Source organism: Dermacentor variabilis, unplaced genomic scaffold (assembly GCF_050947875.1).
Source record: "Dermacentor variabilis isolate Ectoservices unplaced genomic scaffold, ASM5094787v1 scaffold_17, whole genome shotgun sequence".
NCBI classification, from domain to species: domain Eukaryota; kingdom Metazoa; phylum Arthropoda; class Arachnida; order Ixodida; family Ixodidae; genus Dermacentor; species Dermacentor variabilis.
This window is the reverse complement of record NW_027460335.1, coordinates 10,177,257-10,321,435: the sequence shown is the minus strand read 5'-3', so window position 1 is coordinate 10,321,435 and position 144,179 is coordinate 10,177,257.

The window sequence follows — 144,179 nt, the reverse complement described above, 5'->3', positions numbered from 1 at the left end:
CACACTACCTTTGGTGTTAATTAAGGTGAAGGGAATCAGGGCACAGTTAAGATGGAATTACTGATGGCACTCGAACCGTCGATCTTTCGTCCGTGTCTAACCAACTCGCGAATATGGGCTAACCGGTGATAACTCGAAGTTGGATTCCAATTGACATCGCGAAGGGTAAGAGTCGAACTTACGACCTTTGGTGGGAGTGGAACCCACGACCTTTAGTGTAAGTTAAGGCAAAGTTGAATAAGGCATAGGAACCCGCGACCCAATATGGAGATATGGGCAAACCAGCTATATCTCCAAGTTGGATTACAATTGACATCGTGAAGGACGAGAGTCAAACCCACTAGTTTTTGTGTTATTTAGGAGAAGGTTAATTACGATAGAAGTCATTAGGGCAATCGAACCCAGTACCTTTAGTTGGAGTCGAAGCCGCGACCTTTGGTGTCAATTAGGCCGAAGTTAATAAGCCACAGTTAATTGAGGCATTCTAACTCATATACTCTGGTGAGGGAAACTGATAGGAAGTGGCAAAGCGCAAGAATGAAAATGTCAAGTAATGTCAAGAACCTCTCGCCAGCGGGCAGCATTGCGACTTCATGCTCTTTAACGTATGCTAAAGTGACTGTCAACTTTTTGGGACCCATTCACTTTAACCAACATTAAAAAAACTTGAACGTGTACAGCATAAGATTGTACGATTTTTTAATCCATATGGTCGTAGGTCTGTCAGTCAGCTCATAGATGCGACGCAGTGGATTACCCCGGTGACTCTGCGCAAACGTGTCCGCTGTATAACGTTCCCCTTTCAACTTGTAAACGGTTGGTAAAACGGATGCACTTCCATGTTTTTATTTATTCGTTAGGTTCTGAAAGGAGACGAAGGCATGCGCTGACAATAACCTTCTTAAGCGCACGAAATAATTGTTTCAAATATTATTTCCCCTATGATATTAACAGACTGAAATAATCCTAATATTATTCCCAGCCATGGCCACCGCATTTCGACGAGGGTAAAATGCGAAAACACCCGTGTACTTAGATCTAAGTGCACATTAAAGAACCGCAGGTGGTCACCATTTCCAGAGTCCTCAACTACGGCGTGCCTCATAATAAGATCATAGCTTTGTCACGGAAAAGCCTATAACAAAATTATTTTAATAAACCACCCTAATTACGATACTGTTACCTAGAATTTCGCAGCAATTTTTGAAAAATGCTTGCAAATATAACTAATTCGTGTTTATGTGCTTGTGTGTTTTAATGTATCGTTTACAAGCTTGTATATATTGGTGTAGGCCCCCCCCTGCTGTAGTCTGATATCACATCGCTGTATCTATTATAAATTAATAATAGCCATAGGGGCTTTGAATGCTCGGAAGAACTGCGATAACGTTGAAAAGGGTTGATAAAGCTCGGGTCAAGACCAAAATTTTATTAAGCACCGATAAGGGTTGATACGGTTCGGATCAACTGCGATAAGGCTGATAACCACGGATGCGGGTTCATAAGAATCAGATCGACTCCGCTCAGATCAGTTCGAATCAGATCGATTCGCTAAGTTACCAATCTGTCTGTAATTGTTTCAGAATGTTGGAAAAAGGTCTGCAATTCTTGCGAATCTGTATGTTTACATTCTTGTATATTTCTATGTATGCACATCGATAAAGACCGATACGGGTTGGTTCATAAGAATCATATCAACTCCGCTGATATCAGCTCGAATCAGATCGATTCGCTAATTCACCAATGTGTATCTAGTTATTTTAGAGCGTTGGAAAAAGGGCTGCGATTCTTGTGAATGTGTATGGTTACATTCTTGTATATGTCTATGCATGCACACTCTGCTATAACCTGGTATCAAGTCGCAGTATCTATCAATCAATAAATAAATAACAGCAATAAGGGCTTATAATGGTGGGAAGAATTCTGCAACGCTGATAAGGGTTGATTAATGTTGGTCAAGTCCGATAATTTTGATAAGGAGCGATAACTGTTGATAAGTACCAGATTCTTTCGAATAAGGTTGATAAGAACAGGTAAAGGTTCTTAAGGATCAGATCAACAGTGATAAAGCAGATAAAGATTGATGAGGGCTCATAAGAATCAGATCGAGTCCACTAAGGTTGATAACAATCGATGAGGGCTGGTAAGAGTCGGACCGAGTCCGATAAGAGTGATGACGAGTGACAAGGGTTTATGAGCGTTTACACTGTTCACATCAAATACTATAAGATTGATCATAACACCGGGCTGAGTGGAGATCAGCAAGCGACATCATGCTCACGCATACCTAGAGATCTGCAGTGTAGTTTCTGCATAACTTTTGTACAACTTTTCGTAGTAACCTCCGATAACCAATCTGTGAGCGCTTATCTTTTATCGCCTACCTCTGACGGCGGCTAAGTGCCCCCGGATACGGGCGAAACAGCTAAAAATAAATATTCAATTGTTGCATTAGGCCAGGCTCGCAAATCTACCATAATTTGCGGCTTTGACTTCCGGAATCTTTTAAGGTATGTGACTACCTGAAGCGGCAAATTCTTGAACCAAGGCATTTCCGCTTAGGTCCATTACGTGCACACTTTACAGACCTGCGATATATATTTGGTGCAGAATTTGTCAACCTGGTTCCTCATTTTTTAGATTGACCATTTTCGCGAAATAAACAACATACTCCAAGCAATTCTTGCTCATTCTACTTTTTATAGTTGCTTGCAACATAACATCTTTGTTGAAACGCAACCAATTTGTTGAAATACAACCAACGCTGATATATTTGTGCTGCCTATTTCACTTGTTTTTATTTTCGAACAAGAACAATAACAGTTTCTTGAAGAGTCATTCCAGGCTTAAAAAGGAAATAGGCGATCCTCGAACTAGAGGCAACGGGATATATTTGGTGCCGCGATCAACATCAACAGCGCGGGATCAATTTTACCAATGTTTACAAACAACCTTTGGCGCGAACACTTCATTTTGAAACGTACTGAACATTTCCATCAATTTCTTGCCTCTACACTTTAATTTCATTATACCTGATTGCCATGTTTTCTTTTGCATGACATGTTTAACTACCATATGTGTTTTTTGTTTTGTATTATTATTATTTTGTCGTCTTTACCAAATGCTACTGTGCTGTACCTATGTGATATCAATCCTAAAAAAATTAAATATGGGGCTTTACCTGCCAAAACTACTTTCTGTTAATGAGGCATGCCGTTCGTTAACGTGCACCTAAATCTAAGCACACGGGTGTTTTCGAATTTCACTCTCATCGAAAGGTGGCCGCTGTGGTCGGGATTCGATGCCGCGACCAATCATTCCTATGTTTGCTACTTCTAGTTTCACCGACTCATGTTAAATCTATGCATCTGTCATGTTTCACGGCATTTTAGGTCATCCATTTTTCTATAGTAGATGGAAGATGCTTGTTCATTGTGTATGTTATGTTTATTTGCATGTTATCTATCTGTTGTAGGGCTCCCAGGAACCTTAAATCTGCATTTTTTTCCGCTTTTCGCTTGGGGTGTCCCTCAACTATCTGGATGGAAATAAAATCCTTTGATTGATTGATTGAAGCACACATAAGTGTTGATAAGGATTGGATCGATTGCAGTAAGGTTGATAACGGCCGATAAGGGTTAATAAGGGATTGATCTAGTCCGACAAAGACTGATACATATTTATAGTGGCCGGATCAAATTTTATAAGATTCATGATGACACCGCGCAGTGCAAAGGTGACGAAGTAGAACAATGCGCAGACATATTTAGACAACTCCAATGCTGGAGCTTCTGTGTGAATTGGTTTTTTTCATTCCTGAGGGCGATTTCAACTTTAGCAATACCAAAAGAACTCACTTAAACACCCTATAGTAAGCATGATCTTAACAAGTAAGGTAACCTGTATGCGATAAACAGTGACCACACTTGCAGTCTTACTGTGCACACGGCGAGTACACGCACATCATTGCAACCTGCCTGAACTAACGAAAATTTACTTAAACGTAAGATAACACCAGATATTCATTACACTATCTTCAAGGGCTGTTGCCCTCCCTACTTTGAACAGAAGACTTTCATTCAGCCTGTTTCAGCAGCATGATAAATATTTCACAATTGAACTGCTTCGGAATGGAATGTAGTTCATAAGAAATATGGAACGGTACTCACATAGCGACCTGTTTCGTATTGTATGGTGCGCTGGAGTTCCTTATTGTTATAGTCAATAAATACAGATTTGAAGCAGCTGACAGGAGCCCATCGGTACATGTCTCCCGAAACTCCCACCATGATGAGGTCTTCTTTGCTCGTCAGCAGCTGCGTAAAGAAATCGATGTTTAATATTATACACTCTGAGCACGATAGAGGTTTGTGGGTTTCTCTGTGGCGAGTTTCGCCGAGCAGATGTGCAGGGGAGCGTGGAGCTTGAGAAAGTCCGGCTTCGACTGTGTTTGGTTGCCGTAGAAATTAAGACAATATGACACTTTACTGCGAGACACACGTTTTAGGAAAAATATGATCTATATTTCATTTATTGTGTTCATAGGTTAAATGATCCCAACGTGACGTGTTATTCGCGAATAGCCTAGGAAAATAGCCTCCAGAATATTTAGCGCCATGCGATTCCCAGTACTTACTCTATCCATTGATTCCAAAACAATAATGTGAAACCGAATAGTCACAAGTAAGCCATGCAGGTCACCCAGTATACTGCTAAATGAGCGAACACGCAAAAGTTTATTGGTGTGCGTAACTATGTTAATTGTCTTTGAGACAGGCGCCAAGGGTCACGAAAGAAGGATTGAGATGACAAAAGCACATGCACTAATACACCCACAGCATATAGATGGAAGGAGCACACGAAGTTAGTAATTGTAGCTAAAATGGAGTAGGTTGAAATGACCAACGTCAAATGTCCTGCTAAGCAACGTCAATGATGTGGCCGTAGTGATCACTGGTTGTGTGCTGGTAGAATGGCGTATGTAGCACTTAGATGTCGAATAGAAACTTACTCCTCGTCCATCGCAAATAATGCATTTTCCAGAAATGATCGTAGTTGCATCTTTGTTCTTTACGTTTTTGATTGCAATATGCAAACTGAGGCAGCTAACTACGCACTGTATGGCGTTCCTCCGAAAAAGGCAATGACTACCTGAAGAAACGGCAGGAGTTGCTCACGGAAAACCTCTCATAAGTAAAGACAATATACGGTTGTGGCTTGACGCTGCATGTGAAGAGAAAAGACGAGGAGCTGGGGCTATCAGCAACCTTCAGTGCCGAAAATGTCCGAGGAAACCTAAGCACTTCCTTTGAATTGCTGAAGCGAAAGCACTAATGTCAAATTGAACGCCGCTGAGCGGCGTTCAATAGAGTTTTGGCTTGCCAGTAATGTTTTCGAGTTTCGTTTCGGGGTATGTTATAGGTTTTAGATTTATTTTCCATGGATTATTTTTGAACAGTTTCTAAGTTAGCCTGTTGGCTGCATTTTGGGCGATATTGCTCAGAAACCACGGACACCGCATGCATGGAAGCAGCGGTGGCCAACAAGGCTGGCATGCGAGCGCAGCTGATAAGCCCACCGCGCGCCGGCTTCCAAGAGCGACACGGCCTGCCCGCCCGCGTGCATCACGCGACCGCCTTGGCAAAGATAACCCCCTCTCGCACCGAGGCGTCCCATTGCCTTATCTGCTCCATCGAGTCGCCCTCGTGACGCGTCGTCATCGCGAAGCCCTCTCCCCTCACGCAACATCGGATGGGCTAACGCAGTAGCAGGATTTCCCTTTCGCCCGCTCTGCTTCGTAGAGCCGCATACGTGATGCGGCGTAGCAGTCAGTAGGAATTTAGGTGCCGTTTCACTGATACGGACGCCACCTTTATCGCTCAATGGGCCATTTGATGCTTTTGCATAAAAAAACATATAGATGAAAAGCCAGCAGAGATGATTCTCAAACTGAAGAATATATTTTTCGTGTGACCCTGCTGCCTGCCTCCATGCCATCCCATTGCCCACAGTAGATCTTCTACCCACACTTGCGCGTGCACTAAGCTCCAACGCAATGCATGTTTACTGCAAGATACGGGGTTGGCAGTGTATATGAGGCGCAATTTCGTGCACGCGCACAATGTGCTTGAAATGACGTCATTGTCCAACGTCAAATCGCGTGAGTTTTCGAAACACGAAACGGTGTAGGTAGGTTGTACGCCCTGTGTAGTTGTTTTTGCGATGAGGCCAGGGAATTTTTGAAAATAAACCAAGCGCACGCAATCTTCACGCTTTATGCAAATCAGTGCAAATGTCAAAGCTGACGTCATAACAGTTTTTAAAATGCTATCCTGCAAGCATTGTGTTCACGCCCTGTGCGCATCTTTGCGATGACGTCGTGTCAGGAGTTTACGTTTGGCCCGCGAATTTCTTTCATTCCTCCTCCCTTGTCTAAGCGATGTCCTTGGGAGCCCTCTCAAATCAAGCGTTCTGTTCTTTGCATGTCCGTGTCTGCGCCTCCACAACGAGTCCTTTCTCTCCTCCTACATTGATCATGTCACCATCTATACCTACACAGGAAAGAAAGGGTCAGCCATGAATAATGGGCAAAGTAGCCGAAGAATGCTTCGGCTCTAAAACAATGTTTGAGAGAATTCAACATTGACTTCAGGCATTCGGCGAGCAAACGGTGAAAGTGGCTTACGTAGCGTTGGATTAGTCACCATGCAACGTAATCTCGGACGATCACTTTCGGCCATACTAACGCATTCGCAATGATTTCATGCTCAACCAGCCAATCAGCTGATCCAATTTTGCTTGACCAGGATAAGCGCGCGCTGAAAGTGATATCGCGTAAAGCGACCGTCAGATAAGCCCTACATCTCGAGCAAACGGTGCCCTAGAATAGGGGGTGCGACCAGGCTGAAGACCTCTAGTCCTATTTTCTACAAGAAATGTTTTCTACTGCTACTCCCCATCACAGCTGTGGAGATTTTGTTCGCAGAAGGCTCCCACATAGACACAGACGCTTCATCATTCCTTTTTCATGGCCCCTTTTGGCGGGCGCCATTAATAAGTCGAACCAAGGCCAGGCTGGCATCTCAGACTACATCAGCGAAGCTCTGAACGGGAATCGTGAATAGAATCCCCGGCCCCTGCCGGTGCCTTTAAGCAGGTTGTGTTACCCTCAGTGTCGGCGAGTGTTTTCGTATCCAGACCGAACATTCTTCATACTTACTGGACGTCGCGCCTAATTTTCCAGTAAAATGTTCAAGTCGTAATGACGAAGCTCGCACAAACGTTACTGCGGCCGCATGGCTCCTGAAATGAGGAAGGTAACGACCAAAGGACCGGTGTCGCTGCTTTGGCTCGCGCTGTCATTTGGCTGCGACTGCTCGGCTGCTCTCTGCGTTTGACCCGCGAACCATCAATAGACCTCGTACCATTTGGTGCAGGTTCTGGGTACCTTAACGCATGTACCTGGAACACTGCAGCCGCACTCTGCCCACCGCTACCACCGAGCGAATACCAGACGATGCCGATGAGAGACCCACGTCAACTGGATCAGTCACCTGCGGTGCCGTTCGTCAACGAGACACAGCTGTATTCAATGGCATTGATGATAGTGACGTCGAGGACTGGCTTTCGTCGTATCAACAGGTGAGCAACCAAAAGAAATGAGACGACTTAACAAAGCTCACCAACATAATCTTTTATCTTGCGTATGTCGGAAACCTCTGGTTCCGTAACAATGAGGCCACCATTGCGACATGGAATGACTTTAAGACTGCTTTCGTGGAAGTATTTAGTCGTGCGGCCGTGCGAGAGCTTCACGCCGAACAACGCCTCCGCCAACGAGGACAACGAGAAGATTAAACAAATCCTCAAGGGGACTGAAGACAACGCTTTTCACATGCTCCTGGCTAAGAATCCTACTACCGTTGCAGCCGTATTCACCTACTGCCTCAGCTTCGACGAATTATGCCGCCAACGAGCGCTCGCTCGCCAAACTGTTTCTCACAAGGCCTCCTTTTCCTGTTTGGTGACTGCTCCGGACACGCTGATGACGGGTCTCTGCTACCTCAAACCAAAGTCTTCACTCGTGGTCCGTCAGCTCCCGTTGTTCCCTATTTCCCAGGAGCCTGTCCAACATTTGTCCTCGGCCTTGCAGTAGGCCATCCGCGAGCAGATTGCAGAGGCAATTCCGCCAGGCTACCAGCGCGCTGCGGTTACGGTACCACTCACGTACGCTAAGTCGTGTCGCGTCTTAGACCAACGACCCTTCCCTACCCGACACCACCACCATGCTCAGCACTTCTCCCTGTGCCTCAAATGCCCCCTCAGTACAAAGCCCCCTCAGCACTTCCGGCCGCAAGATCCATGGCGCACGCGGGACAATCGGCCTATATGCTTCTCCTGCGTTCCCACGGGAGATGTGGTGCACTTTTGTCGACGCCGCCTGCCACGTCCGCAAGTCGTCGTTGATCGAAACATGCCTGATGCCCACCCGGATTCTGACTCGACTGTCTCGTATCTTGTCTCCACGAGGTTTGGCGCCTCCTCCCCGATCTTGGGAAACATGGAGCTGTTGACGAATTCCCGAAACCGACGTCGCCGAAGAACATCTGGAGCTTCATTGGCATTTGTTTTTATTTTCGTCGATTTCTGCGCAATTTTCTGACCGTTACCGCTCCTTTGACGCGCCTTCTCACGTTTGGCACCGATATGTCTAACTGGTCTCCTGAATGTGAAAACGTATCCAGACACTACGCCAGCTGCTCACATCTCCTCCGATAATGCGGCACAGCGATCCACGGGCACCTATGGAGGTACACACACATGTAAGCGGCGTTAGCCTTGGCGCGGTATTTGCGCAACGCAAGCCTGGCTATAATGAGTATGTTGTCGCATACGCGCGCCGAACCCTCACAAAGCCCGAGACAACTATTCAAACGCTGAGGAAGAGTGCCTCGCTTAGTGTGGGCTCTTGAGAAGTTGCGACCCTTCCTTTATGAGCGACCCTTTTATGTCGTCATGGATCACCACCATCTTTGCTGGTTGTCTACTTTGAAAGACCCGTCGGACCGCCTAGGTGGCTAGGCCCTGCGGCTACAAGAGTATGATAGCCACGTGGTGTAAAGGCCAGGCCACAAGCACTCCGACGTGAATGCTCTTTCTTGCTCTCCTGTACCATATGATACAGCGTCTCTCTCGGCACAGTCAACCGCTCTCTCTTAGCGCTCAACATAGAGTCCATGAATTCGGAGCAACAAAAGGAATCGTTGATTGTTACCCTGCTCGACCTTTTGTGGGATTCTACCTCCATTACGCCTTCAAGTCTCTCATTTTACCTCTCGAGACAACGGGCTCTATCGCGAAGACTACATACTGGAGGGTCACAAGTGGCTTCTCCTATACCACGTCACATGCGCTCCGACATCTGCGCTGATTTTCATGCCGACCCACAGAGTACTCACGCAAGTGTGCTGAAACTTACGTAAGGTTACGCCAACGCTTACACTGGCGTGGTATGTACAGCCTTGTCTTGAATTATATCCGTGCTCGCGAAGCCTGCCAACAACTCAAGGAAGTTCCACAACGCTCGACCGGTACTCTTCAGTCCCTGCCTTGACCTGCGCGGCCTTTCAATCGCATTGGCATCGACCTTTACAGCCACTACCGAAAACTACGTCTGGAAACCGGTGGATAATCGTTGCTGTCGACCATCTCACCCGTTATGCTGAAAAAGCCGCCCTTGCTACCGCTACAGCACATGAGGTTGCTTTCTTCATCTTGCGCAATTTCGTGCTTCGACATGACGCTCCTCGTGAACTCCTTAGCGACAGAGGGCATGCCTTTCTTTCCCAAGTGGTAGAAGCTCTGCTTGCCGAGTTCATCGTCATTCACCGCACATCTACTGCTTAGCGTCATTAGACCAATCAATTACCTGAGCGCTTCAACCGCATTCTTGGCTACATGCTCACTAAACATGTGGCGTCGGACTACTCGAAATGGGACAAGTTTCTCCTCTTTGTAACCTACGCTTACCATCCCGCGGCTCAAGTGACCACAGGTTTTTCGCCGTTCTTTTGGTTCTATGGACGAGAACTCTTGTGCACGCTCGATACAGTATTGCCATACCAACCCGACGCCTCTGAATTTAGGCCTATATCAGAAGTAGCCAAGTACGCTGAAGAATGCCGCCAACTTGCCCGCTCCTTCATGACGGAGGCTCAAAGTCACCAACGGAATGGGCATGACAACGGCCTGAGCACTACCACTTTACGTGTCGGTTCACTCGTTTGGTTGTGGATTCCGCCTCACCTTCCCCTTCTTTCGTCTAAGCTGCTGGCTCAATACCACGGACCCATCGGATCGTCGTCTTTACATGTGCTCTGAACTATGTGGTCGAACCTCTTACTCTATCTGATGACATGTGGTGTCGCGGCCGTGAGACAGTGCACGTCAACCGGCTTAAGCCCTATTATGACCCCCTTGTCGTATTGTCACCGCGAGTCGCCAGAATGGCTGCTGGTCTATCGTGGGGTCATTGTAATGACGAAGATCGCACAAATGTTATCGCAGCCGCATGGTTCCTGAAGTGAGGAAGATAAAGACCAAAGGGTTTGTGTGGCTACTTTGGCCCGCGCTGTGGTTTGGCTGGGATTGCTCGGCGGCTCGGCTGCTCACTGCGCTGGATCCACTGTCCATCAATGAACCTCGTAGCAACGTATATAAACATTTGCTCGGTCGTTTGTGCGTGTTTTGCATATTCACATAATGGTGAGCTTGTAGTCCAGTCAATAATGATCTTCATTGCATGTTGGGCTAAAACATTGTCTAAATACGAGGTCTGTTGTCTGAATTTGAGCGCACTAAACATGGGTACCTTGTGACCTAAAGTCGTGGGAACCAGAAAGGGCACTGCTTTAAACAAGCGGCGCAGCCTCTATCGACCACCATCGCTAGCTACGCCCTACAGAGCAAGGGCAACGCATCACTGTCCCGACATCTGTAGTCAAGATAAACTGCCTCTTATTCAACATGCCAACGCTCGATAGTACCGATAATAATGTTATCGATGGATTAGGAGACGTTTACGGACAGGGAGGCTTCGAGACGCTTTAGTACATGGATGTTGCAAATTGAGTTAAGAATATGCCTGCCCCAGCTATCTGAAATTGTTGCTGCGGTCACTGCAATTTTACGACACCGACTCTAACAACTGAAGCTACTGACGGCGTTATTGGGATACCTCACTAATGCTGAAGAGTTATCATAGTACTTGGTCTTATGAGTCCTCATGGCAGATAGCAGCTGATGGAGTTGGCGTGTATTACATTTCATCCGTTCAAGGCTGCTTGAAAAAGCACATGCTAAAGTTGTGCGCATTTCTTTGCAAAAATTATATCCCAGATCATTTCCCCTAGGACGTTGCTCGAGGCATGTTTTCGTACTCACTGTGTAGCCATATTGTGATTGTTGATATCGCCCTCTCCACGTAGACTGAGGACCATTTGTGTGTATGACGTCCACCAATATTCAGAAAATTCCAATGCCCATAGAAAAGGCTGTTGGCAGTAAACTGTGCTACAGCAGGTCATGAGAACTTTAGTCGCGCGACAACTTGGCAGGTGCGCCTGTCTGTGATGCAACATCACTCATTCGGGCCAACTCTACGGAATGGAATTTCCAGTGCTTACACTAACTGTTTGTTAGCTTGGTACTTGCGCACGGTACTGCCTAGAAATCATACCATTCTCTCGAAACCTACCATAAATTAAGCTCTGGTCTAGTGATCATCATCCCTACCCAAGTTAGTTTCAGGTTTGGGCAACCCAAAGAGAAAACCATGGTGCGTGTGTCACGCACTCACGGTCATGTCTGTGATGTACTACACTGATTGTCCCTGCAAAAACAACGTAAAATGCATGCAATACCGGTGCACTCGTCGAAGAAGCCACCGGTAAGGTGAAAGAGAGAGACGTCAGTTGCGACGGGGCTCCCGCGTCGCACGAACTACTCCTTGGTGTCACCAAAGCTCATCAGAAGTGCAATAAATACTGCGTACGCATAAAATGCCGAGCGCAAAGAACAACATGCTGGCACGCATGGCGCAGCAAGAGAACAAAGCAGAAAAAATAAAAGCACACGGTGATTGCGAGGACGGGGCCATGAAGAAATTATAATTCTGGTTTCTCAGGACAGAGAAAGAGCGAGAGAGAGCATCTGTTTGAGAAGAGAAGCTCATCTCCTACGACGTAACCTTGTAATGAGGCTGAAAATTCAGTGTTGTCGGCGTAACCAAAAAATGGCAAATGAAGGCTACGAACCTTGGAGCAGTGGTGGAATTGGAACGCACGGCCTTTGGTCTTAATTAAGGCTGCGTAGCCTTGATCTGCTCTTTTAGCTAATGCGAAGGTAATTAGGACATAGTTAATTACGATATATTTATTTAGGAATTTGAACCCATTACCTTGCGCTTTCATAGTACGTTAATTAATGCGCAGGTAATTAAGATATCTGGGGGGGGGTCGAATCCACGACATTTGGCTTTAAGATGAGATTTATTAAATCATAGTTAATTAAGGCACACGAACCAACCACATTCGGTGTCAATTAAGGTGAAGTTAAAGTACAGTGAATTGAGGTAGAATTACTTATGGAATTGAACCCCTGACTTTTCTTGGGCGTCGGACCATCGACCTTTGGTGGGAGTCGAACCCATGACCTTGTGTTTCGACATAATATCTAAGCATGGCGCGGTGGTTGCAACGCTTTCGCAATAATCCACGTTGGTATAACTTAGCGCCCATAGAATCGTTTACTTCTATCCCGACTATTACAGAATCCATAAAAAGATATTGTAGTCGCACTATTCCCTAACGGGCCGTAGTAAACAAATTGACACTGGCAACCTGGATTGTTGCCCTTTAATGGGGCCAGAATATATAACCGAGAAAAATGCAACATGTTACATTTCTTGAATTTGAAATGGAAGAAGATGCATAAGAACTGGCCGTTTCGCCTGGAAGGTGAGGCAATGAATGGCTAGCGATGAGCTTGGTCTCTTTCATTTCGAACAATTACTCTGGCATTGAGCCACATAATTATTGGCTCCGCAGTGCAGCAATTTCTGATGAAACCTGATCGAATGTGCTGTTTAAGGTGCTTTTTGGCCTTTTTTGAGCTTTTCAATCAATTTTTTGTCCTTCCAAATATTACAGGGTGTTCATGTCAACATGGAATTTCACTTTTAAGTAGCTCTTAGTCTGTAGTAGCCGCGCTAGTTCTATGATTATACCTTGTAATATTCCTCCCATTTCTTGATCGAACCTCTACAATGGGTATTACGCATAGTTGGATTGGCAGCAATGGTAACAACTTCTTGAACGGTTTATAGATATACGCGTACAGGACACATTAGCCGCCTTCCCGTGAATGCGATAGAATTCTACAGTAGAGCATCACATTTCCTGGCACATTACGAGTGATGCAATGCGCCAGCGTGTACATGCGGTGCGTTACCTCTGGTGCGATGGTTGCGGCGTATGGTGTCTCACATCAAAGGCAAAGCAGCGTTTCTGGCGTTGCCATCGGGGTCGCCATTTTCCCAGCGATCTTGCTCTCCCGCCGATTCGCGAGCGCAGCAGATGTGCACCTAATTACCTTGCCATAATTTCTAATGCGATCTGATTGCGTTTACATCAACTCCCGAATTTTACTTACACATATCAATCTAACAATGTCTGGCGCATCAGTTTAGGCGCTTTGCTAACACATTATCCCGGTAAAAATGAATGCGATGCGCTCGAAAGTTAATGTGATGTGATGAGATGCGCCAGCTTCGCATTCATTTAAGCGCGGCTATTTAACGGCTCTTGCACGTGCGCATGTTTCTTGTCGGTGGTTAGCACATCGTGCTTATATAATATAGCTCATTTGTTGGAATCCTCTCGTCTTTGGACTTCGTATATGTTTATTTATTTAAAATGAGATATACTTATCTATATTTGGGAAAGATGATGACAACGGCGAAAATTCTCCTTTAGCGTTGATATATTTGGGGTCACAATAAAATTACGAATAATCTACCTGAACTGCTATCCAGAAAACCATTAATGTTCGGAGGTGGTTATATTTGACTGTATGGTGCACCAAACGTAATATGTGGTGCCTTCTTTCCCACCATGCCATTGCCGTACGCGGGATCCAATTGCTGATTTGAGAGCCAATTCCTCAAAGATTATTTTGGAACACCATGCAGCTTCTGGGACCGCTTCCAGTTACTAGCACTGCGACCCAGGGCGTGCAGCATATCAGGGACTGGGTCTCCCAATGCTTGCTCTCTCTAGGGAAGGACGAGACTGATTATGATCTTTATTGGCATTCCCTTTGAACCGTAGTGTAGACACATAACTTGCATGGTTGATGTTAACAGGTTTTTCTAACATATATTGTCATATAATTTTTTAAAACTGATATGTGTATTTAAAATCGCTATTTATATTGTATCGTTACATATCATATATTTCCCTCTTTTTTTCCTACCGCACGCTAAACGTATCCTACCTAAGGATAAGAAAAATAAATAGAATAATAATAATAATAATAATCCGCCTGGTTACGCCCACTGCAAGGGCAAAGGCCTCTCCCATACTTTTCCTACTACGACGTAGTGGGGGGGGGGGGGGGCTAAGCCTCGCGTCAGGCTTAGGCACACCCGACACCTGGGTGCGCGGCAAGTAGGTCGGAGCAACAAGGCATCGACCGAAATGGATCCCCGGTGCGCTACCAACCCTGCGACAAGCCATTTTAAAACCCGGCCAACCCAAAACCCGGCAGAATTCCAAGATATGGAGCAGGCGCCCGCCGCCATGCACTCGAGCATGGAGGAAGCGGGCACCGGAGCCGGTGTAGAGCACCTCATGCAGCAGGACGCCAAGGGCGAGGCGAGCCGGCAGCAAGACGAGGAATAAAACTGGCAAATCTACCATTACATGCGCCAGAAAAAGAATCTCAAGCCCGCTACGCAGAGTGACGCAACTTTGAAGACGAGAGGACCCCAAGCAACGGAGAACAATAGCAAGACGGGGCCGGCAGCCACAGCTGGCGGCGGCATGACGCAAGACGGCGCGATGGAAGCGCCGCCGCAACAACAATAAAAGGTGGGGTCGCCGCGGCTGCCGAGGAAGAGGCTGCCACCTAGCGCTACTGACGGACGACGCGAAGATCATCATCCGGCCCAGGGGGTGGGAGGGCTGAAAATCGAGGACATGAAACCATGTCAAGCAACGCAAGCCATCATAGAGGCCTGCGGGAGAAAATTCAATGAAAAAGACTTTCTGGTCAGGCTCCGACCAGGGTCCAACAACGTCATCGCAAGCGCTTCCAAGACAGAAATTGCGGACGTCATCAAGAAGATCAAGTACCTCACATAGAACGGAATGAATTACGAAGTAAACGCTTACGTGGCCATGTCTGGGGACATAAAGCGGGCGGTAATCCCCGGGCTACCGGTAGGACTACCATCTGAAATATAGGAATCCAAGCTGCGACTACGCACTCAAGGGGTTGAGATCTTGGCGGCAAGGATGCTGGGCAAGTCGGAGACGGCGCTAATCACCTTCCACGGCCCCATCGTTCCCAAGTGGGTCATCTTCAGCGCAGTAGCATATGAGACATACCCCTGCAGACCAACCATGACTGTTTTGCTACGTATGCGGCACGCAAGGACACCGCTCGGACGTCTTCCCAACGCCGGGAGCGAGAACCTGCAGGCAGTGCGGAGTGAACAAACCAGTTGAAGGACATCAGTGCCAAACAAAGTTCCTGGTATGTGCAGGCGAACACGCCACCGGTACCAGGGACTGCCGGATGCGCCTCAAGAACACCGACGAGCTGCGAGCACGAGCCCCGCAGAAAAGCCGAGGGCGGAGCCGCAGCCGTAGGCGCCGTCCCACGTGGCTGAGTTCGGAAGGAGAGCAGAGGCGCTCGCAGCGCCGGGGCCGCCGCCAAAAGCGGAACCGGGACTGGAGCCAGTCCAGGGCCAGCTCCTTCCCACCGCTGGGGCCACCAACTACTGCCAAAGGGCAGTGGAAACATCAGTCACAACCACAACAACAACAACAACAAAAGAAGGGCAGAGTTAAGGTAAGCTGGGGGGCAGGCCCTCCCAAATCACTGTTTCCGCACTCGGATACTAACAATAACAACAAGGAATTTAAACAACTAAGGGAAGAAAATAAGGCTCTAAAGCGAGAACTAGAGCAGTGTAAGAAGAAAGCAGAACAACTAGAGAGAATCAAAGAACTAATCAGGGAACTGCGAGAACAAAGGATGAGTAGCCTGCCGTGGCAGCAGACCCCACCTCCCGCTATGGAGCAACAGCCACAGCAGCCGGAAAAGGGAACCGTAGAAATGCAAATGCAAAGCTTTATGCAAAAAAATTCACGATCAAATGAATTTAATGAAACAAAACATCGCAATGCAAGATCAAACTTTTGGCAACTACTTAAAAAATGAAAATACGCAAAAGATAACAAATGAAGCTAGAGATAGACTCTATCACGAAAAAACATTCGGCACCGAAAACCAAAGTATAACAACAACCAACGATAAACCAACATGGCTAGACACAACACATTAGATATATGGTAGTGGAACTGCAGACGCTACCGCAGAAAGCAAGGCCTGCTGCAGCAATTCATCAATTCACAGTTAAGTCTTCCGGACATAATCGCGCTGCAGGATACAAACATCATGCCGACCCTCAAGCGATGCACGTGCCATGAAAAAGGTTGTACGACCACCTCAATTAATAAAAAACTGGTCACCATAGCACGCGATGAAATTCCGGACACGCGGATAGAATATACCGAGTCAGAGATAATTCCAAAGAAAAAGAGAAAAGAGAAAAGCACTTTTATCATAAACATATGCAGTCCACCGCGACAAAATGGGGGGATATTCAGAAACGTTTCATAGGAGCCAGCAAGCTAGCGAAATCCAACCCCCTGCTTAAAGTGGGCGACTTTAATGCCGGGGGGTAAAGCTGGGGATATCAAAAAGACCATAAGAAAGGAACGCAAGTTAGCGACGCAGCAAAAATCACAAACTGCACCCTCTTAACGTACGCAAACCAACGAACGCGCCTAGGCAACAGTGTTAGTCCCGACACATGCCCAGACTTCACATACGTCAGGGGAGGTAGGCAAGCCACGTGGGAGAACCTGCTAGAGAATTTGGGTATCGACCATTACATTATAAGATCGTAAGTGGCAGCAGAGAAGATCAAGCGCAAGAAAGGAGCAGCAAGGATAACAGACAGGAACGCTTTTCGCAAAGAATACAAGCACATGGAGGGGGGGGGATAACTTCCATAAAGGAATGGTGCAAACAACTTAAGGAAATACAACAACAATACACCCAGGAGGTGGAAAGGTCAGAGCAAACACCGGAGGTGGACTCGCGACTCCTCAGGCTATGGGAGGCAAGGCGTCGACTAACAAAAGATGGGGTTCTAGGCAACATCCCCTACAACGGAGCAAACATAATAATGGCACTCGATGTCAAAGGAGCGTTCGACAACGTCAGCCACGCGGCCATCCTCAAGGGACTGGACCATCTCAACAGCGGACGAAGAATCCACGGCTACGTGACAGAGTTCCTATCAAACAGAACAGCCACGGTGGGGTTAGGAGACCTGCGGACAGAGAAGTGCCACACGCCAAACAAAGGAACCCCGCAGGGAATCGTGATCTCAACGATCCTTTTCAACATTGCAATGATTGGAATAGCTCGGAAGCTGGAAGAGATCGGCGGCATACATCACGCCTGGACTAACCAAGGCTCGCTCAACCAAAAAGAAGAACGACTACAAGCCACAGTAACATTCGTGGAAGAATGGGGTAGGGAAAGGGGCCTCGCCTGCTCGACAGAGAAGTCCGCGCTACTGAGATTCAGAACAGGAAAACGCTCGGAAGAACAAATCAACGTCACCCTAGAAGGACAGAAGATACCAGAAAAAGTAGCCGTCAGGATTCTGGTAATGTGGGTGCAGAGCAATCAACGCTGCACCCACACCATAAACCTACTCAAGCAAGCGACGGCACAGGTGGCACGTATGATCGCCCACGTCTCGTAAAAAAGAAGCGACATGAAGGAGGAAGATACGGTCAAGTTGGTTAAGGGCCTCATATTCAGCCGGATCACGTACACCCTCCCATATTAAAACACAAACAAAGGCGAACGGGACCAGGCCGACGCCATCATAAGGAAACCATGCAAAACAGCGCTTCACTTGCACGCCAACACCTCGACAGAGAAGCTGCTGGCCCTCGGACTCCACAACACGTTCGAGGAGCTCAAAGAAGCACAATTAGGGTCACACCTACTCAGACTACAGCAGACTACCACGGGCAGAAAGCTCCTAAAAAAACTGGGGCACAAAGAAATTAAAAGGGAAGAACAAAGAACGGTAATCCTATCCGATGAGTATCGCAGCACCTTCAAGGTGCTGCGATTCAAGTCCCTGCCCAGAAACATGGACACGAATTTACACATAGCCAAGGGGAACGCTAGGGCAAAATATGTAGAAAAATACCTAGCAACACGGTATACAGGGACGCAGCGGTATATCCTCGAGAACGAAGGAAAACAGAACAAAGAGTCGTCGCGGCAGTAATAAACTCGGACTATAGGGAAATTGCTGGCGCGTCAGCAGGGGATTGTACGGCAACCGTGGTCGAGGAAATGGCTCTTGCTCTAGCAGCTGCGGAGGGCTACAGCACAAATAGATCCCTTATAATGCTAAGACTCCAAGGAAGCATGCCGAAACTACATTAACGGCAGAATCAGTCAAAACCCGCTCCAAATCTCCAAAGCCGTCAGAATAAACGCATTAGACCCACCAGCTTTTGGGTACCGTGGCACACTGAGATGCAGGGCAACCAAAGGGTTGATAGGATCGCTCGCGAGCATACAAACTAAACATAGACTAAACTAAACCAGTGATCCTGAGGATTTCATGACAGTGATCCTAACGTACTCTGACATACTAAATTACCATAGAGGGACGAGGATCAGATATTCCCCGCCCCTCAATACACTCACTCAACAACAGGCAGTTTACAGACAAAAGCTGCTGGCAGGAAGTTTCCGGAATTTACATATGCTAAGCAAGAGAGAGAGAGAGGAGAATTCAGGAAAGGCAGGGATGTTAACCAGTCAATAGACTGGTTGGCTACCCTACACTGGGGGATGGGAGAAGGGGAAGAGAAAGAAGGAAGAGAGAAGGTGTAGATACGCGTACGGACAGCACTTCAGTTAGAGTCGCTCGAGCAAACCAGAAGTTCTGAGAAAACACAAAAGTGCCTTCACTGCCTTCTGAGCCGATGATCGGTCGGGACGGTGCTCTAATATGGTCTGTTCACTCAGAGGACGATCGTCTAGTTTCCTCAATGTGTTGGACAAAGACTGTCTTTGTGCTTGAAATTGTGGACAATGGCACAATAAGTGGTCAATGTTCTCCTCGCATCCGCAAACATCACATGCAGGAGTATTAGCCATTCCAATTAGTACTGAGTAGGCATTCGTGAAGGCAACTCCAAGCCATAACCGACACAGAAGAGACGCTTCACGTCGGTGTAGACCCGCTGGAGGTTTGAGTTGAAGTGACGGGTTTAGTCTGTGCAGTCTTGTGCGCCTTGTATGTGCGGTGTTCCACTCTGCCAAGGAGATCGTGCGTGCTAGAATGCCAAGTTGCCTCGCGGCGTCGGTCCTTGAGAGAGGAATGGGGACGCAGCGGTCTTCTTGGTTTGACGTCCGAGCTGCCTTATCGGCGTCATCATTTCCAAGGATATCGCAATGACCTGGTATCCACTGAAAAGAGATATCATGTCCTTTTGCTATTAAGTGATGAACATGTTCCGCGATTTCGCACGTGAGCTGATCGTGAGTTCCATGTCGGAGAAACGACTGCACACATTGCAAGGCCGGCCTTGAATCGCAGAAGACTGCCCATTTTCTAGGACTTTCAGCGTTTATCACTTGAAGCGCGTCGCGGAGAGCCGTGAGCTCTGCAGCTGTGGACGTAGTGACATGGGAAGTCTTGAACCGCTTGGTTATTCTCATTGCTGGTATAACTAGAGCGCCGCCGGAACTGGTTGATGTAGTTGATCCATCAGTGTAGACGTGTGTGCAGTCGCTGTATTTCTCGTACAAGAGAAGTAAAGTTAGTTGCTTGAGCGCTGATGATGGCAAGTCCGACTTTTTCTGAAGGCCTGGGATTGTAAGGTTCACTTGAGTACGGCGCATACACCATGGAGGAATGGAAGGCCTTGCCGCAGGTGTGTAACCTGACCTGAAAGAGGCACAGTGCGCGAAGACAGTCGCACTGAATGTCGTGTGGGGCCTATCTACTGGGAGACTTGCTAGGTGGTGGGTAGGGGTCCGGGCAAAGTGTCGTATGTGCACACGCGTTGTTTCAATGATAATGTGCGTTTTAATAGTGAAATCTTGAGCGACTGCAATAACCTCAGTCGTTGACGCACTCCGCGGAAGACCGAGACATATCTTGAGGGCTTGGGCTTGGATGCTTTGAATTATATTCAGGTTAGTTCTGCAGGTGTTGGACATGACCGGTAGACTGTACCGTAGGAATCCAATAAAGAGGACCCTGTACAGTTGCAGCATAGAGTGTATTGGTACTCCCCAGGTCTTTCCTGCGAGGAACTTAAACATATGACAAATTCCTGTCAGGCGCTTTTTCACATAATTCACATGAGGGGTCCAGGAGAGATTTTTATCAAGGACCACCCCCAAAAATCTGTGACTCGTGTTGTACGAGATCATGTGTCTGTCGACGGATATCATGTATGGAGACATTGATTTCCTGGTAAATGCCACCGCTGCGCACTTTTCGTATGATATACGAAGTCCTTGTTCTCTAACGTAGGATGATGTTAAAGTGGCTGACTTTTGAAGCCGCGCGCGAAGCTGCAGGCGCGTCACAGCCGACGTCCAAATGCAAATGTCGTCGGCATAGATGGAGAGCCTAACGGTGCCTGGCAGGATGTCGGAGAGTCCAATGAGTGTTAGACTGAAGAGCGTTGGGCTGAGTACTCCGCCCTGAGGCACCCCACGGTTACTGTAATGCTGTGAGGTCGGGCCATCCTCGGTAAGCACGAAAAAGGATCTCTTATGTAGATAGCTACTTATTCAGAGATAGACTTTGCCGCCAAGTCCTACTGCCTCTAACGCGTTGAAAATCGCTTCGTGCGTTACGTTATCGTACGCTCCTTTAACATCCAGAAACAGGGCAGCAGATAATCTTTTGCAGGACTTCTGGTGCTCGACGTACGTCACTAAGCCGATAACGTTGTCTATGGAAGAACGGCCACGCCTGAAGCCGGCCACTGCATCTGGATATACCTGGTAATGTTCGAGGTACCATTCTAGCCGTGCTAGAACCATCCTCGCCATTAGTTTTCCGATGCAACTGGCAAGCGCAATTGGTCGGTATGACGCAATGTCTACAGGCGACTTGCCAGGCTTGAGTAGTGGAATTAGGCGACTGGTCTTCCATTCCTGCGGAACCGTACCTGTCTGCCAGGAGCTGTTGAACAAGAGCAGGAGCTCTTTTCGAGCCTCTTCGCCAAGATTACATAGGGCACGGTAGGTTATACCGTCGGGTCCTGGCGAAGATGAACGCTTGCACAAGGCCAGTGCAGCTTCGAGCTCGTCCATGGAGAAAGGACTATCCATGCGCGGGTCGCGTGAAACCGGTGAGTGGTGGAGCGTCGATGTTCCAGCGGAACTAGTTTCGCCAGCAATCCTCCTGCAGAAAGCTTCCGCTACGTCAATCTCGCTGGATTGTTGGTGAAGGGCCAAAGACTTAAAAGGGTGGCGCTGCTGAGGGGTTCCACAGAGACCACGAACAGTTCTCCATATGTGAGACAAAGGTTTTCGTGGAATGAAAGATTCGCAGAATGATTTCCATCTTTGCGATGCGAGTTTGTCCATGCGACGCTGAATCTTCTTTTGAGTTCTTCTGGCCAACCTCAAGTCACGTACAGACTTCGTGCGCCTGTATCTTCGCTCTGCACGACGACGAATTGCACGAAGCTTCTCTAGCTCGATGTCGTATTCGGTGCGTGTATACGTTCTCAGAAGCGAATGTTTCGCAACCTCTAGGGCACCTTTTATGATGTCCTCTAGGCTAGAGGTCAAGTCATCACGACAGCCGTCTTCGACAATTGACTTGAACATTGGCCAGTCGATACATTGTGTGACGCAGGCTAACCTGGAGTCCGTCAACCCTTCAACCCTAAGATAAGTGGGTAGGTGGTCACTTCCCCGCGTTTCAATATCCGGAAACCACCTGACCTTTCTAGTGAAAGAGCGTGAAACAAAGGTCAGGTCCAGGCAGCTACAGTAGGCAGTTCCACGCAGGAAGGTGGGGCTTCCATCATTTAACAAGCACAGTTCTTGTTCGGAGGCAAATGACACAAATTTTCTGCCTCTCGAGTTTATCTTAGAACTTCCCCAGAGATGGTGGTGGGCATTAAAATCTCCAGTAATCAAAATGTTCCCAAGTGAATACAGGGAGACATGCCCGTGATGTGGCGCAATACCCACACATTATCACATCACATGGGAGTGCAATACTAGTAAGGCATTCTACAAAATAAAAAATCCGAGTGTGGAGCAGTGGGAGAGCGTGCTCTCCAGCTGCAACCTTAGCCTCCAATGGAGGCTGGTGGATCATGCCCGATGAGCAGCCACGCTCAGTGGTGCCTTGGAATAGGGACGCCAATCATGCAGGCCGGATAAAGATAAGATAAAGACATCCGGCCTGACCGCTGAATTACTCTTTCTAGAGCAATAAAGTTTACTTCCTCCTGCTCCTCCTCCAACTACCCCGGTCATGTACTAATTGTGGCCATGTTGTCCCTGCAAACTTGTTAATCTCATCCGCCCACCTAACTTTCTTCCGCCCCCTGCTACGAGTTCCTTCCTTTGGAATCCAGTCCGTAACCCTTAATGACCATCGGTTATCTTACCTCCTCATTACATGTCCTGCCCATGAACATTTCTTTTTCTTGATGTCAACTAAGATTTCATTACCTCGCGTTTGTTCCCTCACCAAATCTGCTCTTTTCTTATCCCTTAACGTTACACCCTTCATTCTTCTTTCCATAGCTCGTTGCGTCCTCCTAAATTTAAGTAAAACCCTTTTCGTAAGCCTCCAGCTTTCTGCCCCGTACGTGAGTACTGGCAAGACACAGCTGTTATACACTTTTCTCTTGAGGGATAATGGCATCCTGCTGTTCATGATCTGAGAGTGCCTGCCAAAGGCACCCCAGCCCATTCTTATTCTTTTGATTATTTCAGTCTCATGATCCGGATTCGCGGTCACTACCTGTCCTAAGATGAGATCCTACTTATCGATTGCTAACCAGTTATTCCTCCTATCTTCTTTAAATTCCAAAACTTCTACAAGACGAACATTCCCTACGCGTCATGATGGGGGAATATCTTTGCATTCAATTTGGATGTGCGGAGTCCTTTCGGGGCTGCTCTTGCTGCACGCAGGTGCGTCATGCTATGGCACGTATTCGTTTTGATATATTTTTTCTCAGGCGTCCCGCTCTGGTCTCAAACAGCCAGACACAAGTCTTTGCGTCATTATACAAGTTCTTCCTACTGATTTTTGTTTTTCTGCTTTCCTGAATTCCCGTATTTTTATCGTTCCCACCTTTTGCATGCAATTTACCATTCTGTTTCTCACCTTCTTTTTCTGACTCCGGGTTGTCAATTTACGGCTTCAATTACGCTGTACTTTACAGGCCTCGATGCTCCTCTTACTTCCATGCAGCAGTGCGCAGTAGCAAGGGTAACACTTGTACAATGGCTGGGTCACAGTGTACCACCGTGTGCTCTTTACCACTCGGTTAATTTGCGCATTCTTGTGCACCAGCTTACGTAAAAGTATGACATAAAAAAACCGGCTATCTCACAAAGAAAGAAAACGCTTTGCAATCCCGAATATTATAAATGTCTACTCGGTTTTTGCACAACTTATAGACATACTCCACAAAGTATGTGTCATCGGCTTGCGAGGAATGGCGCGCGGCAGAGCCGGCGGGGTCCGTAGCCTTTTCGCTCCTGCGGTGGTCTGCACCTTAGTTTATTGGTTTTTCTTTGGTTGCATTTCCTTCTTCTATTTCTTTTTGTTTTGCTTGTTTTTTTTCTTTGATCCGAAACAAGAAATGACTGTGCCCGTGTCTGAATCGTTTACTTTGTGCAGCTGCATGGATCCATAACACTCATCTGGTTAACGATCGACACGTAGCCGCATACTAGTTTTGGTTATTTTACTAAAGTTACGGTGGAATTGAATTGAAAGTTGTCTATATGGAAGCACTGTATGCGTTTTGGTAGCTGTGCGGCCCGACAAAGATATGTTTCCGGTTATGGCGATAGAACTCCATGCAAATGTTAGGCAGCAAGGAGATCAATTTGCAGGGAAGTACACGTCATCGGCTACTTACGTGCATTGGTTCCATCGTCCTGTGTTCTTTAGGGTTATTCCATTCCATATAATCGTATCGTCAGACCATAGAAAACAAGAGAATAAAACAAAGATAAAGGCACAAGCTTTAGAACGAGGTAAATAAATAATGGTGGGAGATAGTGGTGTATGCTCATTTATGCATATTTTTTGTTGCTCTAGCATAGGAGAGCAAGAGATCGAGAGGCAGGCACATGTAAGCGCACGAGTGGCTTCAATTAGCTGTTCTCTATGTGCTACCGTTGTGCACCTAGGCAACTTCCATCAGTCCATTTGCTGTCTCGTTTGACCGTGAGAACTTACCTTCATAGGTGGTACAGGGCTGTCAAATTTTATAAGCAAAACCTTAAACAGTCCTCTAGTGCTCGCTGTGATATCAGTAGAAGATGTGTTCTACAATATTGGAAAGAATCCGCTCAACAGTATGCATTGCGCACATATCTAGTGCTTGAATGCGTTTTATTAAGTTTTTTGCAAAGTCAAGGCTGCTACGAACCTCCCGACGCTAATAAAGTTGAGTGCTTGCGCACTTAGGAGAAACACGGGGCTTGACAAGAAAAGTCGCACATGAGACTTGTGCCTCCGCATAACATCTCGTTTCAGTGTAAGTTGCGGCAGTAGTGCGGCACTGCGAAACAGTGTACTATCCACGCCGTAGCACATGCTTGGAGTTGAGGGAGCGGCTGTATCGCACGTGCCAGGGGGTGCACCAAGTCCATCGCTGGATTTTTTTTCCTCCTCAGATATGGAATAAATTTCATTCGGTGTTTCGTGGGTCGGGGGTTGCTGTATCGTCTTATGCCTATATTATTCCGGAAGGATGAAAAAGGCAAAGGAAGAAGAAGATCACGAGACGCTGGCTGCTGCGTGTACTTGCTGGTCAGCCATCTTAACCTGGTTGACCCTGCTTGTATGTATATTGTAAATACATTCTGTCTATACTCACAACATCCACATAACATATTGGTGGAAAGTGCCGCGTACCACGACTGGAAACGGAGCTCCGCAGTGCACGTCTCATCATCATCCCACCATGAATGACGGTGAGCACACGGGATCAGCGTCGTTCCCGCCTCCAACGTCACAGCCACCAGCTACGTCGCTGTTCCCTTCGGTTGTGGTTGTGCAACACAAAGATCCCGGAACATTCTGCGGTACCGATAGCACCGACGTTGAAGAGTGGGTGGCTATGTACGAATGCCTGAGTGGAATCAAAATATGGGACGCTAGGCTTATGCTAGCTAACCTGTTGTTCTACCTGCGAAACGCTGCAAACGTGTTGTACGAAAACCATGAATAGGAGCTCATCAGTTGGGATAAATGCAAATAGAAGTTTACATCGCTGTTTGGCCAACCAGACTGCCGTAAAATTGCCGCAAAGCAGGAACTGGCCTCCCGTTCCCTATCCCCCAAGGAATCCTCTGTCTCATACATTCAGGACGTGCTGGCGCTTTGTAGTAAAGCCAATCACGACATGACAGAAGCTGAGAAGGTCGAGCACGGGCTGAAAAGAATTGCTGACGACGCTTTTATTCTTCTCATGAGCGAAAGCTGCACTACAGTTGATGCTATCATGAAAGAGTGCAACAATTCGAGCAGGCCAAAAGCCGAGGCGTCCTGCAACCATTCACCAGATTTCCGAATACTGCTGCAACGTCGACGTGTGGAAATCAGACCGCACAGCAGCATGCGTCACCATCAAAGGACGTGGTGCGAATCATTCGACGTGAACTTGACGCGATCGCGCCCGCTGCTTTCTGTTAGCGTAGCCCTTATGCTACACCTTTTTCAGTTGCCCTCGCACAAGCCATCGTTCGCCAGGAACATGAAAACATTGGTATACATTCTGTTTGTGCGGTAATGAACCCCAGAGCTTACGAACGCTCTTCCGCTATTTGTGCTCCCCACCAACGCTTCTCTTCGCGTTATCGCAACCGAACTGAGTGGAGAACTTTGGACGGCCAGTCGATATGTTTCACCTGTCGCCGCATTGGTCATGTCGCCCGATACTGTCGCAACTCGTGGGCCTGAGCACCTAGCATGCCGACCAACCTAAGCCGTTTTGATGGAAATGCCCGCAACGTTTCGTCCACCGCCGAGTCTAAAAGCGCCGACAATTCTGCTAGGAACACGTGGTACGGTCGCTAAACATCGCCGCGCGGAAAACAGTCTCGTTCACCGCAAACGCGTCGCCCATCTTCCCGTTCGCCGCAGCCACGTCGCCTTTCGTCCCCTGTGGCTTTCGGCCGCACCCATTCGGAAACCTAACAAATGCAGCCCTCGGAGGTGGTGCTACATTGCCTACTACCGCAGCACATCCTCTGTATGAGCCCACCAAAGAGAAGTATAATTGACTTAAAATAGATGGCGTACCTGTCCAAGCACTCGTCGACACTGGAGCTCACGTATCTGTGATGAGTGCTAGCCTACGTAGACGTTTAAAGAAGGTCTTCAATCTGGCAGCTGCCCGAGTGCTTCGTGTGGCCGACCGCGGTGTGTTGGTTGTTCATGGAATGTGTACTGCGCGTTTCATTATAGCCGGCCGCCCAACTTCGGCTCTCTTTGCTGTGATCGACAACTGCCCTCACGATGTTACCCTTGGATTTGACTTTTTATCCATTCATTCTGCTCTGATCGACTCCGTAACCGACGTTCTTGAGTTGAAATTGCCTCAACTCGCCGATGCTCTGTGCACCACCCCACCGCACTTGTGCTGGCTTCAAGCTGTGCGTCTGCCGCCCGAGGCAGTCACTTACGTCGCTTTGGCCTGGCTGTGCGGCCTGACGATGAATATGTGCTTCGCCCCATCGTCGACGTGCTTTTGAAGCGGAACGTTACGGTTCCGCCTACGCTGGTAACGGTTACTAATAACGACGTCGTTCTTCCGCCCCTGAATTTCAGCGTGTGCTCTCAAGTGCTCCCAGCCCGCATGAGCTTGGCCAGCGTTTCTAATACTTTAGAATTTGAAATTTAGAGTCTGAATGCTGAGAGTGGTTCACTAGCGCTAATTGCAGCTCAGAGGTCTGTTTCTTTAACGGGTGACTTCGCGAAAACCTTTGCACCTGACCTCACCTCTGCACAGGCCATGGACATACATCTCCTTCTCAATCGTACAGTAAGATCTTTGATTTTGGCTACAGGCCTTTAGGCCCACTACTTGTTGTTCCCCATTGCACAAACACTAGAGATACGAATCCTATTCGTCAGCGTCCCTATCGTGTATTGCATGCTGAATGTAGAGTAATCGAATCAGAAGTGTACAAAATGCTACGCAAAGGGGCCATGGAACCATCATCCTGCCCTTCGGCTTCGCCTGTTGTCTTTGTGAAAATAAAAGATGGCACCCGGCGTTCTTGCGTCGATGATCGGCTTTCAACAAGATCGCCCGAAAAGTCGTCTACCCACTGCCAAGCATCAAAGACGCCGTGGACTACTTGCACGCAGCTAAGTACTTCTCGTTCATCGATCTTCGATCCAGCTACCGGCTCATTTCAGTTGCTGAAATGGACCGCGAGAAGAAAGCCGTGATGAGTCGTGATCCTTCGCCTATGCACTGCTCCGGCGACGTTTGAACGTATGATCGGCTCTCTTCTGCAAGGCTACAAATGCACCACTTTTCTTTGTTATCTTGAGCAGGCTTACGCGTTCGCCGCTCTCATCGGGTTTCTGACCACCCCTCCCACCATACTTGCCCACTTTGTTCCATCTGCACCGACCGAAGTCCACACGGACGCAAGCGGCTACAGCATCGGCGCTGTTCTCGCCCAACAGTAGAATGGTACCGAGTGCGTGATAGCCGACATCAGCCGCCTGCTTTCACCTACTGAGAGAAATTACTCCATCTCCGAGTAGGAGTGCTTGGGTTTAGTTTGGGTTATCGTGAAGTTCCGGTCATATTTGTAGAGACGCACGTTTTTGGTCGTTACAGACCACCACGCCCTCTCCTGGCTGTCTTCCCTCCGGGACCCGACAGGACTTTACTTACAGACTTACAGACTTATTTACTTACAGATTTACTTACAGACCACGTTCGCTCGTTCTTGTCTCTTGTTGTCGACGACCTCCGCTCTTGTGCCACTGAGCACAAGCTGTCCACCGCCTACCACCCACAAACGAATGGTCTTACGGAGCGTCTCAACCAAACACTCAGAGAAATTCTGTCGATGTGCGTCTCTAACGATCACCCCAACTGGGACGCCACGCTGGCCTACGTGACATTGGCGTATAACTCGTCTCTATCGTCTCTACACAATACAGCAGGACATTCCCCCTTTTGTCTTTTGTATTGCCGCGACCAGACATTGCCGTTTGACACCGTCCTGCCTTATGTGGCCCGTGTTGCAACTGAGTACGCTCGTGAAGTCATCGATCGCGCTCACATGGCGCGTCATGTCGCCCGATCTCGTTTATTAGCCTCGGAGCCTATACAAAAATGGCTTTACGACCGGTGCCATCACGATGTTAAGTTGCTCCAGGTACTTGGGCGCTCCTTTGATCACCACGTCGTCGAGTCGGCCCCACTCAGAAGCTTCGCTCTCGCTACACAGGGCCTTATGAAGTCCTAGGTCGAGTTAAGGACGTCAATTGCGAGATGTCGCCTTTACAGTTTGATCGATGCTCAAGTCCGATGCCTATCGACATCGCACACGTTTCACGGCTGAAGCCATAGTTCGCTCGCAGTTCTTCGCCTAACATGCACCGAGACGGCGCTTCGCCACCTTGGGATCCTGTTACGGAAGGATGAAAGAAGAGAGAAGGAAGAAGATCACGAGACGCTAGCTACTGCGTGTTCTTGCTGGTCAGCCATCTAACCACATCGACTCTGCTTCTACATGTATTGTAAATACAGTCTGCGTATACTCCCAACATCCACGTACCAATATTATCAATTAAAATAGTAGGCAACTACAAACGAAAGCAACAAACCAAATTAGTGGTAGTATTTATCTGTACTCTACTTGGAATTTATTTCGCCCGTGGCATCTGTTGTGTTGGCCGTGTTCTTCCAAGGTAATACATGCGTGAACGAATGGCGACCATTCTGACCGTGGTACCGCTGGACTTCTTCGCCTCAAGAACTCAGTAGGACAACGTCAAGCCACAAATGAAGAGATACCACCCGTAACGTTTACATTTCATAGTAATAACACCCGTACTTCTTATACACCGGCTCGAGAAAACTCTCTGTCTCACACACATATATGCGCACAAACACACATGCCAAAATAATTTCAAGCTCACCGCAGGTTTTACGAATGCTAGTGCCTGATGTGAAATGATGGCTCCCTTCATTCGTCATTTGTGTTATGGAAGCTCCTTTTCTCGTCTAACAGGAGTGTGATGTGGGCGTTACACCTTTCTCATTCGCTTAGCACGAATATTCCAGCCGCTGGCCACGAAAGCGGTTAAAAGAGCCAAATACGGTATTCGTTTCAAAGTAGATCTACTAGGGGAGATGCGCGGCACTGTATCTAGCAAGACGTCCTCTTTCGCGTGGCGCTTGAAGCAGGATTCCAGAACTGTATCAGAGAAGCAGTAAACACTTGTCCGCGCTTAAGAGGGCCCTGAAACGATTGTTTGACTAATCAAAGAACAGCTTCACAATTCATTGATGTTGTGCCGCCAATCTGATAGTGCAAACGTTTTTCAAATGCTTTAAGTATTGCTAGAATTAGCACACCTATAAGCGGCCTTTTCTCTCTGTTCGTCGCCGCTAGCGCACTAGAAGCCAGACAGTAGCATGGCCGGTCTAGAGCGCGAGACGCGCTTGCTCTTCCCGTCTCCCCTTTATCCTTGCCGTGACAGGGGAGAAGCCAAGAATCCAAAGTGCCGCCCAGAAGTTGGGTGCATCAGCTGCGAAAGAGCTGGTCGTGGTACCACGTCGCAGCCGCGGTAGACTTCGCGTGATTGTCGTCTCTACCTTTAACACAGTGTTCGAGAAGCTTGTGGTCAAGCGATAAACTAAGTTCTGAGCAAACTATAAAATGCCAACACCGCATCAGTACGGATTTCTCCCAAACAAGTAGGCCAGAACCATAGTTAGTTGTGTTACAAGCTATAATAACACTTCTCTGAATAACAGCGAAGTAGTTGGCGTAGTAGTTCTGCAGAAACCCGCAAGGTTTCTGCAGAACTTTACAACCAAGTAGTGATTGCCATATATTTATAAACTAAAAAAGCTTGCGACACCATCGATCAAATAGCACAGCGTACACTTGGACAGTGTCTCGTCTTACTTTCTGCCCAGCACACAGCCTTCCGTAGGGGTCTGTTTTAGGTCTGATATTATTTTCCTTGTACAACAACAACCTACCCTAAAGGCTTAATAAGGGTGAGAAAATAATCTATGCCGACGATACCACAGGTTTAATCTCAGGAAAGAATATCAATCACTTAGAAAACACTGCTAATATAAAACTAGAAAAAATATTAAACTGGTTTATAAACAACAAATTAACACTAAATACACTTTTTCGTGCTAGTAGAGTTGAAATACCAGCAATAACTTTAATGATTGCGATGACAACAATTACAGAAGCTCAAGAAAATAAATACATTGGTATAACGTTAGATTCATCCCTTCATTACAGGGCATACATAGCAAATGTTTGCAGCCGGGTCAGTGATGCATGCTTTATTTTATATCAGGCGCATCAGCATTTTCCCGCACATGCAATACGAATGAGTTATTTTAGTATTTTTATAGTCATTTAACCTATCGTATTGACACATGGGGGCGTACGTATTCATCTTATCTAGATCCAGTAATCAAACTGCACAAAAAAGCGCTTCGAATTATGTACTTCTCTATTTATACGAAACACACAGTGCCGCTATAAAATAAACTAACAACACGCCATTCCTCATTATTAGGGATTTCAAAACAGCGTGCTCAGTTCATGCCACACTTTCGCATGCAAACCCCTTTCCAAGCAGCATTATTATCACACCACACATACACACTAGGACAGAATTGAACAAACATTTTAACGTATCAACTCTTAGCAACTTTTATGGTAGGCGCAGGTTAGCCTACATTGGAACGAAAATATGGAATAATTTTCTGAAGAGGATAAAAGAGAGTCCAAAAATTTTCGTATGCTCTTAAGCAATTTATAATTCGCAATCAATATGTTTGTGTATTGTGATAGTAACAGATCTCGCGTTTGGTGGTTTCCCGCTAACAACGTTAGCGGAATCTGTACTTCCAAATCACATTACCTGTTAACCTGAGCTGCAATGGTGTTTTGTATTCATTTATATAGGCTCAGAACTAGCAGTATTGCTAAGGGCCCTGGTGATTTTCAGCAGTGTTTAGTTATAAAAAGAGGTAACTGAAAATTGAAAAAAAATGTGACATCGGGGTGGCTTCTTAAGGAGTCTGCATGAATACGTGGAAGGCATTACAGAGCGGCACTCACCCGGCCTTCTTCGATAGTACGTTGCCAGTGCAACATACTATATACACGGAGGACACTTTTTCACGCTTTAGGCATATGTTTGGAATAATTCATCGCCCATTTCTTTCCTAAGTTGTCGGCAAGGCCTTAGCAGACGCGATCAAAAGTACTAATCCGCTTATCTACTCACCGCATTCTCTATACGGCACGCATGCCCAGTCCATCCTCCGATACGTTCCATATTTGCAGCCGCAAACGCATCGATGCTTCTTTTTCCTGCAATATGTCGCAGGAACACCAGGGCACAAATCTTCCGGCACTTCATAACCAGAGCATATAACTTTCCTTTCATTGTCTCGCCAGCATTCTAGCCAAGAACAATAAAAGAGGAAGCAGTGTGGGATTAAGGTTGCTTTGCAGCTCTTCTAATATCTAATTTCCTTAGTTTACTGTTACAATGACCAAATTTTGGTGGCTGATATGTTAGACTAAGAAAGGTTGTACGAAACAAAATGAAGATAATTTTGGAAGGAAGCTGTGTGATTTTTGGCCTGGGGCCATGGTGTTGAGTTTTATGTGTTTATATGCAGTTTTTATTGGTCATGTTAATTTTGTTGTTCCAAGTAGACACGTATACGACGAGAATATCTTTTTACGGCTTTCGCGCTGAAGCGCATACCGCCTTTTTAGGGCAAAAGCCTTAAGTGGCTCGTAGGAATGACTTGCACCCCAAGAAGAAACGACGTCTAGTCCTGGGAAAGAAATAATGTCATTATCAGGAGTGGCTCATATTCCTGTAAGTAAGCGAGCAAAGATACCATGCATGAATGTTAATGAAGAAACTTAAGAAAGGAAGAACAAAGGAAACAACAAACGAAATAAAGACGGAAAGAAAGAGTGAAAGAAAGAAATAACCTTTAGGTACTCCACTGGCCGCTCACATGCGTAATTGAGGAGGTCGAGCTAGAGCGCCGCAGGTTTACTTAACCTTACGGCTTTCAGTGAGAATCTCTGTGCGAACAGCTTGGTACTGCGTGACAAAGCGCTATTCCCTTGAAAAAATAGAAAGTGCTGGAATTTTAGTTGGATATGAGATAGGAGGATACTGATTTGGCATACGCGGAGAATCTTGCTTACGTAGAGTGCAAAATCAAGGTCTGCTGGGAAATAGAAAGTATCGATTCAACCATGGAAGCATCAGGAAAAGCACAAACTAATTTCCCGCATCCATTTCGTAGCAGGCTATTCATTCAGGTTTTGCGGTAATATATATATATATATATATATATATATTTATATATAAACGAGAAGAAGGGGGGTTAACCGAGGGGCCCGATTCTTATTAATCATATCATAAGAAGCCAAGAAACACTGACACCGAGGACAACATAGGGGAAATTACTTGTGCTTAATAAATGAAATAATGAAACGACAAATTAATGGAAATTAAAGTGGATGAAAAAACAATTTGATTGGAGCACGATTGGAGATGCTTAACACCATGGATCAATAAACACTGCTTACAAGTCTGCTGTATGCTTTCCAGCACTGCTTTGAATAATTTTTCGGAAGGCCCATTATTTGCGGACATTATAAAGAATTTCCAGCAGGTCGCTTATAAAATGCACCTTATAGTACCAAAATTTCTAAATGGGAGTAGGTTCAGTTCTTTCAGGCTATTTGGTTGATGCTTGGGCTCGATGCTCCAGAAATCTGCAATAAGCGATTGCGAACGAAACGTTCGCATATACTACGCAGCCTAGTATTTGTTGTATACTATCCACAAACATCAGTGGCCCTACGTCAATTGAATTTAAAAAAAAAAGTCTATCTTATTCAGGTAATCGAGGCGATCCAGAAAAGCTACTAGGTGTATGTAGCATGCGAAAAAAAGAGGACATATTAGAATTAAGTAAATACATTTACACTTTGTACTTAACCTATACGCTTAATATTTTGGGCCACATCATCCTTTCATGGCCCTCACTCTTTCGATATACAAAATTTTTGCCACATTTCACTTTCTAAAGATAGGGTGGCAGTTTTGTAGGTGCTTAAAGGGACACTAAAACGAAAAAAATCAATTTAGTCTGATAAAGCATTGTTTTAGGACCCTGCAGGCATCCATTTATGAATAATAGTTTGATTATTAAATGAGAAAATGAAGGTCGAAGTATCAGTATTTGAATTTCGCACCGAAACACCGACGCCTGTACGTCAGTGTGATGTCACGGATTCCAAAGTATGTTTTGGTATTTGTGCCACGTTGGCTGAGTAGAGGTTCCCAAAACTTGCCATGTTTCATCTTTGCTTCTTTTACAACACAATATGGTCAGTGTGTATCGCTGTATGATTAAGTAGGCCCTAGAAGATGCCATCGAAATCCATGACGTCGCAGTGACCAGGTGCGGGAACTTCAAAGAGGCGTCGCCACCCGCATTTCGTTCTGGCGCTTTTTCTGGCTCGCCAAGAGCCTTATCGTGGTAAGAGTGGTGTTTTTGGTGCTGTAGAAGGGTAATTTACTGATCCAGAAGAAATTATGTTGCTCGTTAGGGCCCCTTTAAAATCAAACCTCTACACAGCCAGAAGACCAATGCTTATCCATGCTCGTTTAGGCGTTATTTACCCCTAAGACTGCTAAAAGTTTGCCTGTGCACCCTACTTAAGGCTCCACACCTTTTCCTTAAATATAACCTTGCCTAATAATAGGCTTCATTGACAAGAATAAAAGAAACAACGTTTTCGACCATGTCAGGTTGCACTAAAATTTTGCTGTAAAATTATAGGTTTGCATGACATAAAAAGTAGCCGTCCATTGGCATTTTCCTTTAGATTAAAAGAGGAAGCACATATTGCTTAGAAGAAATAATAATTCCCTTATAGGTAACATTTTGGTTCGTGCCCATTGATATTTTCGAAGCCGTTTGCTTTGAGATCAGTATCTTCGTTGTTCATGCTAACCTCCCGCAATGCTGTCAAATATTGGGACCACAGTATGCAACCTAATTCACAGCTTCGTTTAGTTTTCGTAAGCGGTGTTAACAATAATAGGCTATCTCCACGTAGAACTTAGAGTAACTTGTGCGAAGAGTTGCACGTGCTTCATTTTACGGAATTGCATATTTAGTACAAAAGATAAAATGTAGGACCTCGGTCATTTCTGATGAAGTAATTGCGTTCCAATATGCAGCGGTGGTGTAGAGGTGAAGCATACGCCTCGCGTGCAAGAGGACCGTGGTTCGAATCCGGTGCCGCGCAATTTTCCACCAGATAAAAAAATTAATAAGAAAGAGCGCGTTGATAAAATTGCATACACAAGCCTGGAGTGCGGCCTGATCCCGGTGACCAGAACCGGTAACGCACTCCCTCACCAGAGCAGAATTGGCCACTCTGGTGCAGTACTTGGCCACAACCTCCTATATGAATAGAACAATCAAACCCCGGCCCTCAGTCCTCAGTAGCTGAGAAGCAACTGACCACGGCGACGGTAACACCTGCGACGCAGCAGAGGGTGCTAAGAATCCTTGGTTCCGGAGAGGCCGCCAGTGGAATCTAAACCTGGCAACGTTTACCGCTAGAACATCATCTAGTGAGGCGAGTCTAGCAGTGCTATTCGAGGGCACTAAATGGGATATCATAAGGCTCAGTGAAGTTAAGAGGACAAAAGAAGCATATACAGTGCTAAAAAGCGGGCACGTCCTGTGCTACCGGAGCTTAACGGAGAGACGAGAATTAGGTGTCGGATTCCTGATTAATAAGGACCTAGTGGATAACATACAGGAATTCTATACCATTAACGAGAGGGTGGCAGGTCTTGTTGTGAAACTTAATAGAAGGTACAAATTGAAGCTCGTACCGGTCTATGCCCCTACATCCATCCTGATGACCAGGAAGTAGAAAGCTTCTATAAAGACGTGGATTCGGCGATGGATAAAGTCAAAACAATATATACTATACTGATGGGCAGCTTCGATGCCAGGATAGGCAAGAAGCAGGCTGGAGACAAGCCAGTGGAGGAACAAAGTATAGGCTCTAGGAATAGCAGGGGAGAGTTATTAGTACAGCTTAAAGAACAGAATAATATGCGAATAATGAATACCTTCTTCCGCAAGCGGGATACCCGAAATTGGATGTGGAGGAGTCCGAATGGCGAGACGAGATATGAAATAGACTTTATACAGTGTTCTAACGCTGGCATCATATAAGATGTGGACGTGATCGGCAAGATACACTGCAGAGACCATAGGGTGGTAAGAACTTCGAATTAGCCTAGACTTGAGGAGGGAACGGAAGAAACTGGTACATAAGAAGCCGATCAATGAGTTATTGGTAAGAGGGAAAATAGAGGGATTGCGGATAAAGCTGCAGAACAGGTATTCGGCTTTGACTCAGGCAGAGGACTTTAGCATTGAAGACATGAACGACACACTTATGGGCATCATAAAGGAGTGTGCAATATAAGTCGGTGGTAACTCCGTTAGACTGGATGCCAGTAAGATATCGCAGGAGACGAAAGTTCTGATCAAGAAACGCCAATGTATGAAAGCCTCTAACCCTACAGCTAGAATAGAACTGGCAGAACATTCGAAGTTAATCAACAAGCGTAAGACAGCTGACATAAGGAAATATAATATGGATAGAATTGAATATGCTCTCAGGAACGGATGAATGATAAGATCAGAAACCTGGAGGCCTACTAAAAGGGTTCTACTTAAATTGAGGACGATGCAACGAGCTATGGAAAGAAGAATGATGGGTGTAAGGTTAAAGCATAAGAAAAGAGCTGATTGGGTGAGGGAACAAACGCGAGGTAATGACATCTTAGTTGAAATCAAGAAAAGGAAATGGGCATGGGCAGGACATGTAATGAGGAAGGAAGATAACCGATGGTTATTAAGGGTTACGGATTGGATTCCAAGGGAAGGGAAGGGTAGCAGGGGGCGGCAGAAAGTTAGGTGGGCGGATAAGATTAAGAAGTTTGCAGGGACAACTTGGCCACAATTTGTGCATGACGGGGGTAGTTGGAGAAGTATGGGAGAGGCCTTTGCCCTGCAGTGGGCGTAACCAGGCTTATGATGATGATGATGATGATGATGATGATGATGATGATGATAATGATGATGAATTACGTTCCGAAGTCGGCATGATATGGAAGCATCTAATGTTAAATTCAACATTTGCAGTTGTCTTATTCGGAACGGCGAGTGACTGTAATCACGTGGACCGTCACGTTTGTTGACGCGCGGTGCGGTGAGAAAAGACTCGAAGACGGTAATGGGACGGGTTGCACAGGCGGATATTTATTTCACGGCTAGTTCCTTAAACATAAACAAGTAATATCCTCTAGCACAGATTATCTTCTAGCGCATAAAGTCTTATGAGGGATATACTACGAAGTTAAGTCACTCGCCCAACAACGCGCAAAGTCCGGGCGTCGCCGAATCCAACGGCATCCAACCCTCATACTCTCTTATTTCCCGCGTTGTGCCGCATGTGCAGTTGCCATCGTCGTCATCTTTCACCACAGTAACCGATGAATTTTCTTGGTTATTTACCTTCAATTTTGTGGCAATATATATAATATTACCGTCCAAGAAAATTGAGCTTCCGTATATGTGCACAATATTGTGTGATCACATGCCATGACTTTTTGATTCACAATATTTGATCAATTTTCTCATCATCATGGTCATTATCATCATATTTGGAGGCCTAAAGGCCTCCGTGGCGCATTACATAACGGCGGGTGTATGTTGTACAATATGACCAATTCTTTGACAAATTTTATTCTCCTACTGAAGAAATATGCAGTGCGCTCGTAGAAATAAACAATTTATTGTGTTTTGACTCACCTACAGTGATTGTATTGTAGCAGATACCAACCGGAAAGGCCACTGGACCGAATATTTTGTATACGTACCCTTTTAGACGGCACATGATAAATACCTGATCGATTCAATTGAATGAAATTAAGCTGTTTCCTGTTGCATGAAATAGTATCAAACATACATTTAATGTCTATGAAAATAGCCAATTCCTTCCGAAATGATTAAAAAACACTCTCGCAGTTTTTGAATTAACAAGGGGTTCACCTAAAGTGATTATGCTTCATTCAGAAAATCTGAATTTGTTACTTCTGATAAATTGATGTATTCGACTAATGCAACCGTTGTATTCGGCTAGCAAGGCATGTTATTGTCCATAAAAGTAAAAAAAAAAATTAAATTATAAGGTTTTACTTGCGAAAGCCACTTTCTGATTATAAGGCACGCCGGAGTGGAGGACTGCGGAGAGTTAGACCGCCTGGGGTTCTTTAATGTTCACCTAAATCTAAGTACACGATTGTTCGCGCATTTCGCCCCCATCGAACTGCAGCCACCGTGGCCGGGACACGATTCCGCGACCTCGTGCTCAGCCGCTCAACACCATAGCCACTGAGCATCATAAAAGTATACATTATCAAGAAGGAGGAGGGGGGGAGGGGCTGCCAAAAGCTTGCTTTCGACCATTCCGTGCTTCCGTCTTTTTGGGAGCTTCAATTCATGAAGCCGCTTGTTCTCATAACTGCCTTCATCTGCACGTGATCTATTTAGAGCAAGTAAAAGCACACTCGATTGTTCCAAAGCATGATGTGCATGCGTATGGGCTTTGTAAATAATTATTTCACATGAATCTCGGAATTGTTCATTGGCAATTTCATCTAAATACACAATTAGATACTTAGAAAAAGTATACCAGCACTTCGACGTCTTGGAAGCGTAGGCAATGCCGCATCTGTAAAATGCCGCGTAATGCCGATTGCGCTTGCGCGGAGAAACACTTCAATTAAAAATTTTAATGCTAAAGAGTGTTTACAGGCCATCGAATATTCTTTAAAATTATTTTGCCGGACAATTCTATGAATAGCAGAAAAATATGATCTAGTCTACAAGATTACGCAAATTGCAGTTATATAATGTTTAACTTACCGTCACAAATAGACGACACATAGCTTGCTGTTGCAATCAACAACACACTCTGCCATATCGTCATTTTAGTTCTTTGCGTGCGTCGTAGCCGTTGACTCTAGAAACGAGTTTGACATGCAAAAAGATGCAACGAATTAGGCTGCATTCCATTTTTAAAGAAAAGGAACATATGGAAACCACAGCCCAGAATTATTTCGTTTATAGAAAGAAATCCTGTATTATTTCATTTCAGACGAACAGTTAGCGTCACTGTAGACGTTTGTCTAGCAGCATAAACAAACATCTTTATGTGTTGGCTATTTACAACTCGCCACAGCAATGTTTACTCTGTCGTAGCGACATTGACACCTGGGCAAGCCTACATGTTTTTTATTGTGGTATCTTTGGGCTTGAGTAGTTTCTTACACCCATAGTCCCTGGCGCGGTGTGCGCCACCGCATAGGGCACGACGTACAGCGCACTAGTGGTCCTCAGGATATTGGTGGCCCCACAGTGTCAGCATACCTGGGCGTTTGGTATGTGACATACATCGGATGCGTGTCAGATTTGTTGGGGTAGTTTATAGGCGTGATATGGCATTTCGCCCCCGCAATAACATTGTTACGGATTATCGCGTGTTTAATTAAAGATTTAGCATGGCATAGATCATTGATCGGGAAGATAGCCGTGTAAACCCTGCTGTTCGCCGCACGGTCCATTATCGTCCTCTTCTTCTTCAACCTCTGTGTTCCTGTGGTCAGAGGATACGTACTAGCATGTTTGTCAGCTTTCGATATGTACGTTTAACAATACCGTAGGTCTGTGCACGATACGGCATTTAGTGTCGGAAATGCACAACGCACAGGCGAAGCAGCTCTTCTAGAGCGTCGGTGATGAACTGCCCTCCGCGATCCCGTATGATCACGTGAGTTGGGCCATGTCCCAGAATCACGAGACGCAAGAAGCTGCGACGCAAGCATGGGTGGATGAGGGTATTGCTGCTGTTTCAGCGTACTGAGTGAGATTGCAAACAGACGATGACTCATCGGTTATTTATCGCTAGACTATAACAGCTATTCACCATTTTCTTGTTCAGGGTCTATGACTAAAACGGTCTTGGCATTTATATCCAGTCTTGATATATGAAACGTGTTGGTATTCACGCCTTAGGCACAAATCAACCGTGTGATATCACACGCCATCGTTCCTACTTGGTGAAAACCAGAGAAGTTCAAGAAATATTTCAGCCTACAGCCGGAATCATTTTATTGATTCAAAAGAAACGTACGTGATACTCAGTGTTTGGGAAATGCCTTGTTGAATTACCGACGTAATATTTAGGTTAGCATAATTAAATATTTGTTGAGTTCATTCGTATGTAATAGGAAATCATCGTCCAATGCGAAATGTTAACATGAAATTGCGAAGATGTCAAAAAATCGGCAGAACTCATCGCTCAGGTTTATCTATGGAAGATAAGCTTTCCAAGTTTTAGAGCATGCTGTGTTGTGAAAGAACACATGGTGTGTGCAGTGTGTAGGTGTCTTTTTCCAGAAATGCGACTTGTGTATGGCTTCACCTACATTCTTCCTGTTTCGCAGGTGCCTAGATCTAAGAGGAGGCGCCATTTATAAGTGGCATTATCTTTCATATACGCCTGATGACATCCATCGCATACTTCCTAATACCGAGTATTAGAGAGTGCTTTAGTCAAGCTATTTGGAAACGCAAATAATTTTGCTACTAACGACAAAGTGCAGACGACTTCGCGACTTTCGCGTGCCTAAATCGCTTGCTACTCGGGGCGTTGATCGCAAAATATGATAGCGAACTGAAAACACATGCAACGCACAAACATGACTCAAACGTGAAGGTTCGCCTGCCTGATTAGACATCCTTGAGAGTTGATGGTATGGAAAGGATGTAAGAGTGGAATAAGAATAAGACATAATATGAGATCATACGCAAGATATGACGAAAGTGTACACCTACGCAGACGATAGAGGCTAGAAGGAGAATCAGAATCAGTTTATTCAGGACCGAAATGGGGATAAGTAGATCATAAATAAATACAGAAGGAGATCTCTAGTTGGGGAAACTGCAGTGGGACCTCCTGTGCATGATGACTAGAATTATTATGCAAACAATGGCAACATGCAACATTTACCATAATGAAAGTTTTAGGAGACAAGGCATAAATGGACAGAAAATCCGCGGATGACTGCATTAAAAAAATAGCAAGGCTTCGAATTCGCCCACAGAGCTTAAAACTACGAAGTGAGCTTAAAAAAAAAACAAGAGAAATGCAGTAGACAAATATAGAAACAAAGTTGAAGTCCAGTTGACACACAACTTCTACTACGCCTAAATAGAAATGTCGGAGGAAGCTACAAGAAAGTGCTTAATTTCTGTATGAAATCTGTGAGCTTTGAGCAATATTAAAGGAAATGGTAATGTGTTTTAGAGAGGTAAAACTGAAAAGTGTAGTGACTGCTTACCATAGTTGGTTCGAATGCAGGGTAAAAACAAGTTCACATTGCCTACAAATCGTCTATTGTTTATATCATCAAGGGATGTTTTTGGTATGATGGTTACTGGAACATCGTAGTTTAAGGCCTTAGAGATAAATATGGCGAGGGAATATTTTACAAAATCAGTCGTATTCAAAATATTATGTTCGTGTAATACCTGAGCACTAATGCTGCGAGGTCAAAATGTTAAGCGAATAGCTCGATTCGGAATGAGTTGGAACGAAGTTAGTTGACTTTTATAAGCGTTTCCCAATGATTCATAGTTATACTTAAAATGAGCATGAAAAAACACACAATTAAGTGACCTGCGAGTGAACTATCGTCCTGCTTTGAAAAGCGGATATTCCATATGCCATTACCTTTCTGTGTGCCCCCCCCCCCCCCGTATGCAGCAAATATCAGCCAACACAATCGTTTTTTGGCGACCATTTTGGCAATGGTGTTACAGGTGTGATGTCGACTCGTCTATAAAGGTTCTGGCATGCTTAAGTTCAATATACTGCACTTAAAAAGATGATGGAAAGAAATAAATACGTTTAGTTGCTCGCCCGCTCTTTCTTTCTTGTAGTTAAATGCTAAATTCAGACCGAATGAAGCAGTCCGCTGACCATGTGAAGCTCGGGATTTAACATCCAGTCTGCGATAACTGAAGAAAAAAATGGGAAAGCTCGCTCGAGCTATCGACTGTAAAAAGGTTGCGCCTCCAATAAGTGGTTCTGTAGCTCTCCGGAGGAGATGGGCGAGAAGTTGAAACTTGCATTGTAACGAACCGCCGGAAGCGTGAGCTGCCGACGCGCGTGAAAACAAAGCTTACGAAACTTCTGTAGCAGTTTAAGTAAAGCAGACACGCTCCTGTTTCTTTCCGTGTCACCTTGAAGAAGACGATAAAGATCAGCGCCATGATTGCTTGAGTGTATATGTTGCTGGCTGACACTCACCCTCACAGACCCAAACAGAACTTTCAAGCTTACACACCACTCTCTAAAGTCAGCTTTTTTCGCGAAATCAATGTTCTGCGAAAAAAAACACCTGCGGAAAAATGTTATCTCACTTTTCAGAGACAAAGAGCAGAAGCGAAAGCTTCTTTTGGGGTACCCGTCTCAGTGGTCCTTTGCGAGAAACAGCACGTGACTTCCGCCACACCCTCTGCCATACGTTCGTGCTGGTCGGGGCACGTCGTTTGTTTGCTTCCTCCCTGTCGGATGCAATAAACGTGTGCGAAATCAATAGCATGCGCTTTTTATTTTGTGCGTTTTTTTTTTCATTTAATAACATTTCATGACGAGTCGACATCACTCCTCTAAAATCATTGCCAACATGGTCGCTAAAACACGATTGTGTTGGCTGATATTTGCTACATATATGCCGTAATAATGCAAGAGATTGTTTTCTTATTCACAAAGTTTTCGCCGATGTCTAAATTTTAGTGTACCTAACTACGCTCTGTACTCACCGGCATAACTTTGCGATGCCGCATGACGACGCTATAGCCGTAGGTGTACGGCCACGTCCGGTTAAATGCGCTCTATTGGGGCTCGCGTTTTTATTGGCTAGGCTAATAATTTCTAATAAAGCACTCAAGTAAAAACCTTGAGCTGATTATCTTGTCTATATGTTCCTCCATCGACTCAGGAAATTTTGCGTCCGCGCAAGTTCTACTTACCGCTAGGACGCTTTCCTACGAAGGGGAAACATGTGGAAGCACAGAGACCGGTATAACACAAATTAAAAACGGTTTTTCATGTTCAAAACAAAAAAGTAATTTCATGAAAGTTTCTCAGTTTGTAGAAAATAGATGTTCCTAATAAATATACTATTTAGCGTATTTTTATCCTGACCACCTCAATGATAAATTTACGACTAAACATACGCTAAAACTAACTTTTTTCAAATTTGTCACCAGCTGTACAGACCCATTTCACGTTATATTTGTCCCAAATTTTTTTCACTTACAGTGCAACTTGCTCGCAATTAGTTACTGTAAAATACAACGTTTCGGTAAAAGTTATCTTTCTGCAAAAAAAACTCACAATATGCACCAAATTTTGCATATTTAGTGCCGTATTAAAAACTCAAGGAAACGTAAAGATCTACAACACCATTCTTAAGTGAAAAGCCTATCTTCATTCTCAAGGGAAAATCGTGTGCTCCCCCAATTTAAGTAGAGAAAATTTTTCGACAATGCGTTTTGCGACTCATACTTTCGCGCTTTCTAAAAACTTCACATGTTCCTAGCGGTGCTGAAAATTTTCTTTTTCGCAAAAAATGTTTTACAGAATGACTTCTTCCTTTAAATAGATAGTACTCAATTTTGTAAAATGAAATCGCTGATGGTCAAGCGCCAAGCGTTGGACAGTTGGCGTGGAATGACCCTACTTTTATTCTTCAGCTGATTCAGTTTACACCGCATGGGAATTTTCCCGAGACCATTGCTTAGCTGATTTATTAATGTTGTTATACAATGGTTAGAACTAAATACAGTAGTCTCGTCAGCGTGCAGAATGCACTTCGATGAGTAAATGCAACTAGGCAGATCAATAATACAAATTAGGAAAAGTAGGCTACCTAATGTGGACCCGCGTGATACACCAATGTTAGTAGCAGCTTCTTTAGGATAGTACCCAGAAATGTTAACGACTTGTATTCTAACTGATAAGTACTTGCGGATTAAAAGTAGTCGCGGACCAGTTATTGCAATGGCTTCAACTTTAGCCCAAAGAATATTGTGATTAATTGTGTCGAAGGCCTTGGATAGGTCAACGAATATCGAGATTGCAAAAGCACCTTCATCAATCGCTTTTTTGAGATAATCAGTAGAAGATATAAGTGCTACATTAGTTGAAAAGCCAAAACGAAAGCCAAACTGGTAAGGAAAAAATGATGCTAAATTTATCTAAAGATCTTGTTAGATGCTATTCGATAAGTTTTTCAATCATTTTATTAAAAAATGGAAGAACACAAATGGGTGTATAATTCTGTGTAAGCGTGCGATCACCCTTTTTGAAAATAGGAATGACTCGACCACGTTCGACTTCACGTGGGAAACATCGGTTTTAAAAATCACGTTAATGATAGCTTAGACAACGTTAGCGATATGTCGTGTGATCATTTTAATCTCGTAAGCGTTAACTTTATCGAGGCGAGTGCTACCGGCGTTAAGGGTCCTAATTAATAAGATTACTACATCAGGTGTCGTTGCAAAAAGAAGAAAAGTGTGGATGAGGTATGTCGTGGATGAGGCGTTAAAGCTCGGCTTCTTTCATTGGAAACTAAGCTAGAAAAGATCGACACAATTGAAATACCCCTAGCTAACGTTCAAGATCAGCAGCGACAAGATCGTGATGCTTTGGCAGGCATGACTAAAAAAAATAGGCGACTTGGCAAATCGTGAGAGGCGCAATAATTAGCGTTTTTATGACTTGGCGGATTCTAATGCCAATGAGACGGCCGCCCAGTCTGAGGCACTCATCATTAGTCAGTGCACTGCGAAGCTTAAATTACTTTCGTTAGCTTTTGAACGTGCACACAGGCTGGGTAAATTCTGCAAAGGAAAAAATTGGCACATCATTGTTCGCTTCGATTCCTTTAAAGAGCGTCAAGCCGTGCTTGCAAAAGCATTTAAACTCACGGGATCGAACGTTGCTATATCTGTAGACTTTTCCCGTACTGTCCGTGATAAGCGAAAGAAATAATGGGCGTATGCCAAACAAAACAGCAAAGAATGCTTGAAACCAGTTCTGAAGTTTGATACGCTTCATTTGGGGAGGAGGCGTTTTCAATGGGACAGTAAAGCCGGCGTTGCACGGGAGCAATGACAAAGTACTGTTGATACTGCGATGTGCCCCGTCAGCGTGCTTTTAGTGACCTGGCGCAGTGTAAAAAATAAAGTTGATGATTTTCACTTTTTTCTTCGTACCGCCCGACCAACCATTGTTTCGGGAACAGAATCTTGGCTTGACCCGACTATCGCAAGCACTAAAGTATTTCCGGACACGTACGAGTTTTTCCGTCGAGACCGCTGTGCACGTGGCGGAGAGGTGTTTATACTTGTCCACAACAGTGGCCCGAGCGTGCAAATGGAATTTCCGCATAATGAAACTGAATCTATTTTTTGTAAAGTAAGGCTGCAGAATGGGAAAGCAATTGTTCTTGGGGTCATTTTATAGGCCTCCTGGGCCTTCTGTAGAACCACTAGTTCATCTATCCAATTTTCTTGAAACTATTAACAATGAATGCCTTGTTCTAGGGGGGACTTTAACCTTCCGGATATTGACTGGCCAGCTGGGGAACCATGGGATACTGCTCGAGGGAGCCTATACTCAACTTTCTTTGATACTTTAGATCAGAACACTTTCTATCAGTATGTGCACGAGCCATCGGGTACTGACGGAACAGGTCCCGTACTCGACCTTTTGCTCTGATAAGAGGAGGAAAGCGCGTCGTCTTTCACCGCGCGCAAGTTTCCTTCGCGGAGAGAGTAGGGAGGGGGGCCTCTTCTACTCCGGGTAGCTGCGCGCCCGTCCAGGCCACTGCTTCTTGAAAGTAACCTGCAACGTGGGCAGAGCCCGCCGCGTGCTGCGTTTCCGTGGCCTAGTTAACGTTGATGCGAGAGGCTGCAGGAACGATTATTCGCACGCTGCTGCTGCCACGTTTCCTCACTCCGACGTTTTGACAGCGAGTTTGCGCAGTCTTCGAGTGAGATGTGTTCATGCTTGCGTGTGCATGCGTGACAGCATGCTTGTTATTTAACTTATTACGCCCAAGTTTTGAAGGCAATACTGCCAATAAAACTACTATTCTTACTTCATATGGCTGGCGAATTATTTGCGACTTTCTCATATTGTGAAAACTTCAGGTGTGGGTTTGACATACCTGTTCTTAGGAAAATTGTTAAAACTTTTTTCCGAGGTGTAACGGACTCTTTTCGGCGATCTGTGATTCAGGTGAGGCTCCAGTTAGCACTGCCTGAGCTTGTAGCGGGCACCGATGTCATGCGTGCTCGGATTCGTGGTTATTTAAAAGGAGTGGTAAGCAGCGTACAGGTGTCGGCTACAAGGTTTTCGAACGAATATTTCTTCAGTGCTGCTAAAAGGAAGCTGCGTCGAGGTGCATTTGATCTCGCATTACCAGTCCCTATGATAGGGCGAGTGGCAGTGCAGGCCAGCGCATGGGTGTTTTAAAATGAGTTAAGAGAATGCAAATCAACTTAGGAGCAATATCTTTCTTTGTTTTAAACCGCATAAAAATACATTGTCAGCCAGAACATGTGTAGAAGAAGAGGGTTTTTCTCTGCTGTGGGGCTCACACTATCTTAAGAGACCAGAAATTATTGATCATGTTTTCTTCACTGCTGGGAGGGGGTACTTTCCATGGATCCTTATGGCATACGATTTCCGAACATTACCAACGACGATGGAGTACCATACGACTTGATAATGCTGTCTGGCCTGCACTATCTATGGCGCACCCGCATGACGGAGTTTAACTGTGACCCGGGCTTGTGAGCCGCGTGGTTGTTGTTCCGCGAGTGCATGACACTTTTTGTAGAGATGCAAAGACTGCACGATTGTGTTCCAGAGCGGCTGTCGAGGGCAGACCTCTTTACAGTGCTCAGGAAATATGAAACGACAATGCCGGCACAGCTGGCCTGATGGTTCAAATAGGCAAATGATTTCATATTGTTGGTTGCACTTTTTTTCCTTTCTCTTCTTTGCGAACGTGCGTTTGACTACAACCAGCACAAACTTAAAAAAAAAGCTGCTTAGCACATTAGGTTCAACACTCGGCATTAGAGCGTGCAGTCGTAGCGTCGAAATTCACCACCGACAACAATTTTCCTTTCGACTTTACATTGTTTTATACCTTATTTATTTATAGCGATTCGTTGTAGGTGACCTACGCATTAAAACTGACCGATTTCATTGCAGATGCCAAGAAAATGATGGCGCGCATTTGGAGTGTCTTATGGCAGCGATTGTTTGCTGCTTCAAGACAGCGATGACCTTTAGCGCGCTCAGACAGTAGGGCGAATTGCTTCCAATCGTGCATATGCCAGAGCGCGTCCACTAAATATGCAAACAAAACGCTGTCAGATAGCTTGTGAAATGACAAAGAAGTTCAATGGAAACACTCCGATGCTCCACTCCATTCATTCTGCAGCTACGAAAGGGTAGCGTTTCAGCTTGACGCATGGCCTATAAATGATTTCCAGATTTACCCGCAACGGTGCAGCTATGCGGCGTTTATACCACGACGAACTTGTGCCCTTCCTAAATGGTCTCAAGTAGTACGATCGAGGCAGCCCACATGTGTATTTGTCACCTCGTCGCACAATGTAATTATTGAACAATGCACTACTTTTGTCACTAAACTCGAAACAAACGACGGTGGCTGCACAGGCAGAGTGGCTAGAACAAGCATGCACAAGCATACCACAACTGCATTGCCATTGCACCTAAACAGCCTGAAATTAAGTTTCCTTTATAGTGTGGTACATTGTATTAGTTTATAACACTTCCAATCTCCAAAATGGTGGCTAATTAAAAATACCGAATCGGCTCTAAATGCTATGGGATGTATCTGTTCAGGCGGGTATTTTGTAAGAGTCCACCTAGCGTACTCTCCATTACGGCCACTACTGATTGGATGCAGCTGTACAGCGCTCATCCCAATACGAGTCTGGTCAGTTGATGTTAAATGTCACCTTGCGTCCACTACTGCTGTATGTCTGTGCAGTACACAGAACACACAGGCAGACGTGTTTGCTTGAGGCGTTGTCGTGCGTCATTGATCATAACCTTTGAGAGGGTTGAGCACTATCATTGCCTCACGTGGCGCATTGCATCGCGGCAGAAGTGTAAAACAATAATTGAATTGGGGGTCTGTAAAAAATTCAATAATAGTTATAATTATATGTATGGATTGTATACACAAACTTGCAGTCTGCACAACGTTCCGCTCCGTATATAGCGAAGACGCTCCTTTTCCGCGCGACGCTTCTATCGGGCCTGAGTGTCCAGGATGCTGAATGCACGCTTTGGAGCCATTTTTCTGGCCTGTGTTTCCGTGCTACTTCTGCGAGCGTGAACAGCACGATGTTGATGCACCAGGGCCAAGCGCTCTCTTCAGGCTATGGAGGAAAGTAATGTTTTCGCTGTCACAGCCCACCCCCTCGACATCCACAGCGCAGCACGTGCCATACGCAGAAACATTGAAACGCTGCCCCGACGGAGTCGGCAGTGTTGCACGGAGGCGGGCACCATTCGGTAGTGTCGCAAGAAACCCAGCGACCTGCGCGGCAAGACCATCATGGCTGCAGCAGCGCCCAGAAAGTCGAGTGAAGAGGCCACGAAAACTTCGCTTTAAAACGTCGAACTATTTTCAAGTGCGAACGTAGTTACTGCAGAAATTTCATCTAGCCTCGAAAGCGTCGCACCTCATGTCTGAAATTGAGTATAGTAGGGCTTCACTGACAAGCCTGGTGTGGCACTTGGCAAGTTATGACGAGGGGCGTGCGCAGGCATAGGAGTCTTGTGGTAGTTATTCACTTACTGTAAATGAAATATACTAAAAGTCATCAAGCTGAAAGGTAAGCACCTGATTATGTCTATACAAATATTCACATCGATCACTTTTTCAAAGCGTCTTTCAGAAGGTTTCACTGCCCAGAAAAATAAATTGGCTTTGTTGGATTACATATCTTAAGCTCGAAATAGAAGCGGGACTGAACATAACTGAAAACAGTCCTGTCGGCTTGACAACTAAACGTATTGTCGAAATTAGACAGCCTACACTTTCAATCTGTATTGCGAAACTTACCGGATTTTATTGGTAATCATTGGTGCTTAACAGGCGTTGAGACTATCAGAGACAATGTTGTGCACAATGCAGGGCTGCGTGTAAGGATGTAGAGCGGGCACGGAAGCAACGGCTGCACAATGTACTCACCAAAGTTAACTTTCATCGCGTAGCTTCTCGTCACCATGGCTGGTGTTTTCGGGCTTGATGTCAAGTCATGGTGTTCAAATGGGATCTTCAATGGCTTACTAAGTGCACAAGTAGCTTCTTTGGGCATCGCATTGACCTGTCTATTGGTATCTACGTACATGGCTGCTGTTATCGACTCATAACCATGGAGATTCTCTTTCCAAGGCCTCCGTCCGGAGTTTCATCGGCAACAGCAACACCACCCCAACCAAATTTTGGCCAATCACATTATCCGACAGTAGGCAAGCAATCAAAGGCTGCTCAACCTCCTCACAGAGTTGTCCTTTCATTGCGCAACGTCACTATGGCTGATGCTTTCGGGTCAGCTGTCAAGTCAAGCTGCGCAAACAAGATCTACCACCGCATCCCAGGCACAGCACTGGTTTCACTGGTCATTGCACCGGCCTCTCTAGTGGATTCGGCTTGACCCGTCTGCAGTCATCGACTCAAAACAGTGCAGAGTGTTTTTATAAGTCGCACATCCGGAGCAACATCGACCACTGCTGCGGAATGCCATTCAAATGTGTATCCAATTGCATTCTCTGGCAGTGTACATTGAAGGAACGGCTTCACATTGTACTCACCTAAGTTATGTTTCATTGCACTGGTCCGATATCTTGCATACTTTATTGGCAAATGTTTTCGAATGAAGAATCAGAGTATATTTGTGCTTCCATACCCACAAGCATTTCTATTATCTTTCAGTATATTCTTGTTGTTGCTGAGCGGTGACGTCGAGCGTAATCTTGGTCCAGAAATCTATAATGAAGTGAATGAATGTTCCATTGGAATTCCCTCTAGTCAACAACAAATGGTCAACAATTTCAGTGAGCTAAATAACCAGCACCAGGCTTTGGCAAATCATGGGGCTGACAATAAAACGTGCCTGGCAACTATGGAGGCAAAAACATCTCCAATAGACACATGACAGCACGACCTTGGTTCTGCTCGTGAAGTAATTGAGCGATTGCAGAAAAAAACCATTACGTTTTTTTCGCGCGTCTAGGCGACGCCAAGGATGCATCTCGAAGACACGATTTAGTTTCCTTTGGGTTACAAGACAATGCCTGGGAAAAATGACGGCTATCGTAACACGCTAATGCTGCCTATATATTTCTTGTATGTAGCCTTATCCACTGTAAGCATTGCTCGAGCGCACACAATCAGCCGATTTTCAGTGAAGAATACTCGGCCAATCATATTCAAGTTTGCTTCTTATAAGAGTACGTTTTTTTTGCAAACGTGAAATTCTGAAAGTACACGGAACGCAATGCGGAAAGTCTTCTCCGCGGGGACACAGAAAGCACAACAACGGTCAAGAGAGCATGCCACGAATCTAAATGTTTCTACAAATCTGCACTATGACTGACGGTTCGCTAACCACATCTTATGGCTAGATGCCAGTAATGACACTTTCTCCAAAATTATAGTGGGAGCATCAACGGTCGCAAGTGGCATGTCGTTTGTTGTACCTAACACATTCTGTCCCCACTCCACCTTTGCTCGGGTCGCGAAAGAACCAAGGGTAGTGCGAGGTGTTGCGGCCTCCCCCGCGGGCTCTTTCCCTATTATTTACTATAATTCGCAGAATGACCTAAAAATGATTTAGGTGCGCTCATCAATGACTACAATGTGGACATTTTATTAACGGAAACATGGCTCCCTATTAATGTTAATAAGAAAGAATTTTTCGCTTGTGCAAAGAAATACAATATATTTCGCCTTGATAGACCTCACCGATTCGACGGTGGCATCAAGATAGGAGCGATTCTACAAATTTAGCGTGCCCATGCTTGAGTAGAACAGCGTTATAAATAGCTTTGTGCTTCATAAATGTGAACATCAATAAAATAGTAAGGGTAGTATGATATCAACTGTCATCTAACTGCAGTAGATACTGTGACGAAGCTCATGACGGCTTCAATGACTTCACAGGCCTTTTTCCTGGAGTGCCTGTGATGTCAATGCGAAGTGGTGAATTTAATGTTGCGAATATTGTAACGGCTTTTTCTTTTGCAATTACACCATTTTTATTCGCGTTTATAAGGACATTGGACCGACACAAGTAGTCAATTCTCCAGCGTGTGAGACCGCCACAACATCATCGCTTCATGACGTTACCTAAACTACTTTCGCAGATATCATTTATTTGATTACTCTTATTCCAGGCCTTAGCGTTCACACAGTAGTTCATTCTAAACTCTCGCTTGATTAAACACCTCACTGCGACTCCGATTTCCACTCAGACTTCCTCGACGTGAAACTACGCTTCTCTATCGCCTTTGGTTAGGAGTTGCCTTCCCAAAGGCATACTCTACGTTAATTGGAGTGACCGACAGTGCAGCATGCGAGGTCTGTGGCACCGAACGAAGAACATATCGACCATCTGCTGTTCGCGATATGCCCCAGAAAGACAAAAACTTGCTAACGCTCTCCGAAAACGGCACAATCCGCCACTCTGTGTGCAGATGCTGCTGGAACACCGCCCCCATCGCTCATCGGTCCATAAAGCAGTGGAGGCGCTTTTTCGCTTCTTGAGGACGACAGGCTTTTGCGAACGTCTGTGACTATAATGAAACTTCTATTCGACCACATGCGTCAGTGAACTCACCGCTCATTTCCTTCTTTCCTTCCCTCCTTTCTCTCCCTGTCATCTTTCTTTTCCCCTTGCCCATTCCCCGGGTGTGCAGTAGCCAACCGGACTTATTCTCGTTAACCTCCCTATCTTCAGCTTTACTCTTTCGTCCCTGAACTCTCGCTGCCAGTTTCTGTAAACGCTTGAACACAGTCCACCCTTACAGCAAAGCCGACTTCAGTGTCATTTACATCAATTTGTCATCTTTATTACTTTACCTTTAGCACGAATATCCTAACCGAACAGTTGAGGTGTACTGGGTCCTGTTCATAAATATATTTTATATTTAACACACATATATATTCCCGTCGGAAATATAAACCCGTGCAAGAAGGTTCCCTTGATAGCACGCATTCACAGCATTCTTCGAACCACAAGAAAAGGCTTTATCATACTGCACGCAACTCAGGTGCACATTGGCTTAAATAAAAAAAAACTGTATTTCCAGGTATTAGGTCCTACTAACGAACACTAAGTTAACGTGTTTTAACCACACGCTACCAGGCATGCCCCAAAATAAATTAAAGCAGTTTTGGAACATTACGCGGGAAAAAAACATGAAAAGTTTAAACATCTGATGGGAATATGGTACTTGACCTGCAGTGCCCTACATTAATAATGCCGTGAGGAAGACGAATGGCAAGGCGAAAAGCCAGTTGCCATCGCGTGACTCGTAGGCAATTCGCTATCTGACTGCTCCCTACCTGGTGCTGCTGCATTTGTAGCTGTTGTTCTACGATACGAAAAGGACAAGGACCCTTATGTGATGGGCCATTTCCGGTCGTAGAGAAACAGGCAAATCACCGCAACAATATTACAATGCATAGTCTCGGCGTAACTGTGTATCTGACAGTCAACCAAACCACCCAAGTGAGGGCACGCAAACAAGGCATGAAAGAGAAGGAGCTACTCTAAATTGTCTATGCCTTTACTATCTCAAGGCTCCTCTACGCCCTTCCCTAAACCAAAAGCGCACAACTCGATCGCTTCGTACACAAAGTGTACAAGACGCCTCATCCGTACCAACCCCACCGAGCGCCTCCCAATCCTACAGTTACACAATACGCTGCAAGAGGTTCCATGCTTTAGCACACCACACCGCGCATATTCACCGACTTCAAGGACGCCAAACAGGCCGTTAGATCCTGGAGCGAATCCGGCAAAGAGTATCCCACACGTACAACGATCCTGCGACCGTTCCCCCTACACCTAAAAGACATTCCTCATCAGGTCGCCGCCAAAGATCATGCTGGCCGTTCTACACGATGGCAGACGAAATGCAAGAACTCAATCACTGCAGAAAATCCATGGGTCCAACTCCGAAGCAGCATACGGCGACTCTGTCAATATCATCTCTTAGCCAATAACACGCACGCAGTCAGCATAATTCCCTTCCCAAGTTCAACAACTACAACAGCCAATCCGAGCCCAGAACAAGAATAAGAACAGCTGGTTCCGTTCATGCCCTCAACTCGGCCTAGGCATTGGCGGCCATCGCCCTCGCTGCAGCGGCCTGACTTACCACCATAATCAGCCACTCAAAACCACCATATCTAAGCTTGCACGTGGAATCGTTGCCCCCTACCAGGCTACAAATACCGCCTGCACCTACTCTCCACCAAAAACAAGATTGTGAAGGCCCCAACCTAATTGAATTGACATGAGTTCCGGCTCATGCAGGGAACCCAGGGAACGAGGCGGTACACCAATGTGCTTGAGGATTCTTCAACCGAGCGGTGGGTCCCGTCTCTGAACCGGGGACATAGTCATTGAGCCACAGTGCAAATACCACAACGTAGAAAAACACTATCGCCTCGCACGACGGACGAAACCTCCACCTCATATCAAGCGCACCATGAGAGAAGTCACCTGGCGCCGACTCCAAACGCCACTCCTTTCCCATTCCACAGATATACACACACTTTCACCCTGACGTGACAAACACACACTGCTCACTATATGGGCCCATAGCCTATTTAAATCATATTCTCTGGTACAGTAGGGAAGATGCACCGCCACAAGATCTTCTGGCCGCTTGTTCCGCTGAAGCGTGGAAAGCATACCCCGGGGCTCGAGCCTGGAGGTCAGCTTCCGGCCGCCGATGAAGCCGAGGAGGTTGTGGTAAGGCATTGCCTAGTAGTCAACCCTCACTAAACTAAATTGACAAAACAAAATTCCAGTGCGTGGTGCCAGCCTGTGGAAACCGCAACCACGAACATGATCTCAGGACGGGGGTGGCCTTCAAAACTAACTTGACGGAGGTATTCTCGCGCCCTGCCGTTCGCAAGCTTCGCACCGAGCAAATTTCCGTGGTCGTGCGCAACGTTGGGGGGGGGGGGGGGTTGAGATTTACAAGTTATATAGAAGATGTTGTCGACCGCTCTAACCTCGTTGATGTCACGATGGCTGATGCCGATATCAGGCATATCTTAAAAGGGATTGCAGATGCTGTGGCAAAAATGCAGCACCAGTGTCTCAACTCATCTGCCTCTGTGAAAGGTTCGATTAACTACGCACACAATGTGTAGCACCCGCCAATTTCTTCCTCAGGACGCTTCAATGCCCAACTTGACTGTTGCGGCGGATATCAATTCAGTGCTGCTACAGATCAAGTTCGTCCATGAAGGGGTTGCTCGTCAGTTTTGGCTGATGCCACTTGGACGTTGCCAGTGGAGTTCTCTATTGGCTCTGGCTGTTTAATGTGTCATCAAGGAGTAGGCAGCCGACCACATTCCGCCTTCTCTCTATCAGGCTCCCACTACCGCTCCCCTGACGTACGATAAAGTCGCTGCGAGGCCTGTACAGCCGACCTACTTTCCGCTTCACCCGCTTCACTGCGATGCCCGCGAAATCTATAAGGCCTCACAGGTACTCGAGAAATGTTATTGAAGTCGCAATAAAAGGAATAATGACGAACTTGCCCCAGGAGATAATGATGATTTTACACGCTTACAAGGAGACTTTCATTGAAGGCTTGATAGGTTTTACGTGTCTAGTAACCTCCAATCGTACACCGTGCCTTATAAGTGCAAGGCTGCTGCATTCTCTGATCATGCGCTTGTCACAGCCATATATAAATAAAGGAAAGAAGAAAGAGGCACAGGGAGTGGCAGTTGTGGAAGTTGAATGAGAGTCTCTGTTGGGGCGCTATAACGTAAAACTATTCCAAACTTTTCTATTCCAATTCCGCAATCAGCCCACCACGATTGGTCAACAATTTTTTGGACAAACCCCACTTCACCTGTCTGTCACGCGACGTCACGAAAACCGCGATAGCTCCCCATTCTATATGACGTGTACACACTGATTATGCATAATTTGATCGAACAAAACAAAAAAGTTATTTCTTATTCGTCGCCTTTTTGCCATTAGCTCTTGGCTATTGGTCAAGAGTTTCCGGACTGCACCCACTTCACCTGCCTCTCACGTGACGTCACAAAATCGGAAAAACTTACATCAAAGTGAGGCGTACGCGTTAAAGATACAATAATATGCCAAACAACTGAATTTTCTTCGGAATAGCCGCAGCCTGTCCCGTTCCGGAAGGGATAAAATATGGCTGCCGCCGATCGCTCCGGCTCTGGCTTCTCGCCCCTAGAGAGAATTGGTTTATTTGCGTGTAATAAAACGTTTTGCGTGGCCGTGAAACGTTTTTGAGAACTTTCGGCACGTTTACGACCTCATTCTGCCAACCCTTCTTTGCTGAGGATCCGTTTTAGCGTCATTCTTAAGCTTCCGTTGCATGGCGCCGCGATTGACGACGAGCCACTGCAAGCTAAGCAAGAGAACGATGATCAATCATTATTATGTTTGTGCCATGAGATTTGCCTGACGGGAGGCCAGTGCTGTGGTGTGGCGACCGTGGAGGCAGCATTCGTCCCCGCATGGTGCCCGCTTCGGGCACACGACAACTTCGTGTGCGGCTCGGTTTTCTCGTGGCTGCACGGCGTCTACGACGGATGCGGCCGCCGGCTCACGGACTGCTATTCGGCCCCTCCTCGTGCCGGCAGCAATGCAGCCCCTACCCCCTCCTTTGTGCGGCGGCGCCCATGGGCAACCCATTTACCGACCAGCCAAGGATGACTATGTTTCTACCCCGTGCCTTGCAGTTGGTTCCCTTTGTCCTATGCCGGGCCATTGAACTTGCCCGGCGCACCATTTCGACCGACCGCCAGATTGGTCTGACGACGCAGCGCGGCGCCCGGAGGAGCCCGCCACTGAAAACGGCGTTGGGACCACGGAGGCTGCCGGATCCTCTCTCTCTCTCTCGACCTTGTTCGTCCTTAGGGACTGTCTGGGGAATCTAGGGGCTGAGGGGTGTTATTTAAGCAGCTTGCAGCTGCTCTGTTGCTCTCTCCTGATAACCACGCCAACTGGTAAACATTGTATAAAGAATTCTTCGCCGTGAAAGCTCTCCTCGTATCTGACTCTGCGTGATGTGGGGTCCAGACCTCCTGCCGGCCACGCATACCTCGGCACACACCACAACTGGATGGCGAGCGGTGGGATCGAGCCTGAAGTATGACGGACGACAGCACACCGAGATCACAGCGACGGACTGCTTAGAGTTGGTGAGTGTTGGCTTTGCTCTTTTGAGTGACCAGGCTGACTGGATAGAGTTGTAATCCTGGTCGCTGGTAGGGACCTGCCGCAGAAGCGTGTGTTTTGGTACATCTGGGTAGAGGTCGAGGCATTGTCACACCAGTGTTCCGCGATGGATCTGAAACGGTTGCTTAGAACTCAGCTCGTATTCCTTTGCGAGGAGCTAGGCGTTGAAGTTCAGCTTCAAATGACGAAAGCAATTATCATTGAAGCGATTGAGAGCACGGATCTTCCGAAAGAGGAAATCGTAGAAATGTGGAACCGGTTCCTAAGGCGCAAGGCGGACGAGCAGAAGCTAATAGAGCTTCACATACAGAAATTTCGACTTGAAGTAGAGTTGAGAAAAACAAGTGTCGTTCCGGAATCAGAGGGAGTAGGTACACATGACCTTTATGATCTATTCAAACTTATGCAGCCCCTCAAGGTTGGGCAAGACATAGGCCGCTATCTCGTAAATTTTGAGAGAACTTGCGAAAAGTCAAAATTTGTTCGCAGCAGTTGGGCCCGGCGCTTGCTTAGTTTGTTGCCCTGCGAGGCAGCAGATGTGCTTGCGAGGTTGCCTGCCGATGATTCTGACGACTACGATCAAGTGCAATAGAGCCTATTAAAGCGGTTTTATTTGTCAACAGAGGCATTCAGGCAGAGATTTCGAAGTCTGAACAAAACGCAGGGCGCTACTTTTGCCCGGTTTGCTTATGAGTTAAAGGTAAATTTGGACGAGTGGTTAAAGGGCGCCAAAGCTTTTTGTGGCTTTGAAAAGGTGGTAGAGGTGTTTGCCTTGGAGGAGTTTTACTCAATGGTACCGGAGGCAATGAAACTTTGGATCCAAGACAGGGATTGTGTCGAGTCGGTGCAGTCGGCCGCTGACCTGGCGGATCAGTATGTCTCACGCAGAGGAATTAAAGAGGAGGCTACGATCGCCGGTGCGGTGGAAAAGAGAATGTGAAAGGGTAAGCTAAGCCCAGTAATGGAAAAGGTGCTGCGAAAGAAGTGGAGCTGAAGGTTCACGAACTGCCGGTAGGGGAACAAGAGAGAGAGAGATTCGTGAGAAACGTTCACAAAAGAGCTTGTTCGAAGAACGGAGGCCGGTGAGGTGCTTTAACTGCAACTAACCCGGTCATATAGCGGTCGGCTGCCGCAAACCAAAAGTAATGTTCGCGTACGTTTCTGACTCGCAGACTAATGTTGAGCTGTTCAAACCGCACCTGTCTAAACTGCACGTGAATGGGAAAAACTGCAACTTGTTGCGGGACAGTGGAGCAACCATTGACTTGGTGCACCATGATTATGTGAAGCAGGATCAGTACAATGGCCGGAGCAGACCTGGCCCTCACAATCCCGAATTCATCAGTTATTGTTAGCGACTCCAAGGCAGCCATACATAGCTTGGGAGCGGGTAGGGTCTGTAAGCCAGCCCTTTCTCTCCTCTTGGCCCATCCTTTCCATCAAACTGTGACATTAATCTGGACTCCCGCGCATGCGGGCCTTGCCGGAAACAAGACTTGAGTCCATTAATGAGATTATGTGCACCCTGAACGATAATGGTTATTTCAGGCCTTACGTTTAAGGGGTAGTTGGGGGCAGCTACAACGGAAAAACTTCTAAAGCTACAAAACACTGAAGAAAAAGAATAACAGTCCCAATATAAAGATTATTACAATGAAGACACAATATATGTATATCGAAACTGGTATGCGGGCAGCTACACAGTGTACGTGCACTGAATGATAACTCTTAAGCTTCAAATCATTCAATACTCAGCCTAGATAAAAATGGACAGAAAAACCACGTGAGCACGGAAGTCAGGAAAATAAATGTATTTATTACGAGCTTGAGTCGTCTGAAAATTCGAGGTTGAATTCCTAGAAAAGCAACTATACCACTAAGAAAGAATGCAGAAAAATTTAGATAGTTTATATTCGCAAATCTGAAAAAAAAACAATCTTATAGGTTTCAGCGCACTTGTAAGCACAGGAGCTGTGTATTTTCTGAGAATCTGAATCGGAACCTTCCAGACCACCTCTAACATTAAAGCTAAATGCTGCAGGCGCATGAACTGTGTTCAAGGTTGCATAGGACATCTGAATAATTTGCGAGCCTCGAAGCAAATATCGTGCCATTTCAAGACTTTGCCGTGTTCTTAAAATCATGTTATCTTCTATTTACCGCCACTGACGCATGTGTGTGAGCGAATATCGGGGATGGTGTCCTATACTACAAATTCGTGACCTTATTAAATTTTCAATAAATGGAGAACGTATAATTAGCGGCTTGCTTCCGGATATCTAACATTTTCCAATGGTCTTCGCATCGGCATTTAATATAGCATTATTGAATGTTTTATATACTTCCGCTAGGTTGTATGTACTGGCATATTTATATATATATATTATTTAGGCCCGTCATCGCACATGAATCATAGCACATGAATCCTTACGTATCAAAAAAAGAAGAGCTTAAGTACTTAGGCTGCTACCATGCATATCGAAGAAGGCTTGTTGTAGAAACTAGAACTGGAACTCAGAATGTTTAAAATACTGCTTTGATGTACCAGAAATAATATAAGAAACGGAGGTCAGCCCTTATCAGCCTGTGTACTTTTGTCCTATTGAATGTGCTATGCTGACAAGTTTTGGTACAATGACATGCATTCTTTTAAATGAAAAGAGCTCACGTAGATATAACTTTTGTTGGGAAATAATTACACGTCTAATTATAACGGGCCTACCGCTTGGGGGTCGAGGCCTTTCTGTAGTCTGGGAAAGTTGCATAATGGAAATGCTTGCGCGTTCTTGTAAATGAACATTAGCAACTTACTATTTGAAGTCGCACCACGGCAGAGCATCAAAGCAAGCATCCACAACGGTATCAAATAATTAACCTCAATATTTAAGAGGAACCGCCTCAGAGCCTTGCGGCTTTACTCTGCTTAGCACCCTGCCCAGCTTTCGAATCACTCGTCGCGGTGAGAATATTCTCGTAGTTGCGGAAACCTTATGCTTTCGATAATAACAGAAAAGAAGCAACGGAGTGAGCTAGAGAAGAGGAAATGTTATGAAAAAGGAGGAAACAAGGGACTTCCCGTGAATAATAACTGCGGGCTAGGACGTTGGGCATGTATGCCAGGTCTTTTGTCCTTTCATTTTTTTAACTTGTGGGTCGAAGTGACAGTGTTCGACAACGGATGCAATGGTACGTGCATATATTGTGGAATGTGGAAGCGACGTGGCAAGCGGAGCTGCGGCGGTTAATTCCATCCTTACCGAGAACGAGAGAGCGTGTGGCAAATTATTTCCTCACAACTCGAGCCACGCGAGATGGTTATGTGCGGATGATGGCACTTCCTGAAAACAAGCACTGGTGACGATGGTGCTACAGACCACTCAGACCTCTGTAGGTCATGTGATATAGATTATTTGTGCGCGCTTTTGCTTTATTACATGGTCTTGACTGATTGATCGAGTTATCTATTTATTTATTGATTCTATATCCGGGTAGCCCATTTACCCAATAGGAGAGAGGAAAGAGGTCGTGAGTGGTCTATGTATGCATTAAGGAGGTCATTGGGGACCACTATAGGAGAGATGGCTAGAAGAGTGGCTACGCGTGCTACCTAATGGCAGAGAGACGTGGTGTCGTGGATAGCAATGTCATCATTTTACAACACCTTGCGTGAGGGAATCGCAGCGCGAAGTGCACGGGAGGAGCACAAGCAGTCAGGTTCAGCTAAGCGCTCACACGAAGGCTGATGGCACCAGACAAGGCAGTCTGTAGACACCCATCGTCACGGGGCTGTTGTGCACGCAGACTGCAGGAATGTGGACTAAGTGTGCAGTTCACAGTTGCGGAGTCAGCTGGCTCAGTTACGTAGATAGCGGCGACGTTGCGAGCACCGTGCATCAAAGTGGCGGGGTACCATGCGCATCGTCCAGGACGCACTGTAAGGGAGTGCGATGTCATGCCGCCGCGCAAAGGCATAAGTTCTCTGTGTGGATGGACAACATTTGAGGCAGGCGTCATGGGCGAGACCATAATAGCTCTCCGCCAAACGAGAACCACCGTGCCTTGCGAAAGCGGGAAACACCCGAATTAGTAGTCGCACAAGGCGTGGCACCAAACGGCGAGGAATGTGTGACCCGAAAGGAAAATTCGAAAGTATATCTAGTTGAGGAGTAGACAATAGCGAGTAACATGGCACCAAGGGCGCAGAGGAGCGCCTGCGGGTTGATACATTCTTCAAGACTAAGCTAGCTGAGTACGCAACGTCTTGGGCGGCGCTGGGTGCAACGGCAACGGCACAGCAGAAGACAGAGGCAGTGAAGGACGTCATATGAAAAGCCAGAAGCATACATCGTGGGTGGATACTGAGGCTTGCTTGCGGGACAGCAGGCGTAATGTTGCTGAGGTTCAGGTGGCTGGTTTGATTTCGATCATGGAGCCACATTCCAATTGTGGTAAAATGAACTAGCTCGCATTCATTTAGCTTTAGGTGCCGAGTAATGAACCCCTGCTGGTGGTGGGGAAAGCTATTTTTTCACCAAGGTAATGGAGTGAGCTTCAACGGCTTCGGGGTCTGCCACGAACACTTGAGCTCTGGGGGCATCATCGGCCCGCTGGACTTCCCGCAGTTGATCTTCAGGGGCTCGGCTTAGCAGCGCAGCACAACAACGCGCGCCGAGGCTTTGTTAGAGATTGCATGTACTCAAGCGTTTCTCTTGAGAGAGAGAGAGAGAGAGAAACAACTTTATTGAGCCGAGCTTGACATCTTCTTAGACGCCGTCGATGGAAGTGGTTCCCTCTTCACGGGACCCATATACTTCCCTAGCCGCCTGGCCCCTGGAGATCAGGCCGAGCTGGTCTTCCAGGGCGGTGCTGGTTAGCAAGGTCTCTCATTGTTCGGTAAGGGTGGATGAGGGATGGGGTAGGGTAGCGGGGCAGGTAACAGGGGTGGAATCGCCTTGATGAAATCGCATACTCCAATGACGTGTTGGAGCGTGCCTAACTGAGTTTTGCAGAAGTTACAATCCTCCTCGTACCTTTCCGGGTACATCTTGTTTTGAAGGTAAGGGTGCGTGAAGGATCCTGCCTGTGTTTGCCTGTATATCGCTTGCTGTTCTCTGCTAAGCGATTTGTGAGGATCGGGGTAACGGCGCCTCTCCGTCTTATAATGGTTCGTAATGTCTCTGTAACTAAATATGGACTGTGGCTCACCTTCCTCAACCCGGTGTTCCATCGCTCGGGCGGACTTGTGGGCAAGTTCGTAGCCCTCCAGCCCAGAGTGAGCCGGTGTCCATATTAACTCAACTTTCCTTTCAGGTACGTCGCGTTTACTTTTGAGAATATCTAGTGCCGCAAGAGACACCCACCCCTTTTCTGTCGTTGTTATACGCCTTTTGCGAGTCGGTGACAATTCTTCCCACCTTGGGCTGCGCAAGTGCTAGCGCTATCGCGGCCTCTTCTGCCACCTCTGAAAGAGACGTCTTGATGGAGGCGCAGGTTACGAGCACATCCCGCGTCGTAACTGCCAGCGTTGCTTTCGATGAAAACTTGGGTAACGAAGCGTCTGTGAAGAGAGTGACCCCCTCTTCCTCTTCTACTATTTCACCCAAAGTCTCCGTCAAGGCCGCTATACGAGCCGCTCTGCGGCCGTCGTTACGACGCGACGTCATGTTTCTAGGCAGTGGCTTACTGTGGATTTTATGCGCCCACAACCTGGGTAACGGCCCCGTTTCCTTCCGCTCTGCCTCTTGCCAGCCCAACTTGGCAAGAACGCGACGTCCCGCCGACGTCTGACAACAGCGTTTCTCTTGTACCGCATAACTTGCATTCATTTGTCTGGTATGTACCTGGATAAATTATATTCCGCTTACTAGAAAACAGTATGTCCTTTTTAGCAATTGCGGCCACTGAAAAGCCTGCAACTTATTCAGTTTTTGATCAGGTGGTGCTCAGAAGAATTCCGTAGTTCATCACAACGGCGTGCCCCATAATAGGCTCGAATTTCTCGTACGTAAAACCCGATAATTATTTGTATGTGTTTTACAGTGGAAGGTCAATAAATGCAGTGGTGATGGTTAATCCAGGCGATGGAACTGCTGGTGAAGACGACTGAAATATGCGGCCTGGAAACCCGCGCTGAGACCGTGTCACTACCACTGTCATTGGCCTTCGTCCATACAGAGAATGGCGCGGAGCGAGTGGTGACCATTGGTAGACAGGGTGCGCCCACTTGCACAACGGAGGCTGCAAGTGAAAAGCAGGCATCGATGACTCACAAAATCGCATTTGCTGATCGACGGTGTAGAGTAATCGCAGGTCGAAGGAAAGAGGCGGACCTGATGAATATGGCAGAAGGGTGCAGGAAAGAAAGCGATCCGGACTGTCTTTTAGGCGGTGCGCTTCCCAGGATGTGGCGAAGACGGCTCTTCTACTAGCCATATTCCTCCGTATTCGACTTCCAGGAGCGTGCGGTAGCAAGCTTCCTAATGCGCCAGCACAGCCGAGCGGAGATCGTAGTAGGTACACGGGCTGGTCTACCGCACAGTCAAAATTTGATGAATTCCACCCGGGAGGGCTTCAGACAGGATGACGTATATCACCCGCTGCGTCGCCACACCATTAAGCTACAGCATGGCGTCGAGCAGAGTGAATTGTTGTCGAGCCCACTGAAATGGTTAAATTGTAGGGAAGAGATCCGGAAAAGACCTTATGGCAGCGGGTCGCTCTTCGAAATATTGCTGTGTCACAACTGTAGGACGATGTGATGGCATCCCACAAGGCTTGCCTTCTTTGGTATGTTTATTGCGGTAAAGCGAAGGCGAAGCAACGAGCAAAACGGTGGCTGCGGGATCCAGCCCGCGCGAACAGGAGAGTGCCTGCGCGAACTGCTAGCTTTGGGTCCTCTCGAGATTCGAATGGGTGATAGTTGCACAAAGTTACAGAACATTTAAAAAAAATATTTGTGGCAAATAGCACAACTTCAATCTAGAAATGTAATCCTCGAATAAAGGGGCAATTCTTTCAGAATAAATTGAAATGTGCAATTAAATCAATAATCAAAATTCTCTACTTAAGGTTGTGGTTAGTTTTCTTACATCTACTGTAAACTAGGGAATATAGGTAGTGAAGTTGCAAAGCATATCAACTTGGAAAGAATTCAGGGCATTTGACCTGTTTTCAGATATGCGCATTTAAACTTGCGGTGTAAATTCACTATAACTCCACTTATATTTAAAGAAAAAATAAAATTTTTTGTACTGAAGCAGAAAAATATTTGTAAGGCCAAAGCAATCTAGACGCTCACGTTGGAAACGGTTATTGGGAAACTGGTGTCACCCGAAGAATTATTTCCAAAGGTATACGCCTTAGGTATTCATTCACTACCAATCGTCACTTGTAATAGGTTGCCCACAGTTACTACTTAAAAATCACTGCGCAAGCACTCCATACAGACGGTTAACCAGCGAAGCTGGAACGTGCGACCCAAGTGTTTATCACTGGGTTAATCCAGACGGTTCATTAGACAATGGCTTGGCAGGCTGCCGGATCCTCGGTACGCAGTTGCTGCGTGTGCTGGGCTCCACGAGCCTGTTCTTGTGCCCGGGCTGCAGCATCGACACGGCGTAGACAAGCTCGTTCCCGGTTCTGCTCGCGGCGTTGCTAATCGAAAGCTGACTGCTCCTCAGGTGTGCGTATGACGCGTGGCCTGCCCATTTCGGTGCCGGAGTGAAACTGCTGCGCGCGCTCGTCGGCCACAGAGAGCAATACGTCACTACTGGCGCCCCTAATCCAACACCACCTAGATAACACAAGTCATTTTTACTCCTATCCATGATGTCATGTTACCTGGCCCGACTGGCATAGAATCTAATGGAGATGCTCCCGGGTAGGCAACATTGATTTTGACGTAACCGCTTTCATCACGCCAGCATTGTCAAGGGAACTTTCGGAACAGGTAACATGACGTCATGGATCGAAGTAAACATGCCTTCTGCTATCTTGGAGAAGTTCGCTAATCGCGCGCCTCTCTTTCTTGTTTTATTTTTTTTTCGCATGCGCGTGGGGTGGCGCCGGACGCGTTTTCGGTGTACAGGCGACCGACAGATGGACGGACGGACGGATGGACGGACAAATCGGCTAGCCCTATACAGCTTCGCTGTAAAAAAAGCACAATAAATGAAATATTTCATGCCTGTTCCAATCGATCATACACTTATCTTGCTTTTCATATATGGCAGGAATGGCTACAACGACTAGAACCTCTTAAATGTTCGCATCCGCGGCCAAAAATTGTGCGTCACGCCCCAAACAAAGATATAGGTCTGGGTCATGTATATAAAAGTAAAATTAGGTGTCAAGCATTTAAGGTTGCAAAATGTTACGCATGTATTGCATGAAATACGTGAAAGCCCACAACTTGCCGACCACCAAATGTACGCAGTGACTCATTCCTGCGACCAGAGGCCACAACGCATCGCTCACGCTCAAAACCAAAAGACGGTAGTCTACATTCTCCAGTTTTATCCAGCGTCTTTGTTTGTCTCCGTATGCGTGTGCATTAACTTCCTGCTCCAAGTATGAAGGAGAGCTCCACCAACTGACTAGACCGCCTCACGATACTGATAGTACGCCACATACTGAGAGCACGTAGGCGCAAAAGTAATATTTCATTAGGCAATAACTTACATTAACGAGTTGTTGTAATACAGGAATAGTTGTTCTGTAGAAACCGTCACACGTCAAATACAACAAGCTCTGTGAGACGCGTGATTGGAGACATCTATGAGCACTCTGCTATGCAAGAAAGGGATTATAAGTCTGGCAGAGATTAAACGGACACTAAAGCGAAACAATAAATTAGTTTAGACTAATGAAGCATTGCTTGAGAACCCTGCATGCAGTCATTTCAAAAAAATAGTTTGATTACTAGATGAGAAAATGCAGGTCCAAACATCAGTATTTTAATTTCGCGCCGAAACTCCAGCGCCGGTACGTCAGCGTGACGTCGGGGATTCCGAAGTACGTTTTCGCGTTTGGGCCGCATTGCCTAAATAAAGGTTCCTGAAACTTGCCATGTTTAATATTTGGTTCCTTTAGAACACAATGCAGTGAATCGGTACCGCTGTGCATAATTAGTAGGCCCTAGAAGATGCCATCAAAATGCAAGACGTCACAACCCCCAGGTGCGGGAAATCATGTAGGCGTCGCCACCCGTATTTCGTTCTTGCGCTTATTCTCGCTTAACAAACGTCTTATCCTTGTAAGACGTGCTTTTGGGGTTGTAGAATGGTACTTTACTGATGCCGAAGAAATAATTTTTCGCTTTATTGTCCCTTTAACAATTCCAAGCCGCTGGCTCATCGTTGGCTCTGCGATATTGTTTACAACCTGTTGAAGTTAAGCAATCGGGGTGAGCAAGGCACGACCTGATGAAACAAGTGCGAACAATGCTTATTCGCTCGACGACATAGGAAGTATAATATATTTTTTTTAATTTCGCGGATTTCCTCTTCTACGTGGATATACGGCTGGAAGTGGCCTGCAGTGCAGAGAAATTTAAGTTTGGTGGTAAGAAACATAAGTTGGCTATGCTTTGCAAAGTGTATGTCGTTTCCCTCACTGAGTATAAATTCACTCGGCTACGTTAGTAGTAATACACGTCAGCAACAAGCGCGTCAAATCAGGGTATCCTAATCATTCAGTATCATAATGCAATAGCGATAGAGCTGTCAAAGATGAAACAGCACTCACCTTAACTTTTCAAATCGCTACCATAGAGTGGGCGCGGCCGAGATTTTAACCACTAGGATGGGCTCGAGCAGATTTGAGTAATATATAAACTCTAGTAAATAATTTGTGCGAAATGTCCTTGCCTACGAAATATAAATATTAGAAGGTTCATGCTTACTGGATTGCCACGCGTTTCGCAGCCGTCCATGCGGTCAGCAATAACGCCATGGTTGTGTATTACTCCAAAGAATTTATCGCCTCAATAAAGTTCTTCCGCCAATTTACCACTGGCAATGCTACCTAAGAGCCATGTGCACCTTGATAAGCTCGATTATATCTGCAAGAATTACCCAGAGACCATCAACTTCAACGCGACAACAGCACTAGAGACCGGGCGCATATGAAACTACTTGGCAGAAGAAACGAAGCGCAAAGTGCCGTTTTCCTACCGCTTTCATGTGTGCCCACGGCTCAAGCACTGGTACCACCTTGAAGATGAGCCGAGCAGCCGTTGCCTTACTTTGATGCAATATTCAAGTTGTCATATACCGGCCATCACAATAATTCATTTGCCTACTGGTGTAATGCTATTGTGTACTGCTACTGCTATTTTTACGCGAGACTACTTAGTATCGTAGATAAATTAACCCTTCCTATGCCATTACGGTGCAAGCTAAAACAATACCATGGTTGTATCTAGCAAAACGTGAGTCATGCCACTCATCAGATGCCTAACTACACAAAATTGCTACTTTGGCCTACTGGTTGAAGCGAAGTAATATTGGAGTAACATAAATGGCATAAGAAATGAAACACGGAAGCAATGAATGGGCTTTTAATTTTTCGGCATGCTACTGCTACTGTCGGCATGCCACAGTCGCGAACGTCGCTGTTCGTAAAGCCACTGTCGGTAGCAGCAGTGTCCTTATGACTGCTTCTTGAAGAAATTACGCTTTTTTCATGTGCGTGATTGGTTCGCACATTTCTTTTCCTTTTTTTCTTGACGTTACGTTTGGTATCTTACAAGCCTGTTTCCTCTCTCCCACTACGCCAACTTCGCATATTGCCTATTGCTTTGGTTGTCAAGCACAATTTTGTCCAATTATTACGTTTGCCCTGTCCTGTACGCAGTTGTTACATTTGTGAAATGCCCATGCCTACCTTTCAATTTGCAAATAATGGCTGCGGAATTGGCATTTCGCAATATGCACCACACAGCAACACCAGTGAAGTTGATTATCGCGCCGCTTGTTTTGACATGGGTGTGCATACCTTAGTCTTCGTGACGTCACACACTACTAATAATAAAAAATCTATTTCGGCACTTCTAAGTAAACTTTAACTTGTAACATTGTGTGCGCGTATGAAAGCAAATCAGGGACGCTATAACGTAAAACTATTCCAAACTTTTCTATTCCAATTCTGGTATCAGCCCTCCGCGATTGGTCAAAAACTTTTTTCGACCACCCACCCGCCCCTTCACCTGTCTGTCACGCGACGTCACAAAAACCGCGATACCTCCCCATCTGATATGATGTCTACACACTGATTATGCATGATTTGACAGAAAAAAGAAAAACAGTTATTTCTGATTCGACCCCTTTTCGCCATTAGCCCTCGGCTATTGGTAAAAAGTTTTCGGGCTGCACCCACTTCACCTGCCTGTCACACGACGTCACAAAACCGCACAAACTCACCGCGTCAAAGTGACGTGTACGCGATAAAGATGCATTAATATGCCGAACAAAATTGAATTTTTTTTCGGAATAGCGGCAGGCTGCCCCGTTCCGAAAGAAATAAAAGATGGCTGCCGCCGATCGCTGAGAGCTGACTACTCGCACCTGCCGGAGAGCATGGGTGTATTTGCGTATAACAAAACTTCTTGCGTGACCGTGTAACGTTTTCAAGCACTTTCGGCACGTTTACTACCTCATTCTGCCAACTCTTCCTTGTTGAGCGTCAGTTTTAGCGTCATTCTTCAGCTTCCGTTGCATGCCGCCGTGGTTTTCGACCAGCCACCACAAGCTAAGTAAGGGAAAGCTGACCAATCGCAGAAGGCGGCACCACCCTCTTCATCCGGTTATCAATTTTCAGTGCACTGGCTCTGCCCTTAAAATCCCTCTCCACTTGAGTGTTCTCCTCGCCTCTTGTCTGCCAATTAGATACGACAAGCGGCTCAGTGTAGGCAATGTTTTTTGTTTTTCAAGCAAACAAAAGTGACCTCCTATGAACGAGAAGAGCGTATGATTGGTCTGTTCAGACAACCCTGCGGGTGACCGCTCGGTACTTGCGTCGGTGGTTACGTAAATTTGACGTCAGGAAATTGGAATAGAAACATATTGGAATAGTTTTACGTTATAGGGCCCCAGATCACAATCATTTTTATTAGGCGCTACAACTACGTTCATTTGCATTGATTAGATAGCTCTGTCTCAGCGAAAGTCAAGCAGACAAAGCACCTACGAAAGTATTTGGCGGAAGCAGGGACAGAGAACTGGATGGTTCTTCAGAGAAAAATCTAGTTTAGGCTATCATATATATAAAACGAATGAATTAATGTGTTTGAAGTGAGAGAAGGCGTAGGGTGCGTGTGAGTGTGTTGGTGGATGGGGGACGGGGATTCAATGCGCATTTTCAGTGGAGGGGGAATACAAGTACAAAATATCTAATAAAAAGGAACGCCATGCGTACTTAGCGCTGCGGCTGGGGTGGGTTTTATTTTTTTTTATTAAGTACTTCTTTGCTTAGAAGAAACGTAGTCCAAGGACCATGAATTGGTGGTGCAACCAAAAACAAGATGAAGATAGAGCAAGAAAACAATAATAGGGCATAGGAAAGAAGAATAAAAAATCGAAAGTACCGACGTCTCCAGAAAATACGCCTATTTCACTGGACATTTCAGGCTACACAAACCCAGCGGGAAGGATTTCAATAAGAATACTTTCAAATATTCTATGCTCTACAATCATTCGAACATCTTGTGTCAAAGCGTAGCGTTGTTCTATAGTGCAGATAAAATAAAATGCCAAAAAAGCAGTGTTTCCCGAAATATCCGAACACTACGAGGTGCCGGATCGCTCGTGATAGTCCGGAGCATAAGTATGCAGTAGGACGCAAATAATGGTTTCCTCACAGTCTAGAAAACAAGTGGAGACAGACTTGAAACACGCAAGTTCTCCGCTCAACAAGATACACTGAAAAAAAAATGACGAAATAAATGCGGCCCCTAATGGGGGTGGCATACCAATCGAAATGGTGAAAAAAAAATCAACGTCCGGATTTCCTACACCTAGATGAGAACACAAATACCGAAATAGGAGTTATTTCCAACATCAAACAACACTAACCTCATACGCCGTACAATGCCGCATTTTCTACCAATTGAACTATTCACGCATTCCTAGTGCCGCTTCCGACACCAAATAATAAGGAAGCGGGCCGCATGTACCTGATAAAATATAATAAAGATTTTCTGGAAGAATTGTTCGCAGCTGAATCCCAGGCATATGTGCAACAGCACAATCATTGAACTTTCTAATGATAAGTAGGTGTACACCTTTTGAGCATTTCTATCATTTATTCAGCAAACGGGCCACTTTCTTCTGATAACTTCCATAAATTATATACAAACGCTCTCTATTGAACCTGGTCTTCTAAATTTATGTGGGTCCACCCTTTACTCAACTGTGCCCATCACTGAAATATTTCAATCTCTCTTGATATCAGTTACAGATAACGCGTAAGCGCGATTTCCGAATGTTAGGTTTTTATTGCTGAACTCAGCTCTTGACCGGTAAATAAATTCCCCATACTATTGTTTATTATTTAGCAATGTTAATGGGAAGCTCATTCGCACCCCATATACTCCTAATCTCATAGTAGAGCTACAACTTTATTTGTATAAATTCATCACTTTACCTCTACAGAAATTTAATCTCCATTACCGTGAGTATAGCATGAGTGAACTACTTGCGCCTAATGCTCATATTAAAGGCTCTGCGATAGCATAGGGTTGCTGTTCACGACTTTTCTAATCAAACTAACCTCCACTATACGTAATACTACACAAAACCTAGAAAAGAGATGGGTAACTAGGAATATTTATGTCGTATTAGCGAGGTACTGGCACACTGTAAAAGCAAAAGATGCGTGTCGTTATGCAAAATGCAAATGAAGGAGCCGCAGTGGCGATCATTACGTCTAGCATATAACTAGAACATAACTTATCTTAACCTAGCTGAAGAAAATTTTTCGCATTCTTTCGTAAATAAGAAATGTGCGGACTTATCTAAATTTAAAAGAGGGCCTGCACAAGGTATAGGTCTGAACCACAATATAAGTAGCAGCTAGCCTGCATAATTAAGTATCCAAAAGCACTCCCAAACTTAGATATCCTTCAAAAATACAGCATAATAGAATTAAAATCTGACTGACAACTTTAGAAAGGTGTTGCGGTGGTAGGAATAGTTACGTTATTGCTGTAAACCCTCGAAACGAATATTCACGAGAAGTACTACGGACTATGTTCTGCCAGAAGCAATTATCGTTCAAACAGGGCGGAAGTTGATGGACGTTGGAATAAATGTACCCGACACGGACGCAGCCAGAGCAGCTGAGTATTTAAACCTGCAATCCACCATTTTGCAAATCGAAATACATACGCCCCTTCTATATTTCCAGAATTCGGGCGCATTCTGTTCTCATCGATTGTGCCACCGGTACGCTGCGCCTCCAGCTTCCACTTATTTCAGGCGTTCGCCCCAAACAGCCCAACACCCTCTGCACTACAGCGTTTGTTCGCTTACCTTCAGAAGCCATAACCTTCGTCTAATTGGTCTCAACGGCAACCGTGCCTGATGGCGACTATGTCGTCTCATCTATTCGTGATCTCCTCCTGGCGCGCGATATCTCTGTGCCGCACTCTGTCGTAACCCTTCCCGTTAATTGGATGTGCCTCCCCCTTATAAATTTTGGCTTGACGAAGCAAGTGCTACCTGAAGGCATAACGGTGGCCACGCTCCGGTCAGTGACAGCCGAGCAGGTCACTGCTTTTGCAGCCGACGCGTCTGCAGATCCTCCTGATTAGGCGCAGAATGCCTCGACGGCCATTACGTTCTATGGTCGCTCCGGACCTCGTACCGGACCAAGCAGCCGCCCTATATCGCCTTTTGCTTTCCTACCGCGACATATTTGACACTGACAATCCACCACTTAGTCTGACGTCCCTTGTAAAGCATCGGATAAACACTCGTGATGCTGTTCGCGTCCACCGGCGACCGTATCGCGTGTCCACGGCAGAGCGGCAAGTTATTCAGCAGGAAGTAAACAAGATGCTCGCCAGAGGCATTTTTGAGCCCTCGTGGAGTCCTTGGGCGCCGCCGGTCGTGCTCGTGAAAAAGAAAGATGGCACGTGGTGTTTATGCGTTGTTTACCACCACCTTAACCGAATTACCAAAAAATGATGTTTAGCCTTGCCCACGAATCGACGACGCCCTTGATTGTCTTAACGGTGCCAAATACTTTTCGTCCATCGAACTTCGATCCGGTTATTGGCAGATTTCCGTCTACAACAAAGGCCAAGAAAAGGCCGATTTCGTCCCTCCAGGTGGCCTCTACCAATGCAAGGTTATGCCGTTCGGTTTATGCAATGCCCCCGCCACGTTTGAAAAGATGATTGACTCTCTGCTTCAAGGTTTCAAATGGCCCACTTGCCTTTGTTAGCTCGACGACGTCCTTGTGTTCTCTCCTACGTTTCAGAAGTACCATGAGCGCGTCGCAGCTATCCTTGACGTCTTTCGCAAGGCTGGGCTCCAATTAAACTCATCGAAGTACCACTTCGGGCGCCGACAGATTACAGTGCTAGGCTATCTTGTCGATGCTTCCGCAGTACAACCCAACCCGGAGAAGGTTCCAGCAGTTACGGCGTTCCCTGTACCTCAGTCTGTCAAAGACGTCCGGAGTTTCGTCTGGCTGTGTTCTTATTTCCGATGGTTCGTGAAAGATTTCGCAGAAATCGCTCGATCATTCACAGAACTTCAGAAGAAAGACGTGCCTTTTACGTGGGGTTCACCTCAGGCTGCCGCATTTTCACGCCTTATCACGATTCTCACCAATTCACCGGTCTTGGCCCACTTTGACCCGTCCGCACCTACAGAGGTCCCAACCGATGCCAGTGCTTATGAGATCAGCGCCCTCTTAACGCAACGGCAACGCGGACACGACCGCGTTATAGCCTACGCTAGCCGGCTCCTGACAACTGCAGAGGGCACCTATTCGATTACCGAGCGCGAATGTCTTGCTTTCGTCTGGGCTGTTTCAAAGTTCCGCCCATATTTATAAGGCAAGCCTTTCTGAGTAATCACAGAACATCATGCCCTCTGTTGGCTTTCATCGCTCAAGGATCCTAATGTCCTGCTAGGTCATTCGGCCCTCGGAATACAAGAATACCACTACACAGTGACACACAAGTCGGGACGCCAACACCAGGACTGATTGCCTCTCTAGCTGTGCGGTCAAAGACGTGACCTCTACGTCTGATACTGACACCGACGCCTGCGTTCTCTCGGTTTTTCCACTCATTCATCATCATTGGCCGCCTGGAATCGTCACTTGCCGACAATTCCCTTCGCTTACCCACACTTCAAGATGGGGTACATGGCGAGAGTTAAAAAATGGGTGCGAAGAGAAGGGAAGCGCAGTCGAGGGCGGCAGAAAAGTTGGTAGGGTGATGAAATTAGGAAGTTTGCAGGAGCAAGTTGGAATCAGATGCCGCAGAACAGGGATAATTGAGGTCGCAGGGGGAGGCCTTCGTCCTGCAGTGGACATAAATATGCTGGTAGTGGTAATAATTCTGAACTCATCACGGGCACGAGTGTGACCTTTGAAGAAGTTGCAGTTTTTGTCGGCCTAGAAGTGATATGACAGGAAACAATACATTGAATAGTTTGTAAAATTAAATTGTGGCGCCTTACGTGCCAAAACCACTTTCTGATTATGAGGCACGACGTAGTGGGGGACTCATGAAATTTAGACCACCTGAGGTTCTTTAACGTGCACGTAAATCTAAGTACACGGGTGTTTTCGCATTTCGGCCCTATCGAAATGCGGCCGCCTGGCTGGGATTCGATCCCGCGACCTCGTGCTCAACAGCCACTGAGCAACCACTGCGGGTTTGAATAGATTGTAGTCAGAATAGATTGTGGCCAGATAAGCATTGCTCTAGACACATTCCTGCAAGAATAATTTCGAGCAAGAATTAATGGATTAAAAAAATGAGAAGTTAGTGCATGCATGTGAAAGACCGAACGGTCTTTCACATGCATGCACTGCACTGAGGATACCCTGCACTGTGGATACCCTGAGCACATTCCATGCACTGCATGGAATGTGCTCAGGGTATCCACAAGCCATGAATTCCCGCAGCACAAGTGCGTTGTCTGCCATGTGGTCTTCTGCTGTTGTGCACACATTTTTCACCCGACGAAGGAGATAGCAGACAACAGACCTCTTTTGCGAAGCAGAGTACACCAATGTGTAGTTGAGGTAGCGTCCGGTGTGAGTTAGCTTCCTGAAAACCTCGCATAACAGGTTTGGCCCTTTACGTTACACGAGGCTGTCCAAGAATGACAGTTGGCCTTCAGATGCCTCTTCTATGGTGAACTTAATTGCTGCTTGCCTTACTGTTTAGATGAGCCGTGAAGAGGTGAACATTCTGTTGTTGCAAAACTCTCAAACAGTCGACATATCTGAAGAAGACCTTAGGTGTCGATGTAAACGAGTTAACCTTGAGTTAAACCTTGACCTCTTCACGGCTCACTTAAACAATATGCAAGCAAATTAGGTTCACCATAGAAGTGAAATGTGAAGGTCAACTGCCATTCTCGGACACCCTTGTGCCACGCGAAGGGCCGAATCTGTTATTCAACATGTTTAGGAAGCAAACTCATACTGGTCGCTACCTGAACTACACATCGGTGCATCCTGCTTCACAAAAGAGGTGTGTTGTCGGTTCTTCGTCGGGCAAAAAATGTGGGCATAACAGCGGGAGACCGCATTGCGGACAGTGCACTTGTGCGGTAGGAGTTGACGGCTTGGGGATACTCTGAGTACTTCATTAACTCAGTAAGGTGCCAGCAGGCTCACGCAGTGAGCCCGCTGGCACCCTACTACGTACATCCGTGCCATAAGCGAAACCCTTGCTCATGTGGAAGAGCACGGCAGGAAGAACAAATCCTGACAGGCTCGCCAACTGTCACGAATTTCACCACTCCAGGAATGGACAGAGACACAATGCGAATATGGTAAATATTTTTCCCAAGACACAATTATTACCCAAAACAAATGAACAGCGAAAAAGTGCGCATAAAATAAATCCTGTACACAAAAATATATTAACAAAACTAGGTATATACGTAATCAAAACAAATGAGATATTAGCTGTATAATGTTTATAGTTTGACTGGCCAAGTGACACAGTCCCCAAGAATTGAATGTTCTGAATGCCTGCGTAGTTCCAACACGGCGTAGACATAGACCTTCGTTGTGAGTGACGAAGTTGTAGCCCTCTTACGAGACTCGCACTGCACAGGACGCGGTCTGTACTAGTCCGGCATTGTGTTGCTGACGTGGTCAAGTGATTCTGGCACTGGACAAGGCCGGTTATGACAGCGTGGCGTTTGCCCGAGGTCGCAGAGCACAGCCATGGTGATGTAGTCAGGTCTTGAAAGCTGTTGCTGGCCAACTCTCGGATGTCCTTTCGTCTGTCCATGGTTCCAAGCTACTACTTCCCATCTCCAGAGCACAGCTAAAGATGCGACTGCCTTGCTTCTCATCCATGTCAGCAATGCGTGCTCCTTGGCCTTCCTCCCCTTTTCCTTCAATTTTTCTCTGAAACTTCACGTGCTTATGTTTCTCTATATCACTGACCGATGTCGTCTGCTCCACATTATCGCACATGCTCTGCCGGTGACTCGTGACAGTGTGAAAAGGGAAAGCATGGCAGCAAACGTATCCACTTGTCAGTCAGCACTGTGTTTATCTTTTGTTTTATCTCATCTGCTGGTACTGTTCCTTGACAAGGTGGTTTGTATTCAACACATGAAAAGAGTGCAGTGAAAACCGGAAAAGAGATAGTACCCTGGCTTGAATGGAAGCATACTCCGTTGACTTCAGTTGCACAAATGGCCAGAAGTGTACACCTTGTGACACTCTAGTTTATGACATTGTAGGTCTTGGAGGCCGTGGAATTGGCTAACATGGCTAACACTTTTCTGCATGCTTCACTTTATGATTCTTGTAAACCACAAGTGTTCTCAGCATTATGTTCAAATGCATGATGCCATTTTAATGTGATGTTTAAACATGCGTCCCTTCTCTGCTACTAGTGCACTTTTCATTTCGTTGCTTATATGTACCTTTTATTTACTTATTAGTTATGTGTAATATCTGCAGCGTCATTGTCTTACAGCGACACTGTTACGAGAAGTTTCAGAAGGGTTACAGTCTATATTCTTTTTTTAATTATGTGCAATATATGCAGTGCCATTGAGGCTTCCAACATCTTTAGCGATACTGTTAAGAAAAGTTACACTGGGGATGCGGCTACAATAAATGTAAATGCAACGCTAGTTCGGAGCCTTCAATTCGTTTTGAAACGCAATTATCAGCAATTATAAAATAAAACTTACCTTCATATACCTTGTTTGAATACATAGCTTGTTTGCACGGTTTCTTAATAAGTAATTCATAATTTTTGTTTCTCGCATTTATTTGTACTGGCTTTGTGCTAAAAGTCAGCAAGAACCTTGTATGGCTGCTGCCGTAAAAGCAGATGCCAAGATTCTACTAGCCTGCATGCAGGCTATCACTAATGCACCCAGCCTTGACCATGCTCGAGCGCAGCAGCATTTGCTGTGTGCAAGCAAGGCTGTGAGCCAGCAATTAGATTCCTTATTCCTCTAAAGGGTGTGAGAAATCTCTTATAACAGTGTTGTCAGATTGGTACACTTCTCTGAAAGACTTTTTTTTACTTTTTATTCTTCCCAAGATGCTATGGAATGAAGCTTCCAAAAGCTGTCATCTCAACTAGTCCACATGTTCTTTTATGATGCAGTCTTCAGCACTGCCTGTTTTTTGCCTTTAATCATCAGAAGGGAGCCCAGACGGTGGTTGTAAGGCTCTGTAAGCCTTCAGCCTTCTTGCACCAGCAGCAGTGTCCAGGTGGAATATCAGAAAGAAAGCTTGGATGACGGCTATCAGAAGCTCACTTGTCATTCTTCTGCCACTTTCGTTGCTTTTCTTCAAACTGCTTTTTCTTTTTTTATTGTGTTAGGAAATTTAAGCATGATGGTATGTTCGGAGCTAAGGGCTTGATCCACCGGTTTCAAGGTTCCTAGAGTCAGTCTGTGCAAGGAATTTTGATGCGGTGCTGCTATTAAGGGCATGCACTTTCATCCGCTCTTAAAATCGGGGTACAATACAATGAACATTTTACCATCCCTTACGACTCTCTCTTAGCCACTAAGTTTGCCTTTCGGTAATAAGGGAAAAAAAGCAAAGCTGAACTCTGCTTTATTTAGTCCACTCTGCCAGTTTGTCACAGTAAAAATAGCTCTGTTAGTGCCTACCAGAGCTTTCATTTTCCTAATCATTTAATTTTGAAGTGCAGTAAATGTTTTGGCGTATTCTAAACTTTTTGCTGCTTTAACTGTTGCACATGTCAATATCAATGAGAAATGATGTCCTCTTTACTCTTTGCTTTACCATTTGTAGTACCACAGTCTAGATTTCTCAGAGAATGCACAGTTATAGCTATGTTATTTCTGCAATGACTGTATTGCACCTTGTTTAGGCACTTGTGGCTGATTTCCATGTATTTTTTATGTACTTCATAAGGTCTTGGCTTAAACCTGCAGCTGGACGAGTTGCTTTCTATTCCTATTGTTTGGTTTGTGCAGATAACACATGGGCATGAAAGAATCAAAAACCAGTTGAGAGTTTGTGCTTGTGTCGTCCATTTCTTCCTTGCCTCTGCTTATGCAATAAATTTATTTTCTACAAAGCACTACTTTGCTTACTTTTGTCTGAATGTTCCAGCTTGCAAACCAATATATTGTGTGTATCAGTGTGGACAATCATTATTGATAATTCTTAAATTGGCATACTAGCGGAGTCATGTGAACAGATACTCCCATATGTTCCTGTAAAACCTCCATGATAAATGTGAAGAAATACTATGGTACTTTGAAATGCCTCCCTCGAATGTAAAAAAGTATTCTCATCGCTTCCTGCAAAAGGTCCGTGATGGATGTAAACACATGCTCCCATAATTCCCTGCATAAGCTCCTTGATGGAGGTAAACATATAGTCCCATAGTTCCCTACAAAAGCTCCGCAATGGAGGTAAACACATGCTCCCATAGTTCCCTGCAAAAGCTCTTTGATGGAGGTAAACATATACTCCCATAGTTCTCTACAAAAGTTCCGCGATGGAGGTAAACACGTGCTCCCATAGTTCCCTGCAAAAGCTCTTTGATGGAGGTAAACATACACTCCCATACTTCCCTAGAAAAGCTCCGCGATGGAGGTAAACATGTGATCCCACAGTTCCCTGCAAAAGCTCTTTGATGGAGGTAAACATGTACTCACATTGTTCCCTGCAAAAGCTCCCCGATGGAGGTAAACATATACTCCCACAGTTCTCCGCAGAAGCTCCGCGATGGAGGTAAACATATGCTTCCATAAGTACATCCAGAACCTCCGTTCAGCAGTGGAGTAAATGTTTTACTCCGCCTACCCGGAGTATATTTACCTCCCATCAGGGAAGGCGCTGGAGGTCAAGTCATTTACTCCCATCTCGGATCATTTTTGCTAGCAGTGCAAGCAACAAATTTTTGTCGGACAAGCGAAACGAATAAGAGGAATCTGCAGCGAAGACCGTAATTATATCCACCACCTAATTACGCTAAAACAACGCTAGCAGAAATGGTGCCTGATGATAATGATAGACAAAAGATGGCTATCAAGCAACGATAGATGCTAAAAGAAATATTTAAAAGTGTTTTATTGGGGACGCCGTTATGATCAGATGCAGATGAACTTTTCAAGTTTTCAAGTAAATATGAAATACCGGCTTCGCCAATTATTATTTGAGTCATATTAATACCGGGAACAACATGAATGTTAGGGCATGTAGTAATATCCTGAAGAGTAAAAACTGATGAGAATGAATCATTTAATAACTCGGCACATTTGGATTCAGAAACACGAGAACCATTGGTATTAGCAAGAGTGACATCGTGGTGGTTCCTTGGGTTTATGGTGTGCCAGAAACGGTGAGGGTTAGTTATTAGCTAAGATGACAAATCACGAATGAATAGGGACGACGAGTAGTTTTTAAAAGCTGTTGATATTCCTTGTCACATTCTTTATAGCGACACCACGAAGCCGATAATCTGTTTTTGTCTGCATTCTGAGCAGTCGTTTTTTTATTGATTTATGTCGACGTAATTGCTGATTCAACCATGGAGCAATGGTGCTCGTTTTGGTGGTCATAAGTGGAATATATGGTAAAGTGAGTTTGGAAGAGTATTTTTAAAAAAGATTCCAGTTATCTTTTATGGAACGTGACAAGTGGGCATCCAGAAAATGTCCCGTGAAATTGGATAATTCAATACTCGCATCAAACTTGGCTCACTTACAACACCTTATACACTTTCCAGTAACGCTATTTTTGTTAAGTGAAGAAGTTTAGCTTCCACTAATTATGCCATGATCAGTGCTATGTTATGCTATGTCAGTAAACAGGTGAGGATGAGAAGTTAAAATTAGTTCACGAATGTTTCTGCATGTGGTCGAGCAACGTGTTGGTGCTTCGATAAGCCTGCATAGCAAAAAATCAATGCAAGAATCAAGGCATTCCTGCGCCTGGGTATTGTTGGCTGAAACAGAAAGTGTAGACAATTGAATATTGGATAGTTGAAGTCTCCGAAGGTTATAGGAACCAAATTGGGAAACCAGCCGCATATTTCAACAACGCGATGAAATTCGCTTTGGAATGACGCATTCATATCCGGGGGGTGATAAAAAAAACACCAGCAATTAGATGAGGGGAACCAAGCCTCAGGGACACAAACATGCTTTCAAGAAATGAGTTAAAAAGAGTAGGTAAAGCAATGAAATTTTCACAAGTTGCAGTAAGCACACCACGCCTCTTCGATCCTTTCTATCGCAGCGAAAAAGCTTAAAATCTATGTGACAGAGAAGAATATTACTATTACGTTATGTGGCTATGTGCGCGAGACGTCATGCGTCTATTGGGACGTTGTCGTGACCGTGTTTTTCTGTGGACACGATCAGATCTTGCTTTTCTTCTTTCTTGCTTGGTCTATTTTTATTATTGTTCTTTTAAGTCCTGCTTTCGCGAGGTGATATCTATGTGTATGTATGTAGTATGCCATGACTCCATAAAGGCTTTGCCTAAGTACATCTGTATGTGTATGTGCATATATTGCACCGCCTAGGACGCTGTAAAGCCGGCCACTCATATTGAAGCGTAGAGTCACACATCGATATCTTACCGACGATATTTTACTAACGACATACTGCAAATGCCGGTTGTGGTTTCGACACTGATAGCTTTTTTTCTGAACTTTTCTATAGCGTTTCACACCATTTCCCACGGTTTGCGCGCTCTAAATCTTAATGAGCAACAGCTTCACCAAACGCTATTTATTTTATTCACGTTTTTCTACAAGGTCATCCAGAGCACGTAATCCCATCGAATTATTTATTCTGATGTCCTCCTCTAACATTTGGGGCTCCAGATGGATTTTTTCTTGGGCCACAACTATATTTTAAATTTTTATTGACGATTTCCTTTAGAGGGCTCAATTTTCTTCTCTTCAAAAATTTTAAGCAGATTGTGTAATGCGCCACAAAATATTTAGCAGCGATGGCTCTTGTAAACTACAAAGTAATCTTCACAGAATTTTTCGTGCTGTATACCCGGCGCATGAATCAAAATATTACCGATGTAAATCTACGCATGCACCTCCTCGTCTAAACAATCGTAAGAACGCGCTTCTTTACCACATAAATGATACCAGGTTAGAGTTTGTTGACTCACAGAAGTAACTTAAGCTACAATAAACTTAGATGAAACGAACATTTTGACTATGTGGTTAACAATGCCGATCGTGCAATAGAGTACTACGCGAGAGGTTGAAAACTCTACCGAGCGAAATTAAACTAACATTCTGCAAAACACTTGTTGCCTCTACACTAGAGTATGCTTCGGTATTTCGGATCTTTCACAAACTAGTGTAGTACATATCATTCAAAGTGTTAAAAATCGCGCTGCTCCTTTCATCTTGCCTAAGTATCCACTTTACGCCAATGCAACGTCCATAAACTTTACCCTTAATCTGCCTGAACTCTCATCCCGTGCAAATGCGTATGATTGTGCCATTTTCGTGAAACTTCTACGCGTTACACGAGAAAGCAACTGCTTGCAAATGAAAGTACTTCATTCAACATTTAATTGATTTCCGTTATGAATTACTGCCCTAGGGAACTAATTGACGAGTTACTAAAAAGAAATTGATTTAATACACTTTACTTTCTTCCTAGCGCTTAACTATCTTGCGCAGATTCAGTAAACAAGAGGAACTGGCTTGATACTTTCACTGCGTCCCCTGCAGCCAATCACATAATGCTTACTTTTGCAAACCATTGTTTTGAAAAATTTTGTCGGTCACCTCGTTTTTGTAATGAAGAAATCAGCAGTGACACAACTTTCTGGATATGCGTGCTTGGGAGTAGAGCGTCGTTCTAACATAGGGACAACATGCCCAGAATATTGTTGTTACAAAACATCTTGCTCCTCTATGAAACGCTGCGCCTTCCCAATTCTGAGAGTATGTAATTTATTGGCAATAACCTCTTGAATGTCCATCACCATAGAAACAGTTTGGTGGACAAATTGGTTCACTTTCTCGACCAATATCTGGTCCAGCCATCATCAAGGGAAAGCAAAGGCTAAGCTCCCGGGTTTGCATGTCTGAACATGCGCATCGGGGCACTATTTCGGGCACTATGCTGTAGTTCCCAAGAAACTCGGGTTCTCGAAGCTGCGTCCAGCTGTTTCAGTCTGTCTTTTCAGTAGTGTAACTGCTTAAACGACATTGTAAGCAGTTGAAATACAGTGAGCATTACCGAGGTAAACATTGAGATTTGTAAAGTGCAAAATAGGAAAGTACCCAAAAATTTAATTACCTAAAGTAATACACAACATGTAATTCGTTAGGAGTGAGTTGTGTCATTTCAACTCCTTTCTAACTCGTACGTTGATGCGTTTAATCCTGTTTCGATCGGAACCTTAAAGGTGGTGTACAATCTTGTCGAACCAAAGCTGTTACAGTATTCCTTTATTCGAAGCACAAGCCTAAATTGGAACCGCCTTCCTGCTTCCATCGCCACTATTCCGTACAAGGCAAGCTTCAAAACAGCCGTAAGCAATATGTTGTGTTAAAACTTCATTGCTGCACATGTGTCTGATCATTGGGTATACCACTACTAGCGAGTATACCACTATGGCTGAATAAATAAACAAGTAAGCAATTAAATAAATAAACATGTATAAAACGAATAAATCGTCTAACGCTAGTACCGCGTTGGAAGATCTATGCATCTCTGATTGTCAACAGCCTGGCCCCCAGATATCGCTTCCTTTAGATTTCCGGGTTCAAGCTGCGCAAACGACGCCTAGGCGAGCTTAAGGAGACGCGTGGGCTTGGTGATCGGCAACTCCGAAGCAATGGCGACCGCTAATGGCAATGACGAAAAAATGCTGAAGCTTCGACTCCTACGTCAGTAATGGTCGATCTCGGATGACCCTTCGTCCTTCCGAGCATTCATCGGAAATCCTTTGGGAATAGCTTGGGGGTATGGACGAAACCATTACAGATTATTAGCCTTTCCGCAGTAAAAAACTCAAAGGAATACGATTGGCACACGCCACACGGGACTCATTCTCTTTTGGCAGTGCGCCACTTCTTGGCATTGCGATGGGCGCACTGGGACCGCGGATTACCAGAGCATCCCACAGCATGCTGGTGTCACTCGCGCCAATGGTTGCTAGCACTGTGGTTTCCGCATGGCCTGCCTCACTTCGTTTCTGAGCTGATCTACGAAAGCCAGTTTGATTCGAACCTCCGGAGACTACAGTTCGCGTAGTTATTTTGTTACTGCAGACCTGCGGAGTTCCCGCAGTGTGTCCAGATTATTCCCAGTGCACACTGAAAAGACATGTGCTGTTGCGGCGATTACGTCGCGGCGATGTTGCCAGGCCCATCGCTGGAGCGTCATTTTTCATCGTCACTGCTTCCGATTGAAACTCAAGAACGGTGTTTGGCGGATTAGCTACGAGTCCCGTTAAAAGCTCTTGCTTTAGCCCATCCATAAAATGACGTACCCTTTTATTTCCGCTCACGTTGAGGTTGGCGCTTGCTTACAAGACAGCACATGTCCATTATGTACATGGCCATGCTCTCGTTCATGTAGTGATGCCTAGACATAAGGGTAGTTTCTGGGAACACCCCGAGGTCGTTTTAGCATATCTGAACTACAGCTGCCGCAGAAATTCTTCTCAATAGGACAAAGAGGGCTCCTGGTTGTCATGCCACGTTCGCGCAATGACCTTTAAAGCAAAGTTCGCATTGCGCAGCTTGCGTTCTTCCCTCAGTTAGCTCTTCCTTGCCATTTTCTTTAAACGGCCCAATCAGACTTCGGTGTATTCCAACGAGCCCCTGTGAAAGGCCCCGTGTTGCGATAATTTGTCTTAAGGGGAGTTCCACCGGTGTTACGTGACTGGTCATGCTGGCAGTGTCAGCTGCCTCTCGTGTTTCGAAGAGAATGGGTTTGAATTCTGCCCACCAATTTGCCCATTCGTGCACCGGTGTCAGTTCCATGGTTTCCAATCGCCAAAGGACACGACGGCGCTGGCCTGCGCATGTGCGGCACTGCGAAGGATGCACAACACCTCCACCAGATATGTAGTGACTTTAGCCTACATGGCTTATAGAAATAACCTATGTAGGACCAACTAGTGCCTAGAACTAAAGAGCATTCCCTCCCGTGCGCAGGAAAGGCAGACAGAGATCTCATCTGCCGCATGCCACTGTCTTTCAACGCCGGCTTCGACCTGCCTTGAACAAGCTGCACGCGGTGATTTCGCATTGGTAAGGCAGCTCCTCCGTAAGAGTTCGTGCGCATGCAGGTCTGTCAAGCGCATTCGGGCTTCACGTTTAGCGATGGACGCTGTTGGTGTGTCTGTTTCTTGCTACGCTTGCCATAATAATATCGATCAGCGTGGTGATTTAATGCGGGCTACTTGGCAATATGCCCCAAGTTACAGATAAAAGAAACTTATCGATACAACTCGGTGATACCACACTCTAATAAATTATTTAAAGATATTTGCCGACGGCTTAGTGTCTACTTGAATAAAATGGAATATTCTTCGAAAAATATTTGTAGGAAGGAATGCACTCGGACAATGGTGAGTCAACCCTTTCGTGGAAACCACATTAAAATCAATATCTTCTTATCTTATTTTTAATGGGTGGGTTTTTCTACCTAAGTCCCTGTATTTCTTAGTCCAAATTACTTTGCTTTCTGAAACGGGTTTATGGTTGAAATCACATTTACGCTACATCAAAAATAGCTGAAGTTTAAGTCAAAATACGAAGCATCGATGGCGATGGCAAATTATTAGACAGCTGCATGAAGGTGATTAGTTTTTTTCGATTGTTTAAGTAAAGGCATCATTCGCTTACTAACTAAAATAAGATGTATGGAGTCACGCGTATACAGGCCAAATTACATACATACAAGCATACATACATACACACACATACATACATACATACATACGTACATGCATGCATACATACATACATACATACATACATACATACATACATACATACATACATACATACATACATGCCTACATACATACATACATACATACATACACACATACATACATACATACATACATACACACATACATACATACATACATACATACATACATACACACACACACACATACATACATACATACATACATACATACATACATACATACATACATACATACATACATACATACATACATACATACATACATACACAGATACATACATACGTACCATTATTTCTCTCGAAAATAGAATATGCCACGCTTATGTGGAACATGTCGGCTAAATTAAATTTACAAAATTCATGGAATTCAAAATAATGCCGCTCATTTTATCAGGGCAAGATATACACATTTATATAGTACAACTGACATCAAACTTTCATTTAAACTGCCTACACTCGAGACGCGAAGGATAGCAGCATAAACTTAGTGCACCATGTTTTTAGGAAAACATTGACGCAAAAGCTGCAACCAGAAAAGTGTCGCCATATAGCTCATTTTTGCTAAGCTAAAATGCTCAAACTATAGTGCAATAGGAAGCCTTTACACGTACCGTGTACGTTTGGACAATGTAAGAAGTTCGTCCCGTATATTTTTCCGTAAGGTGCAATGGCTATTTTTAAAATTTCGATGTAAATTATACGGTGCATGGAACGGCGCGTTTGCAGGCACCTGAGCGAGATTTTGTTGCCAAAATGAGGGAGGCTCTAGATCTGTGATTGCGCATCTCATCTCAATGTCATCTCTTCATTGGTGCCGGCGTGTTTACACAGGGCAGCAACACGGAGGCGCCCTTGCGGTGAAGGCACGGGTGCTATGGGGGAGGTTTTCCTCTAAAGTTAGTGATATTAACTCTATGGCTGGTAGCGCTACTCTCCTACTGTCATTGGATTTAACAAAGTAATTCTTCGTTTTCATAAGCTCATACCAAACCAGTTCATCTCATTATCCAACGAATGAACCGTGGAATTATACTGCTGGCCATATTAACTCGCGGTAACTTCAGAGTTTCCCTCTTACCATTTTACCAAAATGGCGAGCCGCTGAGCCGCTGAGAAACCGCTGAGCCGCGCAATAGCCATTCATTTGTTAATAGATGGAAGCACCTGTACAACGTAGAGTTGTCAGCATATCTTATTCCACATCTTGTGCTGACTACTGTGATTTATGTTTATTGTAATATATTAATTGCATGGCATCCTTCAAGCTGATGTTGCACGTGAACATTTAGTGCCTCTCTAAATACTCACGATTACCTAGTGAGCGATACCTCCTGGCACTGTCATTCGCCCCTGTGTAATGCCTGTTAGGGCCTTTAGGGTACATGAAGGAATAAATATTTGGCATACTTATCTGCAGGGAAGTCACCGGCATCGCTACCTCAAGCATAAAGAGGAAATTCCTCCATAAATGTACTGGAAGAAGCTGCCAGACTTTACTGAGGGAGAACTGTGGATTAAGAAGCGTGTGATATTGGACGCGCGCTAGTGGGCTGTTTGCGGTTAATCGGCTGTCAAATAATCACTACGATGCCGGACATCGAAGTGCGATCAGCACGGCCGTGTACCCTAGCCCCATTTGCCCTGTATAGTTAGGCTCCGGATGTACGTTTACGCTGCTCCTACACGACTACTGTACTGCTCGTATGAATCATCGTCAATCGTATTTGTACAATTCATTTCTATCTTTATGCATTCCCTTCAGACGAACAATGTTTTGTAGCGTTACGAGCAATTTTCGGGCTACGGCAATATATGTTCTAATATAACGTCACAAGCACAGTGCCGATTCCTCACATCGCTCTTCTTAGCCCAGTAGGTGCAATATTTTCACCCCGTAGTGACGGTAAAGAACACAGTAGCAATACTGGAACAAAATTTTATTGCGTGAACCTGTGCCCACAAAACAGGCTACACTTGAAGCACAATAGCGGCGAAGACTGTCGGGGATCGTCAAAATCTCATCTGCCAGTCAAGCGCATCGGCTTCTATACACAAGCCATCGAAAGTTCCGGAGTAATCACTGGTGCCCGCGTGTCTTCCAGAAAGTTCTACGCCATTCCCGTCGCGCATACATGCCATCAGATTTGAAGTTAAAGTTGAATTTATTTTCATCAGTAGTACAAACAGTAGTAAAAACATGTGAAGTATAATTGCACAATCGGAGGTGCCGAAGTAAAAACCGTCGGGGGGACCTCCTAAACAAGAAACAAATGGGGGTTCGTACAATTGTGGCAACAGTAGCAGGCTACATTATACAAAGGCTGTGTTTGTCAGCAAAAACAAAAACAGAAAAACTGGATAGAAAGAAGGAGAAAAGGAAAAACAGAGCTTTTAATACGAAAGTGTGGTAGTAGTGTGTGCAACATGCAACGCGGAAAAGTCTCCATCGGGAAAAGAAAAAAAAACAGTGTTTCAATAGAGATTTAGGTGGTGGTAGCATGGGGAACCAGCAATGCTGTAAAGTATTGACAGGGACAGAAAAAAATAAAAAATATATAAAAAGAAAATAAGGAACAGAACAACCCAAATATAGTTAGTGATGTTTACAGCGCACAAATTATACTAGGAGTTTGGTAAAGAGTTAATATAATACACGTTAGATTTGAGCTTGGAGGCTTCAAATGCACATGATTTGATATCGGATGGAATCGAATTTCACAATGATATGCCTGAGAACTTGACAGTAAATTTCCCATAGTTAATTCGAATTTTAGGAGGAGCAAATTGTGACGTGCGGAAAACCTTGTGTTATTATTATTAGTGAGGTCAGTACGGGTAAAACTTTCGATACCTAGCTCCGTATTTATGAGGCGGAACATTATTAGCAGCAGCTTATGATTGAATAACATACGCAAGGGGAGAAGGTTTAGGGAGGCAAGGGGAGAAGGTTTAGATTGACGCAAAATTTCTGTGGAAAGCCGCAAGGTGGAGAAAAGTAGTTATTAATGGAAAATTAGACGTCCACCGAAAGGTAGATAAGTGCTACAAAGGAAACCCATACGGGTTCCTCGAAAGAAAAGCTTCGCTCTTGAGGAGAAATTCGTCCTGGTCAGGGAATCGAACCTGGGACAACCGCCTTTCCGGGGCAGCTGATCTACCAACTGACCTAACATGGAGGCTAGCAGATGGCAGGCGAAGTCGAATTTATCGATAACTCAGAAGCAAAGGCAAGAGTTTGACGTAATAGTTCTGCAGAAAGCAGCAAGGTGGAGAGGAGTAATTATTAAAGGAAAAAATGAGACATCCACCAAAACGTAGCTAAGTGCTACAAAGCTTCCTCGATGGTAAAGGAGGATCGCAATTGTGTTCCGTGATGGCGCTCTCAAAGCTCACTAGGCACTTGGGTGTGCTGCCTAGGGTGTTGCTGTTAATAGCACCAGACCTCAGAGGTTAGCCCACATATAGCTATTCAGATTGTACGATAATGACTGCTGCAGATGTGCTGTTTGACGACTCTGTTCTCTTCCAAATTACGCAAAGAAGCAAGAAGCCTTTCTGGGAAGTCCCCATTTCAACAAATAAGCACCTTCGTCGCACCATTCTTTAATAAAGTGAACTGTCAACTAGACGCTTTCGGCTTTTGGCAAACATTGAAGATCATTGTCAATTGTATCGGTGTAGTTCATTTTTATCTTTATGCATTGCCTTCAGGCCAACAATCCTTTGTATCCTTAATGATAATTTCTGGGCTTCGGCAGTAGTGGTTTAATATGAAGTCACAAGCCCAGTGGCGATTCTTCACATCGCTCTTCTTGACCCAGTAGGTGCAGTATGTTCTAACTGGAAAACAAGTGGTAAAACAAGATCCCAATAAGTCATTAGCTTTGGCGCAATCTTGTAGTAAACATTCAAAGAAAAAAACGTTTTCTTGGTCCCTATCAGTTGCTACAGGGATGCCCGTGCCCACAGCGAGCCTGCACACAGGTAGGGAGCCTATATATAAACAAAACTGGCTCCTAATTGTTACTTATGTCCCTTATGTTGAGCCCAATGGCTGATGTGTTATCAAGCTGCCATATTTAACTACCAAATACGCCGTAGTAAAAAAAATTAGATCTGTTGTTAAGGTTGCAATCAGCGCTCCGGCGGAAGCAACGCAGACTCATTTTTTCCTGCAGATGCAGCAACAGGCAACAAAGTTTCACTGTGACATTTTTTACGACGTCGACCACTGGCTTGCATTATCATGACTTCGTGCTTCCATTTTAGAACATGTTTTAATAACAGATTCTGCTAGGGCCCAAGCCCTCGCAGCCACACGAGCAGCTGATTTCTCAAATGGGTCTCAGAAGTGTTGTTGCAGCTACAAAGAGAGAGGTCAAGTATCGCCAACATTTGGTCAGCGCTGAAGGTGCCCGCGTCCTTCCGTAGAAAGCTATCACTGTGGGTTCTTTGATTCTTCGGAGAAAAAAAAACTTACAGGGTCTGTGCGCCTATTAACGGCGCTTTATCGCCAATTTTTTGAAGATCAAGGAAGCACTGGCTTATTCTATCAGTGATAATGAAGCATTCCCCCGGTGCTCATGGCAAGAGGTGTGTTTTAGAAAGCTCAGACATTCAGTCGCCCTAGCTCCAGTTCTCGGCTACTTCAAATAGAAGGCTGACACGGCAGCCTCTGCGCCCTATTTGTGCAAAGGCATGGTTGCGCCCAGATAGTAATCGCTTACGGAAGTCGCAGTTTGTCGCAGCAGAGTTGAACTATACTACATTTGAAAATGATTCTATGGTAGTCGCATAGGTAATTCCTAAATGGCAGTATAAGCTGTTTTGATGCTTCTTTGTAATATCAGGACATTACCATTCGTTGCACTGGTTTACAAACATGAGGGACCCTTGAGGGCGACTGGCATGATAATGATTCTGACTCCACGCCTACTATATGACCATAGTGTACAAGTGCACTGTCTGCATGCGAACAAAGGACTGCTACATATTATTGATTACAACGAGCTCCGCAGCGAATCTATAAAGAGGCATTTTTGTGAGGCATTTTCATCCTCCTGCCTACGGCAGGGGTTTTCAAAGCGTACGCATTCTTGGACATGCTCCCCAGCCCTATCACGCGAAATGTGTAATGCCTTATGGCTGCACAAAATTGCGTATTTTGCAAAGGCAAGACATTTAACCGGTATGATAGTGTAAAAGTAGATGATTGGTAGTTTTTAAGCGATGAGCAAGAATCTAAAGCTAAAAATAAATAAGTTACGAACCCTTCCTCGACCGGAAATGGGGATAAGCGCAGCTTGTCCTGCGTGCACCTGATCTTCGTCACGGTTAAGTAACCCATAGGAGACGGTGTCGGATTGCTTGCGGCTCCGGCTCCCTCAGCACGGCGAGCCCTTTCGCGTGCGAGTTCCCGCCGCTGCTCGTCGAACGCTGCCAGTTCCCCGGGGTAATACAGTATGGGTGGCCTTCCCACGCGTTGTTTGATAATGAACTGAACGGAAAGAATGCTGGCGCAGTGCGCGCGACACCCTTTTCTGCACTTTCTCTTCCTGGAAGAAGCGAAACGGCTCTGATTGGCTGGGGGCGTCGCGTGAGCGCGTGCTTATGCAGCTGAAATCATTGACAGCGACTCACGCTCCAGCGTCGGCGCAGCTGTCAGCTCATGAAGCTGCCCTTTGACGCAGCTGCTCTGCTATGGGAGAAGCTGGGCCTTTTGCTTGACCAGACCGACACCGAAGCTTGTGAGGCAATTCAAGATCTGCTTGAAAAGAGAATGCTAATAGAGATACATACACCTCTTCAGAAAATGCATGGGGAAGCTTCCTGTAGGCGTGGGCGTACTTGTAATTTGGGTGTGCGCCAACTTGAGATTTTGGGGTGGCCTAATGTCTAATTGAGCACTGCAGAGCGAACTTCGAGTTATGAACGCCTCGCGCGCAAAAGAGTGAGTTTTCCTTGGGTCTTACCGAGGCGCCGTGAGAAAGCAGGCGAGAGCATGCCTGGAGAAAGAATGCAGCATTACACATGGCTCTGCGGTCATGCGCTCTGCCCTGACGGAGCGCCTCACGCGCTACTGCTTCAGCTGGTGTTCCCTTTCAACAGCTCTGCTCGGTCGAGTCGCGCTCGTGCCCGGCGTTCCCGCTCAATTGGTACGATTGTATTGAAAGGGCCGTATCTGGCGTGAAAATCTGACAATTTTATACTAAAGTTTAAGCATGCTTTGCCAACGGAAAGGCCATGGGTGCACGAGCATGAGATCGGAAAAGCAAGTAGGCAAAGTTAGCAAAAATGAAGTCATAGCCGAGGCAAACAATGATTACGCGGTATTAGACAATTATCAGAAATTCTGTAGATTTTATCGCAAAAATGTTGACACGTTTTTGTGGGGCCGAGTGATCTACGTCGCTCAATTTTGGTTTGGTGCCAGAATTCAATTCCTCCTGCCTATTTGAGATTATTTATGACACTTGTAAAAATAAGACTGCTATACTACTGATCGGAGTTTGCCGCGTTTGGTAAATGCTCTATGCGACGTTTGCGCATCGCACTTTGTGTGAGAAACACCAATTGTTGCAAGGTAGTCTGTTTTTGGCGACAGTTCTTTAAAGAAGCAGCCTACCGCTCTTGTTTGTGATGATTATCTAACACAAAAAACAAGAGCTTCCGTCAGTTTCTTGTCGGAGATGTCTGGCGACAAGATTTCGAGAGCAAGTTATTTTGTATGTCGGCCTACAATGAACATCAGAGCACAGCAACTCGTGTCCCACGGGTGCCATGACCTTGAACTGCAGTAGGAACGCTCTCCATGACAGAGAACCATTAAAATAGTTCCCGCCTAGTACACGCTCATGTTGGTGATTCACAGAATCGTTTATCCGTAAAGATAACCTCCAGTAGTGGATGTGTAACGTTACCACTATCACACTTACGCGAGGAAAAAAGAACATATCCACAATTATCTTCTGAAGTTGTAACAATCAAAGTACGGAAATTCCATCTTTGAAACATACTTCTTAAAAAGCGCCCTGCTGTGGTTGTGGCTCCCATCTTCATGTTTTTCCAGAACGGCACATACGGTGCGTTTTGTTACACTATACAAAATTAAAAAAATTGCCTGTGCCAGGCAACGTATTTTAATCGTTGAGCTGAACATCCGGAAGCAGTGAATATAACTTACCCGAGAAATCGGAGATACAGAAAGAGATGCAAATGAAAGAAAGGCAGGCAGGTTGACCAGAGTTCCCCTAAGCTAGGGGAATGGAAAGGGGAAGTATGGACGGAAACAAAGAATGGGGACAAAAAGAAAGGCGTAAAAGAAAGGGACGGAATGGCATCATTATGGTCTTTCTAATAGGTGATTGTCCCATAAAAAGGTCAACAAAGCCTTGACTGACTTTTGGTGTGACGACAGTTCATGTCAGCATTCCAAGACTCTGTTCAGAAAGCGGCCTGTCGTCAAGGCGTGTCAACACGGCCGCTACTGATGGCTGGTGCGCGCTGTATCGAGGGCAGTGGCAAAGTACGTATACTATAGTCTCCTCGCCGCCCACGAGAAATCGTGATCCATAAATAACTAAGTAACAATATAACTAACTAGGTTAAAGGATACGCAGGTGAATACACGGGTAATTACCATCAGTTTTAAACACAAGATCCGTAATCGCCAATAAAAGAAAACAGTACTAATGGCCTATCAACATCTGTAAATCTTGGTTGCTGTAAGATACGGCAAACTGAGCGCCTGCTTCCCTACTTCTTGCCAAGAATCTACCACCATCGCAACCGCATTCAAAGCTTTTCTACACGGCCATCCGAGCGACAGCCGCGTGCCTCCTGCCACTGCTTCGTGCCAGGAATGACTCAACGTTGCACTGCGACCGTTGTTCGTCAGCAACCTCTGCACGTGTGGTTTTTAGGTTGACCACCCGATAACTGTATGTGTCTTTGGGTAAGTGATCCGAAAGTTGACCTCACGCCGCTGTTCGCCTTCCATGAGCCACCCAGAAAGCTGCAGGTCTGAAAGAACACGAAAAAGAGATGAAGCAGAAAGAACACGCAGAAGGGATGGCTGAACAAGAGATTAGAAAGCTACAGCTTGAAATTCAGGGTGCGAGTGTGGTAACAACTGAAGTAGACCAAGTGATTTCAAATTATGTCATATGGACTAGTGGATTCAACTACCCAAGGTTTGCGAGGACATTGCATTGTCCTAAGTTCACTTAAAAAGAACTTGCAAGAGGTGTAACTTCACTCCAGGCACATGGTCGCAGGGGTTGGTGACTTCGCTGACATGTGCAGTCACAAAGCTCGAGGCGTCTGAGGCGAGGAACTACGGGGAAAAAATCACCGCCGCTTTCAGTCCGTGAAGATGGTCGAACAGCGAAGCTGTGTTACACCGAGTTTTACATCATGCAAGTCAAACTTCCCAAGCAGTTTATATTATTACGCGAACGAAGGATTAAGAACCGGAGACTATTTAAAAATTATATTTACATAGGATAACTGCAGCGCTGGCCAGTTCAGCCGACAGCTCGAGAGCCAGAGAGTGTTCGTCGCCTTCGTCGGGGCGCCCGCGTGCATCGTCCACAAGCAACACGCAATATGCATGCCTCATTATCCCCGGCGGCATATGCGCCGTCCCGCTACGTCTAAATATCGGTGATAAGAGGAGAGTAATACGCTTTGAGGTGTGCGACACGCACACCTTCTCAGAGGAATTCGGGGCATATGAGGCGCTGGTACTGACTGGGTCGATGTCGCACGTAACGCGAGCCACGGCACACAGCATTTGATATGTGCCTGTGTACCGATACAGGAGTACTAGAAACAGGAGTACTAGATACAGGAGTACTAGAAATCCAGGCTAAAAGTGGACGTCTTTGGAATGGCGTTCGTACAAATGCCGTTGCTTCTCTTGGGAGGTCAAGAGGGGAGCGCGGGCGATTTCGCGTGCTTGGGCTGCCCTATTCGTTGCGTCAAGTGCAAACTTGCTAGTCTCTGCCGCGGAGGATTGAAGGCATGCGTCCAGCGGCAATGTGCGTTTTCGGCCGAACAACAGGAAATACGGGGAATAACGGGCAGCGTCGTGATGTGAAGAATTATATGCAAAAGTGACATAAGGCAGGGCAAGGCCTCAATCAGTATGCTCGGATGACACATACTTTGCAAGCATGTCTGTTAGGGTGCGATTCAGACGCCCTGTGAGAGCATTAGTCTGTGAATAGTAAGACGTAGTCAGCTTGTGCTTGGTTAAGCAGAAGTGCAGGATGTCGGCGATGAATTCAGAGAGAAATGCCTGACCATGTTCAGTGAGCAGTTGCTGTGGAGCACCATGCGGCAGAATTTCGTCCCGGAAAAGAAAATTGGCGACATCCGTGGCGCAGCATGTTGCAAGCGCTCTGGTGATGACCTGGCGCGTGGCGTAATCTGTCGCCACAGCGGCCCACTTGTTACCATACGTGAATAGAGGAAAACGGCCATGTAAATTCAAGCCAATGCGAAAGAACGGCTCCGAAGGAATTTCGAGCGGTTGAAGGCACCCGGCAGGGAGCGTCGATGGTATTTTTCGGCGCTGGCAGTTTTCGCACACCGCAACGTATTTCCGGACGCAGCGGGCAAGGCCTGGCCAGATGAAGCATCGGCGAATCCGGTAGTAGGCGCCGGAGAAGCCATGGTGACCTGCCATTGGTAAATTGGGAAGTTCTTGGAGTTCACCGAAGGTGCTTAGGAATGACGAGGAGAAGGGCAGGACCGTCGCGGCATACATTGTGGCAGTATGATACACTATCGCGGAGAACAAACAGGTGAAGGGACGAATGAGAAGGCGAAGATTCCAAGCCATCAATGGTGGCGCGCAAGGTGGCATCACGCCGTTGCTTGTCGGCAACGTGTGGCAGCTGAGAAATTGAGAACACGAAAGCGTCGGCATCGGGGTCATTGTCGTCAGTAGGCTCGCCCCCTGGATAGCGTGATAAACAGTCTGCTTCTTGATGTAATTCCAGACTTGTACACCACTACATAGGAATATTCTTGCAGCCGTAGAGCCCAGCGACTAAACAGGCCGGTACGATCCTCAAAGAAGGAAAGCCAGCAGAGAACCTTAAGGTCCGTGATTACCGAGAAGTGCGTGCCATACAAGTTCGGGCGAAATTTGGAAACCGCCCAGAAGAGAACAAGGCATTCACGATCTGTAATCGAATTGTTGCGCTCCGCTGCTGTGAGGAGGCGGCTATCGTAGGTGGTAACACGATCTTCTCCTTGTTGGTGCTGGGCTAAGACGGCTCCGATACCGCGACCACTGACATCGGTGCGCACCTCTGTAATAGAGGACGGGTCAATGTGGGCCGTGGTGAGGATGTTGGTGATGTGGGCAAACGCGGCAGTTTGAGCGGGGCTCCACGTAAACGGCAAGTTGTTCTTCTGAAGATTAGTAAGTGGTCAGGCATTCGCTGCGCAGTCTTTAACGAAACATCGGAAGCAGGAGCAGAGTCCTACAAATCTTCGGACCTCTTTGACAGACTGAGGTACAGGAAACGACGTGACAGCACGAATTTTCGCCGGGTCTGGTTGAATACCGTAAGATTCGACGAGCTAGCCGAGCACTGTAATCTGCTGACGACGGAAGTGACACTTCTAAGAATTTAGCTGAAGCCCAGCCTCACGGAAGACTTGAAGAACAGCTGATAAGCGCTCATGGTGTGTCTGAAATGTAGGCGAAAATACAAGAACGTTGTCTATGTATCAGATGCATTTTGACCATTTGAACCTCTCGAGGCAAAGAGTCCATCATACGTCAGAATGTTGTTGGAGCATTGCATAGACCGAATGGAATAACTTTCAGTTGATATAGACCTTCAGGGGTGACGAACGTTCTCTTTACTTGGTCCTTTACATCCAGATAAGTTTGCCAATAACCAGACCGAAGGTCTATTGATGAATAGTAGTTGGCACCGTGAACACAATCGAGGGCGCTGTCAATGTGCGGCAAGGGGTAGACATCTTCCTTGATAAATTGTTTAGATTACGATAATCTACGGAGAAGCGCCTTGTGCCATCTTTCTTTTTAACAAGCACCACAGACGACGCCCAAGGACTCATCTAAGGTTCAACAATGCCTTTGGTAAGCATCTGATTCACTTCATCTTGAATAACCTTATGCTCTGAAGCAGAAGCTCCATATGGTCGGCGATGAATAGGACTGGCATAACCAGTATTTATGTGATTGTCCCGATCCGCCCGGGTTCATGAACAAGAGAGGGCTCGAGGCACCCTCCGTTAGACGGACGCTCTGCAGCGTGGTGGTGACGAACGATGAGTGACCGCCGAGCAGCTGTGCTCCCTGGTGTTTATTGGTGCGGTGACCAATGTTGCCTAACTGACGCTCGCAGGCGACCGATACTGGCGGACCAATGAAGATTATGCCCGTGGGGGCGTCACATGCTTGCTACACCCCTTTGCCCCCAGTCTGTAGCCATCAAAAAAAAACTCAATGTTCAAAAACGCAAAAAGTGGGATGTACGAGGCTCTCCCCCCGTCCTAGCCGGGTCGACGGTGCCTGCTATCCAGGCAAGTAACGGTCCGGTGGCCTCCGCCGTCGAGTACTCCGTCTGGGCAGCGGTGTTGATGGAGCGGGTGGGGCAACGCCGGGTGCTGCTTGAGACAGCCCCGCTCCATCCGGAGGGTGCGAAGTGGTCGGCCTGGTGAGTGGTGACTGGCTCGACACTGGCCCAACGGGCTCCGCACCACTGGCAGCGCTTGCCGCCTCCGAAGTGGGCGGTGCTCCGCTGGAAGCCACTGGCGCTGGCGCTAGTCCTCCTGCGGGCTGGAACTCGGAAGTGGCAGTCGATGGTGCTGGCCACGTACGGAGGCGAGGCCTGAAATGGTCGACGTGTCTGTGCCACGTGGCCCTGTCTGGCATGCGAACGATCAGCGATGAGGCGCTGGCAGGAGACACAACCTGTCCGGTGGACCAGGGTGGGCCACGACGGAAGTTCCTGGCGAAAACTGGAGCTCCCGACTCCGGCAAAGGCCTGTGACGGCACCCTTGGTCAGCGGCCAGCTTCTGCTTCAGCTGCTTCAGGAGCACTGTGGATTGCAGGTCCGGATGCAACACCTCCAAGGATGTCTTGACCATCCGACCCTGCAGGAGCTGAAAGGGGGCACGGCCAGTGACATCGTGGGGCATGGTCCGGTAATGAATGAGTATCCGAGCAATCCGCGTCCGGAAATCCCCAGCCTGGCTCTTCTTGAGCTCGTCCTTGGTGGTTTGCATCACCCTCTCTGCTGCACGACTCGAAGCAGGGTGGTACGGCGGAACAACCTGGAAGATACCGTTCTTCGTCAGCCAGGCCAGGTACTCTGTGCTGGCGAAAGCAGGACCATTGTCGGACACGATGACGTCCGGCAACACCTAGGCGGCGAAGACCTGTCGTAGCACCGCAATGGTCGTTCCTGCTGATGGAGTGGTGACAGGTAGAACCTCCACCCCTTCGAACAAGCATCAGGAACCACCAGGAAGTAATGGCCCTTGAAAGGTCCCCCAACATCCCCATGTAGGCGGGACCAGGGTCTCTGTGGGAACGGCCAAGGGTGATTTCCACGTGACGTGAGGCCCGCTGATTATCCTGCAGATTTGGCAGCTCTGCACCATGAAAGCGGTGTCCTGGTCCAGGCCAGGCCACCAAACATGGGACCGGGCCACCATCTTGGTCTTTTCCAAGCTAGGATGACCCGCGAGCAGCAACTGCAGGACCCTGGACCGGAGACCTTGTGGGATCACCACCCTGGAACCCCAATTTAAGCAGCCCTGCTCCAAGCTCAGCTCAGCGGCCTTGTGGCTATAGGCCTGCTGAACCAATTCCTCCCCACGGGACACCGCCTTCACCACCTGAGACAGGACTGGGTCCCGGCTTGTCGCTTGTGATACCGCCGATCTGGAGAGCACCTCCAGGTACGCGTCCTCCAGCATGAACACATCAGCAGGTTCTGGAACAGCATCAGGCGCCTCTGACCGGGACAGGCGGCTCAGGGCATCAGCAGGCCCGCGGTCCTTTCCGGGACGGTAAACCAGCTCGTAACTGTAAGCTGCCAGCCTCAAGGCTCAGCGTACCACTAGACGTGATGCCTGCCCAGGAACTGCCTTGTCGGGCCCCAGCAGCCCCAGCAGCAGCTTGTGGTCCGTGACCACCTCGAACTTCCGGCCCCAAAGATATTGGTGGAAGCCTTCGTCACCGAACATGAAGGCCAAGCCTTCCTTGTCCAGCTGGCTGTAGCGTTGCTCTGCAGCATGGAGACGACCAGAAGCAAACGACACAGAGCGTTCCTGACCATCCTTCCCGGTGCGCCAGGACGGTTCTTACGTTGCACGGCGATACACCTACGGTAAGGACGACATGATTGGCACGATCAAACTGTACTAGCACTGGAGCCTCGGTGCGCTGGAAGGCCCGGTCCTGCTCCTTCCAGACCCATTGCTGGCCATCTCGAAGCAAAGTATGGAGTGGCTGTAGATGCTCCGACAGGTTCGGCAGGAAACTCCTGCAGAAGTTGATCAGGCCTAGGTAGCTCTGAAGCTCCTTCTTGTTCTGGGGCTTAGGCGCCTTGAGCACAGCATCAAATTTGCGGAGAGCCGGGGCTAGGTCATCCTGCGAAATGACATGCCCCAAGTACTCAATACTGGGGGCCAGGAAAATGCACTTCTCAAGCTTGAGCTTGAGACCAGCGTCCTGCAGCCGTGCCAGGACGTTGTGCAGATTTTGCAGGTGGTCACTGTCGTCGCTGCCCGTAACCAGGAGCCTCATGTCAGTAACCGTCACGAGCCTCATGCCCCTGTCCATCTCCGTCTGAAATATGGCCGGGGCTGAGGCCACGCCAAACGGTAAGCGCGCGTATTGGAAGCGCCCCAAGTTGTTGATACTGTGACATACTTCCGGGAGGCATCCTGAAGCACCAGCTGCTGATAAGCATCCCTGAGGTCGAGCTTGGTGAACTTCTATCCACCGGACAATGCTGACCAGATATCTTCAACCTTGAAATCACCGCAGATCCTGACACTGCCATCTCGCTTGAGGACTGATGCGTAGGGAGCGCCCCATTCGGACGTCCTGACGGGTACCAGGACACCCTCTTGCTGTAGCCGTTGCAGCTGCTGGATGACCCCGTCCTTCAGGGGGAACGGCAGTGGGCGAGGGTTGAAAAGACGAGGCCGGGCTCTCTCGGGTACGTAGGTGGCAGCCGTCGTGCCGGTGAATGTGCCCCTGGCTGGAATAGGGACTTGAACTTGGTAAGGAGGCTGGGGAGGTCTTTCATCCCATGCAGACTGGCTTCCTGGCACTCTGGCAGACAAACGCCCAATGTAAGAATCCAGTTTGGGCCCTGCAGCGTCGGCGACGAACCATTGGTTAAGAAAACGGGAAGGGTTGCCTCCCTCTCGCCAAAGCGAACGCTGACTTGTGCCTGACCCTGGACCTGGGAGAGCGGCCCGGAGTAGCTCCGCAGCATCACGCCCGAAGCCTTGACGGACACGTCGGGGAAGTTACGCTTAAGGTGTTTCCCGGACATTACTGACACGCTGGCCCCTGTGCCCAGCTCCATGGAAATGGGGTGCCCACATATTCCGACGGTCAGCATTTACGGCAGCACAGACGACGGTACAATGCCTGTGTGCCACATGTCGAAAATCGGCGAGTCCTCGGGCGCGACCTGGAGCCTGGCTGCGGAAGAGCTCGAGCCTGCTGCCGCACGCCCCCGCTGCGTACCCTTGCGGCGGCTACCCTAGCAGCGGGCTTGTGTGGTACATGAGCTTGAATGAGGCTGCTGCTGCTGTCCGCTGTTTGTCCTCTCCTTTGGGCATACCCGTGCCATATGCCAAGTTTTCCCGCACGTAAAGCATTATGTTTGAAAGAACTGGCACTGTGAGGGGAAGTGGGCACGTCCACAGCGACCGCAGGTACTGCCCTTTGTCGCCAACTTGTTGACCGCCGCTTCCGCCGACGGTCAGCCAGTAGCACGGGAAATCTCGCTGACGTTCTTGGCGGCAGCTTCCCGACCACTCGTCCAGCGAGTGGTCGGGAAGCTGAAGGAATCGTGTCTGCATGGCGGTGTTGTAGATGCCGCAGACGAAATGGCCCCAGAGCAGCGAGTCCAGTTAATCCCCGAAGGCGCAGGCACTCGCTAACCCTCGTAGCGCAGCAACGAACTGCCCGAGCATCTCTCCTTCCGGGCGGCTCCGGTTGTTGAAGCGAAAATATTCCGTTAATGTGGACGGTGCTCAGTTGAAATGCGAGCGCAGTATGGCGAGCAGCTCACCCCGCGTCTTAACATGCGGCGTGGCTGGCTTGTGAAGGTCGAGTAGGAGACTGAATGCGCGGGTCCCGCAGCTGCCCAGGAATATGTCCCGCTGTTTGGCCTCGGATGTGTCGTTTGCCCGGAACAACACGTGGACTTGTTCCTCGTAAATTGGCCAGGCGGGCCCATCTCCCTCGAACGTCTCGAGCCTTCCGTACAGCGGTACGGCGGAGGCAATGGGGGGCGGTGTTTCGCCGCTCGCGGTGGCATGGGGCGATGCGTGGATCCTCGTCGCCATTGTCACGATCCGCCTGGGTTCGTGAACAAGGGAGGGCTCGAGGCACCCTCCGTTAGACGGACGCTCCGCAGCGTGGTGGTGACGAACGATGACTCACCGCCGAGCAGCAGTGTGCTCGCCGGTGTTTATTGGTGCGGTGACCAATGTTGCCTAACTGACCCTGGCAGGCCACCGAGCCTGGCGGGCCAACGAAGATTATGCCCGAGGGGGCATCACATGCTTGCTACAGTGATGCTTAACAATTGAAATCTAGCAAAATTTGACATTGTGAAGATCGAAGATGTCGTGGTGGGAAACCAAAAGGCGACATAGGGCTGCTGCTTGTTCAGGCAATAGATCCGCAGCAATGAGGGGGCGAAATGTGCCGTCAGAACAAGTGAAATCCCGTGGACATGGGATTTCATGCCATCTGAGCAGACGTCTACGGAAAACGTCGTGACGTGGTGATCTCCAGTAGAACGCAGCGTTGCAGGCGATATGCCTTCGGGCAGAACTTCCTTCGTCAGACCAAACTTGACCATGCGGAGGCATGTCCCGTTATCGGCGACGGTGACGAGGAAGTGGGGCACAGTGATATTGTGCACCGAAAGGACATGAGGAACAGGTGAGGCGACGTAATCACCATCATGGACAGGAAAAGATGATAGCAAATCGACGAAAGCCAAGACTTTAGGCGTCTGGCGGACGAAGGCGGACGAAGGCGGTCGTGCTAAAGTTGCTCGGAAGTTCGGCACGAATATGCACAGGTAGAGGAAGTTCGAAGCAAAGGATACGGGTACAACAGTCGATCAAAGCTGAATGCGCCGTAGAAAATCGCGTCCGAGTACTAGCTCATGAGGACAATTGGTCAGCACTGTAAGAAGAATAGGAACGTGGCGGTCGTCGATACTTATAGGGGAAGTATAAATTCCAGTGACGGCAACAGTGCTGCAATCGGCTATGCGTACGGCTCGTGTAGTAGCAGGCGTGAGAACCTTCCTCAGTCGACGACGGAGATTACAACTCACTGTAGACACCTGGGATCCAGTATCTATTAACGCCGTAGCTATTACATCAAGTGAGTTCTGGTTCATTGGGAGCGTCAATAGAGAATTTCGACCCGACAAAGTTAATGCAGCAATATAATAAATCTTTTGTTTCAGCATTCTTTCACCCAATTCTCGCTTTTGCGGTACGCAGGTTCTTCCTCAGAAGGACGCACTACTCGTGGTCTTCCCATAGCTGTAGCTAGGATGGAATGTATAGAACCACTAATCCGAAGCTCCGTGTATTGGGCGCAAGACCCACCACTGGAGATGCGGGCGCTGCAATCGTTTTGAGTATTGGGTAAATTGGTTTGGCTCGGCTGCCGGTACTTCTTGCTGGCACAACAAGGCCCGGCAGCCACGCGTTCTTAGTGTCGCGTTTCAATTCCTGGGCACTGCACTGTTCGTTGGCCGTAAACCACCAACACAAGATTTTTTTTGCAACAGGGGGAATCAATATAAATAATCGTGGTGGAATCGGGTAGAATCAATTAGTCGATGAATTCGATGCCGAACTTTTTCGATCTCCGAAAATGCACCCTGTGACTACCATTCAAGATTCGCGTATATTAGCATTCCCACAGGGGGAGGGGGATCCCACCACCCCTGTCGACCTCTTTTCTTCTCCCGCTAGGTCCCGTGGCCCCTCTTTATCGAAGTCCGACACAGGGTCCGCATATACAATTTCGCGGTGATAAAGACAACGTTCTTGGCGAGAAATTGACTTACACCTGAAGCGTTCAGGCAGCGTTTATGACGCGTGAACAAAAAGCAACGTGGTTCACTATGTGGCGCACGCAAATTTTCTGAGTTAGCGCGTCGTCTGAAAGTGAACCTCGTTGAGTTGCTTTAGGGCATCTTAGTTTACGAAAGTGGAAACAAGGTTTTATAATGCATGTCCCGAACAACTCGAACATTCCGCACTGAGTGAGGCCTTTGGTGCGGTATAGAGTGGCTGTAGATACAATAGAAAAGGCAGCTCGGCTAAATGATGAGTACGCGACGTGGCGAAGACTTACTACCGAGGACACGCCTTTATATGGAAACCATAACCCGAGACGTCATTTCTCCCCACAAAGGCAATCATAATTGAAGCCCACGGAACGTGCCGAATCAAAGACCCAAGAGCCCAAGATAATGGTGCTCGTCACCCTAAGGAGCACGTGACAGACAAGGTTGTCACGAAAAAAAATGTAGAAGAGACAACCGGTGCGGTGTTACAGCTGTCACCTACTAGGGCACTCTTCGCGATGAACGCTTCGAGCTTCCGCGTTCATATCTTCAGGAGCTGCAGACAAAGGGAAAACTTGTGGGCTATTAGCGGAGAAATAAGGGCATAATCGGGCACCTCAAACGCGCTACCCAACGATTTGTAGCGCCAGCGTCATCGACGCGATCGTCTTAGGTAAGATGACGAAATAGAGAGAGGCCACGTGCGGCGCTGGAGCTTAGCTCGCGCTGTGGACAAAAGAAATAGCGATTAGTAGAGTTTGAGCTTTGGTGCTGGAATAACGCCTCATCGTCTCTCTCTCATGTGCTGTACAATTGGTCACTTATGACGTCTGAATCAACGCGAAACTTGTACCTGGTAATAATGTGTCACAGAAAAAGGAACTGGAGGCATGTCGAACACCGACAACCAGCGCCAGCAAGCCTCGAACAACCGGGAAGCCGCTGAGCTCGTTTCAACCGCTGCGCTTGTCTCGAACGTCATCCGCCTGTCAGAATTTTCGGAGCGGGACCCGACGGCGTAGTTTGTCCAAGTAGAGGCCCACTTCGAGCTTTCTCGAATAACGTCACAGACCCGCAAGTACCTCCTTGTGGTCGACGCGCTTCCTGCGGCCGTCATCGACGTAATTTCCGCTCTTCTTTCGTTCGTACATACCCTCACAGGGTCATCTTATGATGCAATCAAGCGCGCTATACTGGATCGTACAGCTTCACTGGTATGTACACGAATACAACAGCTACTTTCATTAGAACAGGTGTGCAATCAATGCACAAGTCAGTTACTGCGCCGAATGTTTAACCTTCTCGGTCTCGCGCTTTCACCATAGACAGCGCCTCTTTACGTGAGCTATTTCTTCAGCGCTTGCCCACTCAAATCCAGATGGTGCTGGCCACTGATTCAACCCAGCATCTGTCAGAGCTCGCTGCATTGGCCGTCAAGGAGATGGAAGTTGCCAATCTCCTTCGGCTGGTTGCAGCTGTGATGCCGGCGTCAGCGTCGCGCACTGCGCATTCTTTACCTCGAAACGGGCGAGAGACAGCATCGAGAGCATTTCCCGTGGCTAAGCTGCGTGATAGACTGGACGAGCTCGTAGTTACGACCACTCGTAGGAATGGTTCTTCTCGTTCGCGTTGTCATCGCCGATCTCTATCTCATCAGCGGGGTACATCCAGCGAGCGCCAGCGCTCCCGTGCAGGAGATCAGCCAGCCATCTACTGCTGTTGCGAGCGTTTTGATGCGGAAGCAAGTCGCTGCTTTCTTCCTTGATCTTAGTCGGGAAACCGCCCGATGGACCGCTAATGCCGATGAACGGTCATGACCCCACCCCAAGTCACCTCTTTTACGTCATCGAAAAGGTCACTGGGCAACGCTTCCAGACCGACAAAGGGGCACATTCAGCATTCTATCCGCTTGCTACACGAGCGCATCGCACAGCTACTCCCTCTCTGTAGATACAAGCCATGAATGGAACTCGCATTCCGATATTTTGACAGTGCTCGCACACACATAACCTGGGCCTGCAAAGAGCGTTACGACGGTTATTCATGGATGCCGACATCATGTCTGTCATTATGGGTGATAATTTCCTCACCGACCACGGCCTGATTGTGCACGTCAAACGACCTCTCGATGTCTAAAACGAACACCAATCTCTCTGCAAGACACTGCTGTGCCCGAAACCCCAGATTTAGCGTTCGCTTGCGTTGCGGTTTCCAATCAACCCTTCTAGATTTGCTGCGATAATTGCCTCAACTCGCCGCATCGCCCTACTGAAAAAAAAAAGATCTGCCATGACGCGCGACATCGAATCTCTTCCAGACCTCCTGCATTCTTCCGGCCACGTCGACTTGCTCCGTACAAGCTCAAAGTCTGACGTGAAGAGTTTGGCCGCATGAATGAATTAAGCATAAATCGGCCGTCCACCAGTAAGTAGGCCGATCCACTCCACATGGTGCCTAAAAATCGGGCGATGGCAGACTGTGTAGAGACTACAGATGTCTCAATACTGAGACTATACTGGATCAGTGCTCTTTACCCAACATGCAAGATTTCACCGTCGCTCTGCACGGCACCACTATCTTTTTATTAAGGCAAAAGCCTTTCTAGGCTCATGGTAAAGTTTGTGTCAGCAGACCTGACCGCCAGTGTATCCGCCACAACTTCATCCCGCCAGATAAAGGCAGATTAAAGAAAGATTAAATAATAAAAAATAATTGAGTGGGACAGTTAGTGAATGATAACATTATAATAGGGATTGGTCGAGGTTAAGAATGAATAGTAATGGCTAATAATTACTACTAATGACTTGTAATGACCACTAATGACTTCGAATTGACCAATATGTCTACGATGGCTTGTAACGACCACAATTGACTAGAAATGACTAAAATGTCTCATAATGAGTAGCAATGACTGAAATGAATACTAGTGATTTGTAATGACTACTAAGCACTATGAAATGACCAATATGTCTAACGACGGCTTGTAATGACCACAATTGATTACAAATACCGAAAAATGCTTACTAGTGAACAGTAATGACTAATAATGACTGAGATGACTTGTAATCACTAGTAATGACTATGAAATGACTAATATGTCTAACGACAACTTGTAGCGATCACAGCTGATAATAAATGACTAAATACGCTTAGTAATGATCCGTAGTGACAAATAATGACTCAAATGACTTGTAATGACTAGTAATGACTACGAAATGACCAATACGTCTTACGACGTATTACAATGGCCACATTTGATTAAGAATTGCTAAAAATGTTTAGTATTGAGAAGTGATGACTAAGAGAAAGAAGAGTAAGAGAAGAGGCAAAGAGAAAGAGGCGAATGATCAGAGGAAGAATAGTAGGCATACGCTGTTCACCTCTGCAGAGAGATATTAAGAGACCCTAAAGTTTTAAGATTGGCCTCCCACAAAATTACTGTGGCTGAGGAAGACATACCTAAGACGCCCATTGCAACGGCATTCGAACTCTTCGAGTTTCTGCGAATGCCGTTTCGTCTCAGGAATGCCACCAAGTCTTTTCAACGTTTTATTCAAACGGTAAATCGTGGACTACCTTTCGCCTACGTCGACGACATGATTGCAGCGAGCAAATGCGTCAAAGAGCATTTACAGCTTCTACGACTTTTGCTCCTACGACTATCTGAAGATGGCAGTGTCATTGACGTCTCCAAGAACTAGTTTAGTGTGGCCAAATTTCACCTCGATGCCAGTGGTATTCGCCCACTTTAACCAAAGATCTAAGTAGCAGAGAGGTTCCGCAAGGCCACAATGATCACAAAGCTTCAACAGCTCCTCGATATGGTCAAATTTTACCGCCGATTTATCAAGAATTGTGGTGCTATGGCAGCGGCTCTGGATCGCCTCCTTGCCAACAAGACCAAGATGTCCATGGTGCATTCGGACGCCGCCACTGAAGACGCCTTCATCAAGATCAAGGGCGCACTCGCAAACGCTGTACTTCTCGCACATCCGAACTGCATTGCATCATTCGCCCCCATGACGGACCTGTCCAGCACAGCCATGGGACCGGTTCTTCAGCAGCGCATCGACCGTTCGTGGCAACCTCTAGCCTTATTCCCCGAGAAACTCGCGCCAACCCAAGCTCTACACAACACTTTCGATTGGCAGGAGCTTGGTATTTACCTCGCCCTCCGGCCCCTTCCCAATATCGTCGACAGCCGACCCTTCACCATCTTAACGGGTCACAAGACCTTGACGTATGCGCTTTACAGAGTATCGCCAACACATAGAGTATGAGAAATGCGCCATCTCTCGCTTATTTCGGAATTCTCCAACGAAATTTGATATGTCAGTGGTGACCAGAATGCACCTGCTGACAACCTTAGCCTTGTGAATGCCGTGACGCCAACTGCTTGTCCTAGGCCAGTAGATGTGCCGACACTCACCCGCATATCAAGCCAATGATTCTGGGCTCCTTCAACTGCGCTCTTCGAAAACAGCACTACGGCTGGTCGATATCCTGCTTGATGGATTCAGACTCATCTGCGACACTTCTACAGGAACACCGAGACCATTTGTCCCCAGCACGTTAAGCAAGTTGCTTTTCAACACAATGCGCCAGTTCACTTACCCTGGTGTTTGTGCAACACAACGTTTTATTTCATTGCGCTCTGTAAGGCCACGAATGAATGACAATGTAAGCGACTGGGTTCGTGCATGTGCACCCTGCCAACGTGCAAAAGTTCTTAGGTATCCTGTTTCCGCAGCACGTCAGATTCCCCAACCTGATCGTTTTGACGTTGTGCACATTGACATAGTTGGGCCGCTAACACTGTGTCAGGGATTTCGTGGCCTCGTCACTTCTGTCGAGAAGTTTACCCGTTCGCCAGAAGGAACGCCTCTCGAAGACAGCTCTGATGCAGCGATCACGGCAGCTCTTTGAACAGCATCGGTTAACCGCTTCGGAAGTCCTACCAAAAGTGTTACTGACAGAGGGCATCAATTCAAGTACGTGCTCCTTCAAGAGCTTCTGCGCTTGCTTCGCACGGATCGTCTGAGGACGTCCGCCTACCATACGCAACCCAACCACCTCGTGGAACACTTTCATGGTCATCTCAAGCCATCGCTGATTGCTCATGTAACACTGCCGCAATGGGTTCAGCGTCTACTACTGGTTCTTCTGGGTAACCGGTGTGCTTTGATATCGCACATCGGGTGCTCGAGCGCGGAGCTCGTCTACGGTACTAGGCTCTGTGGGCCCAACGACTTCATTTCACCACAACTACCTTCGGCTGCTCTGTCTATTCAAGTATATGTGCTATATGTGCCCCTTCTTCATGAACTCTTCCAGGATCTAAAACCCTGTCCGCCGCATCCAGTTCCAGCACGCTCACTTTTCGTTTCCACTGTCCTTGCTAACGCAACCCGCGTCCTACTTCATAAAGGACCCGTTCGACCTGTTCTCCACCCGCACTATATCGTGCGCTTTCGCGTACTGGAGAGCATAACATACATACATCGTGGGCATTCATGGTAAACCTGGCACCACTGCACTCGACCGGCTGAAGCCAGCCTATCGCATGGCGACTCGCACACTCACATCCCTCGATTCAGCCCCCGACGTCTTCATTACAGTCGGTGCTCACGCTACTTCAGTCCGCCGAGTTTCATCGAGCTCCTGATATAGTTCGCAGACCATACTGCTGCTCTCTAGTGGGGGAGGTATGTACCACCAGCAACATCGATGCGATTGCCTTTGGGAAGAAGACGAGGTCAGGCGAGGCCACGAGCGGCGAGGGAGCTTAGGGGCTGTTATCGAAACTTCAAGTTCGTCTGCCGAACCTGATTTCTCCAAAATCTAATTCGTTCAAGGTAAAACTGATCTTTGAAGGTATTTTTTCCAAAACACGCAAAACTTCTTCCTGTGCGCATACTTGATCGTCTCCTTCAAGGTCATATTATTCCATTTCCGTCTCACTTGATAATTTTAACGGACGCATCACATAATTTGGGGAAGGTCGGTGTTGGCATCTTTTCAATTTAGCCTAACTGGTCTTTTGTTCTCCGTCTCGCCGATTACACTCCATTATTCCTTGCTGACTTCCTTGCAATAAGTCTGGCCATCCGAAAATTGGGTCCACAGATATCTGTGATAATTGAGGTTGCAGACGCGGTATCGGTCTCTACGCATTTAACTTCCACTAATTAGTCACACCTGTTGAGTATATTTTGGAATTTTGTCCCAAGCAATAGGTCTGAAGTCCGCGTTGCCTGAGTCCCCGGACATAGTGTAATCTTTTTAAATGAATTAGCTGAGCTGCTCACATTGTCTTCCCTAATTGGACTGGCCTTAAATGTTCTTCCTCATTTCTCTCATATAACAGGAGCCAGATTCAAATGCAATTTATTGTTGACTTGTAATGAATCACCGATACTTTGCGCAGATGATTTTCAACATCTGGTATTTCAGTCTACCACTGGCAAATGCCTTTCACGCAAATGCTAGATGACGCTCACAAGTTTCCGTTTTCGAGGTCCTCACGTAAATTTTTGCTTTCATAGATTTGGTCTATCCATAACTAACCTCTGCTCTTCTTGTAGTGAGCCATAAACTATTGACCATTTCTTTTTTTCTTGCAGTCACTTCCCCACTTTTTGCAAAATGTTTCTCATATTTCAAACTAGAAAACTGGATTTAGCCCTTATACCACCAGACATTTTGTCTTTTTGTGTCTGTCAATTAGGCACAAGCCATGGTCCGAATATTAGTACTCTGCACAAGCTCATTCAAGTATCCGGAGTGTTACGCTGCTAGGGTAGCGACCATGAGACATTTCATTTTATTGTTATTCTTTTCATTTTTCTCAGTGCCATCTTACATTTATTTATTTATTTCATGAATAGGTACTTACAAAATCGTTGTTATCAGCTATTTGCCAAATGGGTCGTTCTAAATGTTCGCCTTTAACCTATTTGGTATGTTGTTGGGTGTTCGTTTCAATATATACGGTGTGGCCAATCCCCTTCGTGGGCATGAGCCATGTTTTGAGGCAACAACAGCAGATTAACTGGCGCTGAGGACCAAAGTAACAAAAATTAGTTGAGTTTGAGCTTCAATGCTGGTATTACATCTCGTTCTGTCTCTCTTATGTGCTGTACATACTATCTGTACCTCTTTTCAAACGACTCGGCTCCTTTATTGTGAACACGGTCAGGAGTTTAGAGAAGGAAGGGTGCAAGCGGGAACCCGCTCTGAAGCCCGTCAGATTGCAGCTCAGCTAAAGGAGAATTCAAAATCAGCCATGGCTGAAAATGATGAAGCTGTACCCGAAATAGAGCTTACGACAGTTGAGGGAAAATCAAACAGAGTGATAGGGGAGGTTCCAATCGAGACAATACACGAATAACACTGACGTAAAACTTTTTTGCAATATTAATGGTCCGGATGTTTTAAGGATGTGAGAACTATGTAAGATCGTGTGATGCGCGTCTACGAGTTGGAAAGCTGGGAGATAAACGAAAAGAACCTTTAAAGCTGGTTTGAAATTCCTGATCGTAGAGCCGTTCCGCCGGCTCGAAACGATAGAATTGAGCCATTGCCGCAGAGCAAGGACTGGTGCAAATATCTTTCGACCATGTTTTGTCCCGCGACAAAGTTTCCCGAGGCGACTCATTTGAAGGATCTGAACTCTGTCGAGATAGTCCACGCTCTGCTTTACAGATTTGCGTGAATTGGCTTTCTGGTTGAAATTCAGGCTGATCAGGGGACGTTCTTTACAAGTACCTTAACAACAGTACTCTTGTAGAGTTGTGGGGTGCGGCTTATGCCCATCTCCGCCTATCACCAGCAGTCAAACACTACAGAGAAGTTGCATTCAGTAGTTAGGAAAGTATTGCGCGTATTGTGTCATGGGCACAAAAAGGACTGGAAGGTTCGTGATCCCCACCACTGTTGCCATTGAGGACAGTTCCACAGAAAGCAACATTGTTCACCCAAGCAGAGTACATGTACTGGAAAGCCTTGGGTTCTCCCTTCAAAATGTTGCGAAAAATGAAGGAAGGAACGAATGAAAGCCAGTCGGTAGTAAGCTACGGGTGACCTTGCTGGACCTCTTGAATCTGTCACGTGAGCTAGTAAAAAAATCTAAAGGATACCTAAGAAAGCAAGACAGCAACGTGCGTAGCTGAACTTTCAGGGTGCGGACGAAGTGATGATTCTAAAGCACTTGCGGGAAAAGAAACTAGAAGTGCAGTGGGAGGGTCTTCTCAACGTTACATACAAGATCTCGCAATCCAACTACACCTTAAAATTTCCACGGAAGAATAAAGTGAGCATTCACCTCTGCGACTTATTGAAGCCCTATGTCGGAACGGAGGAGGTTGTGAAAAGAGTGCTCAATGCATCAGAGAAAGTAACGGCCGAAATTGCTGTTTTGGACAAGGAGACAAGCGTGGAGCAACCCGTAGATCGCATATTGGATGTGTCTGTAAACGTGTGAGCCCTCACCACCGAGTAATTAAGAGACCTTCGGGAGCTCTTTGATGAGCTTCGCCAGTGTTTCAATAGCCGGGCAGGAACTCAACCCATGATGTTAGTTCAACTCTGATGTTGAACTAACATCAGGTGAGCCAGTCAGGTCTAAACCATGTGGGGTGTTCCCTCGTCAGCGAGAAATAATGGAGGAATAAATAAAACCGATGCTTGAACTCCTGGGTAATTATGCCTACGGACAGTGGACATACTTCCTCCGTGATTATCGTAGAAGCGAGTGGAAAAAAACTTCGTCCATGCGTGGGCTACAGCTGATTGGACGCGATCAAGAGCAAACTGGACGCGATCAAGAGATGCCTGATCGAACGGGCTAGACGAATAGCCGCAGAAAATAGGGCCATGGACTCAGGGCTTCACCCTCTGGGACTTCACTACAAAACAACATGTTTTATACTACTACTACGAAGGGCCAAGTTTACAACATACCAAACATAGGGCAGCGGGTAGAACGTGTGAGCGTCGCCAAGAAAATGTCCATACTTGATTTGGTAAGAGGGTACTGGCAGGTCCCCTCCGAAATGACTGATTCGATCAACCAATGACCCTCAGTCCCAAGCAGCTGCGGAGCACCTGACAAAGGCGGCGGTTAGACCTCTTATGCAGCAGAGGGTGCTAAAAATATGTACCGGCTGCCATTGGAAACGCACCTTCACAACGTATATCCCCAGAACTCTCTCGAGAGAAGCTAGCTCAGCAGGACTTTTTCAGGAGCTATAAGGCATTGTTTGGGATATCACTAACCTTAGTCAGGTTAGAAGAACTGGCGAGGGTTATAAAGTTCAGACTAACGGCCATGTCCTTTGCTATGGGGGACTTCCAGATCAGAAGCTCTACGAAGTAGGATTCGTAACGATAAGGACACAGCAGGCCAGATTGCCAAGGTCTACAGCAATAACGAGCGGATAGCAGTAGTCGTAATCAAACATAATAATATGTATTGAATAAAGACAGTACAAGCCTGTGCTCTAACATCCAGTCTCGACGATGAGGAAGTAGATCAGTTTTATGAAGCAGTTGAATTAGCCATGAGAAAAGTGGAAACTCGCTCTACAGTAGTAATGGGTGACTTCAATGCAAAACGTGCGGAAAATGGACGCTGCTGTACAAGCAATTGGCAACTACAGCATCGCTTCTAGGAACACTAGAGGAGAGATGCTTGCAGAATTCGCTGGAAGAAATGAGCTGCGAATAATGGACTCCTTCTTCAGGTAGAGGAATGGAGGAGGAGAAGGAAAGAAGGAAAGTCAGGGAGGTTAACGAGACACACGTCCGGTTTGCTAACCTTCTTCAGCAAGCATAGTATGAGAAAGTGGACCTTAAAAAGCCCTAAAGTTAAACAAGAAATACAATAGATTTAATACTTGGTTCCTGGGTCACACGGCCGGAATGTCTCCCCCAGCTTGATCAACCCCAGTGAGGTGACCCATGACCAGGCGCGAGGTCTCGCCAACTGCGCCGGTCCGCAGAGGATCGACCGGACCACGGATCCACTGCTTACTTTCCACGATATCACTGCTCACTACCAGCTGGGACGCAGGCAGTTTCCGGCTCCAGCCCCGAAGCTACGCAGACCCAGGCCTCGGTGATGAGAATGCTGAAGACGGGCTCCTCTCCGTCTCGATCCAGGCTGAGCCACTACACTCTGGTTGTGGGTCCCCGCTGCCCCGACTGCGGCGGGGAATGGTCCACCTTGAACCACATGCTATGGCAATGTTCTGCGTTGCGCCACTCGCCTTTCAACAGGCAAGAAGACTGGGAAGAAGCAGTCAAGAGCGGCGACCTTGAAGTACAGCTTCGTGCTGTCCAAAGAGCCTTCGACAGGGCTGAAGATCACGGTCTTCCGCCCCCGGCGCAGGTGCGGCCCGCGACTACGACAACGTAGTGCCTTAGGAGCAAATAAAGTTTCCTGTCTGTCTGTCTGTCTGTCTGTCTGTCTGTCTGTCATACTTTCTGTCGATCCCAGCATAGTGTGGGATGTAGACGTGTTAGGCAAGGTAAAGTGCAGTGATCATTGGTTAGTGATGTCTAGGATTCAACTCAGTTTGAAGAGTAAGAGTAAAATTGGCCAGGAAGAAATGAACCAACTCAGACGCCGTAAGGGTAAAAGCAGACAAATTCACACTTTTACTTGGAAACAGATATGCAGCCTTGGAGAAGAGAGACGAAGATGACAGGGAGTTAATTAATGAAAGCGTAGCTAGGCTGGCTTCATAAGCAACAGTTAAACTGGCAGTTCAGAGCACTAAGGCAAGCAGTAGGTAAGCTCTCCAAAGTAACAAAGAACCTGCTAGGAAAACAAAGAATGAAAGTGTCCAACTCACGCGATAAGATGGAATTCGCGGAACTATCAAAACAAATCAACAAGCTGAAAACAAGGGATAATCAAAATCCTAACGTGACAGAGACTGAGGAAGCGGTAAAAAATGGCCGCTGCATGAAATCAGTGAGAAGAAAACTTGGCAAAGCACAAACCAAGAAGTACGCACTGACAGATAAGCAGGGAAATGTCATCAGCAATCTCGAAGATATAGTAAAAGCAGCAAAAGAATTCTATACTGGCCTGCACAGTACCAAGAGCAGCCATTGTACCCCCATTCGAAGTAGCCATGAACACGTCAGAGAGGCTCCTATAAAATATTCATCAAGATAGCATCCAATAGAATTAGGGCAACACTGGTTATTAGTCAACAAAGGAAACAGGCTGGCTTCAGGAAGGGATGCTCTACAATGAATCACATCCATTTCATTAATCAGGTGATCAGGAAATCCACGGAGTACAATCAGCCTCTCTATATGGCTTTCATTTACTACGAAGAGGCGTTTGATTCAGTAGAGATACCGTCAGTCATAGATGCATTGCGTAATCAAGGAGTAAAGACTGCTTACGTAAATATCTTGGAAAACATCTACAGAGATTCCACAGCTACCCTAGTTCCACACAAGAAGAGTTGGAAGATACCAGTAATTATTCCAGATATTCCAGATACCAGGTGACATTATTCTATTCAACAACACTGCAGACGAGCTACAACAAATGATTGAGGACCTTAACATCGAGAATGTAAGAATGGGGTTTAAGATTATCATGTAGAAGGCAAATATAGCCCGGCAAGGGAACAAGAGTTCAGGATCGCCAGTCATCCTGTGGAGTTGGTGAGCGAGTACGCATACCTAGGTCAATTAATCACAGGGAACCCTGACCATGGGAAATTCACAGCAGAATAAAAATGAGTTAGAGCCGATACAGCAGACATTCCCAGCTCCTGACTGGACGCTTACCTTCATCATTGAAAAGGAAGGTGTACAATCGGTATATTTTGCCGGTGGGGGTATATTATATAGTATATAAACGGTATTTTGCCGGTATATGTTGACATATGGGACAGAGACTTGGAGACTGACAAAGAAGCTTGAGAAGAAGTTAAGAACCGCGCAAAGAGCGATGGAACGAAGCATGATTGGCCTAACGTGAAGAAAGAGAAAGAGAGTGGTTTGGATGAGAAAGCAAACGAGTATAGCCGATATTCTAATTCACATTAGGAGAAAAAGAATGGAAATGGGCAGGTCATGTATTCTGCAGGTTCGATAACCGCTGGACAATTAGGATTTGAGAATGGATGCCAAGAGAAAGGAAGCCCATTTGTGGACGGCAGAAGACTAGGTGGGGCGATGAAATTAGGAAATTGGCGGGCGCTAGTTGGAAGAAGTTGGCGCAGGACATGGGTAATGTGACATCGCAGGGGGAGGCCTTTGTCCTGCAGTGAACATGAAATAGGCTGATGACGACGATGACGATGATGATGATGATAGTGATGACGAGTTTCAATTTTCAAAAGCACCGAATAGTTCATATTCGAATACGAATAAGAACAGTTAAAAGTTTATATGTGATTTGTTTTCGAACATTCGAATATTCGCCCATCCCTACTTATTGAAAATAGAGCGAGTGCGTTGGTACAATTTGTTCTTCAAAAAAGTTTCGTGTGTGCGATTGATGTTACGCTAAAGTGACAGCAAGCACGGAGAAAGAGGACGACAAAGTGCGCTTGTCATTGAAGCGGTTCAGTGACGGCGCAGCAACCCTTGTGTCGAACACCGGCGTCTCAATTCTGTGACGAAAAAATGATGTGCATCCACTTCCCGTATCAATCGTGTCACCGACTGTCTGGATTCCATATCCTAATCTTCATCTGTGGACCTCAGATCTGGTTACTGCTAGATATCCATGCATTCAGCTGAAAAAGACAAAATCGCTTTTGTGACACCAGAGGGTGTGTTTGAGTTCAGCGTCATGCCGTTTGATTTATGCAACGCCCCTGTGATATTTGAAAGGTTTATGGCCACAATACCGTGCCGCCTGAAATAGTAGATTTGTTTATCTTGACGACGTCTTTTTATTTTTGGTCGCACTCTTGCACAGCGCAATCATCGACTTCACGTTCTTTTGAAGTGTCTCGAACAAGCTGCCCTTACTATCAACTCAAGAAAATGTGAGTTGGGCCAAGGAGAGGCGCTTGTACTTGGCAAGCATGGCGTGCGATCATACCCATAAATGGTCGCTGCCGTTAATGACTCTGAACAACCGCAGTCACAACGCGAGCTCGGATGTTTCTTGGGTCTTTTCTCATACTTACGAAGTTTCTTTCCCAACTTTTCCCATACCGCCAACCCCCTGACTGTGTTGCTGCGCAAGGATAAGCCTTTTACCTGTACAGCATATTGAGATTTCTCGTTTCGTCAGCTGCTATCTCCTGTACTCAACGTCGTTGTTTTGACGCCACTGCCACAACAAAATCGCACGCCGGAGCGAGTCAAATCGGGCTCCGTGCCATCCTCGTATAGCGTTTTGATGCCGCCGGGCGTACTGTTGCCTACGCCAGCAATTCATTAAGCAAGGCCGAGCAGAACTACATCGTCACAGAGCCGGAGTGCCTCTGTGTCGTTTTCGCTGTCCATTAGTTGCGCCTGTATCTATAAGAAAGCCGTTTTACGATCGTTACTGGCCACCACTCACTATGATGACTGGTTGGTCAGCGTTATCCGTCTGGTCTCCTTGCTCGATGGGCGCTACGTTTTGAGGAATTTCACTTTGCAGTCCGTTACAACAGCGGCCGCCATCATAAGGACGCCAACTGTGTTTCGAAGCTTCCTATACCAATAACTGGATGTGACACCGACAATTTCGATGAGATTCTCACTGCCATCGACGACATTCTTTTCCCCGAGCTAGCCACCTTCCGGGAAGAGCAGTACAACGAGCGCAGCCTCGATGCCCTCTTCACGCCAGCTGCTCAGATGACCGGTAACAATTGCTTTGTTATCCAATATAGCCTGGTCTACAAAAATGAATTACGTGACCGATGGTTCGCACCTCCTCTTAATAGTTCCTAAGAAGTTGAGAACACACACGTAAGAGCACTGAACAGGCCCGTGTACGGCCCGGTCCACGAACTGACTTCTGGTCGGATAGACTATCTAGTGCGGCCCCAGGCATCGATCAAACCTGTAATTGCCCCGGCTCTCCATCAAGCCTGTAATAGGGCGGTATGTCATCGGTAACTATTCAAAACTGCCTACTATAGGTAGAAAACTTTATTTTGTCAGCGTCAGGCGGGGTGATTAGGCGTGGTATCTTCCGGTGGGACAGATTGCAGTGCATTGATGTTGCATGCCTAACTCCTCAGCTCATTCCATAGCATGGAGTTGGGTGTCCAGGCTTGAAGTGCGCACCACAACACCCCATGCTTCAGGTGAGGAAGAGGCCATGAGGTTAGGAGAAGGTTTGTCCTCCTCGCAGTGCCGTATTATGTTATTCACAGTCGCTAGTTCCCCAGAGCATCTACAGAGTGGGCTCAATCGCGTGGACAGCGATGTAGAGCCTGTGCTAAAGCGGAGGATGGGTCTCCTTCTCCCTCCCCCTAGGGCGCTTACTTTGCCCCTGCTCCCGCTTGGCTATCTCTTGATCAGGTGACCTGCAACATCTGGCACGCTGGAGGACGGGCCAACAATTTGGCAAATGTATCACAGGTTTTTCTATCGCAGGTTAAGGCACGAGTATAATGGGTTGAATATGTAATCCTTCTGTTCATTTCACCTGTTGATTTATGAGCACAATGCCAGACAATGTACTGACGCAGTCAGAACTATCTCTAGAAAATTTCCTGTGCCACGGATCGTATCTTCACAATTATGGAGAACTGGACCATGCTTTGCTTACCCTCAAGGGCTAATGAGACGAACCGGGCCGGGACCGGGTCGGGTTTGAAACTGCTGAGTCGGGCTTGGGTGGGCCCTGTGGCTTTCGGGCCACGGAACGGGCCCGGGTCTGAGGAAGCGGCCCGCGCAGTGCCTCGAAGACGTGCAACGTGCTATCCACAATGACGCGACCACGGAACTCATGTCTCGGCAGAACATACCATCCCATTCAGGGCCTATTATACTGCTATAGTATGCTGTGGAATATAGAAAGGTATATGGCCATTTCTCACAAGTGCCAGCTATTCAAGCGTCTTAATATTACTCCGGTTGGACTCCTTCATCCCGTGGCGCCACCCTCATGTGCTTTCACAATGCTTGAAGTAGCTCTCGGCGCATGCCCGCGCTCAACAAACGGCAACCGTAGGATCATAGTGTGCGTCAACCATCTGACGCGTTAAGCTGAAAAGCAGCGATGCCAACGTCCACGGCTATAGACACTTCGAGTTTCCCGCTGTTTTTAATTATACTGCGTCATGGACCCCTCGTATAATTCTGAGCGATCGTGGTCGCCTGTTCATTGCTGACGCTGTCGAAGAGATGTTGTGTCTCTGTACTTGTCAGTTTCGCCGCGCGACCCCTTATCACCCGCAGACAAATGGTCTCGTCGAGCGCACCAAGAGAACTATGACGAGCATGTTTTCTATGTCAATACCAGGCACGAAAATTGCATCGACATCTTGACTTTTATCGCATACGCCTACAATACTGCAAAGCGTGAAACCATCGGCAACAGCCGCTTCTATCTTATTTATGTTATACCATCCCATAGCTTCCTTGACACCATTCTGCATTTTACTTCTCACGCGGACTTTTACATCGCCAAGGAATTCCGCCACCCTGAGGAAGGACGTCGCATAGCTCAGCTCCGTACGCTGGCGCCCCAGGACTGCCCCAAGATCCCCAACGGTTCACGGCATATGAATTTGTTGTACGAAAATGGCGACATAATATGAATATAGAAGCTGCTTCGCAAGCACTCCTCGTAGCACAAGTTCCTGACTCTTTACACTAGGTCTTTAGTCATCACCGATCGCCTAAGTGATTTGGCATGTTCCTTTGCGGCTCGTCTCGTGCCTCATTGCTACCGTTCTAAGAAGACCCAGCTTGTTTATGTCGCCCTCCTGAAGCGCTGTCATCCCCGTGACTCGCAGTGCACGTAACAGTTAGTCACCCAGCGGTCTCCCTCTGTGCACAAAGGAGTGCTACGCTAGTGTGAAAGCAGGCACGGATGAAGAAACGGACGAAGTGCGCTTGTCTTTCGAGCGGATCGGTGTGGGCACGGCAACCATTGTCGCATAGTTAAATAAGCCCTTTCCAAAGCAAGATTATGATATGGACAGCACAAAAGACGCATAGTAGATGACACCTAGCCGGCCTATTAACTTTGATCCCTGAGAACTTCATAATGCACTAAAATACTTGAGAACTGTATGTTATGTAAAGAACACACAGTGTCTCCATATACTATGTAGCTATCTCAGCTTAACGTATCGTGAAGCAATTGCAACAGCGTTCTTCGGAATCTTCAATGCATTTTGTACTGTTATTAAGAATAGATGCGTGCTACATCATATTCTACATGTTCCTTGTGCGGCGCTCTTTAGTCATGTTTCTGGCAACTGCGTGTGAGAACAATCATTTATTAAAAAGTGTGTGATAAAAACTTTAAATTAGAAAAAAGCCGGTGACTGCCATTCCTGTTTCAAGTGTCGTTATATTTGTTTTTTTTTTGTGTATACACATACAGATCCTTTACAACATCGATATATGAGTGCGTGCTAAACTTTATATAAACACATTGCTGCCTTGTTTACTTACGTGTTGGCTGCGGCACATTACCAACAATAATGCAGTGTTTCGTAGCATACAAAACTTCATATTTTGGGTTCACGTGTTTAGGTGGTGTTCGGCCCGCTTTGAAGGGTGCAGGAAGTGGGAGGAGGGGCAAGAAGCAGAGTTACTTTGCAGCTGTTAATAGCGTCACTGATGAGCTGAAATAATTGCAGATAGCTAATACTTTATTTCCCGCACTTTCATGTATAGAGTAGTAATTGTCGATAGGAAGCAGCCCTGCGGTCTACACAAAACAGCAAGTGGAGTTACCTTTTAGCCAGGACTACTCCTGAAATCTTCACCTACCAAGCATGAATTGACACGTATTGACGGTGAAGAAGCAAACATCGCCGAAAGTGGCAGTTAGGAATATAGCTCTGCTTGCCATGGTGGTATAGTAGCTTTGGCGTTGGGCTGCAAAGTCGGAGGCTCCGGATGGAAGCCTGTGCACGGCCGCCGCATTTTGATTGTGGTCAAAATGCAAACACTTGTAGTGTGCCTTGGGTGCAAGTTAAGAAAGCTAAGATGGTCCAGTTTATTCTGGCATCCCTTGCTACCGCGTGCCTCATACTCATGTTAGGGTTTTCGCATGTAAAACTCAAGATTATTTTTTTCGAGTGAACTCTTTACCGCGCAGAATTGTGAAGCAATGACAACACTGGAATCACAATGATAACACCAAGGACTGTTGCCGTTCGTTGAAACAAAACGTGACGGGTGAAGAGCATCCATTATTTATGCAAATATCATCATACATTGGAGAGTTATCGCTGCTATTCCCGTTCATTCGAGAGTGAGCAGCATCAGCATTCATCAAGTCGTGTGCTAAGTCTTATATGACAAGGCTCTTTGACATATAATGGGTGACTACGTTAAAAAAATTTTGAAGCACGCGCGCATTCGCGCCTGTCGATAACTTGATAATTCTAATAATCCTGTAAAAATAGTCAGCGGGAAAAAGAAAAAAAAAGATTGTACGCGCGACGTCGGGTGCCCGGGTCACCTGTGTCATTCCCGGCACATACACTCGACCAACTGTAGAACGCGTGTAGAACGCGTGTCAGGCTGTAGTAAAATTATGCTATTTCACTTTGCTACGCAAATGAACAGCTAGAGAAATGACACAAAGCGAAATAACGACGATCCATTCTGGCACAGCTTTTCCTTAGGAACTTTGCGAGCCAGGTAAAGGCATTGTTGCCTTTAATTTTATATATATTTAGTTAAGCGCTTCGTATTTTCCCTCGTAATTTTCGTGGTCCTTAATATAGACTTTCCATATTTAGCAAACAATAATTTAGTGTTTAGTGTCATCAGACTAAAGACAATACGGCTTCAGGAATTGCTGAGAAGATTTACTGCCGCTGCGTAATTATCAAGAGGAGAGCGAAATGCTGCCGTACTTTCATACTTACGATTGATCTTTATATCAGCTGCCTTTCCTTTGTTGTGCATCTCGACCTCCAACGTAACATTACTTTGGCTGAAACATAGTGGGCAGAGTTAGCGCTTAGTGAAGACTGTCGCTTCACCGCCATTAGATGAAAAATCGACAGAGGTCACGACTCCGCACCTTAAGCCTTGCATACCAGACGTTCTTTAGCGGCATGAAACGAAAAAGAAATTTTACTATAGCTGCTAGCATAATTTCAGAAACTGAGCTAAATTATTCGATGATGTGGCGATTACTTCTACGAGAAATGCAAATGCTAAATTGAATTAACACATTTAAAATTATTGGCTTTTACGCGCCAAAGCCACTTTCTGATTATGTGGCACGCCGTAGGTGAGGACTCCGGAAATTTTGACCACCTCGGGTTCTTTAACGTGCACGTAAATCTATACACACGGGTGTTTTCGCATTTTGTCCCCACAGAAATGCGGCCGCCGTGGCCGGGGTTCGATCCCGCGACCTCGTGCTCAGCAGCCCAACACGATAGCCACTGAGCAACCACGGCGGGTAATAAACATATTTGCATTAATAACATATTGAATTAGCTGTTTTCCGGAACACGTTTCAATTTATGAAGTGTAGCCCGTGAGTTCGCAACGTGTGTCCATGTAGAGCAGATTCTCAAGATTGTACCAGTCTCTAGATACTATTTTAGTATCTAGAATTTTTTTTTCAAGATACCTGATGAAATGCATTGCCGTTCCGGTTACTTTTGTGTTGAAATGCATAAAGGGCTGTTGTTTTGAAGAAATAAAATTTAACAACAGTGCATTTTTACCCCAACTTTGACGGCGCATATATCGAAACCAGTGCCATCCTCGAAATTCCTTCGAAGCGAATATGCCATGCAAACTCACTAGCTGCGTACGATTCTCAGATTGAAATTTGTGCCCTAAATTATTACCTAAAAGTCATTCTTGTATATACATTATTTATTCAATACGACGCTTCCATTTCTAATAGAAATATTTGTCGCCTCATCGACTAATTTAGCTCGGTGCTTACAATTATTACTCCCAAATTATCAAAAATTTGGGGCAACGAAAGAACGCAAAATATGCGATGTAACGTAACGTACGGACAAGCATCACCAGGTTTCAGCAAATGCTGTGTGTAGTGTGACGCAAAAAAACGTTAAACTGCGGAAGTACTAGTGAAAATTAACATAATTAAAGATACCAAACTTGGCCGTTCATAAATCCCACACGTTTTGGCCAGGTGAGGCGAGACAACAGGTTATTTTGTTAAGGTGCATGACCACTGTATTGTTGTCAGGGCCAACGTGGTCTCCTTTCAGAATAAGAAGTAATTCTCTGCGGCCAGCTGAGAAAAGCCGTAAGGAGACGTGATGGGAACTGTATAGCAGCATGTAAATCTTAGGTCAACGCAGTGTAATTATGATTGAATAGAAATGACGGGAGGCGACTCGTGCACAATTAAAATAACAGGATTGCGTAGGCATACCGCTTACAATCTTTTCAGCCTGCGTAAAGATTTTACGACTTTTTTTTTTATAAAAGAACTGTCATTATCAGCGCAAGAGATAAAACATGTCTTGTTTCCGTCATTTTGATGCCTGCTCACTTTGTAGGATCCTTGATCTAAAGGCATCCTCCTCTAGTTATGCCGAGAAGCTTTGGACAGGAAGCAGGTAAAAAAGTGAGAGCATTACCTTTCCCATTCTTGACGCAAAATTACGAAACAAAATGATATATTGAAAGGTTCTGTAGAAGTATCCAAGCATACGTACAGACAACCCTGAAAGAAAAGAAAAGTTTTATTGTTACTCTTGGCCGCAAATGCACATATTCACTTGGCCGAACAACATTCACTGCTCGGTCACCTAACGAATTTGTACTATCACTTGTACGTGATGTCTCACAAAAAGCGAAGCGGCGAAAAAAGCCGCTATCTTTTGAAGTTTATTTGTTGCTGCTGAGCTGAGGACACTGTAGAACGCTGGTTTTAACATAGGGCGATGGGCCACGACACGCCTACTGCCAGTTATACGGTGAACACAGCTCCAGTGTTGCTGCCAGATATACTTATAATTAGATTTCCTCTTTCGGGCCTGTAAACCTTAGCCTCTGGTTCCTACAGGCCGGGACAAGTTCTCTTGTACAGCGGGCGGATACACTGTGTGGAGAAGCACTATTTATACATTCTGTCCAAGTAAATAACATCATTGCACGAATTAGTGCCCTTATTGCCATCCGTCAGTCCGTGGCCGCCTACACTACCCTCACTCACTTGTATCGTGTTGTGGCGATTCTGCGACATACCTAATGTGAGAGAAATGGAACTGTTGCCCTAAGGAAAAAAAATTGCTGATATTTACGTCATGTGGGGTAAGAGCGAAAAACGCCTCACTGTGTCGCCATTCCTAACTCGGAGAGCAACACTTTGTGCATGGCGCTTTCAACGAGGGCGAACGGACGCTCTATAAGACTCGTACGGCTGCGTCCATCCAGGTGCATAAGTTTGAAGTTGTTACATCTGGGATACCGACTATTTTAGACACTTTGCAACCTAAGACATAGCTAACATGTCTCGTACGTGTTTGTTTACTGGAGAAAACATGCAGTTATATAGTATTTTTGTTGCTTTAGTTGCCCATTTTAGTATTCTGAACGGCGCGGAGAGCATTTAGAATAATATTTCCTTATATAGGAATAATGTTAATTCACATTCGGATGTTTCCCTCGGCCAAGTACTTCAGGCTTTAACACGTGAAACAAGCAATGGCTAATTGCATTGAGTTTGTGATTGGAAGCGTCTTCAGAAATCACTCACAGCAGAAGGCCTTCGTGGCTGTGGCAGCAAACACCACACATATATCTCTCCTGCGTCAGCCCTTCCCGAATAATTTGAACACATGTTTTATCTTAGCTGCCGGTGATAATATTGACCTCTGTAACCTTGTAGACTTACGCACAAGCTTATCGACCTTTCAGCATCTTCCATCTTGGCCATCGAATCTCACAGATTCGGGGATCCACCGGTAGAGCTAGGATAAGACGTGCCCCACCTTGTTGACTTTAATTTGTATATGTTCATTTAGAACGAAGCCGTCTGTGTAACCTACGCCGCACTTGGGCCTGTTCTCATGTCGTCAGGCTGTGCTGGTACAATCTCCGCTTCGATGACAGCACCCCGCCTGTGCTTTTCCCCGCAGTGACGCGAGAACAGGGTAAGTCACATGACTGACAGCGGTAACTCGGTAGCTGAAAGATCTTCTCCAGTTTCCTAGTCTGATTCTCTCAACGCGCAATGGCGAGGCAATCAGGGACGATATTCTGAATTCTAAAGACCAGCCTCTCCACAACCATATGTGTCACCGTTGACATAAAATATTCAAAGAAGCACAGAATGAGTTACAACACGACTTCGCGCTCGGCATCGTATTTTGTTCGAACATCTTCTGGTCCCCACCTTTGCGTATAGAATTAAAATGTACAACTGTAAGATTGCACATATATTTATATGCATTGGAGGAAACTGCGGGGCGACTATATCTTTTAGAACCTTTTAGATGACAGCGGTCATCCCACGTTTCGGCTTTATTATCTTGTGCGGATTTCTCTGCGTCATTGAATCTTCGCGCAGTGCTTTCAGCGCTCAACCAACAAAGTGCTGCGCAGTCTACACTTTTGCAACAGCTACCTCGACGACGCGCTGTGCGAGAATAATGAGCCGCAAGCAAATTGCTGAAGCATTCCAATTGTCCCCCAGCACCTAGTCTCTAAAGGACGTCTCGCAAATATCGGAAAGCGCTAATTTAACTGCCATATCTAACTTTCATGCGATAAACCCTTGATCTCTCCTTGATCGGTCTACTACAGTTTAATTTTTCGGCCAGCCGAGATTTACCGCAGTCACCTGCACGACGCCAATGACGAGACTCCAATTTCATGCCAGTTTCTTACACTCAATTGAGCTCGCACAGAGAAACCGTTGGACGACCTCATGACGTCAGCTTGCCAGACATTTGACCTGTCGATAACCATATATCTGGCTTTTGCGATCTCGATTATTCATACAACGGCGCAGTGAGCACGATTGACAGCACGAACATTTCTCCTCTCGTGAATAATTTTCCCAGAAAAGGGCTGCATCACATCCACCAGAGATGGCTTGGCAGCTCACCGAACAGTCCGTTATTTCCGCCCCTTTCTCGATGTAAGCTGCTTCTGTATCCTCACCAATGACAACATGTTTGTTCATCAGATCTGCGATGGCTGTTTGTTATGTGCATTATCTTGAGCACGCAGTCGGCGATAATGGTTGACATTGGTGGTGACCACGTTTCAGTGCAGGAAAAATGCTATGACGCTCATTTACGTGCTTTAGGTTATGTAGAGAGCCGCACGTGACCAAAGTTACACTTCGGGTGCCACTATAGCGTTCTTAATAGCCCTCCATTTATACTCATAGTTGAAAAGAGAGGCAAAGTCAATTATGGGGCCAACAAATGGAATCACACACTGCGGGATAGAAGTTACATAAACCGAGATGAATTGCATCAAAAAGGGTTGCCTACGTTTCAATATGTGGACCTTTGTAAATGGAGTTATATGGTGAACAGTTTACTCGGTTTTAGCATTGAAAAACAGAACCTGTTAACACCACACCAATTTGGTTTTCGTAAGAAAAATTCATAGAGTTATGATTAGTAGAGCAGAACGAATATATATTAACAGAGTTTGAAAAAAATCTATAGTTGCTGGTATTTTTGTAGACTTTTCGAAGGCCTTTGATTAAGTTGATCATAACATTTTATTCGAGAAACCAAACTATTACGGAATACGCGGACAGGCGTTATCTCCTAAGAAATCCTACTTATTTAATAGAACAAAAATTGTCAGAATTTACACCTTTACTTCTAACGCTAGAGCTGTCCATTGTCGAGTGCCCCAGGGAAGTATTTTAGGCCCTTTGCTTTTTAATATATAACTGAATGATATCGTGAATATTAACTCTAAGGTTAGGTTTATTATTTATGCGGAAGACATGAGTATTCTTACACTGGTAATAATATTCATGTTATTATAGAACAGTGCAACAATGCAATGAAATCTTTAGAGGAATGGGCGAGAGTGAACTTAATGAAGATAAATGCAAACAAAACAAAAGCAGTTACATTCAGACCGAAAAACATGCAAATACCTCCCCATGAAGACATTGTAATAAACTCAAGGAGTATTGAAATAGTCGAGACTTTCAAATGTCTGGGTGTCATCTTTTCAGTGAACATGTCATGGGACAATCATGTAAAATACGTTCTAAGAACAATAAGTAGAATAAATGGTGTAGTAGGCCGTATGAGATACATTCTTTCCACACGTAGTAAACTCTTCCTGTACAATTCACTTTTCCAATCACATTGAAACTATTACCAATTAGTCTGGGGTAATACAACATCCACCAATCTAGAACATATTCAGCTGTTACAAAAGAAGTATCTCCGCGACGCATATGACTCTTCCTACACAGCATCGACAATAACCTTCTTTAATAATTTTGGTGGGATCCCAGCTCACAATCTCTACAGATATCGTCTGATTCGTGCATATATATTGGAAATCCATCGAATATCAACAACCGGAGTGCTGTAGCCCAGCTTCAGAAAAAACCTACAAATTACGTTACAAGACACTTTGAGGATTGGTTAATACCAACACCATATTCAAACTATGACAAACCATGGCGTAAGGACTTAATACCAACACTGCTAAATTTTTAGAATTTGGTCCGATTTGATCTTTTTACGTCATCATCCAAGGAACTGAAACTGAGGTATACGGTTTCGATGTAATATCTGGTAGTGTTATGTATCTGTGTATTTGCATTTGTTTCTTGACATGAAGCAAAGTATGGGTGAGAAACATGTCAGTGAAGTTAGGTATACAGCTACATATATGTATGTATATGTATGTCCGCATATGCTATGCTGCTCCCCTGCAGAAACAGGGATTGTAGACCCATCAAGCTGTGGAAGACCCTTTTTTACTACTGTTGAAAGACCCTTTTTACTACTGTTTTACTACTGTTTTTGCTACTCTTGAAGCTTTTTTACTACTGTTCCTCCATCTGTATATGTAGAGGAAGGCACATAAACAATTTAATTTTATAAATAAATATGACAGCTGACGAGAACTTTTCAGTGCTGATGCGTGTGACTGTTGAGGTCAACATTTATTTGTTCCTTAGCCGATGACGCCTTCAGTAGTTTATGTAGTTAAGTACGAAATTTCAGACGGAACATTCTTTTTCAGTGAACTTTATTTAGGAAAGCAATGATCGAATGACTGCGTCAACTAGAAGGTAAATTCACATTGATATTTACGTCGCTAAACGGCTTCATGTAGTTGCGCTTGTACAGGCAACACTTAGGGAAAATGTTGCTCGTACTGGTAACTAAAAAAAGAACTTCCACATTATCTCTGCTTGCCAACATAAAGAATGGAAAATAACTTTTGTTGCAACAGACAGGAATACAATGCACAAAAAGCTGAATGAGTTTACCAGAAATAGAGGAAGTTTTTTTCAAGAAAAACATATAAGTTTAAAAATGCAATAATGCCGTGGCCATTAAAATTCAGTGTTATGTTTCCACGTCTCCGAAAAGAGTTAGTTAGCCTCAAGCAAAATGCACGCCAAGTGATGCTTTTTAGGTATTTGGACAGCGATTAAGTAGGGTTTCTTGTAGTACTTTCTCAATGTTCTTTGCATTCCGAGGGAGAGCAAGAAATTGCGAATACCAATAGCCTGTGCGCAATCTTCGATTCGTATTGAAGACTTCGAACACTAAGTGTATTTAAATAGTGTTTATGTTCTGTTATCCCCTTTGGCTACCCAACATACAGACACCCAGCCTCTATTGCGTAGTTCTCTCTCTCTCTCTTTTGTGGTGTGCAGAAGTACACTCTACTTCTATCTCAGTAGCACGTGAACAATTGTAGGAATTTTTACCGCTCTCAATTTATTCTTTCCTAATTAAGTATCAACTAATCTTACATTAACATGCGCTGTACCTCAGGAGCTCCCATCTTCACACATGAGAACAGAGAAATTTGTTTTGCTGGCAAAAATATCACCGTTTCTCGCGAGGTTTCTTGCATCTATAATGAAAAGGTAAAATCTTGGGACTGCTAGAAGAATGGCCTTACTTAGGCGTTCAAATTTTTTTTTACTACATGCTTAATTTAGGACAAGTGAAAAAAAAATGTGCAGGAACCATCGAAAATAATTGTCAAATTAAGTGATTGCCTTAACTCTTAAAACAAACTTTTTGCCTAAATAAAGGAATGTTGTGTTAGACGACATATTTGTGGCACTGGGAATAGACAGGTCTCGTTTATTGTCTAATTGCGCACTTTCATAGGAAACATAGCCGTTATGTGGAGCATCTTTGGCGGTTGTACGGTTGGACAGCACGTGCTTCCGAAAGAGCTATGACAGTTGACATTCGGCAACAAATCAGACCCCCTATGTGAGCGTACCCAATGTTTAATCTGTAAGCGACCTTAAGAAACTGTGTCCGTCGTTCTGTCGGTCCGTCCGTAACTCGTTAGAGGACGCGCGCTCCATAACAAAAGAAAAACAGAATAAATTCGAAAGGAAAAACATGGCCCGTGGTGACTTTCGTACTTAAGAACATATGAACCTATAAAAATGTCAAACTTCCGCGCAAACAAACCGAGTACTTTACCTAGATATATTCACCTTCTGCAAGCGTTGATGTTTAGCCCACTTTCTAGAGATACTGTGCTAAACACCCAGACCTGCCGAAGGTGAATATATCTTAACCATATGAATGTGTCGTCACGGCTGTACAATCAATCAAAGAATCACTCAATCAATCAATCAATCAAACATCTTTATTTCAGTATGAAAGACAATTGGTGGGTACAGACAAAAAGCCATTCATCAGGCTTGACGAGGTCTGCACCCCCGAGTACTGGCCGACATGGCGCATAACAAATACAGCAAGCCAACATAAATAAACCGAACAGTGTACAGAAGTCAGGTGTGTATTTTATTTACGGTCTTAAATCAGCTGCTATTGTCATAAATACTAGTAAAAGAAGCATAACAACAAATCATTGTGTATAAATAAATTGAATAAGAAAGAAATACACTCAAACACACGACAGGGTCACATGAGTACATGAATACTGCATGAGATTACACATTCTATTGCGAAAGCAAAAAACACCGATATATACAACGTCACAGCAAAGGAAATAAATAATTAGGTGTGGCATTGTGTTATATTTGGAACTCTGGATTATGAAGCAGCGCAGGTATCTGGTATTTTAACACCTGAATACCGTACTTTGTACGTGTTCTAGGCACCTTCCAAAGCTCACGCATTCTCAATGTACGGGCATGCGCAAGCCGGCGTAGTCCGGACAATAAGTAAGAAATGAATTTTTATTTTTTACTTCAAATTTATAGCGTTTATTTAACATCATAGGGTAAAGCTCATTTACTGGTAATAAATTTAGGGCCTTAAAGATTGATTCCGTATGTGTGTCGTGTGCAATATTAACGATGTTGCGAAGGGCCTTCTTTTGAAGTTTATGTAGTTTCTGAGTGTTTGTTTGTGTTGGTCGTGCCCCAGACTAAATAGCAGTACGCCAATTTTGACAAAAACAGGGATTTGTAAATTCACCATTTCGTATTCTGATTAAAGATGTGGAGATATTTGCACAAAACGCCTATAGTTTTTGAAAGCTTATTTAATGTTTCATTTACTTGAACTGTTCACGTCATGTCTTCTTCAGAAACGACGCCAAGGCTTTTATCTTCGCGCGATATTGGTATATCTGGTGACCCAATTTTTAGACTGCTGGTTATATTGAGTGCTTTGTGCTGAGGGCGAAATAAAACTGCTTTCCTCTTTGCAGCATTTAAGTTTAATGAGTTAGCGACACCCCAAGCGTGAAATTTATTTACCACCACGTTGCCTTTCCCTATGAGGCTAGACGGATCACGCCCTGTTATGAAAATACTTGCATCGTCGGCGTATATAATAAATTTTACGTTTCTGTCTATGTTTACTATATCGTTCACATATATGTTGAAGAGTAATGGGCCTAAAATAGTGCCTTGAGGCACACCAGCATGAATTAGTTTTACTTCAGATAGAAAACCGTTAACAGTGGTTTGCTGCCGACGATGTTGAAAATACGATGTGAGAAGTGTTAGGAAGGTGCCTCTAAATCCATAATGTTCCAGTTTCTCAGGTAAAGACTGGTGATTAATTGAGTCGAATGCTTTAGAGTAATCAACGAATATGCCTGGTGTGCATAGTAGATTTTCAAAGGACTGCAAAATGTGTTCTTTTTGGCTGACAAGGGCCGTTTCGGTTGAGCAACCTCTCCTTAAACCGTACTGACATGGCATGATAATGCTACGCTTTATTGTAAAGCTGGACATGCGTTCATATATCAACATTTCAATGCATTTTGAAAACACGGGAATAATTGAAATTGACCTGTAATTAGTGAAGTCGTTAATATCATCGCCCTTGAATATCACTGACACTTTTCATGTCTGAAGTCCTTTGGGGAAAGTGCCGATGGAAAAGACAAGGTTGACTACATGTTCTAAGATAGGTTCGATTATATTGATGGCATATTTTACAGGTTGTATCTGGAAGTCATCAGCATCGGTACACATACTATTCCACAGTGACATGACGGATCTTACGATTTCGTGCACCGTAGTGGGAAGCAAAAATGCACTATCAATTATTCGTGTTGTTAAGTACTCAAGGCATTTATGATCGTGCTTACTCTTGACTAATAATGTGAAGTACTCGTTAAAGAAATCCGCTGATTGGGTATCTGTTAATGTCTCGCCTCTATTGGTGATTGATAAAATTGATTCCTCTTTGGGGTCGCCTTGCAGTACGGCGTTTAGTCGTCTCCAGACTAGGTGGGGTTTCCTACACAATTCGAGAGAAAAAAGATTGATCATGTATATCCGTTTTGCTTCTTGGAGCCATTTGTTTAGATTGTTTCGGAAACGCTTTAAAACCTGCAAGTAGTCAATCGGGTGACTTGTTTTCATGAAACGCTGGTAGAGCTTATCTTTTTCTTTCATACTCTGCAGGTGTTACCATGTGACCCATGGCTTACAGGCTTTCCGAGTTCGTTTTCTTAACTTACACGGAAAACTTTGGTCATGCGCCACCTTAAAGACCCTTATGAACTCTGTATCGGATCCTTCTGGTTCAGTAGAATGTATGACTTGGCTCCAATCAGGGAGACGCAGACTACAGCAAAATGATTCCAGTGTACAAGAATTTATCTGTCTGTAAGTTTGGGTAGGCCGGGGTTTTAATATGTTGGATGGTTTAGCGTACTGCGTTCAAAGAAAAATCGGGAAGTGATCGCTCATGTGAGAGCTTATGACACCAGCACTGAGATGCTCGGAGGTAATATTGGTAATAAAGACGTCAAGTATGTTCGATGATGTTGGTTGCACTCGTGTCGGTAGGCTAATTGCGTTGATGTACTTGTTCGCATGCAGGATTCTATAAAATACGTTATGATTTGATTGTTGCAAGCAGTCGATGTTCATGTCACCTCCAAGGATCATACTGTCAGCCATATCGTTAAAATAGCTTAGGAAGGTTTCCAGGAATGTAAAGAAATTGGAGACTTTCGCGTTGGGTGGACGATACATTACGCTGTACACTCTAGCACTGCTTTTCATGGTGAGTATTTCGAAGTCAGGGTATTTTTCCAAAATGCCTGTAAAATAACACAGCTGATGTTACATTTAATTAGCATCATAACTCCGCCCCCATTTTTAGAGCCGCGGTTTAAAAATAACAAGTATATCCTGGAATTTGTATTACCTCTGTAGCATCTCGATACCATGTCTCAGTCAACATCAAAACATCAAACTGAAAAGCACTACGGAAAAATAAGCATTGTATTTCTTCCTCTTTATTTCTAGCGGACTGGGTATTAATGTGAAGCAGAGAAGATGAGTATTTCTTGTCTCGCGACAACGTGCGCAATTCTGAAACCGATAAAAGGTGGTTGTCCACGTCATTGAAATGAAAGGTGTACACGTCGCGTGCGTAACTTACTCTATCTTATCAAGGTCGCTGAGCTTTGTGAGACGAAGAACACGTGATGACTCAGTTTTCCTCACGAATATTTTCCCTTCTTTTGTCCAGCAGGAACGTCAGCTCTTCTCGTTTTTTGGCTACTGTCTTTCCAAGCAGCATTTTCAATGCAGGACAAAGGTGCTCGTTTATGTATATGGGTTGGAAATTTAGCTGTCCGATGTCAGCGGTGGTAATGCGCTTTTTTCGTGCCTTTTCAAGCAGAGCATTCCGTTTACAACGGCTACGAAACTGGACCACCATATTCTGTCGCGAAGCATCCTGAGTTGGTACACGGTGGCATATCTCAATGTCGTTCTCAGAAATTGGTTCGTTCGTTGTATCCCCAATAGCCCTAAGTATGCTGTCGGGGTTTTCGTTCGTTGCCTTAGGAATACCCTTAATCTCAATGTTCTTGTTTCTAGGGTATTGCCCCAGTTGAACGATTCTCAGTTCATTTTCGGACACCTTATCCTTCAAGATGGTGCATTCACCCGAGAGGGAGCTGTTCTCGGCCTTCAATTTATTATTTCCTGTTTGAATTTCTTTCAGTCGTTTTGTCATATCTTCAAAGAATTTGATCATGAAATCAAAAGAAGCCTTGACCTCGCGGAGCTCTTTCCGCAGTTCCCTCTCGAGCGACTGGTGCATTTCCGACAGGTCATCTTCTAGATACTTTATAAGTTTGTTTTCTTCTGAGCGCGACAAGCTTATGTCAAAAGCAAGGACAGTACACTTCAGTGGCAGCAGCAGCAATGAAAACTATATATGCTAATAAATCGCGGTTACAAAAAAATGCAAACCTGCAATTAGTAGAAGGACGAACGTGAGCGACGCTGTAAGTTAGCTGCCGCTGCTGCCAAGTGAAGGACGCCGGCCTTTTGTTCCGGTTGGTATAGTGATGTCCCCTGGTGGCACAGCCGCTTCTCGGAATGACGTCACAGATGACCATTGCCGACCACCAGAATAATGAACGATGGTTCCACCGAGGCGAATTTCTTCACGGGCGTATCGGCGAGCAGTTTCTATGAAGGCTTTCCAGAAACGTATGGTGATGGTGCAATAAAGGTCATCTCTAGGACAGCTTGTAGAGCCCATTTAGAGCGCGAAGAACTTCAGACAAATTTTGCCTTTGCTAATATTTATTGGCAAACACGCCACATCAGCGGTGCGTTTAGATGGACGCTGTATGCGCCTTCCATTGAGCGTTCCTTCACCGACCGTAATTCCACCGATCTCCGCGGACTCATGAGGGGTTATATGGGTCTCATCACAGTAGATAATGGTTAGACGCGCATGGATCAAGTGTTCATTTATCCGTAATTATTAAGGCGGAAGCCTTAGACAGCTCAAGGGAGGAAAATTTTACCGTACAGCTTGATGGCTTCCAAATTCAGCGGCACAAAAATTGGAGGTTGAGCCCACCACTTTTCGTGGGAGTCTAAACCATGACGTTTGGTGCTGATTACGGAAAAATGAATTCAGGCACGTACAGCTCATTAGGATATAATTAATTACGTCACTAGAACTCACGACCTCTGATGGGAGTCCAGCACACTACCTTTGGTGTTAATTAAGTTGAAGGGAATCAGGGCACAGTTAAGATGGCGTTACTCATGGCACTCGAACCGTCGATCTTTCGTCCGTGTCTAACCAACTTGGGAATGTGGGCTAACCGGCGATACCTCCAAGTTGGATTCCAATTGACATCGCGAAAGGTAAGAGTCGAACTTATGACCTTTGGTGGGAGTGAAACCTACGACATTTAGTGTTAGTTAAGGCGAAGTGGAATAAGGCATGCGGAACCACGACCCTATATGGAGATATGGGCGAACCAGCTATATCTTCAAGTTGCATTACAATTGACATCGTGAGAGACGGGAGTTGAACCCACTACGTTTTGTGTTAAGAGACGGTTAATTACGATAGAGGTCATTAGGGCAATCGAATCCGATACCTTTAGTTGGAGTCGAAGCCGCGAACTTCGGTGTAAACTAAGCCGAAGTTAATAAGCCACAGTTAATTGAAGAATTCTAACTCATATACTCTGGTGAGAGAAAGCAATAGGAAGTGACGATGCACAAGAATGAAAATGTCAAGTAATATCATGAACGTCTCTTCAGCGGGCAGCATTGCGACTTCATGCTCTTTAGCGCATACTAAAGTGACTGTTAACTTTTTGGGACGCGTTCACTTTAACCAACATTAAAAAACTAGAACGTGCACAGCATAAGATTGTACGAATTTTTAATCTATATGGTCGCAGGTCTGTCAGTGAGCTCATTAGATGCGACGCAGTGGATTACCCCCGGTGACTCTGCGCAAACGCGTCTGCTGTATAAAGTTCCCCTTTCAACTTGTAAACGGTCAGTAAAATGGTTACACTTCCATGTTTTTATTTATTCATTAGGTTCGGAAAAGAGACGAAGGCATGCGCTAACAATAACCTTCTTAAGCGCACGAAATAATTGTTTCAAATATTATTTTCCCTTATGATAATAACAGAGTGAAATAATCCTAATATTAATCCCGGCAATGGCCACCACATTTTGATAAGGGTAAAATGCGAAAACATTCGTGTACTTGGATTTACGTGCACAATAAAGGACCCCAAGTGGTCCCCATTTCCGGAGTTCTCCACTACGGCGTCCCTCATAATAAGATCGCAGCTTTGTCACGGAAAACCGTACTATAAAATTATTTTAATAAACCACCCTAATTACGATATTGTTACCTAGAATTTGGCAGCAGTTTTTGAGAAATGCTTGCAAATACAATGAATTCGTGTTTATGTGCTTGTGTGTTTTTATGTATTCTTTACAAGCTTGTATATCTATATGTATGTATATCCTTTACAAACTTCTATATATTGATTTATCTCCCTCTGCTATAGTCTTATATGACATCGCTGTATCTATTATAAATAAATAATAGGGATAAGGACTTTGAATGCTCGGAAGAATTGCGATAATGTTGATAAGGGTTGATAAAAGTCGGGTCAAGTTCAATAATGTTAATAAGCACCGATAAGCATTGATAAGGTTCGGATCAACTGCGATAAGGCTGAGAACGACTGATACGGGTTCATAAGAATCAGATCAGCTCCACTGAGATCAGCTCGAATCAGATCGATTCGCTAATTCACCAATGTGTATCTAATTATTTTAGAGCGTTCGAAAAAGGGCTGCGATTCTTGTGAATGTGTATGGTTACATTCTTGTACATTTCTATGCATCCACACTCTGCTATTACCTGGTATCAAGTCGCAGTATCTATCAATAAATAAATAACAGCAATACGGGCTTTTAATGGCGGGAAGAATTCTGCAACGCTGATAAGGGTTGATTAATGTTGGTCAAGTCCGATTGTCTTGATAAAGAGCGAAAAAGGTTCATAAGGACCAGATTATTTCCAATAAGGTTGATAAGAACAGGTAAAGGTTCTTAAGGATCAGATCAACAGTGATAAAGTAGATAAAGATTGATAAGAGCTCATAAGAATCAGATCGAGTCCACTAAGGTTGAGAACAATCGATGAGGGTTGGTAAGAGTCGGACCGAGTCTGATAAGTCTGATAACGAGCGACAAGGGTTTATGAGTGTTTACACTGTTCACATCGAATTGTATAAGATTGATCATAACACCGGGCTGAGCGGAGATCAGCAAGCGACATCACGCTCATGCATAGCTAGAGAGCTCATTGTAGTTTCTGCATAACTTTTGTACAACTCTTTCGTAGTAACCTCCGATAACCAATCTGTGAGCCCTTGTCTCTTATTGCCTACCGCTGACGGCGACCAACTACCCCAGAAGACAGGCGAAATAGCTAAAAATAAATATTCCAATGTTGCATTAGGCAGGCTCGCAAACCTAGCATAATTTGCGGCTGTGACTTTCTAAAGGCTTGTGACTGCCTTAAGCGGCACATTCTTGTACCAAGACATTTCTGCTTAGGTCCATTACATGCGCACTTTACAGACCTGCGATATACATTTCGTGCAGAATTTATCAACCTTGTTTCTCAGTTTTTATATTGACCATTTTCGCGAAATAAACAACATACTCTAAGCAGTTAATGCTCATTCTACTTTTTATAGTTGCTTGCAACATAACATCTTCGATGAAATGCAACTAATTTCATTCAGATCGAGGAAGTGGTTGTCTCATAAGATAATGTCTGCGTTTTCCCTATTTGCACAGGGAAATCAAAGTTGGCCCCTTGTTAAAGCTTTCTTTCAGCATGTGTCTTTAAAAGTCACAACTTTTTGGACAGTAACTTTTTGTTGTGACCTGCTATAATCGAACTGTGAATTTTGGTCGAGGGCGGCATTTGGCAGCAGCCAACATTTCTACAATGGAGATTGTCTTCGTCAAGGCTCTGTCTTCGTTTGGGCTGTCCGCTTTCCATACCAAGGAAAAGCCATTCGTACAGTCCAATGGCACTTTGGTCGCAGGTCCTCTGCAAGCCATAGATTTAGTGTAGCTGGATAACTTTATTTGGAGGTGTATCGTTCCTTCCTGTCGTGTTGTATTTCATGTGTCATCCTATTAAACTGAACCAAAAATTGGTGAAAACGTAAGCTTCAGCGGTATTCCTTGTTAGACCACTGTTCGAAAATTCAAGCCTCCACTATATTGTGGACTTTTCGTTGTTCAACTAACTCATTGTATTGTCTTCACCACCATTATCAGCCTATTTTTATTTCCACTTCAATGCAAAGTCATTTCCAAGCGATTTTTCATTACGCTTGTCCTGCACTAAGTTATCCCAGTTCGCGCCTGCTAATTTCCTAATTTCATCACTCCACCTAATTTTCTGCCGTCCTAGACTGCGCTTGTCTTCTCTTTACACTCATTCCGTAAATTTCATGGTCCACCTGTTATTCACCCTACGCCTTACATTGTCTGCCCAGTTGCACTTTTTTCTCCTAATGCCAACTGGAGCAGCAGCTATCCCCGTTTGTTTCCTAATCCCCACTGCTACCTTCCACTCTACTAACGTTACGCCTAACATTTATCGTCCCATCACTTCTTTCGCGGTCTTCAGCTTGTTGTCTAGCTTATTTGTGCACCCCCATATTTATGCACTATTGTTAGCGTGACCACAATAAAATCATTGTAAACTTTTTTTTCTGGGACTGTGGTAAGCTCTCAGTTAGGATTTGGTAATGTCTGTTGTATGCGCGCCAACCCATTTTTATTCTTCTGCAAATTTCCTTCTCATTATCAGGGTCCACTGTGAGTAATAGACCTAGGCAAACGTACTCCTGTACATATTCTGTAGTATTTCCCTATAAATTTTTTCAGTGTCCCAGGCGTGGCGCAAAGTGTGCATCGTTTCTCAAAAGTCTTCGAAATATTTTCCGCCTTCAACATGAGTGTCTCTTATGGTATGGTTTCCTTGGCGTTCCTGGTACTCCAGACCTCGGGATGGGGAGTACACTTTTTTAAATGGCCAATCATTTCTCTTTCCTCTCAGCGACGAAACCCTTCCTTCCCTCCTATAAGACGATTCCCTATAAAGAAATAAATGTATAAAACGAAATAGATTCGAAGAGAAAAACGTACGTCCTGGTGAGCTGCGAACGGAAAAGCCCACGATCAGATGTCGAGTGTCTTATCAACTGGGCTAAAATGCCTGCCTTCTATAAGGTAAATCTAAGTGAACCATAGGAGCGTGCTGTACGGAGGGTGCAAAAGAAATGTCAAAGGAGAAGAATTTATATGATGGCTTTCTTAAAAGATTTGGCGACGGTAGAATAAAAGCTTTGTGAAACTTTGTGAAAAGCTAATAACAAACGCCGCGCATCCCGGATGCTTTCCTGTGGTCTGGGGAGGCGCCTTCCATTAGGCTGCTCCTCTACCGAACGCAATGCCACCAATCTCTGAGGGCTCATGCGCTTCGCGTAGCGCCACACTGAGAAGATAAGTAGCCAGAGTTGATAGGGATCGTAAGGAGTGATGATTATATGGGTCTCATTACTGTTGATAATAGTTCCAAGCGGATGGGTTAGGTGCTAACGAGCCATAATGGCTCATCGAGAGCGGAGCAATTCTAATAATGTTGATAAGAACCGAAAAGTGTTGACAACGGGCGGGTCGAGTCCGCTAACGTTGATAACGGCGATAATGGTTGACAAGGGTCGGATGATGACCGATAAGCTTGATATGAGCTGTGTAATGACGTGGATAGCTCGTATTGACTGTTTCGAAATCACTTTTTCGGCCACAGGAGCGTAATCGCAATGCCGCCATTTCTTTCCTAGCAAGGTGAGAAGGCAAAGGTCTAATGTGCTGTTTCAAGCTCGCGAAAATTTTAGCACGCTTCTGTGGGAAACAACTACCCTGATAAATCTGCGCAGAATTTTTTTTTGCTACAGAAGAAAGCGATGCGATGCGCTGGAAACATTTTGTACGCCCTTTCTACCAGGGAATTCTTTTTCCGTTATCAAATCATAAACGCCACGCTAATATATTAGTACTGCCTATTTCACTCGTTTTTATTTTCGAACAAAAACAATTACAATTTCTTGAAGAATCATTCCAGGCTGAAAACAGAAGTAGACGATCCTCGAACTAGAGGCAACGAGATATATTTGTGCCCCGATAGGCACACATCTTGTGACAAATGCCCACTGACTTTCAATGCCCCTAATCTTTTGAACAAACATCCGCAGCGCGGGATAAATTTTACCAACGTTTCTAAAAAACCTTTGGCGCGAATACTTCATTTTTGAAACGTACTGAACATGTCCATCAATTTCTTGCCTCTACACTTTCATTTCATTATACCTTATTGTCATGTTTTCTTTTGTATGACATATTTAACTACCATGTGTGTTTTTGGTATTGTATTATTATTATTTTGTCGTCTTTACCAAATGCTACTGTGCTGTAACTATGTGATATCAATCCTAAAAAAATTAAATATGGGGATTTACGTGCCAAAACCACTTTCTGATAATGAGGCATGCCGTTCTTTAACGTGCACCTAAATCTAAGCACACGGGTGTTTTCGCATTTCGCCCCCATTGAAATGCGGCCGCCGTGGCCGGGATTCGATCCCGCGACCTATCATTCCCATGTTTACTACTTCTAGTTACACCGACTCATGTTAAATGCATGCGTCGGTTATGTTTCACGGCATTTTAGGTAATCAATTTTTCTATAGTAGAATAAAGATGCTTGTTCGTTGTGTATGTTATGTTCATTTGCATGCTATCTATCTGTTGTAAGGGCTCCGAGGAACCTTCAATTTACATATTTTTTCGTTTTTCGCGTGGGGTGTCTCTCGACTATTTGGGTGGAAATGAAAACCTTTGATTGATTGATTGATTGATTGATTGATTGATTGATTGATTGATTGATTGATTGAAGCACACATAAGTGTTGATAAGGACTGGACCGATTGCGGTAAGGTTGGTAACGGCCGATAAGGATTAATAAGGGATTTATCTAGTCCGACAAGGACTGATACATATTTATAGTGGCCGCATCAAATTTGATAAGATTCATAATGACACCACGCAGTGCGATGATGACGAAGTGGAACAATGCTCAGACATATTTAGACAACTCCAATGGAGCTTCCGTGTGAATTTGTTTTTTCATTCCTGATGGCGCTTTCAACTTTAGCAATGCCAAAAGAACTCACTTAAACACCGTAGAGTAAGCATTATCTTACCAGGTAAGGTAATCTGTAAGCGATAAACATTGACCACACTTGCAGCCTTATTGTGCACACGGATAGTACACGCACACCATTGCAACCTGCCTGAACTAACGAAAATTTACTTAAACGTGAGATAACACCAGATGGTCACTACACTATCATCAAGGGCTGTTGACCTCGGTGGTTTGAACAGAGGACTTTCACTCAACCTGTTTCAGCAACATGATAAATATTTCACAATTAACTGCTTCGGAATGTAGCTCAAAAGAAAAATAAAACGGTACTCACGTAGCGACTTGTCTCGTATTGTATGGTGCGCTGGAGTTTGTTATTCTTATAGTCAATAAATACAGATTTGAAGCAGCTGACAGGAGCCCATCGGTACATGTCTCCCGAAACACCCACCAATATGAGGTCTTCTTTGCTCGTCAGCAGCTGCGTAAGGAAATCGATGTTTAATATTATACTCTCTGAGCACGATAGAGCTTTGTGGGTTTCTCTGTGGCAAGTTTCGCCGAGCAGATGCGGAGGGGAGCGTGGAGCTTGAAAAAGTCAGGCTTCGGCGGTGTTTGGTTGCCGTAGAAATTAAGACAATATGACACTTTACTGCGAGATACACTTTTCAGGCGAAATATTATCTATGTTTTCATTTATTATGTTCATAGGTAAAATGATCCTAACCTGGCTCTGCGTGTCATTTGCGAATAGCCTGGGAAAGTAGGCTCCAGAATATTTAGCGCGATGTGGTTCCCACCACTTACTCTATCCATTGTGTCCAAAGCAATCATGTCAAACCGAATAGTCACAAGTAAGCCATGCAGGTCACCCAGTATTCTGCTAAATGAGCGAACACGCAGAAGTTTATTGGTGCACGTAACTAGATAGATTGGCTTTGAGACAGGGGCAAGGGCTATTGAGATGACAAAAGCACATCCACATGTATACCCACAGCAGACAGATGAAAGGAGTACACGAAGTTAATAATTGTAGCTAAAAAGGAGTAGGTTAAAATGAATAACGTGCAATGCAATTTAGATATCGAAGGGAAACCAATTGCTCTTCCATCGTAAATAAGGCATTCATAGCACGATCATAGCAGCATCTTTGTTCGTTACGTTTATCATGGCTAAGCGAAATGAGGAAACTAAATACGTATTGCTGGTGTCCCCCTGAAAAAGGCGATGACTACCTGAAGGCGCGGCAGTAGCTAACTGAAAACCTCTCATAAATGAAGACAATATACGGCTGCGACCCGGCGCTGCATGTGAAAAGAAAGAACGAATAACTGGGGCAATCAGCAAGCTTCAGTGCCGAAAAAATCCGAGGACGCCTAAGCCATTCCTATGAATTTCTGAAGCAAAAGCGTTACTGTCAAATTGAACGCCGCTGAGCGGTGTTTAAACTAGTTTTGACTTGCGAGTAATGTGTTCGAGTTTCGCTGCGGAGCATGTTATTAGGCTTTAGATTTATTTTCCGTGGATTATTTTTGTACAATTTCTAACTTAGTGTGTTGGCTGCATTTTGGGCGATATTGCTGAGAAACCATGGACACCGCATGTACCGAAGCAGCAGTGGCCAACAAGGCTGGCATGCGAGCGCAGCAGATAAGCGCACCGCGCGGCGGCTTCCAAGAGCGACATAGCGTGCCCGACCGCGTGCGTCACGGACCGCCTTGGCCAAGATAACCCCCTCTCGCCCCGAGGCGTCCCATTGCCTTATCTGCTCCATCGAGTCGCCCTCATGACGCGTCGTCGTCCCGACGCCCTCTCCCCTCACGCAACATCGGACGGGCTAACGCAGTAGCAGTTGTTCCCTTTCGCCCGCTCTGCTTCGTAGAGCCGCATACGTGATGCGGCGTCGCTGTCAGTAGGAATTCAGGTGCCGTTTCACTGCTACAGACGCCGCCTTTTTCGCTCAACGGGCCATTTGATGCTTTCGCATCAAAAAAAGATAGATGAAAAGCCAGCAGAGATGATTCTCAAACTGAGGAATAGATTTTTTGTGTGACCCTGCTGCCTACCTCCATGCCATCCCATTGCCCACAGTTGATCTCCTACCCACATTTGCGCATGCACTAAGCTCCAACGCAATGCATGTTTACTGCAAGATACGGGGTTGTCGGTGTATATGAGACAAAATTTTGCGCACGCGCACAATGTGCTTGATAATGACGTCATTGTCGGACGTCAAATCGCGTGAGTTTTAGAAGCGTTATTCGGTGTAAGTAGGCTGTACATCCTTTGTAGGTGTTTTTGCGATGGCGTCAGGGAAGTTTTCAAAATAAACCAAGCTCACGCAATGTTCACGCTTCATGCAAATCAGTGCAAATGTCGAAGCTGACGTCATAACAGTTTTTAAAGTGCTATCCACCGAAAGCATTGTGTTCATGCCCTGTGCGCATCTTCGCGATGACGTCATGTCAACAGTTTATATTTGGCACGTGAATTCCTTTTATTCCTCCTCCCTTATCTGAGCGATGTCATGAGGAGCGCTCTCAAATCAAGCGTTCGGTTCTTTGCGTGTCCGTGGCTGCGCCTGCACAAAGAGTCCTTTCTCTCCTGCCACATAGATCATGTCACCATGTATACCTACACAGGAAAGAAAGAGGCAGCGAAGGATAATAGGCAAAGTAGCTGAAGAATGCTGCGGCGCTAAAGCAATGTTTGAGAGAATTCAACAATGACGTCAGGCATTCGGCGACCAAACGGTGAATGTGGTTTACGTAGCGCTGGATTATCCACTATGCGACGTAATCTCGGACGAACACTTCCGGCCATACTAACGCAGTCGCAATGATTTCATGCTCAACCAGCCAATCAGCTCATCCAGTTTTGCTTGACCAGTGGATAAGCGCGCGCTGAAAGTGATATCGCGGGAAGCGACCGTCAGATAAGCCCTAAATCTCGAGCCAACGGTGCCCTAGAATAGGCGCCCCGACCAGACTGAAGACCTCTCGTCCTATTCTCTACAAGAAATGTTATCGACTGCTACTCCCCATCAGAGCTGTGGAGATTTTGTTCGCAGAAGGCTGCCACATATACACAGACGCTTCATCATTCCTTTTTCATCGCCTCTTTTGCCGGGCGCCATTAGTGAGTCCAACCAAGGCCAGGCTGGCATCTCAGACTACATCAGCCAAGCTCTGAACAGTGAACGTGAATAGAATATCCGGCCACCGCCGGTGCCTTTAGCAGGTTGTGTTACCCACAGCACCGGGGAGTGCTTTCGTATCCAGACCGAACATTCTGCACACTTACTGGACGTCGTGCCTAATTATCCAGTGAAATGTTCAAGTTGTAACGACGAAGCTCGCACAAACGTTACTGCGGCCGCATGGCTCCTGAAGTGAGGAAGATAAAGACCAAAGGATCGGTGTCGCTGCTTTGGCATGCACTGTCGTATGGTTGGGACTGCTCGGCTGCTCTCTGCGTTTGACCCGCAAACCATCAATAAACCTCGTACCATTTGGTGGAGGTGCTGGGTATCTTCACGCATCGCCCTGGAACTCTGGAGCCGCACTCTGCCCACCGCTACCACCGAGACCATACCAGACGATGCCGATGAGCGACCCACGTCACCTGGATCAGTAACCTGCGGTGCCGTTCGTCAATGAGACCCAGCTGTATTCAGTGGCATCGCTGATACTGACGTCGAGGACTGGCTTTCGTCGTATGAACGGGTGAGCAACCAAAAGAAATCAGACGACTCAACAAAGCTCACCAGCATTATTTTTTATCTTGCGGATGTCGGAAACCTCTGGTTCCGAAACAATGAGGTCACCATTGCGACATGGAATGACTTTAAGACTGCTTTCGTGGAAGTATTTGGTCGTGCGGCCGTGCGAGAGCTCCACGCCGAACAACGCCTCCGCCAACGAGCACAACCGCCTGGCGGGAATTTCACTAGATATATCGAGGACATGATCGATCTCTGCAACCGAGTAAGTCTCTCGTTGACTGAGGAAGAGAAGATTAAACAAATCCTCAACGGCACTGAAGACAGCGCTTTTCAAATGCTCCTGGCTAAGAATCCTACTACCGTTGCAGCCGTATTCGCCTACTGCCTCATCTTCGATGAATTACGCCGGCAACGAGCGCTCGCTCGCCAAACTGTTTCTCACATGACCTCCTTTTTCTGTTTGGTGACTGCTCCCGGACAGGCTGATGAGGGGTCTCTGCTACCTCAAACCAAAGTCTTCATTCGTGAAGACCTGCTCCGTCAGCTCCCGTTGTTCCCTCTCTCCCTGGAGCCTGTCCAACATTTGTCCTCGGCCGTACAGCAGGCTATCCGCGAGCAGATTGCAGAGGCTATTCCGCCAGGCTACCAGCCTGCTCCGGTTGCCGCACAACTCACGTACGCTGAAGTCGTGTCATGTCTTAGACCAATGACCTTTCCCTGCCCGATACCACCACCATGCGTAGCACTTCTCCCTGTGCCTCAAATGCCCCTCAGAACTTCCGGCCGCAAGACCCATAACGCACGCTGGACAATCGGCCTATATGCTTCTCCTGCGTTCTTGCGGGGTATGTGGTGCACTTTTGTCGCTGCCGCCTGCCGCGTCCGGACGTCGTCGTTGATCGAAACATGCCTGATGCTCACCAGGATTCTGACTCGACTGTCCCGTATCTTGTCTCCACGAGGCTTTGATGCGTCCTCCCCGATCTTGCGAAATTTTGAGCGTTTGACGAACTCCTTAAACCGACGTCGCCAAAGAACTTCGGGAGCTTCATTGACATTTGTTTTTATTTTCATCGATTTCTGCGCAATTTTGCGACCGTTACCGCTCCTTTGACGCGCCTTCTCACGTTTGGCACTGATATGTCTAACTGGTTTCCTGAATGTGAAAACGTATTTCAGACACTCCGCCAGCTGCTCACAACTCCTCCGATACTGCGGCACCGCGATCCAAGGGTACCTATGGAGATACACAGAGATGCAAGCGGCGTTAGCTTTGGCACGGTGTTTGCGCAACGCAAGTCTGGCTATAATGAGTATCTTGTCGCATACGCGCACCGAACCCTCACAAAGGCCGAAACCAACTATTCAAACACTGAGGAAGAGTGCCTGGCTTAGTCTGGGCTCTTCGGAAGTTCCGACCCTTCCTTTATAAGCGACCTTTTTACGTCGTCGCGGATCACCACCATCTTTGCTGGTTGTCTACTTTGAAAGACCCGTCGGGCCGCCTGGATAACTGGGCCCTGCGGCTACAAGAGTATGATAGCCACGTGGTGTACAGGTCTGGCCACAAGCACTTCTACGTGAATGCCCTTTCTTGCTCTCCTCTACCATATGATACAGCGTCTCTCTCGGCACAGTCAACCTCGAGTGCATGAATTCGGAGCAACAAAAGGACCCCTTGATTGTTAGCCTGCTCGACCTTTTGTGGGATTATAGCGCAATCACGCCGTGAAGTCTCTGATTTTACCTCTCAAGACAACCGGCTCTATCGCCAAAACTATATACCGGAGGGTCACAAGTGGCTTCTCGTAATACTGCGCTGCTTTTCATGCCGACCCACAGAGCACTCACCACGCAAGCGTGCTAGAACTCACGTAAGGTTACGCCAACGTTTACACTGGTGCGGTATGTACAGCTTTGTCTTGAAATACATCCGTGCTCTCGAAGCCTGCCAACAACGCAAG